The sequence below is a fragment of the Poecile atricapillus genome, chromosome Z (genome assembly GCF_030490865.1).
Source record: "Poecile atricapillus isolate bPoeAtr1 chromosome Z, bPoeAtr1.hap1, whole genome shotgun sequence".
NCBI lineage: Eukaryota > Metazoa > Chordata > Aves > Passeriformes > Paridae > Poecile > Poecile atricapillus.
In genome coordinates, this window is record NC_081289.1 from 126,566,903 (window position 1) to 126,711,081 (window position 144,179).

The 144,179-nt window shown below is 38.8% G+C and overlaps 4 protein-coding genes across 9 annotated transcripts in view; 3 read left to right on the plus strand and 1 right to left on the minus strand.

Annotated features, from left to right (window-relative positions):
• Positions 1–5,354: 5,354 nt before the first annotated feature.
• SMIM15 (small integral membrane protein 15) lies at positions 5,355–8,146 on the plus strand. 4 transcript variants are annotated; one of them, XM_058826187.1, is made up of 4 exons: positions 5,355–5,445; positions 5,560–5,615; positions 6,044–6,261; positions 6,341–8,146. In XM_058826187.1, the coding sequence occupies exon 4, from the start codon at positions 6,354–6,356 to the stop codon at positions 6,576–6,578; it is 225 nt and encodes a 74-aa protein (XP_058682170.1). In that variant the 5' UTR covers positions 5,355–5,445; positions 5,560–5,615; positions 6,044–6,261; positions 6,341–6,353; the 3' UTR covers positions 6,579–8,146. The 4 variants fall into 4 exon arrangements, with proteins under 4 accessions (XP_058682170.1, XP_058682168.1, XP_058682169.1 ...); XM_058826185.1 differs by having other exon boundaries at positions 6,044–6,208; XM_058826186.1 differs by having other exon boundaries at positions 5,356–5,445; positions 6,044–6,234.
• On the minus strand, positions 8,147–67,013 carry NDUFAF2 (NADH:ubiquinone oxidoreductase complex assembly factor 2). Its single transcript, XM_058826184.1, has 4 exons — positions 66,761–67,013; positions 33,897–33,986; positions 24,617–24,657; positions 8,147–9,218 (listed from the first exon to the last, which is right to left on the minus strand). Exons 1-4 carry the CDS (start codon positions 66,885–66,887, stop codon positions 8,961–8,963), a joined length of 516 nt encoding a protein of 171 aa, XP_058682167.1. The 5' UTR covers positions 66,888–67,013; the 3' UTR covers positions 8,147–8,960.
• Positions 67,014–67,081: 68 nt separating this feature from the next.
• Positions 67,082–99,251, plus strand: ERCC8 (ERCC excision repair 8, CSA ubiquitin ligase complex subunit). 3 transcript variants are annotated; one of them, XM_058827521.1, is made up of 12 exons: positions 67,082–67,209; positions 69,229–69,324; positions 69,490–69,591; positions 77,766–77,889; positions 79,508–79,589; positions 80,240–80,308; positions 83,081–83,147; positions 84,420–84,523; positions 85,553–85,677; positions 87,852–88,049; positions 97,129–97,215; positions 98,897–99,251. In XM_058827521.1, the coding sequence occupies exons 1-12, from the start codon at positions 67,133–67,135 to the stop codon at positions 98,963–98,965; spliced, it is 1,200 nt and encodes a 399-aa protein (XP_058683504.1). In that variant the 5' UTR covers positions 67,082–67,132; the 3' UTR covers positions 98,966–99,251. The 3 variants fall into 3 exon arrangements, with proteins under 3 accessions (XP_058683504.1, XP_058683505.1, XP_058683506.1); XM_058827522.1 differs by lacking the exons at positions 67,082–67,209; positions 69,229–69,324; positions 79,508–79,589 and having other exon boundaries at positions 69,490–69,595; positions 77,769–77,889; XM_058827523.1 differs by lacking the exons at positions 67,082–67,209; positions 69,229–69,324; positions 79,508–79,589.
• Positions 99,252–121,680: 22,429 nt separating this feature from the next.
• ELOVL7 (ELOVL fatty acid elongase 7) overlaps positions 121,681–144,179 on the plus strand; it is a 31,898-nt gene continuing 9,399 nt past the window's right edge. Inside the window, exons 1-3 of the mRNA XM_058828047.1 lie at positions 121,681–121,741; positions 140,933–141,021; positions 142,918–143,108. Of these exons, the coding sequence (XP_058684030.1) occupies positions 140,958–141,021; positions 142,918–143,108 (255 nt within the window). The 5' untranslated portion in view covers positions 121,681–121,741; positions 140,933–140,957. The remainder of the gene's footprint in view (positions 121,742–140,932; positions 141,022–142,917; positions 143,109–144,179) is intronic.

Consider the following 144,179-nt stretch of genomic DNA (forward strand, 5'->3'; position numbering starts at 1 on the left):
TTTTGCAATGTATAGCTCCACGTTAGAGTTTCCAACATCTACAAACAGGAACAGGGTAAGAACATTAATAGAAGTTTTAGAAATGAAACCTGACTTCCTGAACTTGAAAAAGTTGTATTTAAAACCTTTACTTTCACATAGCTTTATAACAGACATAAATTGCTTGTTAAACTCAAGTTTCTACAAAATCAAGGAAAACCTGAATCGTAGAAGTTTAACTAATAGTCATGCTAACACTGTTTCTTTCATTCACAAACCTCAAAGTATTTCAAGAAAGTGAATAAATATTAGCACCTATTATACATGGAGTTGATTCACTGGACGATATGCTGTTTGGTTTGTATTCCTCGCACTTCAATTTGGCATTTCACTGAGGTATTTAAAGCTCAGTCCTTAGGACCATCCATGGTCTGTGAGCATAAGCAGGCAACTTCAGAGTTTGATTTGCATTGTGGAGGGCCTGAATTACTGTTCAGAGGTACCAATATTTCTCCATTGCTTTTCAACTTTTTTGAAATGTAGATGAGACTTTTGTGGGCATGCCTAACATTTCCCAAACCAGCCCAAGCCTAACGTCACAGCTGGTATGTCATTCTGTGATTCCTCTTTCTTACCTGACCTGCTACACTGAGGTCCCTCTGGAAAATGGTCTGAGGATTTACAAGGCTTTATAGATAATGATTTTTTTTCTCTCCTTCCCTTTAATATAATCCACAGTTCTAGAAGTCAATTAATACCTGCATCAATCATGAACATAACAGAATGCAGTAATGATTCAGAAGATTAAAAGATCCCTACCATTTGAATAGCTTTTTTTTCTATCTTGAATAATTCTTTTTCCTTTTTGAACTGCAGTAAGACCTATAATAGGAACAAATGAAGGCTAGAGTAAGGCATCATACACTTTAGGTCTTCAGTTATAATATTCATTACGACAGTAGTAAAAGCAATGCTATTACATAAATGAGTTCACCTAGAGCACAGAAGCATTTAATCATTCTTAATCAAATTTTAGACAAATGTACTTCTATGTTCTGGTTTTGTATCTTGTATAGAAAAGCATGCAGCTTGTTAACCTTTGGGTCATGCACAGTCCCAACATGTCCTATCCTTGAATATATATAGGAGTAGAACAATCCATAAGGGTTGTTTGAAGTGAATTTAGTACAGCAGTATTGATCATGATTTTCACCACTTTCATCCTGAATACTCAGACCTAACTGTTGGGAATGATAGCCAAACTACAAATATTCGGGGTCGATTGTGCAATTTACAGAATAAAGTCAGACTGAAAATCCACTTCAACATGAAACACCAAAGCTCTTACAGATTTGTAAAGATAGTAGATTTAAGGATAAATCCTTAATTCACAGTGCTGCAAAAGAGTTTTGTAGGCTGAAGTACAATTGTGAAAAACAGAATGTTTATTGGCTGGCACATATTGTGAATGTATCATACATGGTCAAAAAACTGCCAATAAAGCTTTCACAGATTAGCTATCCTACAGGCTGGAGAAAAAAAGTAAGTATTTTTACTGATCAACCACATCTTTAAAATGTCTAAAAAACCCTACCATTGTGCTATGGCACAAGAATTCTGTTGTAATAAATAATCCAGGACTCCATTTTCTTCATGAAGCTGAGTATTTACTTATTGTATAGTTCATATTTTATATTTTACAGGACTACCAGAAGGTGCTGTGTCAGGTCTTATTGGTGGACAATACATTCACACTTAGTTCATTGCCATGGTTTAGTTGAGGTCTTAGGGCATGGGTTGGACTCGATGATCTTGAAGGTCTCTTCCAACCTAGTGATTCTGTGACACATGATATTTTGCATACCTATCAAACTTCTGTATTTTTAGTGAGTTTACATATTTTCCCTACTGATTCTCATGAGACAGATCTTGCTGTTTATGCAGGAGCTAGTTGTTTTTCACTCAAGAATAGTTTGTTGAGTTAACAAACCTCTCATACCAAGATTGCTTTTGCATGGGAACCTGCAAAGTTCTTACCTGCACTTAGAAATGATAGGCCAGCTATTAATTTAGCAGAGCAAGGCTTGATTTTATGAGGCCTTTCTTTCATAATTTCTCTACCTGTCTGCAACAGAATTCTACATAGCTCTTCTAAAAACAGAGATATTCAGCAAGTGGACTACACTGTGCCCAGGACATTAATAAGTATACCAAAGGATTACTGGAGAATTCATCTTGTACGTAGAAAAACCCCTAGTTTCACAGAACTAGTTTATCCTCAGACTGTACAAATGAGAGAAGGGTTGCTAGAGATTACACTGAGGGAACTACTTAGCAGCTTCCTTTTACAGAAAGATTCTGGACTACTGATACATGTCAACACATCTGAGTGAAATGAATTCATTTACTCAGAGCTTGTCTTCACCACTCACAACCAAACACTTCACAGACCCTACAGTCACTGCTGGTGTGAGAAAGGCTTTGCTGTCATACAAATAACTCTCCCTTTTTCCATGCCCGTATTGCATTCCCAGCATTGTATCCTATTTTATTATTTCTGGATTTTTGGAGTGCTGTTTCCATTTCCCTGCCCACTCCCTCGTTGTGATCTTTGATCAGTGGATCCTTTCCTGACAGATACAAGATTAATGACTGTCTTAAAATACACACATACATGTATGTATAGGTACATACATGACTATAAATAACAGAACAGGGTCACTTAAAGGAATTCTAGATTAGATGTAAAAGAAAGAGCAGATTTGCAAAGTAGCAATTCAGTGACAAAATGATGGCTAACATAAACACATGTTTAATGTGGTCTTTAAGTATTCCAATGGTGTATTAAGGGTTGGATGCTTTGTTGAAGTTGTAGTTAATTCTGAAATTTCTATTCTCTCTTTGATTACTTAAACAATGGCTGATAAATTTGGAAAACCAAAACAAGTATCCTGATCAACCTTGTGGTTGAAATATTCTGAATTTGGTTAAGTGCAAGCCACAAATGAAGCCTCCCCACCTGGTCGTATTCCCATAACATCTCTTCATTCCTATTAAAGATGCAGTGCAGCTTTCAGTGAAGGTGGTAGTCTGGGCCTGTCTTCTCTACCTAGCCATGTGTTTTCACAGATCTTAAAAGGACCAAAATTTTTATGTACAAAACTTCTAGAACTTTTCCAATATAATCAGTGAATAGCTTCACAAGCTGTCAGGGAGAGAAGGACAGCAGGAAAAGTAATTACGTAAGATGTGTTTTCGAGGAAAAGCAAATTTAAAATCCCTGCCTTTTTTTTCTTCCCCACCACAATGAATCAGGTACTTTTCCACTTTAAAAAAATAAGGCAGAGAAAGCATTGAAAGACAGACAGATGAGACAATTTCTATTATGTGAAAGACTGGAACTGGAAATTAATTTTGCAGTGGTTATATTAAAAAGCTTGTATATAGCTGGTGACTAAGTCAGTGCTTATTTTGGAAGATGTATCTGTATCTGTCAGATGAATCTGACATTCAAGCATCAGAAATGTAACTGTGTCCCCTCTAGCTGAATATGCAATTTTACCAGAAATAGGATACACTAACGTAATAGCCCACCTACTTTTAACTTAGCTACGTAGCCATCCAAAAATGCATTGTGATACCATTAGATACAACATCTCAGAAACAGTATCCAGGATCCAGTAAATTGATATTGTTATATTTTGACAAGATTTACAAACCATAGACCAAAAATGGATCCATAACTTCTCTGAGAGTTTTAATGCTCACATAAACAGCTGAGTAACAGAGGTACAGAGATAGCTCCCAAAGATTCTGGAGTCTCTGGGTGCCCTGGACTGAAAGCTAGCCAACATTATTCCAATTTACAAAAAGGGCATGAGGGAAGATCCAGGAAGACCTGTTGGTACAATCTTAGTACCTGGAAAAATTATGGAGAAGATCACACTGGCTGCAGTTGAAAGGCACTTGAAGAATAATGCAATCATCAGGCAGAGTCAACAAAGTTTCACAAAAAGAAAGTCCTATTTGGCTGATTCGATATCCTTCTACAACAAGGTCACTTGCCTAGTGGGTGAAGGGAACGATGTAGATGTAGTTTTCCTGGATTTCGGAAGGATTAAGGATTCTTAATGGATTAAGTCTGGATTAAAGCTTCTGATACTGCCCCTCACATCATCCTTCTGAACATGATATCCAACAGTGGGCTCACGGTGTGCTGGGTGAAGACCTGTCTGAAAGGCAGAGCTCAGCAGGGTGCAGTGACTGGGGCTGCATCAGGCTGGTGACCAGCCACCAGCAGTGTTCCTCAGGGTGCAATTCTTAAAAACATGGTGTAGCTTTTGGTCAGCCCTGAAGTGGCCAGGCAGTTGTACCAGATAATACTTGTAGGGTCCCCCTCTCTCCTCTCTCCTCTCTCCTCTCTCTCCCCTCCTCTCCCTCTCCTCCAGGTTGAACACAACAGTCAGGCTTTTAATAACAACACACAAGTAAAGGATTTTTCCACATTGCAAAAAATTCATTCCACAGACTGAAACTAAAGCTATCTAGATTATTAGTTGGGTGTCCTGTCTCCTCAATAACTCTTTAGGAAAGTAGATTTTTATTTGCCTGTTTTCTGCCCTTGAAATAATATAAATATTAACACAGAAAAAAAGATATATGAAAGCAGATTGCAGTGGTGACATTTGCCGGTATAGTACAGAGAACTGATCCTGAATTTCTGAATTCAGTTTGAGGGATTGCAACATCCTCTCATGCATTAACCTAATATGCTAATCTACACTTTTCCTTGCCTTGGAAACATAACGAAGCTGTTATTCATATCTGTGTGCTTGTGCAAAGGGAGCAGTCTTGGTGCAACATACAAAGGCAAAACGGGATTATTTTTTTTTTTTAATTGATTTTTTCAGTACGAGCATATTAAAGGCTCAGAATAAACGAGGTCGGCTGAGTATTTTGCTTAGGTCAGTCCAATGGGGAGCAGTGCAATAGCCAGCGGCCATGTGGTCCCGAGAAAAGCCACGGTGCGCCCACCCGAGCGGGTCAGCGGTCCCAAAGGACCAGGACAGACTGGTGGCATCTCGCCGAGGTCCTGGCAGGGTACCCGCGTTCTGATCTCTCGCACCGAGCGGCGCCAGCACGGCCGAGCGCACGGAGACACCGCGGGGCTCTCGGCTCCGGTGCGAGCAGCATTCCCGCTTCCAGAGGCTATTCCACACCGTGAACTACCCATCCGGGTACCTCGGAAACGCCTTCTTCCCGGCTTACAGCTTTTTTTCTCAATGTGCTGGCAGCCCAGCTGGCGCCGGGCGGGGCGGGGGAAGGCGGCGCGGACGGAGCCGCTCCAGCCCCGCGGCGGGCGGGCTCTGCTGCCGCTGCCGCTGCCGCTGCCGCCCGGCCGGGCTGGGCGGGGCAGGCGCCTCCTTCCTGTTTCCGCCCGCGATCCCGGAGCCCTGCAGGGCCGCGGTACCGCGGGGCAGCGGCGGGCGGGGGGCGGCCCCGGGAGCGCGGCTCGGGCGGGGGGCGCCGGCGGCGGGGCCGCGTTCCCGTCCCCTCACGGCCCGTGTATTCTCTCCGCAGGGTGCTCGGCTCGCCCTTCCGCCGCTCGGCAGGCCCGGAGGGTGCCCGGGCCGCAGGTGAGGCGGTGCCGGCCGCGGCGGGGAGGGAGGCTCGGAGGGAGGCGGTGGAGCCGTTCGCCAGGGAGGCGCTGCGGTGCTTTTGGCTGCCCCGCTGCCGGCAGTACAGCACCCAAAACACTGCCGCGCCTCCCTGGTGAAACCTACAGAGACAAACCGACCGGGCTGGCTTCCCTTCACTTCCAGAGAGCCACAAAGCGCACTCTTTTCCCACTTAGCAGTATATTCTTAGTAGCATTTGCAGCTCTGTTGGATTAAATGCGTAATTATTTTATAAGCACTGAACTTTAATGTCGGGTCAATGCTTTGTATTACACTTTTACATACTATGCACTGCTTTTAACTTCTAGCAAAAATAGCCCTGGACTTTGATAGTGAACAACTATCAATAATGACAACTTATATTAAAATGGCACTTGGTATCCTAGGGTTGGAAGGGACCGCTGGGGATCAGCCAGTCCAACCTCACTGCCAAGGCAGGGTCGCCTAGAGCAGGTGACACAGGAACCTGTCGACGTGAGCTTTGCATATCTCCAGAGGGAAACTCCATGACCTCCCTGGGCAGCCTGCTCCAGTTCACAGCCACCCTCAATGTAAAGTTGTTCTTCCCCATGTGAAGGTGGAACTTCTTGTATTTTGTTCTTGTGTATGAGTGCTTTCAGTTTGCTGAGTTCTCATTTTGCTGAGTACTGTTCTTTCAAATATTCCACAATATTTCTCAATAGGAAAACAGAAAAGATGTTCGATATTAAGGCTTGGGCCGAGTACATCGTGGAGTGGGCTGCCAAGGACCCCTACGGCTTTCTCACGACCGTGATCTTGGCTCTCACGCCGCTGTTTGTAATTAGTGCGGCACTGTCATGGAAGCTTGCGAAAATGATTGAGGCCCGGGAACGAGAGCAAAAGAAGAAACAGAAACGCCAGGAGAACATTGCAAAAGCCAAACGAACAAAGAAGGATTAAACGGGCAAAATGGCCTTCCTTGTGCAAAGAATCCACTTTTAAAATGAAATACTTGTACATTTTGTGTTGTAACTGTCCTTTGATACTTGATCCTGTTATTTCTTGAAGTATGAAATTTAATACTTCCAGTGCATTTTTCCTGCTGATTTGTGTTAAAATTTGCCCAAGTGACAGTTGTTAGAGTAATTTAATTTACTACTTGTATTCTAGTGCAGGTTGCTTTTCTAAATTTGCATGTTAAATTAAAAAATTAACCTCTTGGGTGGCTCTGAAGGTAGATTATTTTTTTTCTCTTAGCTGAGCTATGACTTAACAAGTGTCTTAAAATTGTCAAATTTAAGGGGAAATGTGAATAATAAACTGGATTACAGGAATGCAAGTTTTGGCATACCTTGAGCAGGGCTGTAGAGACAAGCTAGCTGTAGCATTAGATAGCAGACACGACTGATTTCCTTTAAGGTCACTGCATATGGCTGTGCGTGTCCACAGTGGCTGCTGCAGTGTCTTTGATGGTGGTGCTTGTCTGCACAAATAACCTACCTTAGCTTTTCCTGTTTCCTGAACTACAAGCCATCAACAGCCTTCAGCCCAAGTTCTAGGAAACTGATTGCTTGTTCGTATTAGCTTCTTATTAGCTTCACTTCTTGTAAGGCACTCATGTTCTATAAAATACAGTACTCTTGTTTGGTCTTCCCTAACAATCACCTGAATGCTCCACCTACAACTAATTTGTTTTTGCCTTCATGAACTCCTTATGTCTCAAAGCCATAAATGGGGTGAGACCAAAGACCCAGGTGGCCTAGTGTTCTGAGTCCCAGAGACCTATGGCAGATGGCTGTGCAAGGATGATGCACAAGCAGGTGACAGTAGTTCTGCTTGCTAACCTTCTGGCTACCTTTGATCTAAGGCATGAGTTTAGATAGGACTTTTGTTCTTATGGCCCTTGAAATTCTGCTGCCTTACAGACAGGTTGCAAGATGCTGACATAAAAAAAAGTCAGGTTTGTGTTGTAAATACATCAAAATTATTAAATCTTGTTTCCAATTAATCTCTTCTTAACAGAACTGAGTAATTTTTCAAATAATTTTTTAATAATAGTCTGTGTTGGCCTCTACATAGTCTAGTTCAAAAGAACTTGTAGCAGTCATTTTTACATTTCACATATTTCTAAACAGCAGCATAGAGTGGTTTTTCTAGCATTCTAGCAGCTACTCTTTGATCAGGATTAAAAATAAAACCTTAAAATAATACCATTGTTCAACTGAAGAGACTTACAGAGCTGGCTGACACCAAGGGGGATCAGAAGTGGGGAGTCTAACTGAAATTACTTTAAGTAAGTGTGAAGTTGATCCCCTTTCAATTTTGTTGGTGAAAGCAAGCATTATTGGAATATGACATTTGGGCATTTTATAAATATGTGAGATTTAAGTCTCCACGTTTTGTATGGTGTTGTCAAATATGTTAAAAAATGTGTTTGACCTTTGATACCTACATAGCTTGAAACACAGGGAGGAGAACTGATGAGGGATACGCTCCGTAAATAAATTTGATACTTTTTGAAAAAAAAATTGTGTGGTCTCTGTTTTTATTTGAAGTTCTCAAACATCTCTAAGCAAATCATCTGCATATTTTATGTCTCTAAACTATGGCCAAAATTATCTAAACATCTAGGGAAGTCCACGGATATAGCAGGAACAAAAACCAATTTATTTAGTTAAATATTCATGACAGTCCCTTGTCCCAGACCTAGTGCTATTTTCCAGCAACTTTATCAAGTACTTCTAGCTTCCATGATAGCAGTTATATGTAGTTTAACTTGATTTTACCCTGTGAAAATTGCTGTCTGCAAATCAAACATTCAAATATGCTGACTGTTCTAAGTTACAAGAACATCTCTACTATGAGTACAGTGTGTAATCAGTGTAGTGTCATAGTGATTTCTGTTAATGAAATCAACTTTTGCATCTGCTTGCCAGCAGAAAGCACGCTGGCCCTGCCAAGGGATTTATTCTGAAGAGAGATCTTGGCCAAGGTTTGGGAAAATGTAAGTTTACTGACTACAACTCTCACCTCAAGAACAGTTTTAAAACTAAATTAGTCTTTAAGGAAAAAAACAATTTAGAATTTAAGAAAATTTAGATAGTCTTTTAACTATGAATTCAAGAGTAACTGATGAACAGCAACTGTCATAACCAAACTTAGAAACACATCCTGTTTTTCACTAAACCAAATACTTTATTGTGATTAAGCCTATTTGAATAGTTCTGCAAAAGTAACTGAAACTGCTTTGTAATACTACTTTATTGTGCTATTGTATATAACAACTGCGTATGTCATCTGTTACAATATTTATCCATTAACAACATCTGTCCATTAAATTGCTTATTTATTTTGACTATTCCCGCTGCCTGGTGGCATCCAGGCCCCTGGCTGGAAGGTGTTTGCAGTGCTTGTGGGGTCTTGTGAGGGCTCCTTCTTTCCATAATAAGGGGCAGATGCATGGCCTTTAACCTGAGTATGACTTGGTTCAGCAACAAGTCCTTCCTCATACTCCTTGGCCTGAAGCAGCTTATCCTTTTCAGATACATCCTTGACTTTCTGCTTCATTTCTTCTCTGTAATTTTCATTCCTAAGAATCTCCTAAGAACACAGTAAAAAGATAACTAGATAAGTAAGAAGCAAATGCAATACAGTGTTGTAATAAAACATTTTAAACAGTCATTTGTTTTCTTATTTTTATAATCGCCATTTTCAGGTATTAAAGTAAAATAAAATGTGGCAAAATAAGTTGCTTTTCCACAACTGCAAATTCAACTTTATTTTAGAAGGTTATGTTTGGATCATTTTGTTGAAGAAAAACTGCATTGTCATCACAATCCACTTCACTATTCTACTGGAGCAAAAAGAAGAAATCAAGAAATTAAATACAGTTTTCAACAAATGTGAAAGTACATTAAAAGTAAGGCTATTTTTTCCCTTGTTTCCTATGTAGGAGTTGATCCTTACAGCTATTTATCATTTGCATCTCTTCCTGTAATTCACTATGCCTGTGGCGCTAGGTACCTGTGCCTCAGGGCAGTTTTGGGACAGAGTGCAACCTTTGGGGTCTTGCCTAGTGCAAGACTACAAAATAAGTAACTAAAATCACAAAATCACAGATTGGTCAGGTTGGAAGACAGCACAGTGGGTCATTTAGTCCAACTTCATTCAACCTCCATGCTCCAGCAGGGTCATCCCAGAGCAGACGGCACAGGATTGTGTCCAGATGGTGCTTGATTATTTCCGGTGAGGGAGACTCCTCAACCTCTCTGGTCAGTCTGTTACAGTGCTCAGTCAATCCCACAGTGAGGAAACTCCTCCTCACATTCGGGTGGAACTCCCTGTGCATCAGTTGCTGCCCATTGCTTCTTGTCCTATTGCTTGGCACCACCGAGCAGAGCCTGGCTTCAGCCTCTTGACACTCTCCCATCAGATACTGATAGACATTGATCATGTCCCCATTCAGTCATCTCTCTTCAGCTTTTCCTTGTAGTAGGGATGCTCCAGTCCCCTAATCAAATTCACTGCCCTCTTCTAGATGTGCTCCAGGAGCTCCATGTCTCTTGTCCTGAGGAGCCCAAAACTGGACAGAGCATTCCAGGTGAGGCATCACTAGGGATGAGTACAAGGGCAGGATCACCTCCCTCCACCTGCTGGCAAAGCTTTTCCTAATGCCCCCCAGGATCCCATTGGCCTTCCTGGCCACCAGGACACACTGCTGGCTCATGGACAGATAGTTGTCCACCAGGACCCCCAGAGCTGCTCCCCAGCAGGTCAGCCCCAGGCTGTGCTGGTGCCTGGGGTTGTTCCTCCCCAGGTGCAGGACCCTGCATTCATCCTTGTTGAATTATCAGGTGATTCCTCTCTGCCCATCTCTCCAGCCTGTTGAGGTCCTTCTGAAGGGCCGCACAGCACTCTGGGGTCTTGGCCATTCCTCCCAGCTCTGCATGTTCAGCAAACTTGCTGAGGAGGCATCTGTCCCTTCACCCAAGTCACTGGTGAGTGAGTTAAACAATACTGGGCCCAGTACTGAACCCTGGGGAGCACCACCGGTGACAGGCCTCCAACTAGACCTGTGCCAGTGACTACAGCCCTCTGGGTTCTGCCATTCAGCCAGTTCTCAATCCACCTCACTGTCCACTCCTCCAGCCCACACCTCTTCAGTTTTCCTACAAGGATGTTGTGAGCGACAGTGTCAAAAGCCTTGCTGAAGTCGAGGTTCTACTGCTCTCCCCTCCTCTGTCCAGGTAGCTCAATCAGGTTGATCAAGCACGACTTATCTGCAGTGAATCCATGCGACTATTCCTGGTCACCTTCCAGTCATCCATGTGGATAGAATGGCCTCCAGAATTAAGAAAAAGGCTGAATTATTTTATCCAGTTTACAAGTATATGGAAGAGTTAAGAACATATACCAGTACACTCCTCTGTGAGCAAGAGACTATGACAGGATTTTAGTAATTTAGGTGTTAAAATACATGTGATACTGACAAGTGTTGAAATATCAACTATAAACACCTGATTTAAATGACAGTAATTAAAGTAAACCCTATATCGGGAATTGACCATAGCTGGATGCCAGATGCCCACCAGAGCTTGTCACTCCCAGTGACAAGAGGACAGAGGAGAGAAAATATAATGAATAGTTCACAAGTTAAGGACTATGAGAGATCACACACCAAATACACAAGCAAAACAGACTCAATCCTATTGCAGGATGATGAGAAGTAAAACAAGATTTTAAAATCACCTTTCCCCTCCCCAACACCCTTCCTTCCCAGCTCTGTCTCCTCTCCCTAGCAAGTGCAGGGAGGCAGGCAATGGGACTTATGGTCAGTTCATCATACATTCCTGCTGTTGCTCAGGGAGAGGAGTCCTTCCCCTACACCATCATGGGATCCTGCCCATGGGAGACAGTTCTCCATCGACTTCTCCAATATGAATCCATCTCATATGCAACAGTCATCCCCAAACTGCTGCAATGCAGGTCCCTTCCATGCAGTGCAGTACTTTAGGCACAGCCTGCTCCAGCGTGGGTCCCCCACAAGTCCTGCCAGGGCCCTGTTCCAGCACGGGCCTCCCATGGGTTCACAGCCCCCTCTCAGGCATCCACCTGCTGTGGCCTGGGTCTCCTCCAGGGGCTGCAGGTGGCTCTCTGCATCCCCAGGGACCTCCAGGGGCTGCAGGTGGATCTCTGCATCCCCAGGGGTCTCCAGGGGCTGCAGGGCCACAGCTGCCTCACCATGGTCTGCACCACGGGCTGCAGGGGAACCTTAGCTCCAGTGCCTGGGGCACGTCCTGCTCCCCCTTCTGCACTGCCCTGGGTGTCAGCAGGGCTGCTCCTCTCACATGCTGTCACGCTGCTCTTCACTGATGGCAATTACAACTCTGCAAAACTTTTTCAAGTCTCCTTAAATATGTCATCAGAGAGGCACTACCACCATTTCTGATGTGCCCAGCCTTGACTAGAGGCATGTCCATCCTGGAACTGGCTGGGAATATCTCTGCCAGACATGGAGAAAATTTCTGGTAGGTTCTCATAGAAGCCACCCCTGGAGCTGTCCCACTACCAAAACCTGGCCATACAAACCCAGTACACCTTATATTAGAGGTACCACAGAAAGTAACCCTTTTTCCTAGTTCTTAGTTGCCTCTGTACTTAAAATCAGAGATACACAGAACAAAGGCAGAACCCTTTGCATACAAATAGAAATTGAATGGAAATACACAATATACAAATGACTTTGCAAACTGAAGAGGGGTGAAAATTCTCACATGCTCAAATAGAAATATTGCCAAGCATAACAAGATCAAATTTTCAATAGTCTGTATTAGCAAAACTTCTCTGTGGCATCTCTCAATTCTATTCATTTACCACATGGCTATTTAAAACCACCACAACCTTACTGATTTTAAGGGGATTACTCCTATGCCGATTGTATTAAACCACTACTGAGGAACAAGTAAAGCAAACACCTTTGTGATAACTGTAGACTGAATCACTGTCTCTGCTAAAACAATAGGAAGTGATATATTAAAATACAAACATAACCTACTTACTGAGAACAGCTATTATTAATTTAAAATCTCTTCAAGTGATTACTTCAACATGAAGTTATCTTAGTCAGGTAAGAGCAGCTGTAACTAAATGCCAAATGCTCCAAGTCCATTTTAAATGTTGATACATAATCTGTTCTCTTTCAGACTCAAATAAGGCTCTTTCAATCAGCTTTCTGTGGACAAAGTATAATTTGTGTCGTGGTTTTGAACCAGTAATTAACAAAAAGGGGAAAAAAGAATTATTTATTTCTTGCTGTGAGATATGGATTAAAACAAGAGCAAACTAAGCATAAAACTTAAAAGGAATAAAGAAAGTTTATTGACAAACTACAAGAATAAGAACATGTCCTGGGTTGATTATGATGTTAAATTGTATCCCCATTCGTCCACCTAACCCAGAGACAGATTTTATACTCTTAAAATTCCATCTAAGAGTAAAAGTGAGTGGAAAAGAAGCACCGAGTCTGTTATCAGAGACTGTACTTGCTCCCCCCACATCGGGAGTTTTGACTACAGCACAGACAGAGAACAAGAGACAGATCGCCTTGGCTTTCCAACTAGCCAGAGCAGAGAGGTCTTCCTGGACTGTTTTCTTTCCCTTTTCTGAAACGAATCGAACCTGCTTTGGACTGGGGACTCGGGGGAGCACCGGGAGCTTGCACCCGTGGACTACCGGGAGCCCAGCCTGGGCAGCGGCATTTTCCAGCGCCAGAGGGACTGGTAACAGAGCAAACACCCACAGGAAAGAGACCCTCTGAAGTTTGTCATCTCTTCTGAAGGGCGAGAGGTTTTGTAATTTGATATCATTCATTTTTGTGCTGAGTGGTGCTGTGCCTGTGAAATAAACAGGTTTTTTCCACTTCTCTCAGAGAAATCTCTTCCCGAACCGGTTGGGGGGTGGGGGAAAAGAGCCACGTGGGTTTGCTTCCCGGGGGGGGGAAGCCCCACTGGAGGTTTTCTCCTAAATTTGCCCTAAACCAGGACAGAACACCAGAATAAACTTTTAGAAAAACCTTTTCATTTCTCACTGCCTACCATTCTTTTGTTCACATGACAACAGAGACAAAAACTTCATAATTTTGATGGTTTAAACAATTTCAATTCTTTCTACAGTCTTTCCATCAGTTTCTGTAAAGAAACAGACGTTCCTGTTAATTTATGGAGTTTCTCACAAGAAAGCTACTTTTGTTATAGTTTTCTGTTTCCTTGATATCAGCTGCCCAGAGCTGCTGTTATCAAAGCCCACCCCTCCCATTCCACATCACTCTAAAATGTGTTATGGGTCATGATGTTTAGGGATAGTATTTTTAAGGATAAGTTAGTCAAAGGCAAAAAGTATTCTTCATCTGTTTCTGCGAGCTTCACTAGAAAACAGTTTTCTCATTGCCTCTCAAGGCTTCAAATCTCCCAGCACTTCACTATACCACAATTACTCTACTTTTTACTCAAATTTACACTTTGAACACTCTATTCCTCTCCATACTCCATCATGAATTAAAGGACTTCATTGTCCATCCCCAGAGTTTTAACAGAAAGATATTTCAGCTTAATTAAAGCATCTTCTTAATTCTCTACCTTTCTTGACGCTTCTTTTCTTTCTTGCCACTAATAGTTTATAAAGTCTCTTTTCATGTTGATCACTCTCCTTTTCTCTCTCTGGATAAAAAGATTAATCCGCAAGTCTCATCTGGATAAGAAAGAGTTAAAATCCTGCCCAAGCTTTTATAAATGGTTTGGTGATCTCTGCTGAACAGGAGCTGGAGCTGTCTGCTATAGAAAGTTCCTCATAGCTGCTGTAGAGAGTGTAGCCGGTGCCTCTGCTTGCTGCAGGCTTAGAGCTCTTCTTCTTCTTTACTTGACAGTTTTCTGGTAAATTCCATCACGGCAAAACCTGCAGCCAAGCCAGGAACCGGCCTGGCCCAGCTTGGCTCGGAGCAAGCTCCCGCAGGCCCCATCTCCCGGCCGGGAGAACGGCAGGCCCAGCCCGGCCCCCGCCCGGCCACGTGCCGGGCAGAGAGCGAGAGGCCGAAGCTCCGCTACTTTTCACAGCCAGGAAAACAAAGAGAACCACAGTGTTCTGGTTGTACACTTTAAGGTGGGGTTCACAAGTTGATCTCACTTTTCAATGGCTAAAACTGCTGTCAATTCTCAGCAATGACCGATAATTGGTCATGAGAAAGACTCCCGGCAGTCCCCAGCAACTTTAACTTTCTTAAAGGTAAAGTAACCCCATGACATTGTGATATAGTAAAATGAAAAAGTGGATCTTAAAAAAAAGCCAAAACAACATGAGAAATTATTCTTATTAGCAAATGCAAAAAACCCACCCCAAACTGAAGCGACTTATTCAGAATTTTCTATACAATCTACCATGACAAAATTTTTCTACTACAAAATATACACATTCATTTTTGGCATTAAACTCATGCCACTAACATGTACACTGAAATATGAATTGGAAATACTGGGTCAATTGGCATATTAGAAAAACTGGGTCAAATATTTTATCACTTTGAGACTCCAGTGCTACCCAATCCTTTACTGTATGGTTTGCTATAAAAAGTAACTTAAAAGCTAGTTTGTTTGTGAGTTTTTTCCTTTGTTTAAGTTACATTGTCAGTTTCAGAACACTTATATTCTCTCCTCCTCCAAGATGAATCACAGTACTTTATAAGATGGCTATCTTTACTATAAACTGCCCCCCCCAGTAAATTTTGTAGTAAAACATAAGTACATGAACATGCAACGTGCTCTGACCATTACGGGAAGTACAAAATTTTTCTATCCAACCCAGAGAACATATTCTCTTTCAGATAGCTGCAGCTTTTTAAGGATTAGCTTGTTCTTCCAACACTTTCTTTTTGTACAAATAAATTATATAAATTGAACCAGCAATTCTCATGAAGTACATGGCATCTAAAGAGTATCAAAAATGTCCTCCAAAATTTTTATCACAAGAAAACTCTAAGAACTGGGGCTATACTGCAAAACTAAAAAACAAAAAATGCCTTAAGATATCCAGCCATATTTTAATGTAGTTGAAATCCATACATGCAGATGTTCACTTTGAAATGCATCAGCTCCCAGCATACAGAATAGGATACACATGATATGCCAAGAGCTAGGTTCAACTACATGTTCTGCAGTTTATTTTTAGGTGGAAAGTTAAACAAGACATTTTGTCACTGCAGGTTGTACAGCTTTGGTAATTATTTTAAGTTGTACGATGTTTTTAACACTTCTAATGTTTGGAGCTTCATGTCTTCCCTCCTTAGGAAGGCAGAGTTTAAAAAAGTGATGTGTAAGGTTTTCTTGAAGAACATTATTATTAAGGAAATACCAAAGTAGCCCTTTGTAGAGTTTGAGGCAGCTGTTTTTCATCCACAAAACTGCTGGCTTCTGCATAATCTGACATCTTAGTATTGGTACCAGCTGCATGATCAAAGAATGAAAGATGGCCTGCTTCTAGGAGCAACACAGCTTAAGACATGTTGCTGTCTTCCAAGGGTGTTACTGCAAAAGCCATCGGGCTGTATTTCCGGCCACCAGCATGAAATTTTTAACTTTTGTTTCAAACTGTGTATTTTTCAAATCTCTCATATAACTCCAGCAGCTGAGTTGTACCACAAAGTATCCTCTGTGGTGTGGAAACTGTATTCACCTCCATTCTACACAAAGAGAAAAATCCAGACAAAGGATTTTAGATGCCTACCTGACTGTACTGGAAGACCTGCTTTGTAGGGTCAATATTTGGAATGCAGTGTTCTTTCACTCTTAAAGACTCTCTCATTGTCACTCCTTTCCCCTTCCTGAATAAACTAGTAGCCTTATAGAATGAATAAAATTAGTTCCTCTTGGAAGGAAGATGTCATGAATACAAAAGAGGGTTCTCTATACACAATTATTCCTCCAAGTGGAGTCTGTCTCAGTAGTGACCAGTCTTGGCTGAACACTTCTTGCTATTCTTCTCCACATGCAAGCAGCATTACTGAAACCTTTCTATCCCTGCAGCACCTGCTCAACCTCACATCCTGAGGAACCAGCCCTCCCCTCACTGTATCCCCCTCAGCCCTCAAGCCAGCCACAGCCACGCCAGCACCTGCCTCCTACAAAACATTTTCAACCTCCCGAGTGCAAAGTTGTGAACAGCACATCACTGCAAATGCATGCAGATACACAGTACAGTGTCTAAGGGGCAGGGCTTAAATGTTATTTTAACAGATTGGCACCTTCCAGAAGGTTTTCTAAAGACACTAGACTTAATGCTTTAATTACAAGGGGTTTATTTATTATTAATTTTGAGAAAAATGTCACATTTCTTTTCAGATTGCTTAGTATTTTGATTAAATTTGAAATAAATAGCTTCTTTATGTTGTATTAGAAACTATTTTAACTTCCCAAGTTATTGTAAATTGAAACACTCATGATTTCTCTTCATTTGAATCTTGTTAGCTAGTGACTGTTTGATGCCAGAACTGAGAAACAGCTGGACAGATTATATGTTTTTCAACTGTAGACAGTGCAATTCATAGAATACTTACATTTCGTGTCTAGTTTGAATATTTTATGTTTAATCATGAATTAATTTGAACTTAGAACTCTGCCTGTTAAAAATTCATACCTGTATGTTGACAAAAATTTTAAAAATAACAAATGGAATGAAGAAATTGTTTTGGCAGAGTATTAAAAATATTGATGTAATACAATTTAACTTGTCAGAATTTTTCTTCATTATCAAATTAACTAAAACTCAGGCAAAATACTAGAAGTTAAGCTGAGTCACCATTTTTTATAACATCATCAAACAATTAAATTAACTCCGTTTTCCAGTTTGACAAGTTAAACAGGCAAGATGAAGTAATTGGCTATTACATCATATTTCAAGAGTAGGAGGCAGAGAGAGGACCTCATCTTTGGGAAGCACTGAATGTTCTGATCCAGGGCAGGTCTTGATAACTCAGCAACTGAACATGAGATCAGCAGTACCAGTTTGGGAATGAGAAATAATGTCGTAAATGAAAAGCTGTCACTGCATGGCAAAAACAGAGGGACAGTTTGAAATAGAAAGTCTTATCTGGATTAGCCAAAATAGTTATTTAAATCAAGCATTGACTGCTAATTTTGCAAAGAACATACATTTAATATCCTTGGTCCGCCAACAAACAATGTTAATCAAATCAAGGTAAGATTTGCTTTATGCAGGTTCAGTTTTTTTATCTCTCATCAGTTACAATATTTAGTTTTATATGCAGTGCTAATAGCACATTTACTACCAAGCTAAATCAGTTAAATATTAATCATAACTCACAGAAATTTTTGTTTAAATTAAATCTGCAGACAAGCAGTGCTTACTATTACTGAAGTACTACAGTGGTAGCTATGAACTACAGAACCTCTGGCATGAGCTGACATAGTTTCTAGGGCACCACAGTGTAACAGCACACGTGTTTGGCATGAAAAGGTAGCAAGTGGCCAAAGGAAGAGACACTGGACTGTAAAGCATATTACCAATACATGGAGACAGTAGAGGTTTGTGCCTGAATTATTTTTACAGTTCTGCAAAGATATTTGTCCAGAACTACACATATATTCAAGATTACAGATGAAACTGTGTAGAAGCAATAAAAACCGCAAATTAGCCTGGCACCACTGCACTCTGCCCTGAATAAAGGGCAATGCATAGCCCTGATCCCCACAGAGCAAACAAGGAACTGTAGCTGTGACTCAGTCGCAGTTTGGGCCTTGCTTCCCTTAATCTACATATGATGTAATCTGTACCAGCCCTTTTCCTGGTACGCTTCACTTTGCCCTCCACCCCCACTCAGCTGTGCTGTCAGTGAATCAGGACACAGAACCAGTGCTCCATGCACTCCTTCCCACATGGATAGGAGCAGAAGAGCAGCAGCAGATCTTTTCTCTGCAGCTTTAGAATCTGCAGCATGGGCAATTTTGGATGCAATGGGACAAACTGGTGCCCCAATACTCCTCTGCGGAGGTTGACAAGCAGTTATAAGTCAAACTTGAAGAGAAAGGTAAAATGAACAATAGGAAAAATTAAAAAAAATTATGGCTTCTGCAAATGTTTGATTTATTATTTCTTATTGACTTCTATGACTACTCCCTTCTATTTAAAGTCTTTGTAGCTCAGTTCTTTATATTGTCAATTTTTACTGCCCTTTTGCATGGAATAATAATCCTCTCTGGAATCACACATAATTTACTATGCAAAATGCTATTTAGTGCAACCTAAGTTATTAAATATCTTAGTTGTGGTTCTAGATAACAGTGGTGGAAAATATTTTGTTTGGAGAAATGTTTATCCATGCGCTTTTAAAATATTGTTTCCTTGAACTGTCAATCGTACTGTGCAGCTTTTGGTGGCTTCAGGAGTAAATTACTCATGTGCTAAGCCCTAGTCTCTATGTAAGAATGTCCAATCTCCATGTCAGTGTTCTCATTTTACAACTTCTCAGCTGAAGCTTCCGAAGGCAGATAGTGACAAAACTATACCATGCAATCCCAACAGTGTCAAACAAGGCATTTTTCTAAACTGCATTTCATTCTCCTTAAAGGAATGTAAATTCCGTGTAAACTTACCTACATGAATGAACCTACTTTTGATCACACCATCTCTCAAATAAGTAATACTTATGATCAAACAAATGGGAAGAGTGTATATACATTGTGGGAACTAAACAGAATTTAATTTCAATGCAGTTGTTCAGGGGTTGAGAGAAAGAAACCTTATGCTTATTACAACTCACTGAAGTATGTTTTTTCTTCACTTGACAAGGAGTTTGCCAAAACAGGTAATTATGGATACCCTAGAAACAGTTTGAAAGAATAGAGGCATCATCACAGAGGGTTTTTTTAGCTCTTTTTAGCTTCTTTCACCTTCTATCCAACTTACTCAGAACCCACTGAATTTTATAACTGTGTAACAAGTACATAGTGCAGGGGAAAGGCAGTCATTTAGTATATTTTTCAATTTCAAACTATTTTCAGGATAATTAAAGGAACATGCAATTCCACTTTACTTCCCATGAAATATTAATATAGCACATACATGCATACAGACCAACAGAAAGGTTTCAGTTCAAACTGAGACTTGTGTCTGTGCAACCCTGTGTTGTGCTCCAGAGGAAGCAGCATCTGTTATCAACACAGAAGCACTACCTAGTACAAAGATCTCTGTACACACAGATGTGTTACAATGGGTTCACATCTACCACTTTCAGGATACCATGCTGGTGGGTTCAGAGATAAACCACATTTCTCTCCATACCAGTTTCTCTCAGTATTGCCATAATTGCAAGTTTCCTCATTAGTTTTCTGACACCCCAAGAAACTTTATTTCTATCTCCATTCTACAGACATGGCCTTATACAAGGCCAGGTTTCTCAGATACCCTTGAGCCTCAGGACATAGTCATTAGTAGTCTGTAGCTATAAGATCTGTTATGGGAGAAAATAAGGGTTAGATTTCTAAATATATTCGGGTATCTTGTGCTATAGATGGCAGGATTCTTTAAAAGCCTCTGCAAATCTGATGCCCTCTGAAATAAGAAAAAACATGAAACAGAAGTTAGGCACAGAAAGGCCTGAAGAGAGGTTTCCTCCCTGCCTTCATAAGCATCTTTTCTTTCCTTTCCAAACAAGATGGGAAAAATCCAAAATACAAAGGTGCCATGTTTCAAGTCAGCAGAGAAATCTGTAGCCAGAAGGAAAACTGGGAGGTAGGAGCATATGCAAGACAACATATTTACATTTACCTCAGAAATTTTTGGATGAGCTATATAGAAAGTATGCTACAGCTTAAAGAATGGAAGATAATAGCCTCTTAAAGAAACAATTTGCATGTATGGAACATGTTTTCTATAAAACAATTGCTGTATCTCAGGACAACTTTTGTTAATGAATTCTGACAATATTAAAGCTTAGCAGGTGAACTAATATGCATCTGAAGTGATATATTATTAAGTCTTCTTCCACAAAATAGCATTTGACTAAAATTATTCCAATATTGGTAGCCTTTAAAGCATTTTCATTAATTTAACACTGTAATGTCCCTGGACAATGGCATACTTCCTATCTGCCAAAACACTGGCTACATACATACATAATAAAGAAATTTATTAGTCAACTTAGTTATTAATCCCTAGTTAAACTGGTTAAAATTTAATTTAGAGATGCACAGGAATAAAGGAAATTATTTTCCTCAACCAACCATATATAATCATATTATATGATTATATCATTATAATGATTATATCATTATATCATATTTTCAATATACATATAAAAGTACAGACGACAGGATGCTACAGTACTGCAGAAATATACATATTCAAACTCAGATTCTCACTGTTATTAAGGAATATATGTACTGTACACATATTGTACACATGCTCAGACCTGGCAAAGGCGCGATCCAGAATTCTGTATCAAGACAGATTCCCTGATTACCATAAGAACAGAGTATGTTTAAGCAGAACATAAGAAACAAGGTGATCTGCAATAATTTGTCAAGATATCATCCTTAACATAACTGAGTTGAGACTTGGCATATTTCAAGCTGTAAAAAAATCAAAAGGTATCCAGTTATCCAGTATCCCAGAAAGTTATTTTAAAGCCCAAGGCTTCTAGCATTAACATTCCTTATGCAACTGGCCAGGTTAGATATAACCAAGGTGATGAGCAATATTCATGAGTTATGTCTAGCCAGACACAGAAGGCCAAGTGGCTTCCTTCAAAAATGGGGAAAAAGGGACGGGTGCACAAAGAGGAAAGAAACCATTAGGGATGTGGTATATTTAACACTGCACAAATATTCTTCCATTACAAAAAAAAAAGGGGGAGAAACTGAAGAAAGAGAGAGGTAAAGCCACTTCTGAGCAAAGTGAAAGCTTTATAATGGAAACAAGCAAGCAAACAAACAAACAAAAATATTAGTTAAGTGTTTGTAGAAGAAACAATGGCCTGAATACAAAACATGATCCAGTCTCGAGAAAATAATCAACAGACTTAGTTTGATGTCATGATCCAACTACTCTACCACTGTCAGGGAGGAACAACTCACATTTGTCCTCACTTAAATGACTGCCATGTCCCGATGATTATAAATGACATTTGGTTAGGCTACAGTATTTACCAAATCATTGGTTCCCAACATGTGGTCAGCAGTGTGATCCATAAGACTGAACTGCTTTGTGAAGCTGTATCTCTGCAATATTTTCAATTAAAAATTAGTAATAGACCTCATCATGAAACCTGAGCAGCTGGGCAACCTCTACCATCAATAGGCAAGAGCTAATAAAAGATAAGATAGACAGATATAAAAAAAAACATATATAAGATTCGAAAAGGGGATGGTAGGCTAACCAAAGTGAAACAGAAATTGTAATAAAGTTTAACATACATCATTTGATATTAGAAAGGATTAGGGTAAAAAGAGAGAAAAACCATCCAAAAAAGTATTGTTACAGATTGCAAAGATAGGAACATAGGCACAGCTCCAGAAACTTATGCTTTGGGAACTTAAGGTTGTTACAATAGGATGTTGACAGCAAAATGTCATTAAAGCAAAAATGCAAAATTTGTGGGCTTTACATTTGTCTTCAGAAACAGTCTGGTCTCATGACAAATACATGAAAGAAGATATGTAATACAGGGTTTCAACATGGAATATGCCACAAACATTCCCTTGTTTCATAGCATCCAAACAGCAGTTTACCATACCATCTTTACTGTCAAAAGGGGAATATAACATGGAATAGCAGCCAGTAAAGTTTATATAGCTAAAAACCAAAGCAAATCAGCCCTACAAATAGGGACCAAGCAATATGCTACATGTATTTCAATACTCTAATTATATCTATAATGATATTGTGATGGAAGGGTTTGTGCCAGCTTCAAATTAGGAGAAAAGAGGATCATATAGTGCCCCATATTATTCTCTGTAATACAGAGAAAAAAAAATTAGGCTTTACTGTCACATTCTAAGAATATAACAGGAGCCCTTTTTTAAAAAATTAGCAAGAATATTTAACAAACATATATTTAAACTACTTTTTCTTACAAAAGACAAAAAAAACTATTTAGAGATTACTTGAGAAGGTAACAATTTTCAAATTCCTAGTTTATCATTTCTGCTCTGTGATATGGTCAATGCACAGCCCTGCAGGTAAAGTACCTAGCTGCTAAATTATTTCTCAGATCAATTACCTCATGAAACTAAAAATATAAGAAGTCCTGTAACTCTGAATGCACCATTAGTCATAGCAATCTTTCGCTCTCCATAAACTGCTTTTTCTTGAAGGTAAAATATTTAGAACACTATTGTGCTACAGTTCTCTCATCTATGGAGACTTCTTGCTCCCTAATTCAAAAATGAACCAGCATTTCTAGCACCAGAAGGAGTTTTACTGCACCAATTCCAGAGCCAAGGCTGCCTGCCTTGAAGCAGGTTTACTTCAGAGCAACTATCACAGCAGCCTGGCTTACAGAAATCATAGAACAAAAGACACAACACCCTGCATCTTCAAGTATCACATTAAGCAGCAATTTCAACAATAAAAGTTGTTTGCAAGTTGTATAAGTGAGAAGCAATTAAAACGAGATCAGTTCAAACTTAGATGGAAAAACTGTTGTAGTATCAGTTCCAAGGCTCTACATAAGTAACTAGAGTGGGGAGAGAAGGAAAAAATTTAAAAAATAGAAAAACAAACCCACATTTACTACTTCCTGGAACAGGTTTAAGAATAAATTTAACTTAAATAAATTTAAATTTAATAATAAGCAAATAAATAAAAATAATACAATAATAATAATAAATATTATAAGAAATAATCATTAATAAATATTAATTAATAAGAACTTTTATTAATAATTAATAATAAATTAATAATAGATAAATACCGTTAAATAAATTTAACTTTAAAACTTAGATTTAACCTAAATTTAACTTTAACTTCTTTCATTTTGGGAGTATTATAGCCCTTACTGTCTTTATAGCCTCAGTGTGAAAGAGGGGCAGAGATAATTAGTTAAAAAATAATTAGTATATTGTGTAGGAGCTTGTTTCAATGAGTTACAGTTTGTCAGTATCAGGTGACAATCTTCCCCAGGTCATCTCAACACACAGACAGTCAGGACAACTTTTCACAGGCCAGGATGTTCCAGAAGATCTCAGTGACCCAAATGGCTGGAGATGCCAACGTATCTTCTTTCTCAACGTGTCACAGTTACTCCAGATGCAAGTCAAGCATCTGCCTCCATGGGTGCAACTTGGAATCTTCTGCAGTAAACAATGTCTCCCATTCGTTAGAAACTTGTAATAGAAATGCTGGACAAGTCATGTATGTGTGTGCATGCATCTGCATACACAGATCAGCAGTCAAACTTGCTCCTAAACACTTTACAAACTCATCAGCATGAAAGACACTGTGGGACATCTCTCTGCTTTCTCTTATGGAAAAAGACACAGCTGCAACTCCCTGTAGGATTAGCACTGTAAAATGATAGCGCAACTGGTTTTCCTGTTTTGATAAAACCATTGGCAGCTGGGTTTGAAACCCACATTTTAATATCAACTACCATGAAAAAAACCTTACATTAATTAAAAAGCTGTAACAGTAACTTAAGAATTAATTTAATTGAAGATACTCTTCAATGGTTATGATCATCTTAAAGAATCTGTGTATACCATCTTAAAAGAATTCACACAGAGAATGACTGAAGAATAACGGGGTTTATATTTCCACTTATTTTACATTTTTCTAAGTGTTAGATACCTAGTCAGTGCGTATTTTCACCGATTAGGCAAGGAATATACTAAATTCTCCCCCACAAGTGACAGACGGCTGCACAGATGAGTCCACTATAAATTAATTATGGTAGTTTCATTACAACAATTGAAAATTTAAAGACATTTCATTCTCACCTCAATGGTGGGTGGATCTTCTCTCTTTTTTCTTATCCATGCTGAAAAAAAAATCAAATGGATTATTTAAAAGATCACAAACACTATTAAAACTCAAAATTATTACGAATTTGTAACAGAACGCAAGGATTTATGAAAAAATTACAATAGAATTCACCACAACCTGGCAAATCTGTCATTTCCCAAACTGTAGGCACAAGATGTTATCTCCTGTTTCAATACTCAGTCTTCAGAGAAGGGAGCGGTGGGGGGACGGTGTCACCTCTGTGCAGACACCTTGGGCATGGTTTGCATATTACCTTGGCTGTCAAAACAGGGCTTAAAAAGCAGGGCTTATGGCACAGGCTTATTGTTGAGCTTGAAAAACAGAGTAACAGAGTACACCCTAAGAAAATGACAAGCTGACTGATGGAAAGTAAGAACAGCCTTAGACCACTCTGAAGAAAAAAGGATTCCTGTACATGCTTCAGACATTCTTGAAGCTGAAAACTTTTTTTATGTTACTACCAGGTAGAATTCCTTTATGGGTATGAAAGGTACAGACCCAGACCTGACTGAGGGACTGCAGAGCCTGGACTGAAATATATCGTGCGGTTCTGTGGGATTACCCACTTCCAGGAGGGGCGGGTACCATGACTGGGGGAAGGATCCCTCCATCTCAGTTAAATCATGCTGGAAAAGTACAGCAGAGGAATGGAGGAATAAAAGCAGTGGCAGTGACAATTGTCCTATAGCTCAGGTTTTCTGAACAAGATCCGCAGACATTTGCCCACTCCCATCACTAACACCACTGTTAGCTGGGACTGTCAGGAGGCAACAATCCAGACACTCCATCGCAGACACTGACAGGTCTCACTTTGTACAGTCAATGAATTAAGAGAGAAAGCTCCAACTATTACAGACATTATTTAGAGGAATGATCTGACACCACTTTTTAGAAATATCACTACTGTAACATTTTTTCACACCATTTTAATCCACACAATTGGTAGGTTCTTGGTTGGATACTTCAAAGACATTTATCTTCCCATATTTTTCAAATTAATTAGTCGCAGAATTCAAGTAGCCAGTAATGAACAGAATGACAAACATAAGGAAAGCCACTTGCAAGTGCTGAGATGCAGCAAATGTTATTTCATATGTTTGTTTTGATAATTAAGATTTTTGTTACTATGCTTGAAAATTAGAACAAAAATAACATTTTCCTATAACCCACTCAAATTCCTGGCCTCACCTGTTGTCATCTATAAAGTTTCAGAAATGCTTTAAGAAGTAACTATTCCAAATTTTAATTTTCTAATACCATCTGTGCTGTATTTTGACGGGAACCAGGGAATGATGTTTCAGGCAAGCCTAAGACACTAAAACCTAAACAGAGTCATAACATCATCTCGCTTCTGAAAACGTAATTACATAGAAGATGAAACACTAACACCATGGCTTCAGCAGCAGTATGCAACTGGTTTTAGGGAGACTAGCTTCCAATTAATATATGAACAAAGGGAAATGGTACAATGCTACATGGAACGGTAGAACAGATTGGAATTTAGCTAGGATGTCAAGGCAAACAGCCTTGGTTAATGGTAAAGTTTAATGGTAAGATACCTGTAAAGATATGAAGAAAGGTAATCCTTTTGGTTCTTGTCTATCAGATGCCACTTCCTGAAGATATGTACTTTTAAACTTTCTCAAACTACTTTTCTTAAAAGCATTCCCTGTCATCTCTTCTCAGCGCTCCTAACAAAAAATAGATCCAAATCTGTCACTGTGGAGAAGTGACAGAGCTATGAATAGTCAACACCACCCTTTCTCCAAGTTTTATGTCAGTGGAAAGAAAAACAGCCCAGTAAGGTAATTCAAAATACAACAAACTGACTTTTTTATTAAATCTGTAGAACTATAGAACTTTTTGCATGTAGCTGTAGCACTTACAAACACTTAAATTTTACGAGGATTTCAAACTGCAAATTCTGGGAAGATGAGAGACTGAACAGAGACTGACAATTCTCAGTGGACAGCCTTGCATACACTATGTAAAAAACCAACCATGCTATTGAAGAAAATCTTAACAAAGCCTTTCCTCCTGACAGGAGTTACCTTTGTCCATACTTAGCAACAGTTTTAGAATACTGAAATACTTAGCAACATCATCAGGAAAAGCAAATGTAGTAGAGATTTCAGACATAGCAAAGCACCTATACTAGACACTGATCAATAAAGGATACAGCTGGAGAAACAAAAGAAAGGAAAAATACTTGTTCAAAATGTCTCATAAAAAGTAAAGCTTTAAACCATCAAAATTTAACAGATTACTTCCAACAAAATATAAATTTCTATCTTGCCATAACTTGCTTCTGACCTATAGAAGGATAGTACCACTGTTTTCAATCCCACAACTCTCAGCATGTAAAACTTGACTTACTTATTTTGAAATTGCAGTATTTTCTTAAAATGCCAGCTGCATTTTAATTCCAGATTATTATAATAACTGATCCCTACAGAAAAACACTTAAATACTCCAAAAATTAAGTTGCAATTAGAAAGTACTGCTCACACATAAACATTACAATAGATTTTGTTTCAAGATCACCTATGACTTTTAACAGTTATTTGACTGCTGGACAAGTCACATATGTGTGTGCATGCATCTGCATACACAGATCAGCAGTCAAACTTGCTTCTAAACACTTTACAAACTCATCAGCATGAAAGACACTGTGGCATATCTCTCTGCTTTCTCTTATGGAAAAAGACACAGCTGCAACTCCCTGCAGGATTAGCACTGTAAAATGCTAGTGCAACTGGTTTTCCTGTTTTGATGAAACAAATGAGTTTCAGATGAATGGAATACTCCTAGTAAATGATTTGATCATTTAATTACGTACCTCGTTTAAAAAGTTGCAAACAAGACAGTGAAGGGTAACACAATCACATATGTGCTCTGAACAGAGGCTGTGAAATAAGGACCACTACACAATACATTTTCATTCATTAACTGAACTCACTATCAAAACTCAAAAGCAAAGAAACAAACCTTAGTTAGGAAGACTTTTTATATCAAACATTCCACAACAGAACTCTATCTATTTAAATACATAAATAATCCACACAGCTCTAACACTGTGCTCTTTTTTTCCAGTTATAACAACACTTGGAAGATGGTTTTACTGGAGCTATTAATCTATCTTTTTTCTAATAAATGTCAGGAGTACAAATATTTTTCAGCTTAACACTACATAAAACTTGTTGGCACAAATATTGATATTATTTTCTGAACTACTGCAAGTAATTTAATTGTAATATCTCTCATGAACTGCATAAAAAAGTCATTATTTAATGAAAGATTTCTTCACTGCCATGTAGCTGAGGGAGCAATATAGTATGAAAATTTACTAATTTTTTTTTATATCCATAAGATGAAGTTAGTTAGATTTAACATTATCATATTCCTCTGTGAAAATCCACTTCTCAAATATTCTTCATAAAGCTCAAGATGCAATACAAGTTTAAAAGCAAAGAAAACATCGTTTGATTTCAATATATTTTAGCACACTGCAGTTTAGCATCTAATAATTTTATCAGTCTTTCAAAAGAAATACATTTTACTAATAATTCATCTGACCACTTATAAATCTTTGGGAATAAGAATGGAAGAACACTAATATATTTAATTCTCACCAGTTTTTATGTAGTTTTCTTTGAGACAGAAAGATTTTTAAAAGCCTTTCAAATCTTTGATTTTTAAGTTATCAATAAAATTTTCAGCACCCAACACACAATTAAAAAAAATCACCAAAACCTCATAACTCAGGTGTAGGAGAAATTAATGGTAGGGAAAAGGGAGAATGAAGGTGTACAAAAATATAACCATTTTCCTACTGAGTTAGCACTAGGTTTAACAAAATTCAAGTAAATAATATGCTGAAGTTTATATATTTCGCATTCTCTTCAGAAAATATATCTGTGTAGGCAGTTGAATAAAGAAAAAGCTCTTGCACCTTTCTTTATGATATGCATTACACCTTTGGTGAATGCACTTTTAAATTACTGAACAGCTTTATACCATACTCAAATATTTGTTGATGGAAACAATGTAGGTAGGTGCTTTATTACATTTCATTTGAACAACTTATGCACACATGCATATAGGTAATTAAAAGTTGGCTGTTATAGCTGGGAAAATTTTTTTACATGACATTCCCATTTCCCAGGCTAACAAAACAAAATGTCTTCACCATTGTCAGCCAAGATGTTTTAAACCTGGCAGAGAAGGTAACACGTATGTACTGAGTGCAACCAAAACATCTTCCCTGCACCCAAAGGCTTTGGCAAAATGAATCATTGCCTCCATTTAAAACTGCTGCTTCTAACTTTATCTGGATGCACTCATTTTAATTCCACTTTTGTCTAAAAGGAATCTTGCATTCCTTTTAGCTGGACATTTCCTACCTTGGGACATTCACATTCTTTCATCAGCACTCATTTGTATCCTTATTAGTATGCATGAAGTTTTCACTGTATTTTAAGACTCCTACTGGCAGATAACGCTCTGCAATGACCATAAAAGTAAACATGCAAATTATGACTCTCATGAATCACTAAATGTTACCAAGAAAAAGAGAGATTAGGAGTAGATGACAAACAAAATGCTGCATGAAGCATGCCATGTCTGTGCTATGTAAAATTACAGCTCTCCCCTCATGAGCACTATTGACATATCTTGAGGAGGTAAATCACACATTCCTCAATGGGTGAACATTCAGAACTAAAATAAAGAAACATAATCTGCTGTGTGCATCCATACTGCCTGAGGAAAAATAGGTACTCACACTTTGAAGTAAAATATAACAGACTTCACCTAAACAAAACCAGGCAATATTTCTTTTATACATATGGATTGCATTCTAAATTTAAAACTATAGTACCGGAGGAAATACAGTTTTGGATTTTTAAAATTAAAATTAATTGAATTTTATGTGTACAAAGAGCCAACACTAAGGATAACACAAGGAATTCTGTTTCAGTTTTACAAAAGCCTTAATTTCAGAACTTTTCATAAAATTCACAGGTCTGAGAATGTAGATAATTCAATCCTGCAGAGCACTTAAAACTAACATGCTTAGGCTAAAATTTCCCCTTAAGTCCTTCAGGAGTAAACCCTTGGCCTTGTATTCAAGAAAGCTCCCAGGACCCAGTACACCACCTTCTCCAGAGTCAAAGAAACAGCTTACACAGATTGAGCCTGTGATCTAGGTGACACTTTATAGCTTTCTACCCGGTCTCCTTTACCTTTATTATATGTTTAAAACTTCATAAACAAAGCACCAGAATCAGTTCCTTAGGTCACCAGCTGTACCAGACAGTTGAATGTCTTAGGTACAGAATGAGATTTAACTCTGCCCCTCTTCCAATTTCTCTACAGCCTCTTCTCACTCCTTACCCTATCCTTTGTCCCTGGTTTCGTGAAAGTTCTCTGCAGACAAGTAATGCCTGTGTTTCCAGGAACGGAACTTTTACTAATTTTAGTGACAAGAGGTTTCTTTTTCTGGTCCTACAGTTGCAGGGTAACAAAGAAAGGGAAATGATGCTGGGATGACTGCTTTTAAATGAGGTGGAAATTAAGAATTGTCCACAAGTACAAAAACCTGAGTCCTGTCAGAACAAAGACAGTTGGTAAAAGCAGCTCTCTACAGGTCTCAAGAAAAGGAGGAGATAAGGCAACAAACTCTGCAGCACAGTCCTAAAAGTGAAAAGCCTGAAAGGGAGAGGAAGGAGAGCCAGCCAAAACTTAAGCAGAGGCCATGGAAGTCAAAGGAACATACACAGGATTTGGAGAGGAGCCCCTGGAGATGTGTGTGCCCAGCAGAATCCAAGAGCAAAGAGAAAACAAAGTAAGAAATATGAAGTAAGATTCTAACCTTATATTCATCTTTTACTGTTCAGAGGAAATGGCAAGTATTTTAGAACTCCTTCAAAAAAAGGAGTCTTGAGCAAAGTCTAAAGTTATTTGCTGGAATGATCAGCATCCATAATAGCACAAATCATAATGCAAACACCCACAGAAAGAATGTACTGGGAAATTTTCAGGCATCTGGACAGAAGGCACACAGTGAAAGTTCAGCACAGGACTTGTGGCCCTGGGAAACTTCTATACCAGTCTTACAGAGGAAAAAATTGGGACAGAAATGGAATGAACATTTTAGCAAAGAGTGTCTAAAAATCTTGAATTAAACTGTTCTTACTCAGATAACTTGTTTCTATGGAAGTAATTGAACTATCCACTTTCCTTTCCTTTACATTTTTAACTAATTCAGATTTTTTTTTACAGAAGGCAAAACAGAAGTAGTGATGAATTGAAATTCAGTGCATCCTACATTCCTCACACCCCACAATATGTAGCAAAGACATAATAGTTCTTTGAACAGCTTCTATATCCATAGCAGAAGTACTAGCTTTGGCTTTTTTAAATTCCACATCCACAAAACAAAAAAGTACAGGTTAGCCTTTTTACCGGAATTCCCATCTTTAGCTCTCAGAAGCATACACAACATACCCATTCTGCTTAACAAATGCACCAGGGAAAAAAGCATGCACATATCTCTTCTTTCTAGAGAAATTCAGTACTGTTGTGGTTGTGGAACAGCAGTCCCCAATTTAGTTCTCCCACAAAAGCTCCCCAAACCAAGCTGCTGCCTGCTTGCTCCCTCTGCCCTCCTCTTCCACCCTTCCCCACTGAAGGTGGCCAGGAAGGAGGATGGGAGGCACAAAAAGGAAAGATCATAGGGTGAGATAACAATTTACTGGAAACAGCAATGAGATAAGAAAAAATATATTAATATTAATAATAATAATAAAAGCATACAAAAGAGAGGGCAATTTACATGCAAAATGCTCACCAAGGATGATTTGAAATGATCACAGCCATGTTTTTTCCCAACCAGAGGCCACACCCTGTTTCTCTGATGCCAGCACCCCCTTCCCCTACTCCCAGCAATAACCTGAGGTGGTATTGTGTAACACCTGGATTTTGGCCACACCCCATCAGCCACACCCCCTCCTGGTGATTGCAAAAAATTAACTGTCCTTGGCCAAAATCAGGACAAGTACTTAAGAGGAAATTTGTAGTATCTGCAAACTGCAAATTTTCCTTTCATCTGTGAATTCTTTGCCTTTGCTGACAGCATCACAAACAGAAAACTTCACAGTTACGAAGATGAGGAAGTTAAGCAATAAACCTATAAACATAGCTCATAAAAACAGGACTGGCCAGTTAATTGTTTCTTCTCTAAAACAAACCTGAACAGGATGCCTTGACTTGAACAGTGTGTCTCAGGTGTGGCAGCTGCAGCTTTGTAGGCAAGTCCATATGCCCATGAAGGTATGTGATATTTGAGTTAAAAGTCTTGTCACACACAACCTCCTAAAAAGCTGCAACCTTCCAGGCAACACACTGTCAGATCACATGGATTTGTGCTAAATTTCTGAAGAGAGATATAGCTTTTTAGTGCTTCACAGGTCACAATAGCATGAAGCAATGTGTTTGTATGGCAATTTGGTTGAACACTGCAGTCTAGGACCATTTGTGAAAGGATGATTAGCCTACACCCATCTGAGACAGTCTGACTGTATGTGCTGTGCTGCTGTTAATTCCATCCAAGGGCAGACAGAGACTACTGAATTGTCCTGGATGAGAATTCATTCACAGGAGAGCAGTTACCTGAAGCTTCATATATGCTGCTCGGTATTTGTGGTGCAGTGCTTGCAAGACAATCACAGAGAACTAAGATAAGCACTGATTACTTGAGAACTTTTGGATAAGGAAAAAGACCTTCAGAAAGCTGGATAAAAAGCATTTGTCCATTCAAGCACTTTAAGATTTAGTTAAGACAAGCCTATCAGGTTGCTGCTCTCCTTCAGAAGACGGCTATCTCAGACTGTAAAAGAACGAGAAACAATAGAGCAAGACTTGCCAACCCACTGTGGGTACTGCAGCAGTAGAAGACAGACACTGTTGATACTGTGGTTTCACTAGTTGGCAAACACTGCCAAAGTAGATGCCTTCAGCTCTTAATACTAGCCTCAGATGATTGTAGCAAAAATCCTAGGAATTAGTGTAATGACAATGATAAAATATAAGATAATGTTTTCTATTTCTCTACTGATTCCATGAAGGGATGTAATGGGTCTGAAGTTTTCTCTTTGCTCAGTATCATCTCCCTCAGAGAAGAGCATCAAACATAAAGGAAAAAGAATAAGGTAAAGCAAGTATACTAAGACATTTCCTCAAAACATGTTGTAGACTCAATTCATTTGCAGTGCACTGACAAATTAAACCACAGTAGTATCTGTGTGCAAGAACTATTTTTCTTCCACCAATACTTTTAATCTCTTACTGAACTCATGCAAACTTCCAGCAAGCAGAATATTCAATTACGAGGAATTGCAGAGCTTAAATACATACTGCTTAAAATCTGCTGGCTTTGAACCTACCAGTTTTTGGGAGATGCCTAGGTATTTTTCTCTTCAAAAAGCATGTTGCGTGCTGGGTAGCCTCCATGTTAGTACATACTATAAAACAATAGTTTTCAGGGATTCCTTGCTTATGTTGCAGAGTTCTGGATTTTAAGTCACATTTAATCCCACACTTGGCTCAAACACCTACCAACCTCAAAGGCCAACATATAGTCCTTCTCTTGTTTCTCTCTTTCTCCAAGAGCTGATCAGCTAAACCTAAGGGAACGAGCTAACTTCCCTGAAATTTTTATTATATCCCAGATTTTCAGTCAAGAATTTAATAATTAGTAGCAGTTGGACAAAATGGTTAATTAACAGGTTCTCCAACTCTCTACTAGATTGCACAAGGGAGAGTATAGGAAACTCAATACACCATGAAAAAAGCAGCCCTATCACTGTGCCATCAATATTTAGGTCAACCTATACATTAACAATGCACTAAAGGAAAAATAAGGAAGTTTTGTGTTATTTAATGCATTTCATGCTGGTCATTCAGTCAGATTCTCAACGGGCACAAATATTCTGATATGTAACAGGAATACATTTCCACACAGGCTTTTATTAAGTATTGACTTCTCAAACAAAATTTATCCCATTTTTAAAGAAGTTACTTTAAGAATTCATAATTGCTAACCAGTTAAATAAAAGTCCGCCTTATCCAAAAGGAAAGCTAACAAATTACTTGTTTACATAGCCAGGCTTTCCATTAAAAATACAGTCTACAATCAATGGCAAAATTATCCTGAAATAAAACAAAAAAATTTACCTTCCCATTCTGCTGGAAAGTCACCAATTTGATAATGATATGCTTCACGATTTACTGCTTCTACAAATCTTCTTTCTGGTATAGTCTGCCCTGTAGAAGAAAAAAAAAGAAAGAAAACCACATATATTTATATAATATATTTATATCTAATTTTTATTTAACTATATGTATAAAAATATATAAAACACTTAATTGTACTTATATGTATATATAAAATATGTGTATATATTATGTATTTCCATATAAATTTAAAATTGCTGAACACCCTATCAGTTTGAAAGAACTGTGCTTATTCATGTGAGTGCAATGACATACAGGATAAAAATTAGATTAAAATACTGAGAAAATTATTACCATCTAGAAGTTAATTTGAAACTTTATATTTCAGTAACTTCAAGAAAAGTTTCCATGTTCTATTTCCAAGTTGACTTGTATTATAGATGATGAAAAACAGCACTCAAAGCTCAGTAGTTAGGTTTGCAAAACAGTCAGGCCACATCACCTCCAACCACTGGAACTGCCTTGTGCCTGTGAGATTTTTCACAACTGTCTATAAATGAAATATTTTCTTTGTTAAAAACCAAAAACCACTAGGTAGGAATCTGATAGGGAACATTCAGTATACTGAAGGGGGAGACAGTGTGGGAAACCTGAATCTACATCTCACATTCTGCTTCTATTACTGCCAAAGAAGAATTAAACAGTTGCAACAGTAAGGTGGTACACAGCAGATTGACTGTCAGATATTATGCTACTGTATGGAGAAAGAGTATTTTCATTTGCTTTTTAAATTAGCAGGTGCTAGAAATATATGCAAGGTTCCCATCCCTCATAGGGGAAAATGTAACAATATTTCCTAGGCTTTTTCTACCAGATTTTTCTCTTCCTGGGGTGCTGATATGGAGAAACTTGACATTTTGAGGAAACATGAAGTATATCTGCATAAAATATTTTATTTCATAATGAAGTGATTGATGCTTCATTCATTCATTCAGTATGCTTTCAACAAGTATTTCAACTGAAGTTGTTTTAAAAGTGATACCAGTTGAGACTTGGAACCATTAGTAGCTAAACTCCACAGTATTATTCATTACTAAGTATTTAATACAGTAAAATAAGAACGTGTATATAATCTGAAAATCCTTTTTAAAGATTATTCTTTAGCTTTATATTTTATTTTTAAGCAATGCAACATTTTTATTCTTTCAAGATATGCCATCAAGAAAAGAATACTGTGTAGAATGACTTCATCTTCAACATTAAATATTTTCATCAGTGTTGGAAGTTACACAATTGATGCTTATTTGTTTTATAAGTATACAATTCCTATATGCTGATGAAATTATAGTCTGTGCTTCGCTGTAACATTTTTCAACAATACCACGGATGATTTAATTTCTTATGCTGTTCATCTATAAAGCAAAACAAAACTAGAGAATTACTTTCTTCCTATACAGAAGATTACCAGAAAAGCTGAAGAGGTATCTAATCAGGGCCGATCCTATACAAGTCATAGAAAAAAACACTCATTCAATCTTGTAAAGCTACTAGACTTTACAGTTAGAACAACACCTTTCAAAAAACTGTCCATAATCTGAGTATTACGCCATCTGAATAAATCGCCATTAGAAAGGGTAGTGAAGAACTGTTTTTTTTCTCACTGCTGCCACAATTTGTGACTCGTATTATTTAACAAAATATACCACTTCTTATTCTGCAAGCTTTCATAAAACTCACATAAAAATTAATCTTCCAGATCCCACAGTCAAATCACACTGTACAGCCAAACTCAGAAATTACTTCCCAAATGTGTTATTTGGGAGTACTGATGGTTTTTAAGCCTTTCTGCATTTGTGATGCACACATGACACTAATTAACTTCAACTGTCTGATTTGCCTTGTCCCCTAAGTGTTTTTTGGCAGACCACCATTGACAAATAATTTACATAGGTTTTGTAGGGCAGATCGCACTGAGACCTCTGTAGGTGTAATTAAAACATACTACAGTTTAGGGAAGTGTTTTTTCATGCTAAAGATTGACTTTATTGACTGTTTTGCTTCCTATTAGTTCATTCCCATATTTTTAAAGAAATACTCAGGTCTTTGCTACAGCAGTGCAAGAGACTTGTAAAAACATACATATGAAGCAATTAAAAATAGCACCATAAGAACAGTTTTAACTTTAAATGTAACCTCATTTTCATGTGACCATTGGATGTTGGAAACACAGAAGAACCATTAATACTTCAAGTTGGGATTATATACATAACACAATATATCAAATTTTGTCTTAAAAGGCAGGCCACCTTATAAATGAAGAATAGAATTTACCATATATACACACAGAATATCAGATACAACATCATTTACACTAAACACCAAAGTAGCCAAGATTTATAGTTTCGCCTTTTTCCAGACAGCAAAAGGGTCAAGAAGTCTAAGTAATTGAAATATCTTTCAGCAAATGATACAGTATTTACATGTTACATTTATATACTTTCTTACATATTTTCTCTAAACCTTTCCATTCCAGTCTTCCTGAAAACCAGTGCATCATGACTGAATTGAATTTGTATAAAAGTCCCAAAACAAAAGTGTTTACCACAAGTTTTGTGGCCTGCTGGCATAAGAAGGGGATACTCAAAGCCAGCAAAGGAAATACTATGTGAAACATAAAGGGGTAGCCAATGGCATAATGAATCAGTTTCTAACTTTCTACAGCCTTATCTATAGACTAGGGAGCCTAGAAACCAGGTTGTATCTTCACAACAAAACCCATGGTTAACAATAGATATGCACAGATGTTATAAAATTAATATTTTAATTTTTCAGTAACTTCTAGGGAAATTTTTCAATTGGCAAAATATCCTAGTTAATCCACTGGAGTCACTAAATATTATATATATATATATATATATATATATGTATTTACATTTAGAAAAAAACTATTGAAAAACCTTCCAGATAAAAATAAGAATTAATTCAAAAATTGTGGTGTTCTATAACCAAATTATTACTATTCTGATACCAATTTCTAAAAAACAATAAGTATATACACTATTCTAAAGATCTTCAGCAACCCTAGATTGATTTTCACTGTTTACAGAACCATTATTAAGAAAATATTTCCTGTCAACCCTCAAACAAGTCTGGACAATGTGTACAGCTAAACAAAGTATGGCACACATAATCAGTGAGAAAAGAAATGGGACCAGCAACAGGGAGCTGGATGTTTCTGGTACCTGAACTGAGCCACCTGAACATGAGCTCCTGCCAGATATAAAACATTAGCATGTTTTGCAGTCAGCAGACGGAAATGGGATCTCCCTCTCACATGCTCACCTTCAAACTGAATGAATATCAGATGTTCATGAGAATTCAGAGCCAGGGCTCTTCTGGCTTGCTGATTGGCAACATCTGCATGCTAAGAGTCCATGGAAGAAACACACCACTAAGATTTTTTTTGTTTTTAATGCACAGTCTGAACATGTAGCCTTTGTGAATTTAAGGCAAATGGCCTAAATTTCAGTTTGCACAGCAGCACTCTAAATTCATGACGAAAGAAGCACACATTTTTAAAGCATACATTTTTACTGAAGTACTATGTACTTTGAAGAGATTAAATTGTACTTCATTCACTAACAGCCTATCATTTCCTTTTCAGCAACCCAAAATAAACTCAAAACAAAGGTTTCTAAAATTTTTTTTCAGCAGTATCTTACAACACTCAAAGAACTGGTCACCCATTTCTTTCCTGTTTGGAAACCACCAAATAAACCGTAGTTTTTGCTAAATGTAAAGCAGTACTTAAATTACCAAAGCAACTCAACTGAGCAGTTCTTCATACAAAGCAGACGAAAAGCTACTTCTCTAGAAGTAACAAACGTAGCTTTACATATCTATAGGCTGCAGGAACAGCCCATCACTGTCAGAACAAGATTAAGAGTTTTCCTCTCCACTGAAGAAGGGAAACAAGTTTGTTATAAAAGACAACCCTTTTAAAGGTGAGTATTAATTTGTGAAAGCCACTATTCCTTTGCATAGATTTTGAGCTGAGGGAGTCTGTTCAGTGATGACTGCATTCATGTCATCTCATTCTCATAACTCCAGTGTTTTGCAATAATTATTTTCACCTTAGGAAAGACATAAATATTTTAAAATAACATATTTTACCCAAATAATTATGTTTTTTTCCCCAAATTTAGATTTCTAGATGGTTAATTAACTTTTGCTTAGTGACAAATTAATAACTTCCAACAGTTCATTATATTCAGTCACACAATAAATACAGTGTTCTGAAATACCAATTAAAATTGAAATGAAATACCAAAGTATTTGCACCTAACATCTATCACTCACAGATGTGGCTATATTTTCTCCAATAATTAACACACTTGAAATAATCAAAAATGCTTTATGCTTTATAAAATCTTAACAGAAACACATTTCAGTTTTTAAGAGCAGCAAGGCCACAGATGGTTCTGATTTCCATTAACCTGAAATGAACCAGATCAGTGATTTCCAGTTTTACAGCAATGCAAGATCAAGCAATATTAAACTTATTAAGTGCTGACTCAACAGGTCAAAAAAAGATACAAGAACCAGGCATTCATGGTCAAAAATTGTGTTTCAATTTTGCAATTTATATTTACATTTTAACAGCAATAATTTGGCTTTCCAGAGTTGTCTGCAAGTACTAATTTCTTCTCGAAGGAAGATATGTTTCTTCATTTTTACTGAAAGTTTGAAGCCAGGGAAATTGTTTCCATTTCTGGGAATATGTACTGCCAAAGAAAAAGACTCACATACTCTACAAACATCACAGTCCCTTTTCACTTCCCAAAACAATTACCAGTTGACAGTCAGTAACTTCCTCTGGGATCAGTGCCCATGGAGTTTATGTATGTTCACACAAATCTTATGTTTTGAAAACCTGCTGTGTCTTGGGCTGTGGCAGTTAAATTAAGCAACATTTGTTGGAGAAACAATTGCCTTGAAGGGACAGACAAATCCCTCTGTAAAAATATCCGCTGCCATTGTAGCCCCTGAGCTCTCTTAATCTAGCAGCAGGATGCAGCACCACCAGTTCCCACTCCCTGCTCACTGGAAAGCCTTACATCTTTCTCCTCATCTGAGAAGCCAAATACATACCATGTCTTTAAAAAGAAGCACTGTTTTGTAAATGAGTCTACAATAAGCCTTCTAGAATTATGCAACATTACACTCTTTTGTGAACACAAGTGCAAATGATACCAGTAAAAATGACAGTTCCTTGGAGAGTTGATGGAAGCTCAGTGGTCTGTCACAGAAAAGCTTTCTCCCAACTGTTCTTTTGGTTTCTTTTGGTCCATCATATTCAAGAAAGGCTTTTCTACCAATTACTGTCAAAATGTGAATAAATCCAAGAATAAAATGCTGAATTTATTCTATAAATATATGGAAAATGGCTTAAAATGGGAACTTAGCATTTAGAAAGGGAATTTAGCAAGCAGATAGAAAGTGCACAACAACTTGTACTCTTATAAATAAAAACATATTGCAGGGAGATAAACAAAAAGGCAGTGAAAAAAAAAAAAAGTGGGAAGAGAAACAGGTAAATTAAACCAAGGGTATGAATTGTAAATAAAATGAAAAGAAAGACACAGCTCTAAAGAACATCCATTCTGCAATGTGACCCAACACAGCAGTGTTACAGACTGGTTTGGGTGACTCATTACTTTTCAATTAGAAATCTTCTGCAAAAACTCATTTACCACCTCCACTTTTTCCAGAATAAATAGAATTATTACAAATAGCTGCACATACATTCTCAGGGTACTAATGCTACTTTGGGGGGTTAGTATATTTTAATGAATTTTAAAAAAGGATTGCAGGTGTAAGACTTGCAAAGAAAATTCAGTCTTATACAAAGTCTGAACACAATTATGGCTAATACTGTACTGCACTTGAAGGATTAAAGAGCACTGGTACTACTATTTTACTGTGTTTGCTTTTCATTGTGGAGGTTAGGGAAGAACACTCATCTGTTTCAGCCACAGACAACCCAATAGAGTAACTTCTGAATAAAAGTTACCTAAAGTCCTTGAGATGTATTATCCACTTCGTGTACATGCATATCCTACAAACATTTAAAAAGCCTTAAACATTATTCTTCTTTTCTACAAAATGGCATCTTTCATTTATACAGAAATAAAGAATGTTTAGTTTATTTGGTTAGAGTTCTAAGATAAACAAGTATTTCAAAGGTAATTTCTGAAACAATGCTAACACATACTAGTAAGCAATAATTCAGTTGATTAATAGCAATGTAAAATCATTTACCACTCAACAGATTTTCGGGGTTTTTTTGTGATTACTTTCTACCTTTACATTGCTAAGTTACAAAGCTCTCTTTAAAAGTTTGCCTGTGTGCACACATCCATTAGTTAGGGTACTTCACAGTAACACTGGTCTGGAGAAAAAAAAAACAACTCAAAGTTTAGCCGATTTTGGTATGCTCAGACTGGTGTAGATGGTGAAGAAATAAAAAAAAGCCTTCACATACCCAAGGAATTGCAGCAACACCTGATCTGCTTTCAAAGCTAATTTGAGAAAAAAAAAAGCTTAAAGTGCAACAGCTGAGTACAAGGACTTAATAACTGTTAAGTCAAAGCTTTTTATACCTGAGTCAACCCAGTATTTTATTTTATTTTTCTACTCAATTCTCTTCCTGTGGTCTCTTTTCAAGTAAGAAAGAACAAATGCATACACAAAAAGCAACACAGAGTCCACACTTGACAGTTTTCCCTGTTCTAGTTCCACAGTCCCGGCTTAACTAAATTGTAGACTAAACAGAAAAAATTGAGGTTTATGTGCTTTCACAGTATATAAGATCCTAATCATTAAGTACTTAAATCCCTATTTGACCTCATTAATTTAAGAGTATTGCACCAGGTACAACTATTGTAATAGTTGTCAATAAGTTTATACAACAATTTCTATGTGAAAGCATTTACCCTGATGCCAGAGAAAGAAAAGAAGAAAGACTGCTTTTGGATGGCGACCTTTAAAATTGTATAGCTTGTAATAACTGTAACACATGCGTTTTATACAGACTTTACAGCCACCAAAAACACAAGCTGTGATACTTACAAACTCTATAACCAAACAATTTCATTTCTTTGTACTTCAAAGACTAGTAGGTTCCTAAACCTACCAGAAGTAAAATTAAAACCAGTTACTCTATTATACTTTATCAATTTAATCTCTAGAATGCAAACTCTCAGAAATAAAGACACTCATAGAGATTTTCATTATTGCAAAGTTGCTCAATTAGCATTCTAACTCATTCTTCTTTGGTGTGAGCAGCTATGACATATAAAGATGTCACACAAACACTTTAATTCTTAAATATCAAGACCACATGACTTGTGTCTCACCATACTAAACCACAACTCTGCATTGTCCAGCTGTGGAGAACTCCCTTTTTAGTTTATGCAATTCTTGAGTGCTTACTGACCCTAAAACTCGTATTTGTTGACCTTCCTTAAATGCAGCAAAGCATGGCACCAATGCAGACCACAAACTATGAGGTAAAGCCTTCTGGACACATCTTGGTGTGTGTAGCTGTCTTGAGAGTTGCAGGCAGACATCTCTAACACCAAGAATTTCTCTACAGTCTTAAGATGCATAGATATTCTGAAATAAAGTTGTCAGTGGATTTACAACAACACTGCTTTACTGCTTCTATCAAATAAGAAGATACTTCAGAAATATTTGACCTGCTCCTTCTCTGCCCTTTTTTTTCCATAAAAAACCAGAAAGAGACAGAATTATACAAAATATTGTAACCAAAAAAGATGTGTTACATTCTGTTACAGCATTTGTCTCAATGGCATTTAATAATTGTTTTGATAACAAATTTGTTTTATGTGAATGCATTTGTGTTTTTTTTTAATGACCAATATAATGAGACTTGCTACCCAGAGAAATAAATTCAAATCTTACACATTCTTTCCTATCTTTGTATGTGCATGAATGAGAGGGAGCATGCCACAGTTGAGATGAGATTTTTACCCCTAATAAAGATAACCTATTTTAGTATATTTAAATACCTAAATACATTTTCTATCCTGGGAATTTATTATACAATCAAATTACATGTATGATAAACCTGTAATTATCAGTAAGAGTCTTATTTTTCAGTTTAAGGACACTTCTGAGTTACAGTTGCATTCAGACATTTTTAGTTCAAATCACTTAAACTGAAAAATCTTTCCTTTATGGCTGCCTATACTTCTCTTCAATCACGGTCAGTATAGGACCATATTACAAGTAATTTGTTACTATAGGGCTGAGGAAAAAATGCTAGCCTCACAAGTTTTGTCATTTTTCCCCCCCCACTTCTCCTGCAGGCTGCTATTATTGATGGCCTTTATGGAAATATAAATTCACTCATGAGCTGCAAATTTCATGAGACGTCCATCTTCATGCTGAATTTCTAACTGAGTGTCAAAACAATATGTGGATTTCTCCCTGATGAAACACACTTTGAATTGTAAATTTCTGCAATTTTCTCATGTTAGAGTTTGAGCCTCACTAAAATAGAGCCAGCCCAGATATAGTGCCTGCCAGATTGAGATAAGTAATTTTCCCCCTCATTATCTCAACTGTGACATTGAAAGGGTTAAAAATAACCACAAAAACTGTTTCTTTTTTATTTTACATTAAAAAATTTAATCCCATTTGTTCTTTTTAGAAGAAAAATAGGCCTTCAAAACACTCCAAATACTCTCAAATCAGTTACTTGAACCTACTATTATTTTACAGTATTTTGCAGTGATAAACCCCCAGGAAGTAGTTGCAGTGGGACTTAAATATTTAATTTCCTACAGTGCCAAAATAGCTCATAGAGATAGTTAGTTTCTTCTAAGTCCCAACTTACATTAAATGTTGATAGAAAACAGAAAATAGATGCATAAATTACAAAAATCAAAACTTTAGTAGATTTTTAAACTGTTTACTGTTTTCTGAATACAATAAAACCAAGTTTTTCATTCAATTACTATTTCTTGTAGTAGCTTAGGAGGCACACATAGCTTACCAAGTTTATTATAGCAGTTCAAATATTTTGCTTTAGAAAAACATTTGTTTCTCTCTTCTGTAGGCACTGACATGAAATATATAAAACAATACCACTTTACCAATTTACAAGCAAACTAATTAGTCTGTTTATTATATAGAAATCAAGCAAGAAAAATTTACATTGAGAAATTCACTATTAATGATGATTTATCTATTCATGTAGTTGAGAACTAACTGAATTTCTGTTTGTTTTCTCCTCACTGGGGATAAATATTGTGGTGGGATGAGCGAAGGGTTTACTGAACTGCATTTCACCATCACTAAAAGAATGACTCTGTATTGCATGTTTCAGTTCAAATACCAGATTCTAAAACACAAGACTGTCTTTCAGTTTAGAGAAAATTCAAATGGGCATCTTCTTTTTGTATACCAAACTTTCAGTTCATTATCAGAAAGGGGAAAGAAACCTAAGGTGAGCAACAGAGTAATTCTGTTGAAAAAGACTTTCAATGTAATAAGGTTTTGTCACTTTATAATTTCTATTTCTTTTATCACTACATCATTTCTTCAGCTGAGTCATTCCCCATTCCTTGCCCCTTCCTCAGTTACCTGCCCTGCATTCTGGTTTATGTGAACTGGAATCACCTGAGAGTTGTTCACAATTCCAAACCCTCAAAACTGATCTATACACTTTTCCTGACTGGTTTCTTAAAGTTAAGTATAATTCGCTGATTTGAAAACTAAAAAATGTGCAAGAGGACTAGTCTATGTCAAAAATACAGTTAGTCTCAAAAAAACACCCAAGGAAAGAATGCTGGTATGCAACTGGAGGAGGACTTGCACTAGTTAGGTGAAATCTTACGCTCTGGCAAACAGAAGGTCAGAGAGGCATGTCGTTCAGAGGAAAACTACTGGGCTTCCTACACGTATGAGACTGGCCCTTATAAACTTGCTATCCTTAGATTATTCCCTGCTCAGCATGACAAAAACACCCCTCAACTTTGCTGAAAATGTTATTTCAACAGAACTCTGATTTAGTTTCATTGAGTTACAACATCCAGATCTAGTAGTCTTGATACTTTCACTTTTACACTGTCATATACTTATTAGCTTTAACAGCAAAACAAAGACACCCACCAATCTTTCCTCTAATACAAGTAATTTTATATAGTGAAGCAGATGTTCTGTCACACATTGTTTCCAGTCACAAGTTTTAGCTATAAATTCTGCTTGGGTAGGTAGTAAGAATGGTAATTACTAAATGTATTATAATAGCTTTCATTAGAACAGACTCTTGGGTATTATTTGGTTATTTTTATCTGTGGAGCCTACCAGAAAGGAAGGTAGGCATAAAAAGACAATCTAGCTCTATTTCTCAAAATATTAGAGTACTATTGATAAGAGCTAGTAATAATTGCAAAGCACAGGAACAAAGAATGCTTCTTAATTGTATTAAACATTGTATAATAACTGGCCTCTTTAGGATTTAATTTTATTTTGCATTATTTCAAAACCTCACCATTTCCCAAAAACAATTACTTCTATTTTATCTGTATCTTCCAAGTTCTAGGCCATGACACTTTATTAAACTGCGTGGTGTTGAAATACTTCCAGTGGAAGCTAATCAAACTTCCATCGAGTACATTAAATTGCAGAATTTTCCAATTTATGTGTGGAGTCCAGCTTGCTAACCTCTAGGCATCCTACCAAAACTGAAAACACCAAAATAATTCAAATCTTTGGGAAGTAAATGAAAACTGAAAACAGTGTTAATAAGCCACACAAAGCTGCATAAAAGAAAACTCATAGTAGTACAAACCCAGCTGTGATCCTTTAAAACCTAGTATGATCTATTTCCCCAATGCCATCTTCTGCACTGTAAGCCACTGAAGAAGCATGATTTTTTTTTTCCTTTCCAATGTAACCTAGGATGACACTAATCTTACATTTTGGCAAGGTATCAGAAGTACCACAGATTAACAAAATCTGTAATTTTTATGGCATTAAGGTACATCACCTGCAGATTGCATTACTTTCCTCCCATATTAAGAGCTTTGCTCTTAATTTAGTAACACCTCCTACACATACATGCACAGAAGTTCATGAAGACTTCTTTTTTCTCACCTCCTTCCTAAGACAACTAGAAAAGTTTGTAAATTACAAGACTACTTAAAAAGGTTGGGAGCACTACTACCTTATGAAGCTTTTTGAATTTTAAAATACAGCATAATCATTACTAATACTGGAAGCAGGCAAAAATGAAATAAATAATAATGAAAAAACAAAATATCCACAACTTTCTCATTCAAAGTATTCTGTTTCAAGGCAGTCCCTATGTAATCTAATCATTCCATTCAAAATACTTGAAAAACAACTTGTCAAAATTTTATGTGACGTTTAACCAAGTCTTATAAAACAAACAATAAAATAGTTTCCAAAGTAGGCACATACAGTTAAGACTGTCTTATTTGGAGGACAGACAGTTGATTTATCATTGGCATGAAATACACACCCTCTCTGAGAATGTGAACTCTCATATGTTCCATGTGGCCTTCACAGTTTATGGCACTTTGACAAGGAAGCGGGGATGTGATACACAAAGAATACTGCAATAGTGGCCAGTTGTCCAGTGCCATAACCTTGTACCTAAATTCTCTCAGGAAAAGCCTGTGGAAAAGCATTTAGATGCCAGCAAGAAGAGAAAAAAGAAACATTACAGTTGTTACCATTGAGGGAGAAGGAAACAGACTAACAGTACTTCCATCAGCTGATGGATCCCCAGAGAAAAATTGTCATATTAACCTAGTAAAGTCCCAGGGAAATTAAAAAGTGAATGGAAATGTCAGTTTATCCCTTAGGCAAGACCTGATTGATTTCTAGAATTCTATAAGCATTGCTCAGATAATGGCATCTATAATAACACTTCATCACCCCTAATATACACAAGGTTTATCTTTTAAAAGGAAACATGGTTAATAGCCAGCCTCCCAAAAAATATTTCTCAGTGTAACAGAAATCTGTGTGCAGGTTTCCAGAAATACTTGTGTTCCAGACCTCTGAACCATTAGCAAAACTGTAAGAATAATCATGTTACTCAGTAACCTCCAGTATCACTATTTATGATAGCCTCAAAAGCTTCATCTGGAGTGATGCCATGCTAATTAATGCATAATAAAGCAAACATTATCTTTTTTCTGTTATTCTACACATTAAATGTAATTTCCAACTATGTTCCATCAATGAGATGATCAACCAAAAGAATTTAGAATCATCAAAAGATCCTAAAAAGGCTGTGTGCACAATATAAAAGTTCTCTAAAGCTTGATTTAAAGAAGAAAGATATTAACTAAACAATTTCTAGGTATTTTCCATCAAATCCTAGCCTTCCATGTTCATTAATATTTACAACAGTATCCCCACTAAAACTAACACAAGTTTCAATGTCTTTCACATATTCAAAGATTAGCTCAAACTGCTTTGTTATTTGCCTATTTTCCCTTGACAAAGGGCAAATAAATCCAACTAACCATGTATCATCAAAAAACTGTTTCACGGTTGTTTCCTATGACATTGCATCTCCTCTACATAAAGTTTCCTCCCTGAAGGGCATGAGTCTTACAGAATTTAGTAGTCAACTATGCAGACAGAGATGTTAAAGACTGTCTTAAGTTAAATTTCTCTAGTAGTCTGCATCACAAATAGTTCAGAGTACTGCCCTATAAAGTATCAAACAGAGAGCACCAAAAGTGAAAACAGGATTGTGGACTTCCTTGTATGGATTCTCCCATCCAAGGCTTTCTACATCTTTGGATTAAAAAAGAGGCAAGCATAGGAGATCCACCTTTTTTTCTGAAGGCAAACAGTGGAAGGGCTTACTATGATATAGGGTAGTCTGATAGTAGCTATCAGACAAAGCCAACATCATATCCTGTACATCATAGCATTCTGTACCTGTCTCCCAGCAAGCAAGTTGTCCTCTAAAAATTTTTTTCACCATTTTATTTTCTTTAGCACCTGTGAAATATCTATTAGGTATACTATCTAAACACTTCTTAATACTATACTGAAGAAACTACCAACCACTTTCCTTTTAATCCACTACTCTGTAGCTTTTCAGATGCAGACACACTATTAGTTAGATCTTCATCATACTTCAAAAATTAATTCTAATGAGTAATAATTCTAATGTCCACATTAAATATATTTAGCATTGTCTTTCATTTTACAACAAATAGCAGGTTCTTTTTTCTCTACAGAGAATTAAAGACTGTATTTCAATCCTCATTCATCTTCAGCCATTTTTTATTCATCATATTTACACAAATCTTCAGATGCATCCAATTGTATCTTTTCTTTTGAGTCAACTCTAAATCCCTTTTTATACTTTTGGCCAACTTCTTTATCCTGTGTCTTTTCCTAATTAACAATGTCACAATTTTTTTTTAGTCAGCTCAATCTTCCTCCTAGTCCCTTCTTTTCTCCACAGTTTAGTTGATCTAATTGAATTAACGTCATTTAGTCCAAGTATATTAAACAGGTAGACATATATACCTACAGATTCAAATCCAGAGCAAATGCATTCTTGAACCTCATTGCATAGAAATGGCTCAGCATTTTACAGAAACACCTCAGAGTCTCTGCATCTGCACTTGTTCACTTACAAAACACATCAGAACCCCACTATGCCAATGTCAATCCAAGAGTTTGCCATCTTATTCATGCAACTACCCACTCCTGCTTAGAAATTACCTCCTTTAAACTGCTTCAATTTCACTAGCAGTTATGAGGTCTTCTATTTATATGATTTCAAGATAACATCATTATTTTAAAATACTAACACTTTAAAGGATTAAATAGCCATGATTTAACCAACTGCGTAAACTTTACTGTAACAAAAAAGTTGCAGTCTGCCAATAACTCTTCAAAAAAAAATCTGAATGCCTTTTGAAGAGACTCAAAGCAATGAGTAAATGACAAACTGCCATCTAAGAATACAAAATTTTCTAAATTCACAGAAATATTGCCTTCATTGTCTGCAAGCTCTTTCAGCACGACAGAAGGCTAACTACAGAACATGCCTTGGGAAACAACCCTGAGAAAAAGAGGTGTGTGCAGCTATTCAGAGATATGCTGGCTACAGACAAGGTGGGTAGTCAAAAGGGGTAAAATGTTATTGCTATGTGTGAATTGTTAGTAAAATTACACACAGTGATTGCTATTCTTTTCACAGCTTGAGAGTACGAGGAGGAGGTAGGTAAAAAGTCTAGTGAATACTGCATACATATCATAATCTGTGTGGCCTGCAAGGAAACAGAAGTGACAGAAAAAACCTTGTAATTTGAGATTGGTCAATTTTAAATATAAAATCCCGTCTTTTTGAATCAGAACTATACCAAGAGTCACCTTAAATAAAACTTAATAAAACTCAACCCAAAAACCAACAGATTATGCTGTCAGTTTTAGAAATTATAACATGCTTCAGAGATTAAATGTTCTTCTACACAATTGAACAGATGAAATTTCTTATTGTTTGTTAACTGAACCAATACTTAAAATATAGTTCAAATTAAACTGAAAGATACTGCCCTCTAAGATATGCACCATCCCAAAAATAATGAGTGCTGCAGAGATTGAGCTAACATCATTATACCACATTATACATTTATGCAATACTGGAACTAAACGTTAAAGACTAATACACAATGGTTTAATTTGGGGGGGAAACACCCGTATTTCATATTGGAGTTGTCACCGGTACATGGTATTTGGTATCTCTAATTAAGAGGAGTCTGCCAGATTTAGCAATTTTGTATCTGGTGGTTATTTGTTGGCATTTCTTGCCGCTGCTCTGCTTGTTAGTAACCTGTTACTGTTTTCATTTGTATCTATACTCACAGTCATTCCTTATTAGTGAAACTCCTTGAACTTAAAAATGGAGGGATAGGTTGAACCTGTAAGGGTAGGCAACTCATTCTGAAGCGCTCACCTTTAGGGTCAAACCAAGACAGCAGAGGAAAAAAAAAAAAAACCAACACCGCAGCATGAGACTCCTCTAAATCTCAAAAGCCTCAAAAGCCCATACATTTCTGCTCACTTTCCCTCTGTGAACTGTTTTACTGGTTCCAAAACCATTTATAAAGACTGAATCACAAATACCAATCACCATCCAACATTAGAACTTCCACCTCAGAGTGCTTTTTAAAACTTTTCAGTCCTTCTAATTCCATTTGTTTTTAAACTATATTCTTGATAAGGAAAATTTCTGATTTGATCCAACCCTTTTCTCCCTCTCACCTTATTGCCAATGTTTACTTATTTGGCCTTTCATGATATTTCCTCTATGCAGTTTTTCAACAATGCTGCTTCCAAAAAAAACCCATCACCACACCCTTTCTCACTATAGTTACATTTTCTCTCTATGCTACTTTGTTGGTTTCCAGCTTTTTCTGTTGCATGAGCAAGATGAGCTACAAAAGCTCCCGTGCGCAACTGCACTTACAGCAATTGTTCTAAAAGCTACTCTCAGAAATATGTAACTAATAATTATCTTTCAGTACTTACAAGGCAAGTGCCTCACGGCACTGTCCGTCCTTCACCCCTGCTTGTCTTCCCATGTTTCAACCTCTGAAGACACTGCAATCTTTGCAACACAAACACCCCTCAGACAAGTATCTGTAGTACAGATACCACAACATAAATCACTTTTACTATTTCTTTCTGATTCAAATTACTGCTAAGCATGCTCCACAGTTCTGCTGAGTTTCCTATCAATGTTCACCCATCCTATACATAGAAACAAATTCTTCTCCATTAGAGTTTAGTCCTGCCTCCTTCTGTCTTATTATCTCTCTCTCTGGCTCCTCCAAATCCATGTATAATTTTCACATAAGAATTAGCACGTCTAAAGCATGTCTTATTATCCTCCCTTTCCATATACTCATGATGATTGCCATCATTCTCCTCCTTTCCTTCTGGTACTCAGGATTTCTCTCCAATGTGTAGGTTCTTTCTGCGTAAGATATTTTCAGTAAGACTTTCCTGATTTTCTCCCCTGCTAAATCTTCTATTCAGGCATAACTACAATAACATAATTTTCCCTTGACATGGCATATGTATCACCCTACTCATGAATTTATAACACTGCTGCAAAGACAGGTGTCGTGGTTTTAAACCAGTAACTAACAACAAAAAAAAAATTACTTATTTCTTGCTGTGAGATATGGATTAAAACAAGAGCAAAACAGGCACAAAACTTAAAAGGAATAAAGAAAGTTTATTGACAAACTACAATAATAAGAACACCAGAATAAACTTTTAGAAAAAACCTTTTCATCTCTTACTACCCACCATTCCTTTGTTCACATGACAACAGAGACAAAAACTTTAGAACTTTGATGGTTTAAACAGTCCCAATTCCTTCTACAGTCTTTTCAGCAGTCTTTGTAGAGAAACAGAAGTTTCTTTCTGTTAATTTATGGAGTTTCTCACAAGAAAACTATTTTTGTTATAGTTTTCCTTTTCCCTGATATCAGCTGCCCAGAGCTGCTGTTATCAGAGCTCATTCCTCCCATTCCACATCACTCTGAGGTGTGTATGGGTCATGAGTTTAGGGATGGCATTTTAAGGATGAGTTATTCAAAAGCAAAAGTCTTCTTCATCTGTTTTTGTGAGCTTTACCAGAAAACAGTTTTTCTCATTGCCCCCCCAAGGCTTCCAATTTTCGCTTTACTGTTTCCAGCACTTCACTATATCACAATCACTCTACTTTTTACTCAAATTTTACACCTTGAACACTCTATTCCTGCCCATACTCTATCATGAATTAAAGGAGTTATTTTCAGGACTTTATTGTCCATCTCCATAGTTTTAACAGAAAAATATTTCATCTTAATTAAAGCATCTTCTTAATTCTCTACCTTTCTTGATGCTTCTTTTCTTTCTTGTCACTGGTAGTTTATAAAGTCTCTTTTAATGTTGATCACTCTCCTTTTCTCTCTCTGGATAAAAAGATTAATCTGCAAGTCTCATCTGGGTAATGAAAGAGTTAAAATCTTGCCCAGGCTTTTGTAGATGGTTCTGTGGCCTCGGCCGGTGCAGGAGCTGGAGCTGTCTGCGATGGAAAGTTCCTCATGGCTGCTCTGGAGAGTGTAGTCGCCGCCCCAGCCCGCTGCAGGTCCAGAGCCTCTCTCCTTCTTCACTCGGCAGTTTCCGGTGAATTCCATCACGGCAAAAACTGCAGCGGAGCCAGGGACCGGCCTGGCCCGGCCAGAGCCCGGGGCAAGCCCCTCAGGCCCCATCTCCCGGCCGGGAGCTGCTGGGCCCAGCCCGGCCCCCACCCGGCCGCATGGCCGGGCAGAGAGTGAGAGGCCGGAGCTCTGCTACCTTTCACAGCCAGGAAACAAAGAGAAAACAAGAGAGCTCTGGTTTTACACTTTAAGGTAGGGTTCACAAGTTGATCTCACTTTTCAATGGTTAAAATTGCTGTCAATTCCCAGTAATGGCCAATAATTGGTCAGGAGAAGAGACTCCTTTCAGTCCTCAGCAACTTCAACTTCCTTAAAGGTAAAGTAACCCCATGACAACAGATTATCTAGTCAGGAACTGTGGGAACTCAATTGTATTCTTAGACCCTCTACAAGGTTTCTATTTTTCACTTGGACTACAGGGTACTTTGTTTTCAAACTCCTATGCAAGAAGGAGCCTCCTCTGTACCCTTCTCATCTTTCTATAGCCTGAGACAGGTGGACTTCTATTTATTTATATATAATTTATTTTGTCTCCTTCTCCAAATGGAAGAACTCCATAAACATCCACAAAATAATTTCAGAATTTTCTTTCACCTTCTATTTGATGTGAAGTATAAAATTTCTACCATGAGTGGATTTTTTGCCAATGTGTTTTTCCTAATAAGGATGGCCATTACTATCCCTATTTATCTACAATACATCTTCTTAGACATCAACTTTAAACACCTTGGATAAAGGCTATCTTTCCATCTCAATGACCAAGCAGTTACTAGAGATGCAAGACAATGCTGTGGCTCATAAGCATAATAAAAACCTGAAAATAAATTTAAACACAGATGGGAAAAATCATGCTGCAGTATCCAGGAAGATAAAACAAAAGTAGATATGGCTCTTGTTTTTTCCTCAGCAGTACAGAAACTTTTGAAGTAGTTCTACAGCAGGTGTTTTCCTACTTTAAGATGAGAAAATTTGAAATAACTGCATATAAAGAAATACATTTAATCAGCAGCAACCGAACATCACTATTCTTTCAAATTAATTATTTTCATTCTAGTTTGAGAAGAAGGTGCTTCTTTTCAAGTTTTTTTTTTTTTTTGGTTTGGTTTGGTAGAATATGGGAAACAGAAAACAGGCATCTACAAATAATGAATTTGCAGGAAGGAGGAAGTTAAATATTTTAGATTTCCTAACTTACTTTTTTGTTTGATTTTTTTAGCACCCAAAGGGAGAAAACTATACTAAGGGAGGCAGACAGAAAAATGACAAGGAATCATCACTGTTATTGCAGTACATTGAGCAATGTCAGTGTATGAGTCATGATGCCTATAATCTATTTAGCAGCCTTGTGCTGGTTTTGGCTGGAGTAGAGTTAATTTTCTTCACAGTGACAGGTATGGGGCTGTGTTTTGGATTTGCGCTGAACACAGGGTTGACAATATAGAGATGTTTTTGTTATTGCTGAGCAGAGCTCACACAGACCAAAGGCCTTTTCTGCCTCTCATACTGCCATGGTGCTGAGGGGGCTGGGGGTGCCTGGGATGTTGGGAGCAGACACAGCCAGGACAGGTGACCCCAACTGACCAGAGGGATATTTCCGACCATGTGACATCATACTCATAATACAAAGTGGGGGCAAAAAAGAGTGAGGAGGGGACATTTGGAGTGATGGCATTTATCTTCCTCAGTAACCATTATGCTGCTATCCTGAGATAGCTGACTTTCCTCTATACATGGCTTTCACTTTTGCTATTGAACTATCTTTATCTCACCCCTCAAGTTTTCCAGGTTTTACCCTTTCAGCTCTTACCCTGATCCTGCTCGTGGGGCAGGAAGCAAGTGGCTGCATAGGACTTGGTAGCTGGCTGGAATTAAACCACAAGCCTCTATAATTTCACACCAGGTAACATGCAGAACACATGATCTAGCAGCAGTGATTTTATCATTAAGTAATACCTAACTATTTTAGCTAATATATCTATTACACCTAAAGAGCCAAGAAGCTAGACACTAAAGTCAGACCTGATCTCAGGACATGCTTGCCAACAGAAGAAAAAAAAAACCAAAACAAATTTTACGGAACAGCAAGTAAAATTTATTTCCTTCACTCACCCATCTATAAAGAAGACCCACATTTACAATTCACACATTTGAACAGGACACAGCTGTTCTTTGGTTTCTACTGTGTTACTATCACAGATTATTAATTTCTTCTCTTCTAGCTCATGCAGTTTATTTCCACTTAATTGCCCATTTACATTTAGGTAGCTGTAGTCCTGTCTCATGTTATGAAATACCCTGCTACTAGAGAAAGGTTTCCTTCATGTGCTCTACACCAGGATAATACAGCTGCAGGGATTCAAGAACACATGAGAAGGAACACAATCACTTTCAGCGCAAAAGAGGACAGAGTCTGCAAGCTGATGTATTTTAATCCCCAGTTCCTCTGTCTTGATTAACAGAGGTAATATAACTTTGTACTGTACAGCAAATATTACCTCTTTCTCATACAAGAGATCTGTTTTAATCTAAGAAAAAAACAAAAATCAGAATCTCATCAGTAGTCCTAAAGAAACACTAAGGAGTGAGCTACATAAGGAGGCATGTGTTCCCCTGGCAGTCTTCTAGGTTCCCCCACCCAGAGTCACCAGCCTCCCACCCCACTTTCAGATCAAAAGATTCCACCCACTTTCTTTGTCCCACCTTCTTAACTCATGGAACCACATGTTCAACTTTTTCAACTGAAATAAACTAGCTCAGCAACAGCTCTCATGAATGCCACTGTCAGCTTGCAGAAGAGATGGTAAAGGACGAATAAGATTGCTCTCTTTCATCAATGACAAACTCATGTTAATCAATAGAGTCAACCTCATTTCACCTTCAGGTTCACAACAGACTCTGGCTCCAATTTTTGGAATTTTTTCCATGCATTACATATCTGGGTCAGACACAAATCCAGAGCTGCCCATTTTCCAGCTCTGGCTCACAAATTGCTTACATGGCATGTCTTTTCAATTTGAGATGATGAGAACGTCACAAAACCATCTGATATCATAAACTACCTGAAATCTCCCACTTAATTATTTCAAGAACAACCTGGAAAGTTTTGGTACTTTACACTGAACCAATGTCAATGCTTATGGATACTGATTCTTGGTTCTCAAATCAGGGATAGACTAAGCAAAATTTTTTTCCCTGAAATTAGAAAATATCCATATAGAAATATCAGGTGCATTTTAATAGCATGGAAAAATGTCTCTATTTTGATCTGAAGAAACTGTTACAGAGATATAAACTATTACACTATTACAGTAGTCAAAAAACAAATCTCAATCAGGTAAGATAGTATTCATAACTTATTTCTAAAACTATTATTTTGATTACTTTATATTCATTGCATGGGTTTAATTTAGATTTTTGTTTGGTGTAAGACAACACTGGCAAAGTTCTATTGCTATTACCAATGGGAACTAAGAAAAACAATACCAGTATTTGCAAATTTCCATAGATAGGTAAGGCTGTAGCTTTTGACTCTAGAATTACTAGAATTACCTGGATTAGTAGTTCCACTAGCATTTCAAACTACAGAAGGTAGACAACCGGGATTGTTCTCATTCCTGGATGCTTTTTAGCTCTTTACATAGCTTGTGCCATGAACCAGACCAAGTAAGTCCTCCTGCTTGAAAAAATCAGCACACTGGGTGAGACAGGCAACAGACTTAGCACAAGGCTGCACAAATACTTGTAATGAGTATTAGAAGGCAGATGTGAGCAGCCAGAGGAAGGAAGAGGACTGCTGATTTCTGGCAAAAATACTATATTCTACTAACTCTCAGATCAGAACTTTATCACACAAATAAATATGGATGATAATTTTACTACAGCCAAGTGGTTTTGCAGAATATGCAACCATTAGCAGTTTAATTTTTGTCTATTTTAGAGTTCAGTGTTTCTACCATATTGCCTAGATCAAGTATTTACAGTTCGTGTTTATACATTGATTTAAACACCAGAACATACCACATGCATTAAATTAGCCATTTAAATACAGAACGATCTCAATAGGTATTTTTCAAAAGTGGCAAAAAGTGAAATTCTGGAAGATAACAGACATTCTGTCATTGACTACAAAAGAATAAGTTTTGTCACCTTTCTTATGGAAAACCATTCAAAGTGTGCATTTTAAAAACCTTGTGTAGTAAAAGAGAAAACAAAGATTATTTTGACCATAATCAAGCCATCATTTATTAACAAACATTTACTAAAAATAGGAGAAGATACATTACAGCTGCTTATGAAAGTTGTGTCACTATATCTGAAAAATTCATAGTTCCACAATTAGAGGTTGGCACTGTACCAAACTTTTTTAATTGTTTCTGGAGGATCAGTCCACCTGAAGCTTTAGTTGTTTCAATTTTGTGATGACACTAACCAGCACTGTAGCTAACATACAAGGGAAAGCCACCACTTCTAAAGCATAAGTAAATGAAGTCTGATGGCTAAACATTAACTCTAGCTCTTTTCAGGCATATTTAAACACTCTGCTTTGCAGTCTCCTGGTAATAACCAGCTCTGATGCTTCTCTCTTGCTCTGCCTGAACCTTTCACAACTCTCATACAGCAAAGAAGCTCTTTTGCATGATGTAGGCTTATCTGTTTGTTAGTTTAGTTCAACACAAAATGAAGGTTTGTTGATAGGAGAACAAGGAAGGCTGCTAGATACAAACAAAATAGGCTAACACTGAACTTGCTGTGCCTGGCCAGCCTTGTGCTAGCCTGTAAAAGTAATAATACTCTTCCTTGGAGTAAGAGTGCAGGACCATGAAGTAGACAACACCCATTATCCTTAATTGCAAGGTCTTTTAAAATTGCCTATGTTTTTGTGGGTTTTTGCCCCCCTTCACCCCCCGATAATTGCTACTGTTAGCAACCGTTTTTCTTTACAAATTAAATTGTTTGTGATGTCTGGTCAGGGGAACAAGTGTTTCTTGAGTATCCTCATACTGGATGCATCTTCTCCAGATAACTGCCAGCAGTCCTACTGGAAAACAGATCTTGATATTCTGAGTGCCTGGGAACTTCATTTCCCCCTTCCTCAATTCCTAATCAGAATGACTGCATTACAGAACAAAGAGCAGAAGCAGCCAGCAGTCTCCTCTGAGTACCAGTTTATTGTACTGAAGATGCTGAATTCGAGACAAGACTTCTAATTCCTCTCTTATGCACTGTGCATTCAGAGAAACAATATCAATATTCAGCTGACTTAAGTTTAACAATGGAGCAGTAAGTTTATTTATCAACCTCCATGACTAAGCTTTACATGAATCAAACATGAATTATACTCCCATGAGTATAACATGGATATATAAACATGAATTCCTCCCCGATTCAGGCAGAACCTTCACCTTGACTGCTATCAGTCTTTAGGCAGCACATTATAATACTGAGAGCAAAACATGATATGAAAGAGCTCAATTTACTTATCTGAATTACTTCATTACACTGTATATCTTCCTGTTACAACTGTTAAATTGGGGTATTCCTGACCATAGTAATGAATCACTGCTATATATATGTACTGAGCTTGTGTGGCCATGTTCTGTTAGTGGACGGGACGGCTACAGAGACCTTCCCTCCCCTGAGAAGCTGTGAGAAGCTCCCCCATGTCTGATAGAGGCAATGCACTCACAAACAGACAACCACTGTTCACATTTGGGAACATCCCATTCCTCAAAATTCCCTTTTATGGTCCCAGATCTTCTGATGAATCTTCTTCCTTGAGAGTATCTCAAATATGTGGTCAGGTCATGATGCACTTCTCTTACTACTCTTTACTCCAGCACTCTGTTACCAAAACTAAGACATCAACTAGTACATATTAATCACCAATATAAATTAACAATGAAGCATTAGGTGTCACAAGATTTATTAGTCACAACAGAGAGTTAACACAAGGCCACACTAACCTCTAATATTTGTACTAAGCACTGTGTGGTCCAAAACTAAGCACTAACCATGAATACAGGGATCATACACTACTGTGCTAAAGCTAAAAGAATTTTCCAACATCTTCCCCCACTGCTGCATAGACTCCTACTTGAAGAAACATCACTTCTTCACCTGTAGTGGATGTTATGTTCAGTGGACATCCTGCTGCATATTGCAATGTATCTTCCATTCCCTCTTCCTGTTTGTAGCTGCTTTTAATTCAACCTGGAATTTGATATCCCTCATACAGACACAAAATATCAATCACTACATGTGCTTAATAATTCTAAAGCTAGTGACATTTTCAGTTCCTACAGCACTGAGCACTGCCTGTAGAAGTCAGACAGAATCCACCTTCTTTGATGTCTTCTAAATTTCATTTTGGTTGCAATTCCTGCTGATAGTGTCTCCAGATCTCTAGCTGAAAGAAGCTAGTCAAATCAGTAATTCACTTCCAGAAGGATGAAACAACCTATTCTTTTTCATACACACACCACAAACAAGGGACATTTAAAATTTAAGATTTCACCTCCCTATTTCATCATTTCTACTCCCTCAACCTATCACATTAATTTCTCAATGTTCTTCCTTTCTGTGCAGCCCCTGTGCCCAGAGCTTGAGTGCATAACTGATTCTTCCCTCTTCTCAAAGCAAAGCATTTGTATTGTATCTTGCATTGGCAAACCTGACCTTAAAACTATAAAGCCTCTGGTGACAGAAACTTTGTTATTTTAAAGAATTATAAATAACACAATAAATGTATTATTTACAAATAATAAATACAAAGCAGAAGCCAGACCGAATTCTTTACCACCTTCTCTATTCTTCAGGAGAACCTTAAAAGGTTACAGTGGCCCATAGGGCAGCATGCCAACATTACTCAGCTATTTTTAATCTCATGGTTTCTCAACTACACTCTATTGTTAAGCTCTTTGTAATTTTTTCTTATTTTTTTAAAATTACACCAATGGTGGGTAGCTCCACCACTTTTATTTAAATGCTTAATTTTATATGCGCTCTTATTTACAGTAGCAAACAATTCCTAAAAAAAGATACACCAAATTAGATACTGGCAAAAATGGACACTGCAAGTTTTCACATCAGAATCACAACAAAGCATGTATACAGTACTTATAATCTTGTTTACTCAAATTCATATATATAATGCACTGAAATTGCTTATACACACATACTGGAAAAAAAGTTCCCTGTACCTGATACTGGCATATTTGCACACTCTTCTGTAAAACCTGTTATTTCCCAACATGATTTCAAAGCCTAAAACTTTACACATGGAAGGTGATTTGTTCTTCTTATGCATATTAATGATGGATTTTTTTTCTCCTTTAGAACCAGAAAAGTAAGTTGAATTCTCCATTATTTCAGAATAACAAAACTAAAAGGCATGGAATTTAGTCACAAAGCAGGCATGATGAAATGTCAGCAATCCTGATTGATATAATGATCACGTTTGTAACACACTCAGTCCTACAGGTGTCAGCTGTTCAAATCATTATGACTAAAACACTGCTTAGATTTTTCCACCTATTAAAAAGAGATTTCTAGCACTACACCACCTTTCTCCCCTCTATACACCGCAGACAAGAGTTACTAACACAAGGAAATATTTATTTTATTTTCCTATCTGTTTTTTTCGCAACTGAAGAAACCTAAAAAAAGATATCCACTCAAACCATTACCTCTTCACACACCTCTACTGAAAGAATCATAACAGTTTTTCAAGCCAAATACAATACAAATACAATACAAAGTACAATAACTAACTTATGAATGTATAGCATATGAATGTTAATAGTAGCAGGCAGAATTCAATAAGATCAGCATCTCAGTTTAATACCAATGTACACACTGAAGATCAAACCTGGCTGTAGCAACACCCAGATAATAAGCAAATTACTACCTGTCTGCATGACTACTTATTGCTATTCCTGGTTTTTCAAGTCAGAGAGATTAACATACCATGCCTCTTGCCAGTTTGCTTCTGGCAGCTAAAAGAAAAACATATGGAACACATTATCATGAGTGCTCTCATGCAGCACATCCCCGAGAACAAGGGGATCAGATGCAGCTAGCATGAGTTTAGGAAAGGCAGGTCCAGCTTGACCAACCCAATCTCCTTTTATGACCAGGTGAGCCTCTTAGTAGATGAGAGAAAGGCTGTGGATGTTACCTACTCCGACTTCAGTAAAGCCTTCAACATTGTGTCCCATGGCAATCTCCCAGAAATGCTGGCACTGTCGCTTGGACAGATCCACTTATCTCGCTAAAAACTGTCTGGATAGCTAAGCCCAGGGAGTGGTGGTGAATTGAGTTACATGCAGCTGGTGGCTGATCACGAGTGGGGTTCCCCAGGGTTCAGTACTGGGGCCAGCCCTGCTCAATTTCCTTACTGATGATTTCAATGAGGGGATTGAATAAACTGATGACACCAAGATGACACCAAGTTGGGTGCAAGCATTATTTCTTGGAGGGATCTGGGCAGGCTGGATCATGGGCAGAGGCCAGTGGCATGAGGTTCAACAAGGCTCATGCCCTTGGGTCACAATAACCCCACTCTGCTCCATGGGCTGGAGCAGAGTGGCTGGAAAGCTGCCCAGAGGAAAAGGACATGGGGGTGCTGGTGGCAGCAGCTGAACATGAGCCAGGCTGTGCCCAGGTGGCCAAGAAGGCCAATGGCATCCTGGCCTGGCTCAGCAATGGTGTGGACAGCAGGAGCAGGGCAGGGATTGTCCCCCTGTCCTGGGCACTGGTGAGGCCACACCTCGAGTGCTGTGTCCAGTTCTGGGCCCTGAGTGCAGGAAAGACACTGAGGGGCTGGAGTGAGTCTAGAGAAGGGCAGGGGAGCTGGGGCAGGGTCTGGAGCACAAGCGCTGTGAGGAGCAGCTGAGGGAGCTGGGGGTGTTTAGCCTGGAGAAAAGGAGGCTCAGGGGTCACCTTATCACTCTCCACAACTGCCTGACAGAAGAGTATAGCCAGGGGTTGCCTGTCTAAGGCAACCAGTGATACAGCTGGAGGAAATGGCATAAAGTTGCTCCAGGGGAGGTTCAGGTTGGACATCAGGAAGAATTCTTCACAGAAAGGGCTTAAACATTGGAACAGACTGCCCAGAGAGATGGTGGTGTCACCATCTCTGGAACCGTTCACAAAAGATTTGGACGTGCCACTTAGTGCCATGGTTTAGTTGACATGGTGGTGTTTGGTCAAAGGTTTTACTGAATGAACTCAGAAGTCTTTTTCATACCTTTATGATTCTATATCACTGCAAAAACACACGGGTTTTTCAAATATTAATGCTTTTATAATTTGCAATGAGCTCGCTATTTTGTCATTCCAGAATTACTGTCCTAGAATCTAGCAGTCTGCAGTGAAAGTTTTATTTCTGTAAAAACATACATACACACAATTATTTTAGAACTATGTTTCTGTATTGTATGATCTCTCCGTAGAGGAATACTCAGCTGTCAGTACTTGCTGCTCCTGTTTTTGAAACAACGTTGCCACCACCTGGACAAACCTCTAAACTGCCAGGAAATGCTGTGGTGCGAGAGTCTGTATCCGGGAAAAAAACCTCACACTTTCTCCAGAGAATTGTTTCCATAATCAAGATAATGAAATCTAAAATTTAGTTTTCCATTCATGGATCAATATTAAAATTCTGTGTCTCATTAGTATCTTAACGTTAGACATGTAAAACTAAAATTTATTAGCTTTCCACCAACATTTGAAAAACTACCTTTTATGTTCAGATATGATGTACAGTTATCTGCAATTCTCAATAGTCAGCTTACAAATGCTTCATACAATCAAAACCAGTTTCTGTCTCTTCCTCAGCCTTCATTCCTGCTGGTGAGGAAGCTAACATTCAGACTCAGAAGAAAATCATAGCTTTTACCTCTGAAGATATGCTTTGGAGATCTGTTGCTTCTTCCACCCTCTGCCATTCATCATAAAGCATTACAGGAATGTTTCAGTTCAGTTTCAATAAAAAGCTGTGTTTTATAAAAGATTTTGAAGAAAAGCAGAAATTCTACTCTAAACTTCTGATGCACAGGAAGGTGACAGGCCAGTACCTAAAATAGGAAACAAGGAGCAACTAAAACTATAATGGAGAATTCCTTTAGTCTCAACAGAACCTTAAATCTTTCTAAAAAACTTTCATTAAAAAGTGTACATACTTCTACTGAAGACTGGATTCAATCACATATAGGACAATTTATATGTCCTATATTTATCCATATAATGCAACTGAATCCTGAGTACTTTTCCATACACAGATTCTTCTTTATTTATGCATTTCTGGTTTGTTGAGAATTTAGTGCACAAGATACAGGCTTATGCAAATGTGAATGGGAATGCAGGTGAAGAAAATATTTCCCACAGAAGTCAGTGCTTGCATTTAATTATTAGCAATAAATTTACCACTGAAACTTGGTAATGCCACAATTGTATTGCAGAATTAATTGCACCAATTGTATACACAATTGGTAATGCCTCAATGGTATTTGACAAGAGTACTGAGAAATTTTAGCTTATCACTTTCCCTCTTAAAGCTCATAGCATCAGAAGCTTAGGCCACATATGGCCCCTAATGCAGAGCTTGTACAACACACAAAAACCTACGGAATACAGAATGCTTCACGCGTTTTCCAGAAATTCCTGGTAATTGCTGAAGGTCCAAATCAAATCAAATCTGAGCTTGCTACTCCCATAAAGAGAACTTTAAAACTCAAGCCATGCTTTTAACACTACTACATAATTTTTGAAATAAACTGACCTCTTCATGATGACCTACTGTTCTTATAAAAATTTGCATATGGTGCTACTTTACATTGCTCATTTTAACTCTTAATCATTACAATACATAGAACTGCAAATGAAGATATTGAAAAAGTTTAAATATAACCTCCTCATTAATCAGCCTTTTGATGAAAAAATTATATACCAAATCTTAAGTATTTAGGGCCCCTTATCTTTTTGCATTTTTAAACTAAAATAGTTGTTAAGAGCCTGTATAAATTATTTTCAATGGAAAATGGAAATCAGCTATTTCCAGCAAGATATATTTGTTAGTTATAAATGCATAAACTGCATGAGGAATTTGTTTTTCAATTAAAAATATATGAACACTCCAAGTTTAACTCCATGTTCTACTGCAGGAGCAATTAATTATGTACCAAAGCTATGGCAGTGCCCTTGACAGCATGTTATATAATAAGAAAAATAAATTACTTACATTGATACATCTAGTCTGTTCAGTGAAATTCTTGTCCAAGATACTGAAATGAGTCATCAATCACTACTACTCAGTCATCTATTCTCATTTGCTATCACAACCAACTGAGAGATAATGACTTATGCTGTATGTTCCTCTAATGACAAGCTTGGTGTAGTTGTATTTTATCACTGTCATCACTTTAGGGCAATCTTGTAAAAACCCACTACTTAGAGATTATCATTAAATACAGAACCATTTTTACAATCAAATAAACCCATCTAACTATGTTGTTGAAGGTGTGACCTGACTTTCATGACAATAGTTTTTTCCCCACTTGAAATTAAAATTTATTTTTTGATAAAGAACTGATGAAGTTCTTTTTTGATAAATAACTTCTTTTGATAAAAAAGTATTTTTTTGATAAAAAGTAAACAGTGTACCTTGTCTCAAGTTTCATGCTTTCAGGAAAATAACTACTTTAATTTTGAATTCTCTCATATTCCTGTTGACAGTACAGTTACTTTTATAGGGTCTTTTCCCCCTGTATTGGCACTCAGATTTTTCTTAGCTCTTTTTCTATCTCTAGCCATTGCTTTCTCTACTGAACCTAATGGCTTCTCATTCTTACAATCTTTTAACATTCACTTTCTCTCTTTAAAGAGAAATAAGACCAGACTGAAACAGCATTATTTTCATCTGTCTTCCCCTGCACTTTAAAAGGCCAATCCTTTATACATTCACCCCACAGAGTTACAGAACTCTTGCAAACTCATATCTTTTTGCTATTACTCATTAGAACATTTTGAATGAAGGCTACACACATGTTAAAATCATCACTGACACTTCTTCAATGTCCACATTTATTCACCTCATCCCAACAAAACCTATACAAGTTGCTGGCTCTTCTCCTAAGAACCTAATTACTCAGAGACAGGCAAAATCAGAAACACAAGGTAACTTTCCTATGATGACAGAGGTCTCAGGGTAAAGTTGCTACACCTTGAGTTAGACCTGGACATCCAAGACCTTAGGATGTTGGTGAGACTACATCTGATGCAGTGACTTAAATCAAAACAAGTGTGGTTTTGTAGTTAATCATGTGTTGTCTTTATTTACCACATGCTGATTTGGATCTCAAAGTAGTTTTTGAGTGCATAACTTGCTTTTTTAAAGAAGAATTCCTCATTTATAAAACATTTCAAAAAATAACAGCATGTGAATGTGAAATGTGAAAGCTATACCTGCAGCATATACCTAAACATTTTGTACCCCTTTGAGATCTTCAAAGTCTATATTGCAGATACTCAGTCCTGGAAAACAGACTTAATTTAAGTAGCAAACTCTCTGAATCATAGATAATGGAGGTATAAGGAAATTTAGCATTAACCATTTAGCAAACTCAGCATCAACCACTTGCATACATCGACCTGCTCCTACTACTCCCTACTACAGACAAGGCCTCAGGCTCCAAAAGTGTTTTGGACCCTGAACTCAGTGTAGAAGGACAAAATTCACCTGACAGAAAGAAAATATTAATTATTTGCACCACACTGATTGAACTGTTTCTGTTCCAAACCCCTGCCAAAGACCAGTATAGGCCAAAAGAAAGGCTTCAGACAGCTTTTGATCGAAGCAGAAGGTGGTATAGACACTTCCTACACTATTTACTCTCACCTCCAGCTTAAGGTGGGATGTTGGCCTGAAACAAAGCTCAGCCCTTCCTGATATACATACCCTAAGTGGAGAGAGAAAGCAACATCTGTGTGTTTTGCACTCTTCTGCAATATTTAATCCATTACAGTACAGAGATGAAGCACATCAGGCCTGGCACTGTGGTAGAGCTTCTCAGTACTCCCTAAACCCATAGGGCAGACAACAAAGCATAGTGCAGACACAATGCTGTAACCTTGCAGTGAAAACTGCACACAACATTTCACTGGTTTTCTCTACAACTCATTTTCTTTCTAGTGTTGTTTCAATCCTGCACTGGTCTCTATATACCTAACCTAACATTAGGTTAGGACACTGGGTAGTTTATGAATTATATACGCAGCAGATCTTCCTGATGTAACAAATAATGGTCTCCAACACTTGAAAACAGAGCATTGGTTTCCCAGAACTTTTAAATTCCTACTTTCTTTTAAAAACTGTCAGAAATTTTCTGTGTACATTTTAACTTCTATAGACCTTCCTCAGTTTCTATTACCTTTGCCATCCATATCCTTAAATTTCTTCACAAAGTTATTAAAGCCCAAAAATGCCAAGTGTGACCCTGTTTGTACAGCATGGGATGTTGTCCAAAAATGTTGAGAGGCAATAGCAGTGGCTGTTGGTAACAGGAGTTACCACCATCCACAGCAGTGGGTGCAACCACCTGTAATCACTAGGGTCAGAATAATTTTTCCTCTCAGCCATAAACCTGAGGGAGAACTGGCATAATCTCCTGCTCTGGAATAGATGAAACCTCGTATCTTTTCTATACTGACACCGCAAGGACGGCCATTCACAGAAGTAAAGGCATGAGTTACAGTGGAAATGAGTCACCAGTGAGTGGGGAAATAGAATCTCCTACATCCAAGTAACCCAGGAACCCAGAACCTACTGAAAATTTGTCAGTTGTGTAGATACGTGTTCTCCGAACTCTTTAACCAGTAAATTATATGTTTTCTTTATAAACAGGTATGTCTTGATCTCAACCTAGCTGAATCGTATGACACTTTGACAGTGACTTGCCATGAGATGCTCACAGCTAGTTCCCATTTTGTCCTGCATAGTTTCACCTCCAAATGTAATAAAAATACTTTATTGTTCTTCATCCAAATGCCTTATAACAAAACTTTTGACAGCTGGTAGATTCCCTGCATCTGACAGGGTAGCATTTCAGACTATTCCAAGAACAGCTGCTAGCCTGCTATGCACCTGCATAGCAAATTCATAACCCATATTCTTAAATTCAGCACACATAAAGGTCTAAAAAATACTGACATATTGTGCAAGCAGAAAAAAAATTTGATACAAACCTTTTCAAACTAACAATTTCACATCAGTCTTCACTCATTACCTTGTTCCCCTATTTTTCCAGCACTCATACCAGTTAACATGACTCATGGAGGGTCTGTTTTTCCTTTTATTGTCACTAAAAACTTAATATTTAGCCCAGTTAATTTATTGCTATACTGCCTGATCTTCATACACATTAGAGTAATTTGTACTTGTTCTTTTAACCAATGGAAGAGGTACAGCTATGATGTGTCCTATGTGAGTTTTCACTGATTCTTCATTAGACATTCACAGGGTATTTCCTAGCTATCTTTTGAAGAGTTTCTGAAGCCTGATGCTGCTTTCATTCTACTTATTTCCTATCCTTAAAGACTAATGTTAAAGCCCACACCTCATGGTCAAGTATGTTTAACAGTGAGTACCATCAACTACTGCAACATAGGATAAATCAAAAGAATAAAGAGCACTTCAGAAAACACTTTCATGACAAAAACACTTGATACACTTTCATAAAAACACTTCCATAAAAAAAACACATAAATTTCTTCTTTGTTAGAATTAATTTCACAGAATGACATAACCAGTTAGGTTGGAGAAGACCTCTGAGATCATCAAAAGCAACCAACCTATAACCAAACACCACCACATCAACTAAACCATGGCACTGACACGTCCAATTGTTTTGTGAAGAATTTTAGGGATGGTGACACCACCACCTCCCTGGGCAGTCTGTTCCAATGTTTAACAGCCCTTTCCATGAAAAAAGTTATTCCTGATGTCCAACCTGAACCTCCCCTGGAGCAGCTTGAAGCCATTTCCTCCAGCTGTGTCACTGGTTGCCTGAGACAGGAGGGCGATCCCTGGCTACACCCTTCTGTCAGGCAGATGTGGAGAGTGATAAGGTGATCCCTGGGCCTCCTTTTCTCCAGGATACACACCCTCAGCTGCTCCTCACAGCACTTGTGCTCCAGACCCTTCCTAGCTCCACTGCCCTTCTCTGGTCTCTAGCTTTTAAAAGCTTATGCAGAAGAGATCCGAATCACCAAGAAGACTAAATAATTGCTGCCTACCTACCTAGTAAATGCTGCACTCTGAAACCCTCCAGTGAGCGGCTTTACGGCTTTCCTGGCATTAGGGCACCAGAAAGGCGCACGTTTCCCGATGCGCGGCACTTTCCTTCCCGTTACTGTTCAGACACTATTTTTTTAATCAGCCGCCGTCCAGCCGCCCCGCTGGCTGCGGACAGCGGCGGGCGGGTGACGGGCCACGCAGGAGCGCAAGGCACGGCTCCCCCCGCGCCCGTCCGCAGCCGCCGGCGGGGCCCCGGTGCATACCTGCGCGGCTCTCATGCTTGGGCACCCGGTAGTACTTGTTGCCAAACTGGTCGGTGCCCACCAGCTCCTTGGCAGGCCCCACGAGCCGCAGCCGCAGAGCGCGGAGAGCCTGCCAGGCGCGGCTCATGCCGGGATCCCGACGGCAAGGCCGCGGCGCCTCCGCCCCTGGGCACCGGGACACAGACACGGCGACACGGTCCTCGCGCCTGCCGGTGCGCAGCACCGCCCTGCCCGGCCCCGTCCCGCCTATGGCCGCCGGGCGCGCCAGCAACGCCGCTGGCCATTGGCGCGGGCAGGCCCGCCCCGAGCCAATCCCGGGCGCGCCCGCCACAAGATGGCGGCGCGGAGCAGAGCGGGCCAGGCTCTCCCGCCATGTTGGGGCTCATGGCTGCTCGCCAGGCCGGGCTGGACGACCCCGCGCGACTGCGCCGGGCCGAGCGCACCCGGAGGTACCGGGGCCGGGGCGGGTGTCCCTGCGAGGGGAGGCCCCGGAGCGGCAGCCAATGGCTCTGCCCTGCCGCGGAGCCTCGCTTGGCCCGGCCCGCACTGGGGCGGCCCGGGGCGGGGTGAAGGGCTACACAGCCTCGGGGCTACACGGCCTCAGGCCCTCTGTGCGCGGGGCCGGGGCGGGGGAGCTGCGCGCCCACCCGCCTCGTCTCGGAGTGCCCCGCGGGGCTGGGGTGGCGTGGGTGGGTCAGCAGGCCTGTACTGGGCGGAGTGTGCGCAGCGCAAGAAGCTGTTCCTCACTCTCTGCGCCTCGGAGTTACTGCCCTTGCTGTCGGCGCGGTTCCTCCAGGGGGTTCAATCTGCGTGCGGCTGCGCTCCGCTTGTGAGCAAACAGGTGTTTGCAGTGCTCGTGTGCCCGCAGCTGCTCGTCCTTCTTTTTTCCCAAACCCGGCCTTTGGGTAGTTTGAAAAAGAGTCAGATGCAGGGGGTTTCTTAGCAGTTTTTGTGGGAAGTGCTGGCAGTTTAGAGGGATTTGTTAATATTCCTGCTAAAGGTTATATAATGTGATATTTGTTCAGTATCGGAGAGTCTACTTTGCAGATGTAGATCTTCAAGATAAATCCAATAAAGCCCACCTTAGCTCAGTTACTCACACAGCTTCTGGATCTGTGTTGTTGACTTATGGCTTTATGACTCTGTATCATTGTAAAACAAATATTTAAAATTGAAATTAATTTTGGTCGTTCAGGAAGCTTCTTTCTGGGTGTATCTAGACAACACAGTTATGTCCCTCTGTGCCGTCAGCACTCATGTAGCATTCAATGTTAAGAACTGGGTGGACTTAACCTTACTTGGACAATTGTCTGCTTAGTATTTCCCTTCCAAAACTTTTCAATTTTGACTGAAAAAAACCCCAAATCTATAGTCTTAAGTATATTTTATTTATAGCTGCATTTTGAAGTCATGTGTTTTAATACATTTCCACAAGGGGATTTCTTGTTTCCTAAAATTCCATCTGGAGCTCAAATGTTTTAAATGTGGTATCTTGTATATGTTAGAATTCTTACTCTAGGTGAATTCTTGCATAATTATATTTCACATTGTTTAAGAGAGCTTAAATTATTTGCTGCTTTTATAGTATGTCTATGAGACATAATGTTAGGGACCTGCCTGTAGAAGCCTAAGGTTGTCACATCAGGATTTTTTTCCACTTGAGCTGAAGCTGAGTAGGGGCAATCTGTGTCACAGCTTTTCAGTTACCTACTTAGTTTTTTGTTGTGGTAGTGTCGTGGTGTGTACAAAATGGTGCCATAGGAAGCTCTGATCATATTGCAAGGCTAAATTTTATATCGGGTAGTCTGATTTAATGAAGCAGAGTATCTCTTTTTGGTCTGTGCAATGGTAACATATTTTAAAATACAAGCTAAGAATTGCAGGTCAGAAGAGGTTGTCTCGGGAGCTTCATTATTTCGGGTAGCCTAGTTTTTATTTAGTATTGCAGAAAATGTAGCATAGCTACGTCGTTTCATTAAAGGAAATACTGTAAACTTGATAAACTAAATTACTTTGTCCACTAGGTGTCCGTAGTTCCAAGCAGGATGAAGTCTGAAAGGATACTACATGGTGAAGCTTCAAAGTAGTCAATATTTGTGGTGATTACAAGCTTCTTAATGTTTCTTTTCCTTTATGTTTTCAAATTACATTCCAGGTTTTGTTTAATGCTTTCCCCAAATCGGTTTTGCTTTTTCTTTGAGCCCATTTTACATATGTATTTCTCTCTTACCTTCCAAACAACAAAGTATTTTTTTCTGCCAAGTTCACAAGACTTATTTCTATCTCTGTGTTTTGTAGTTTTGCAAAAAAATGACAAAGATGGCTTAAATGCATTGAAGAAGCATGAAACTAGGTTTCAGGGCTTCAGAGCTACATAATAACATAATATAATAATTATTATATTATATTATATAATAATAATTCTGTTCTTGTTGTTCCTCTCTCTTTCTTTCTTTTTTTGCGAGTAGGGTTCTAAGTTTGGAATTAAATAAAGATAGAGATGTGGAAAGAATACATGGAAGTGGTATCAACACCCTTGATATTGAGCCTGTTGAAGGAAGATAGTAAGTATATTCGTTGTTTGCTAAAAGCATACATAACGAATTCTTAAAATATGTAAAAACATAAGTTTTGGTACTGTGGATTTTCTGTCTTGTTGAACCCTCTATTATATTGAACATATCGAGATTATGAGTGTTTTAACTTTTGTGCTTTATTGATACTTTCAGTATGTTATCTGGTGGATCGGATGGTGTTATTGTACTTTATGACCTTGAAAACTTGAGCAGGAAACCAAGTTACACATGTAAAGCACTTTTTTCTGTTGGAAGGTAAGTACTTCAAAAGTCTTTTAAAAGTACATGGTATAGCTCTTGTGTGGGTAGAATGAAAAGGATAAAAAGACTGTAAAAAATACTGCCAGAAATCTTTGAAGGCTGGTAGCAGAAACTGTTTCTTCCTGATTTGTCTGCTCAGACATACACATATATATATGCAGAATATATGTACAATGACTCTGGTATTGTTTGAGTAAATCTATAGCAGTTTCAAAAGTTAAAATGAAGGATATCAGTTGTACTCATAAGCAAACTAAAATCAGACAGTTTTATGTTGCTGTAGATACCACAAAAAGAAGTCAGACCTAGTACTCTAACCTCATATTTTAACACTAGAAAAAGAAGACAGGGTTAAAAAACCCCCAAACCTTCCTCTAACTCATGATTTCTCACCTGTGACTTTTCTTATTGTTTCATTTTGCAATTTGGTGCCTCTGTGCCAGTAACTGAAAAAGAAGTTTTGGTACTGATGTGGAAATATTCCCTGTATTCACCAAATATATCTAATACATATATTTGAATAAATATATTTTTAAGAAGTTTGAAAACTTCTTAAAGTTTCATCTTTAAGGAGTTTTCATCTTTTTGATCTGTTTGAAAAAAACAGATCAAAAAGATGATCTGTTTTCATCTGTTTGAAAAAAAATCTTATAACTATTGTTTTATTTACCCTCACTCTCTTTCCAGCTTTATTAGTAGCTCTTTTTAGTTCACTAGGTGTTCAGCAGGTACAGAAGTGATTTATACAAAACTTCTTAAGAACATGTTCAAATGAAGACAGATGTGTTACTGAAAAAATGGAATGTATTTTTCTAAAGAACAGGGTACTACTGTGCTGTGTGTAATCTTTAAAAAGAGTCAAAGCTCTTATTGATTTGTCAGGCTGTCCCTGCAGGCAATATAAATTTTTCCATTATAGATATTAAGTCTTCTAGCAAAAGCTGTTTTTTCTTTTATTTGGATAATAGCCTTGTCTAATAGGTTAGAACTTCTCCTAAGACTCACAGTAAGAGATATTCTACTTCATAAAAGTTTTTTAGCTGCATTTTCCCCTTATTTTTTCCCAGTCTACAAATTATTTGAGGTCTAAAAGTCAGAGTCTTCATGAGTCATGTATACAAGAACAGAACAGTAAATAAACAGCCTTAACAATATCTTGGATCATAAGAAAGAAAAAGGCAAATAGGACATAGCCAATGAAAAGTGTTGGTGGCTGGGCTTCTTGTACAAAATTATTTAAATTGTAGTTAAGGACATATAATGACTATACATCCCCGGATCTCAAAACGGAAATGAATTCTGAAACAGATGCAGCAAACTGAAGAAATTCATGGTAAGAAGACACAATGTAAGAACTGTCAACTCTGTGCTAAAATCAGTCCATCATTAACTTCAGTTAGGTCAGTAGAAATATTCCATCCTCAAAGATTCTGTTTAGGAGGATGGTTGGTTGGTTGTCTGTTTCTTGAGTTGGTGTTAATTTGCATAGATGCATCTTTTATTTCTTACCACTCAAGGCATAAATTTTGTTAGTCGAATTGGATTTTGTGTGGCACTGCTCTAAATGACAGGCTTATGATAATTATTGTTTAAATAAACTTAGTAGGTTTCTTGCATCAATTATTTATTTGTAGTATTCATGAAGTTTCCTAGTATGCTTTAAATACTTATTGTAACTAATTAGCTACAGTTTACATACGTCTTCAGATATTTGGAATATTATTCAGAGTTCCTGACTTAATACATTAATTTATACTTCAGAAACACTTTCCCTCTGAGTGTCTGTGTCCTATCTTTGAAGGATATAGTGCTGACATGTTGTGAAAGTTTGCCTGTCTTCCAAGTTTGCAGGGCAGAGCACAGATCTGGTCTCAAAGTTGCTTATAGAATAAGCTCCTGCTAGAGGCCCTTTGAAGCTGTTTCTGAATTGACCCTGAACTGGGCTTGCTGATGATCCAGTAGTATAGAACAACAGAAGAGAGAATTCCTGGTGGTAGGCTGTGATTTACTCCGTGTTTCTCATCTAGAATCTAGGGCCACTATTGCACATACAAAAATAAAACTTTCCCTGTTTTTCTGGGAGTCTTGCACAGAGAGCTTTACGTGGTTTCATGCTGTCCTTTGGCAAAAACTGGCATTTGAGAGTAACCAAACAGTACCAGTTTCTAGATAATATGCAGATAATGCTTATCTTTAAGGTAGTTTCTACTACTCAAAACATGTCTAGGAAGCATGAATGACAGTGACCTGTTATCCATAGAATTAATTCTGTATTTGTGTTTGGTAGAAAAGACTGGGATATTTTGAGTAATGGATGAAAATACTTCATATGGAATGAACAGGGAATAGTGTACATCCTGAGATGTGAAACTAGGCTGAAAGGAATGTAGCCACTACTAAGCCAGATCAAAGGTGATTCCTGCAGAGCTGCTCAGGAGTTTGTTAGTTCATTCCTCAGCCCTGCAGATTATAGGAGAATTGATTGTTCATTCCTCAGCCCTGGGGATTATGGGAGAATTGTTTGTTCTTGTGCAGAGTTGATTACAGTCCAGTCAGTGTTGTGCACTTATAGTTACTGTACCTGTATAATAAGTTCCATGGGTTTAGATTTTTCTGCAGTGCATAGAAACGCCTCTCCAGGAATGAGATCACTCTGAGTCAAGCTTGATCCTGGCTCTGCAGGTACTAAAGATTTTTAGCTTATCATGGTTTAACTCCAGCTAGCAACCAGGTTCCACACAGGTGCTTGTCCACTTCCTTACCAGTGGGATCAGGGAGAGAACTGGAAAGGTAAAAGCTTGAGATAGTTTAATAAGGAAAGCAAAAGCTGCAAATGCAAGCAGACAAGGAATTAATTCACGGCTTCAGCCATCTCCAGGAAAGCAGGGCCTCATCACGCATAATGGTTACTTGGGAAGACAGCTGCCATCATTCCAAACATGTCTTTCTTTTTCCTTCTTGCCCCAGCTCTATATACTGAGCTTGATGTTATATGGTCTGGAATTTCGTCAGCTGGGGTCACTTGTCCTGGCTGTGTCTCCTCCCAACCTCCCAGGCACTCCCAGTCCCCTCACCAGCGTGTCAGTATGAAAAGCAGAAAAGGCCTTGTCTCTGTGTAAGCCTTGCTCAGCAATAACAAAAACATCTCTGTTACCAGCTCTGTTCAGCACAAATCTGAAACTAGTAACCCACATAGGCACTGTGAAGAAAATTGATTCTACTCCGGCCAAAACCAGCACACCTCCTTGAAGGATAGATGCATGAAGTTTGTAGACTTTTAGCACCGTGCCAGAGGAACAGGCCATTCTAGGAAATGCCTCAGAGGTGGAGGAGCAATGCAGAAGTCATTAAACTAAACTCAAAAGTTACTCAGTATCTCTTAGTATTGTCAGTGCTGGCTTCAGGCTAACTCTCCTTAAAGATAAGTTTTTTGCTTTTTAGCAACCCAAGTGAGCAGAAAGGTTTATAAGCTCAGATAAAATCAGATCTGCATGTGAAAAAGGAATATTTCGTCACTCAGCCGCTGGTTTTAGTCTGTCAGTGCCCAGGGAAAGCTGAGACCTTTTTATGCAACCAGCCCCTCAGCACCCTGTTACAGGGACCCTTGACTGAATAGTCCTGATGGATCAGAGGGTGGTTCACCTGTCTAGTTCAGGAACACACACCAGCAGCATAAGGGGGACACCCTCAGTGGGGTTTCCACTTTATTCAATCATATTACCCACTGCCAGTGAGTGCCAGTGTCCATGAAGGACTCTAACTATGGGATAACATTCTTTATTATTAATAAGAGAAAACTGTGACATGTTAAGGTTCAAGGCCTGCCAGTGATTGTTTCTGACTGGAAAAACATGTTCAGACCAATACACAGACAAGATTTAATCCCTAATAGTAAAGTGCACATAGAGTAAGGTTCTTGCTAACATGCATTCCTCTGGGGAAGAAGACAGATCACCTTGTTGGCTGATCCCAGAAGTTACAATGGAATCATCCCTAACTTCACCATTCTTGACTGACTTTTATACTATTCCATTATGTTTAGTTGGAATTTGAGGTACTATACCTTTGTTACTAAATTGTACAAAATTCTCTCCCTTTCCTCTTAAAGATACAGTCAATAAAATGGAGAGCCCATGCTCGGTGAGGAGCGATCTTGACCTTGAGGTTAGCTCAGTTGGTTAGAGCATGGAGCTAATAATGCCAGGGTTGTGGGTTTGATTCCCATATGGGCCATTCACTTAAGAGTTGGACTTGATGATCCTTGTGTCTGCCTTCCAACTGAGAATTTTCTGTGACTTTGAACTTCGGGATGGAGGTCTGTGTTGGTATCACAAATAGATGCTAATGAACCAAGTTCATCCAGGAAGAGCAATTTCACCACAATTTCTGGTTCAACAGCAAGACATCTTCTGTCTCCTTTGGTGGACAGGTGCTGTGTGGTTTATCAGATAGAAAGTACCCCTCCCTGCATGGATTTCAACAGTGCCTGGCCATGGTGTCTTGGCTGCACCCCTCATTTCATCCCACTTAGCAGGTGCTTGAGGTTGCAGGCTGTTTGTATGGGGAGTCATTGTGGAATAGCTTTCAGTCATGCTCACCACATTCCATCCAGAAGAGACAACTGCACTTCACCCTATAATTCCCATATCATTATAACTTCTGTTCGGATGTGAATATAACTTCTCCGTTTCCTCTAATTTTACCCTTAGCCATCTTTCCACATAATCCACCCATGACTAGTCACTCACGCTTCACAATATTCAAACAAAATTTGAGAATGTTTCACACTTTCATACAGCACAGATCATCTAATTTATTTCTAGAGTGTGGTTATCTGGTATTAGTGAGGGTAGCCAATAGGCTAATTGTTTCATAATTATCCAAACCTGAACATACAATATAATAGAACAAAAAGCAAGAGAGTTACCATCAACAAAATGACAACAGGGTGGAGCACTCTGCTGAGAATTGTGGTAACTTCTAGTGACCATTCAAAAAAGGGTGTCCCACCACTTTCTTCACCTACTCCATCATGTGATTTATTTCTTCCGCATCATGATGGACAATAAACAAAGTCTGTTGTCCATTTTTTGGGGGATTGTTTTGAACAAGCAGCTCAGGTCTTTGTGCTGTAACCATTTATTTACCAGCATGAGGTTCATACCAATGGGAGTAGGCTGCAGTCTTGAATCAGAGTATAATTAGGTTCTAATATTTTAATAGGATACAATAGGAGCTGAATAACTAAAATTACATTCCATAATGTTGGCAAAGTATTGGCGCAAATATGAGAGTGATTATTTGTTTCTACAGTAATGTTATCCACAAATATAAAATCACAAGAGGGTCTCATAAGAGCACATCCTTTACCAATATACACAGTTTCCAAGTTTTCCTTAGAATGAATCTCAAAATGAAAAATATTTTGCTCAGTGTCATGACAAATGCCTTAGGTTTTGACGGTGTTACGCTCATAATGTATCCTTGTTGCTCTTATGCAATGCACATGCTGGCATCAGTAGTCTCCAGTTTATTTCCATCTTTTCAGGTCAATCCTCTAACCTCCAGAGGATGCGTATAGTTCTGTTGTGGTTTAATCCTAATGCAATGACTGGCTATATGTCATGTAGTGAAGCATATGATACATATGTGTATTGTTAACATAAAAGCTGTGGCTGTGCTGCTGATGGGATCATAGGTAAAATTTACTAAGTAGCAGCAGAACTGGAATTTCTTTGAAATTCAATTTTATTATCCCAAATTACCTCTTGAATTTTAATGAGTAGTTTATTTGCCTTCCCTTGTGATTGTAGCTGTCATCAGTGCATCCATAGTTGAGCTTGGATAGAAGTAAGAGCTAAAGAAACATTGGTTTGGACTATACTAAGCGCATCTGTGATCAATTGATGGTCTTTTTCATTAATTCCCTCCCACTGAGGTAATATATTTGAAACCATTGATTAGTTCCCAATGTCAAAAGGGAAGATCATAAAAAGTGTTTCAGTTTATTTAAGTTACTATTTATTGTGACTAGTTTTGTTCCTTAGTAAGTCAGAATCTATGTCATTTAGAACTCCCCATCCTGTTCCCAGGATGCCAGTCACATCCTTCCTGGTTTGCCTGGAGGGTTTCTTTATGCAGCCATGCTGTTCATCCTGCGTAAGAGGTTTTCAGGAGCAGTGAGTGAGCTGATTGGATAGTGGAAACATTATTCTGCATCAGCAGTTCAACATACTTGAGAAACTATGTTGCATTAAAAAACATTTACTGTTGACCTGTATGACCTGTATTCTTGACTAAGGAGGAGCCAGTGTAATAGGTGTGAGGAGGCTGAGGCTGAGTTCTTGAAAATGGCACTTCAGCAATTTTGAGTTGAAAGCCCTCATTCGATAGAGAGTTTGGGTCTGTTCAAAGCCAAATCGCAAGTGTTGGATTGGATATGTTAAAGGTATGCCAGCACTTATGTTTAGAAGAACAAGTATGTATGTCTTTTTCCCATCAGCATAATTCACTGCACTCTGATGGAGGTTACAACAGTGTGTAGGACTGCTGTCAGGCATTTAGTTACTTTGAATTCAGTGTCCTATTTGAGATGATGTCTCCTTTAATTCCCTTCAGAGGTGAAAGGTGTTGATTTTCATTCTCCTTTGTGATGATCCACTCTTGCCTTTAAAAGGTAGTGTTATGCAGTGCTGCTGTAGACAAATTTAGGCCAGGCATAGGTACACCCAGAAGTACAATACTCTTCTATTGATGGCAGTACTGAAAATCTACATCTCTGTATAATGATACCCCTGCAATACTTAGTGGTTGTGGAGGCCAGGACATGTGATAGAACAATGCAAAGATAAGACCTGAAGCAAAAAAATATCTTGTGAGCCCTTTTCTAGCTGAAGTTGTAGCCAGTTGAACAGTTTTGTCGTAAGTACTGCAGTTAGCTGGGATGGAGTTAATTTTCTTCATGGTAGTCTGTATAGCTGTATGTTTTGGACTTGTGACCAGTCTTGATGATACACTGATGTTTTAGTGAGTGCTGAACAGTGCTTGGTAGAGTCAAGGCATTCACCATTCCTCACTGCCCCTTCAGGGGGTGGACAGTAAGTAGGCTGTGAGGAAATATCTGGAACACTTGATCCACACTGACCAGAGACATACTGATATTCCATACTGTAAAATGTCATGTGCAGCAGTCTAAGCCTATGGTGAGGGGTTACATTTGCATCCATTCACTGGTTGGGGGTTTGGTTGGTTGGTTTGTTTGTTTTTTCCGTGGAGGTGTAGGGTTTGTTTTGATTTGTTCCCTTTCACTTACTAATATGTGTTTATCTCAATCCACAACCTTTCACACCTTCACCATTTGAATGCTCTCCCTCATCCCCTTGCAGAGGGTAGAGAGAGAGCAAACAGCAGTTTTTGGGCCCCTGAGACTGGATCCATGTGAATCCAACTCAGATATGAGTCGTCTACCAGGTATTTGAATGACATATATTATTCAGAACCTGGTCAGTACAGTTGAGGGTTCAGTTCCAGCTGTATCCTGGAGCTGTCAAGATTGGCTCTGCTGTCTGTTCTTTCTGCCACAGTTAATTATTAATTATATTGCAGTTTCTAAATATCCACAGTTCAGTTGAAAGTTTCCTATTGTTCTTCCTCTTTCATTTCTGAATGCAAATATAAGTGACGCTCAGTAACTTAGCCTACTGCTCTCCGGTGACTATGTCAGACAGGGATTACCAGTAACTATGTAGCTGTAATCACTAACACTAATGAACTTTTGAACTGTATGTGTGATTGTATTTTTTAGTGGATCCATTTCTAAGACGCATAAATGGTTTGTAGTGTTAGGCCATCACATTTAACATTAAGATCTGTAAACATTGCAACTTAAACATTTCAAAAGATATTTTTTATGATTTATGAGTGTCTTGAGATATGCTACAGTTACCATATATTGAAAAGGTAATGACCTGGAGTTTCTTGGAATGAAGACTCTTCAAAATAATGAGTATTAGTTGAATGAAAATCAAGCCAACAAAAATATATTTCTCCTTGAAAACTTCAGGACAAATTAAGAAAAATGGTTATGTTTTCAACCTGTCATGAATACCAAGACAACTACAAGATGATTATCTAACTCTAACCAGTTGGAATATTTTCCTTGATTTTAGGAGTCATCCTGATGTACATAAATTCAGTGTGGAGACAGTCCAGTGGTATCCTCATGACACTGGCATGTTTACGTCAAGCTCATTTGACAAAACCTTGAAAATATGGGATACAAATACTTTGCAAGTAAGAGAGTTTCTACAGATTGCAACCTTCTTTGTGTAGATGTTTCTTATTGCATACCTGAAGTTCTTGCAGAGGTGAACAGGACTACACATCCTGAAGACAAAAACCAGCCACCTGTTAGAACTGTGGGTAGCAGCAGGACGATGTGGTCCTGACATGCCTGTCCACCTTGGTGTGTATCTGCCCATTTCTGAAGACTTGAATGTCTAAACTGTAGGAGAACTTGGAACCCTTGGGACAGTTCTTTTCTGATTTTGCTGTGACCAGGAATACAGCTAGTTGAATTTTTTCTTGGTGAACTTGTCCAGCAAGGTCTAGTCTGCAGTTCATTCTTGGGGATTGTTGAATCAAATGGCAGTATGGCAGGGTGACTTATTTTTAGTAACCAGAGTCTAATAACAAGCACTGTGGAAGGATTGGTGGTCTTGGCATGCAGGATACGGATCCAGAATTCTGCTATTTTAAACACTACAGGCACCATTTTTAAAAATCAGTAGAGAATGAGAGAAACCTTTAAAAATATGCTAACCAGTGTAACTGACATTAAAAAAGCAAGCAGTTTATTTAGGAATTTATATTGCTTTGACTCACATCTTGTGTTGAACTGTAAATTCCTGAGGGTTTGTCCTGTTCCCTATGAACATTTACAAATGTTCATAGGGAAAAGGAATTTACATTGATAATATTTGACTGCTGCTTCACACATAGCAAAAGAATTTTTTTTCAAAAAAATTCTGTCATCCTAGGGATATAATCGGGAGCAAATTTTTTTGGCTTTTTGGGGTGTCATTTTTTTTTGCTTTTGGGGGTTGGTTGGTTTTCTTGGGCTTTTTTTTTTTTTTTTTCTTTAAGATATAAGACTATGTTTGCAATTGCTAAATCTTCTCATAAACAATTAAGTTTCCAGATAGTTAGGTAGTTCTGTGAGCATCTCTTGAAAGACACAGTGTACATGTAAAGGTTATTGAGTGACCTGCTCTGCCACTAAATGGTGTTTTTTGAAAGAACAGACAACTCAATTTTAAGAGATTTTTTTTTAATATATTTTTATATGTATTTTAAAATGAGACAAGAAAAGTAGTTTACCTGGAATAAATTATACTTATTAAATTAAATATTAAAGTTCATTAAAGTAAATATGTTCCATTAGTTTTAAACACTCATGAGGCAGGTAATAGTTTTATATGGAAGTGGTTTATTTTTTTTGGAATTTAGGAAAATAGTATGTGGTATTCATGAATGAAAAGGGGCTTTAGACTTAGCCTTAAATGCCTTTTTCTTGTTGACTCTATTTCCATTTTATAACCTTTTTGTTTATGTACTAGCTTTAATAATTTTTGATAACTGTAATAATTTCCATTGATGCTTCCCATTTGTCAGTCTTTCTTGGTCTTTCTTTTGGATCGCCTTTGAGCTCCGGTGTTGTCCTGCTGTTGGAAGCAGGCTTACTGTCTGATGTTTGTGTAATCTGGCTTCTAACTAGGAGAGTTATCATTACTAGGTAAATAGTGATATTTGTATTAGTCTTACCTGTTGCTGTGACTTGAAAAATAATGGTAAGCATTTACATTCTGCTAATATACTTGCATTTAAATTAATTTAATATTTTTATTATCAGCCTGCAGATATATTTCACTTTGAGGGAACAGTCTATAGTCATCATATGTCTCCAGTTGCTACAAAGCATTGTTTAATAGCAGGTGTGTATCTGTTTTTAAAAAACAGACATATGTTGATATAGATAGATAAGGTTTATAATAATAAGCAAGTAATATTTCAGTTGGGCTTTTTCCCCCTACTCTTTCTTTTACATAAGTCAAGTCTTCATAAGATCTAAGTTTACTTTACAATAAAATACTATCCATCACTAACCAGTACTAATACTCTACATTAGTTGGATGATGTCAATAAGAGTATCATATTTGTTCTTCTGAAATAATGCATCAGTCAGTTCTCCTTAATGATAAAACTCTTAGCTATAATTAGGTTCTTTCATTATGTGAGTTGCCATTTAAAGATTATTAGATCCAAATATAGTAAATTTTGTAAATAGATCTGTATATTGCTTACATGTACACAATTTAACTATGTTTAGCAAAAAAATATTTGAGGAGGTATTTTTAAGTTTCTCAATTACGGTCCTATTTACCACCAGTTTCTAAATTTTGTTATGTGGTGATTTTGTTTGAACTAAAAATGTAAAGCTATAAATAGAAGCATTGCTCTGACTGAATGAGCAGTTTTGCAGCTATCATTTTTGTTCTATTTTCTTGTCATTGCTAAGAATTTGTTGTTGTTGTTGTCTCAAATACTGGTGTTTTTTTAGCTGTCTTTGTTTCTCTTGTTGCAGTTGGTACCAAAAGCCCCAAAGTACAGCTTTGTGACTTGAAGTCTGGATCCAGTTCTCACATTCTGCAGGGTACTTTTTAGTCTGAAACATAAATGTTTAACAATAACTACTTTGAGTAAAAACAAGTCCTGTAAAGAAACACTGTATACAATGTATTCTTTGTCAGTAACATGACTAATTTATTTGTAGCCAGTAGTGAAAGTTACACAGTGGCAAAAGGTTCTTCTGGGTATTTTTCTAGAGCTAATGAAATGTAGAAGACAAACACTAATCAATGAGCCGTTACTACAGATGTTTGGGCATTTTTATGATCTAATCAATACTGATTACTGTTTATATTATGTGGTTAAATGTAGTCATTGGTTTGGAGGGTTATGGAGTGGTCAACAAGTGGTGTTTTACTTGGTTTTAAAAAAAAATAGACCAAGTAAAACAACAAAAACTCCTCACCATCCCCCCAGAAAGGAAACCCCTACCAAAACAAAAATTTCACTGTTTTTAACAAAATATCCCATGGAGGTGTTTGAGTGGATTTGTTTAGAAATTTCTGACTTCTGTAGTGTTGCACTGTATTAGGAATGGTGAAGCAGTACAACATGACTCTCTTAGCTGCATTGTTCAAGAGAGCCATGTCGTACTGCTTCACCATTCTTAATATAGTGAGACACTGTAGAACAAGTTTTCTATAAAAGGATGTTATCAAATCCTTTGTATTATCCTAATTCAGCTAAATGTAAGGTTTTATTGTTCCATAATCCACTACTTTTGTCTTTCACTGAGAATTTGCCTTTGGTGGCACTTTCCTAATGTGTACTTTTTGGAGTGTCAGTATATATACATATGCTCAAGAGAAGGCAATGATGAGGCAAATCTTCATGCTTCAAACTGTAGAGAAACATTAAGTCAGAGTAATGTGCAAATGCAGCTTTATTTCTTTACTGGCCAGCTAAGTCTAAAAGGAGCCCAGGTTATTTATCATAATACAGAGCTTAAACCATTAAACTTCTGTGAACTGAATTGGCTGCAACAGGCATCTCATGTTCTTGGCTGTTCTTGGTTCTCTTGGTTTCTAGAACCAAAAGATCCAGAGATGGCAGTGACAAAAACAGTTCTCTAAATATCCTGCTTGGTTTCTTCAGCACTTCTTAACTTTGATAGAAGAGTTAATGCTTTCCAGGCACAAGCTCTGTTGTGTCTTTGTACACAGCCTGTAATACCCTGTTACCTGATGTGCAGTATTGGAGGAATAAGTGGGAGGAGAATATGTCAATGATTTAGCATAAGCTAGAAATTCTTTGCAGAACTGAAGCAATCAGTAGTGTCTTGACCATATGTATGAATATTTTCACATATGCTAACTCTAGCACCTGAAGTGGAATTATATGCATCACTGTAGTTTTATTAATGGATCCAAATAAATCTGTCTGCTCTGAGCCTTCTGAGTGCATCCGGTAGAACCTGTATCTTGCAGTTTTTTCCCATTATCCTGGTCATTACAGTGCTTTGATTAATTCAGGTAATGGGAAAGCACCTACTGGAAGATGCAGCAGGAGCAAAGTTGTTCACACCACCTCTAAACTGTGTTAGCAATAGTGTATTGTATGATTTAGTTAATTTTTCAACAATATGTTTCTGTTATGACATGAAGCATGATTGTAGTCTTTCCATTTAGGACATCTTATCCTTCCTATTATCTGCGTTTATTCAACATAACTTTCCAAGTTTTAAAGTGTGTGTGTATAGAAAAACCCAATGACAGACAAACAACCCCCCCCCCATATATGTATATACATTTTTTATATGGGTGTGTGTTACGTGTATATGTATATATGTACATACTATATATGTATACACACACACATATACATGTACATACGATATGATATATATGTATATAAGATCTTTAATATAGTTCTTTATATAAGAATCCTCTTATATATTTAAGAGGACCTTTCAGATCATTGAGTCCAGCTGTTAACCCAGCACTACCAAATCCACCACTGAATTTTGTCTCTAAGTGCCACATCTATACATCTTTTGCATCTATATCCCCCACGGGTAAATGGCTCAACCACTGCCCTGGGCAGCCTGTTCCTGTGAGAATTTTATTTGGAAAGTATGGGAATTATGCCTAATAGCCAATCAAAACCTCCATTGGTGCAACTTGAGGCCACTTCCTCTCCTGTTGTATGTTACTTGGGAGACTGACCCCCACCTGGCTTCAGCTTTTTTCAGGTGGTTTTAGTGATTGAGGACAGTGATGTCCCCTCAAATCTCCTTTTCTCCAGACTAAACAGCTCCCCAGCTCCCTCAGCTGCTCCTCACAGGACTTGTGCTCAACACCCTTCACTAGCTTCACTGATACCTTAATAGTTAAAGGAAAAAATACTGCATATTCAGGGCAAAATTCTTAGTGGATAAAATGAGTAAAGTTTTAGTTGTAAGTATGTAAGGTAGATATAGTTTATATTGAATATCATTAAAGAATTTGAAGAAAAATGAATGGAAAGTTCCTTCTGTATGAGAATACCTGTGCTGCACAAAAAGCTGTGACTGAGCTGTAATGTGTTTTGCATAGGTAAAGCCATCTTTATTATCAAAAATTATACACTGGTAATGCTGTGTGTATTATTTTCTGCTCACTGCAATCCCACTGACGAAAGAAGAAGAAAGAGAAAAAACTTCTGTCCCAAAATCATATAGTTTCACAAAATCTAAATTTGTGTTACAATTCAATTATTAGTCTGGCTTGGTGAATCCTATACAACTAAATACTTGTTTTTACTTTCAGGTACTTATATAAAATGGTGTGTATAATAAGCTTTTTCATGTAATTCTTAGGTCACAGGCAAGAAGTATTGGCAGTGTCTTGGTCCCCACGTCATGAATATATTTTGGCAACAGGAAGGTAGGGGATGTTACTGAACTGTTAAAGGCACTGGAATATTGGTCAGTAAAAATTTTATATATTCTTTATGCAGACTTAATTCAAATGCACTTCTGGAGTTAATTTTCTTCATTTACCTGTTCACAATTTTAAAGCTTTTCCCTAGAAAAATGAAACCTAAAGAGCTGTACAAATCATGCTTGTTTTATAGCAACTTTGTACAGAGTTTTGAAACTCTAGTTGTAACTACTGATATAGGAAAATTGTAGAATATTAAGTTTATTACTTATTACTGTTTATTAGTGTGTGCATTGCTAATCCGTGTTGTAAAAAAGTAAAAAATGTCTAGCTCAAATTACCATTCTGGTAATCACATTTACTTACGTCCAAGAGAATAACTTGAGTAGCTTAGGTGATGTAACTTTCCAAGCTACAGTAATTCAGTATGAATTCAATATGGATTGTATGTTGATATTCCTGGGCCTTTTTTGTTTTCTGTACGGAGGTTTTTAATGTAAAAAATCCTCTTGGCTTTTCTAAAACTTCCGTTTATGTTAGCTTTTGATTATATTGACATTCCTCTTCTCGCTTAATAGATGCCAAGTTTTTTTAGTTTTACATAGAAGAATAGCTATTTCACAAGTTTAGTGGAATGGCTGTTTTATAAGTTTAGTGAAGTTACCAGATTTGAAAACCTTTAGTTTTTGAAATCAGGCTTCTGAAAGGCTCATGAAAGTTGGAAAATGTTTTAACAGTATGTTGTTCAGGGGTTTGTTTGTTTGTGGGTTTTATTTGTTACAGCAGATGAAAATGTTGTGTTTGTCTTGTTGCAGAAGATGAAAAATTATGTGCTTGTTGACAAATTTTGTAGCAGTCATACAATAGATGTGTGATAACAAAAGCCCAAATTCTCAGACCACCATTACAGTCAATACTGGAGTCTGTAGCTATAGTTTAATTAACAGAAGAATCAGCAAGTTTATTCCCAGGCTCTGTATGTATGCAAAGGTGTTATGTTGTAATCAAAGAGACAAGTGTATTGTGTTACAGATGGAAGATTCACTCTTAGGTTCTGATAGTGTACCAGCTAAAGTTATTAATACATGTAAATGAAAGTCTGAAGTTTGTCTTAAAATATTTTTAATGGAATTCTGTTGACTTGAGTGTGCCCACATGATGAGTGGTTCAGAATAGCTGCTGGATCAAGATGAGTGCCAGATGGGTTGACCAAAGACAGTTCCTGAACTGTGGTGCAATCAATTTCCCTAATTTATGCAAATCTGTTTTTCTTAGCGCTGATGGTAAAGTGAAATTATGGGATGTGAGGAGAGCTTCTGGATGTCTGAGTACACTTGATCAGCACAATGGGGAGAAGTCCAAAGCATCTTCTGAGGCAGGTAGTACAAAGTATAACCGGTGGTAATTCATATGTAACTAGAATAATTTTTATATTTCATTAGTGTTTTGAATACTAAGAGCAGCAAGGACAGTAGTGATGATCCAGTTGTTACTTAGTACATAACAGAGGCCATTCAGCTTTGTTCAGTTACTTTTGTTATAGAGTTAGTGTTTGTTGTTTGGGACTTTTTTTAGAGGGATTGCCTTGACAACAGTAGTGTATTTGTTCTTAATGGCTTTCCTCTAAAAAGGAAAATTCTGTTACCTTTTTTGTGAGTGGAAGAATTAATTTATGCTGTGAATTAGCCTTTTTATAAATATAATATTTATTGAAATTCAATAAATTATTAAGAAGAAAATGTTCTAAAAAAAGCTTATATTTGGTCAAAAAAGGAGAAATATTGTTTAATGAAAAACAAAATTTGATGTAACTCCAAAGATAACTAGTTCCATTTTATACATTCCTTTGAATACCATATTGACTTGTTCAATCACAACATCTATCTTTTTGACTTTATTTTTGTCTGAAAGGTTCAAGATTTTTTGATTATCTAATATCAATCATATATGCTAGGATATTTAATTTATTGAAACGTATATGAACTAAACAAATAGCAGGTAAAAATTGTTTTCTAATAAAACCTAAAAAAAGCAGTTCACACTTCTACATAAAAGGTATGTCTAAATTAGGTACTGCAGTATAATACGGAGAGACCTTACCCTGCTGGCTTTAGAGCTGACCAAAAGCTACGGTATGTTGTTAAGCGCATTTTCCAAATGACCACTGACAGGCTGGGGGCATCAACATCTGGGTGATATATTGAACAGAACTGGCCCTTGAGCTGCACCCTGAGGAGCACTGCTGGTGGCTGTTAGCTGACCAGATGTTTTTATAAACAAAAAATTAAATTATTTTTAACTGAATGTTACCATTTAAATAGCACTTGCAGTGCTCCACATTGAAGTAAAAATGTATATAAAGTAGTAATTTTTCTCTAGAAACCTGAGACAGCTCTTTTTCTTGGCAGCAAACACTGCTCACAATGGGAGAGTTAATGGTTTATGCTATACAAATGATGGGCTTCACCTGCTAACCCTTGGTACAGATGATCGGATGCGTCTCTGGAACAGCTCCACTGGAGAAAACACCTTAGTAAGTTTTCAAGGAACTTCAGTAGCATTTCTACTTTCACTTAATTTTAAGAGATTTATAATTTCTGCAGTTGTCAGTAGAACTTGAAATTCATTTTTATAAAGGAAATAGGTGTTCAATTTAATCACTAAAAGATTTGGTAAAAATTTTTTTCTTCCATATTTCTTTTATTCTACTTTTTACAAAAAAAAGAATATGAAGGAGCCTGGATTTACTTAAAGATTGAGTATGGTAACTCTTAAGTTCATGAATTTGAGAGTGTAGCTATAAACATTTCTTCTTTATATTTCTTATAAACATTTCTTATAGTAATAAAAACTTTCGTAAGTGTTGACTGTTGCTAGAAAGTTCTGGGGTGTTTAAACTATTAGTTGCCCAGGTACTATGCATAGAGCAATTGGCCATATCTGAGAGTTTCACTGGCTGCCTGGCTTTCTTGCATCTCTCTGTTTCTGTGGAATATCTTGTGTGGAGTTGCATGACAGTGTTAAAAATATCTATTCATCCATCCTTCCAAATTTGTGTAGTAACAGAGCAACAGGATTGAGGGGTGGGAACTGTGTTAAACATCTACTGCTATTGCAGTCCTTTCAATGGCTTGTGGATTTTTTTGTGCCAAAGCTTCTTATTTGCATTTTCTTTTCTGTTCAGTAAAGAAAATTGTTTTCTTTGTTTATTTTGAAAGAAGAACATACTAGTTAAGTCAGTGTCTGTGGAATTCTAGTCAGCTGTAATTATGGTCTGTCATTGCTATCAGGAAAGAAATTTTGCTGTACCTCAGAAATCTTTTAATTCTGCTGCTTAGTTTCAGAACAGAGCAAAATTAATTCCTTACAGATATTTAAATAAACAGACTACTCTCCATGCTAGCCATATTTGCCAGCTTGTTCTCAGCACCTCATACACAAACATCTTTCTGTCTTCAAATCACCACCACTGAAGTAGATAATACAGTTTGTTCTGTATTATTATACTCCCCTATTACCAGCTAGATCGCTGTTTTGTTTTTTGTTTCTGTGCTTGTTAGTTCATTGACTTGTTTCATAGGCTGTTTTATGGTTTTCCAATCTAGTATGGAATAGCTTGACTCTGTTTTTGCTTTTTCAAGTCCAGAGTTATATTGTCCAAAGTAGTGTATTTTCACACACTGCCCAGAGGTATTGCTTAAAATAATTTCAAGCTAAGAAATCTGTGAAATTTATCAGGTAAATATTTTAACACAACACATTTTCTTCATGAGAAAAATAGTCAAAATTTTAATGATTTGTTTTAGTTAAATTTGTTTAGAGGAAAACTATACTGTTTCCCTGAATATATTTCTCTGTCTCCTCATTAATACACTTTTGATGTTTGATAGGACTTCATTAGACTAATATAACTGACTAGAACATTTCCAAACATGTTTGGAAACTTTACTTTAACTCTTTTGTGAGATTTTTATCCGTGTTAAAGTTGTCAAGAACTTGAAACTCAATGAAACTGTAGCTTGAGACATCAGTTTAGGTGCTTTTAAACTATTTTAATTTGCAAGGCTTCCCTTACACCTCACCAGTAACGTCTTAGAAATTTTTCCTATCAAAGCTACCCTGGGAGAAAACAGTCCAGTATTATTTTGTTGAACTTGTAAATCATTTCGGTGTCTCATACCTTTTGTTATTAATATTGTTGCTGTTGCTGTTCGGTGTTTTATTGCTATTTCCAGTACTTAATTGTTCTTATCTCAACCTATGATCTCTGCCTTTTGTGCTTTGAATCAGAGGCAGGAGAATAAGTGGTTTTAGCTGGATTACTGAATTGGAAAATACCATTCCTAAACCACAACAGGTGGTAATTCCTGAACAACGTCTAATTTCAGTAAGGATTTACGTGCTTGATGCAGATTTGGCATGCAACAGCCTGGGCAAGCCTATTCTTAGTGTGGAATTGCTAATTTTCAGGGATTTCTTTCTTTCCTTTTCTTTAATATCTATAAAATCGATGTTAAGAATAGTAAATTTTATTGAGCATAAAAATAATTCTCTTGATAGGCATCTGTAGTTTGAAATATTGAGAGATATATTAATCCAAAATTAATTTTACTGAGTATTAAACATGAAGTAAAATTGACCTTTTCATATACTTTCCAGTGGCTTTAATAGCTGACTGTGTAATCCATGTGATCTTTCATTTTGCAGGTGAACTATGGGAAAGTCTGTAATGAAAGTAGGAAAGGACTCAAATTTGCCATCTCTTGTGGCTGTAATCCAGAGTTTGCCTTTGTTCCGTATGGAAGTACCATTGCTGTTTATACAGTTTTCACAGGAGAACTGATAACTATGCTTAGAGGGCATTATAGTACTGTCAACTGCTGTGTATTTCAACCTCATTTTCAGGTAAGTAAAATACAAACATTATTCCAGAGAAACAGGAATATTTATGCAGATTGACATACTATATGCACTATAAAAGCATTCACTTTTCAGGGGTATGCTTAATCAAAGGTAAGAGGGAGTACTGTGGTTTACATGACATCCAGGAAAGGTTAAGTCAAGTTTTTGGCATGACATTTTGTGGATTAAGTTCCTTCCACTGCATGTTTTGTCTCTCATGTGTAACTTCTCAATATACCTTTAGTAATTTGGCTTGTGTAGTCATTAGTAAAGCATACGTGTGAAGGCTTTTTTCTGTAAAACTGAAGAGGAGTTGTCTTTCTGAGAGATATCTGAGACTAATCACATTAAGAAAGAATGTGAAGTGTATTAGTACTGCTGTGAGTACTGAGAAGGCTCACAAGTACTTTGCTAGGGTGATCTTGCTCAAATGCCTGTAGTTACACTTTATCCAAAGTGTTGACAACATCACCAGATTCTTAAATTAATCAGAGAACGTTTCAACTGAGAAATACCATGACATTACAGGGACTCATGGTACTGACAGATTTTTTTTCTTCTTCTCTTATTTCTTTTGCTATCTCCCTCTGGTATATTTTTCTCTTGTAATAAAAGACTTAAGGATAACAAAAGTTAATTTGTTGTGAGATAGTATAGAACATATTGTGCATATGGCATGTATTGTGCCAAGAGCAGAATGAATGATAGTATGTGTTTTCAGACCATTATATAGTTGCCCTCATGTCTTAAGGATTGTACTTCATGTTCCAGTTCTCCTTCCTTGCCTGTTATTTCTGAGTGTCAGGTAGAAGTATTTGAGGCAGAAGGGGCATGTAGATATCTTTTCATGACCTGTCACACAATGTATCATAGAAGTGACTCTTGTAGCTTCTGCTTTGCATCCAGTAGCTTTGACTGAATCACTGAGACAGACTTCACTGAAAATTATGGACGCATTATGGACACACAGTAGACCCCAAGCTAATAAGCTTTGTGTGGTAGTTTGGCATTTAGGAAAAAAGTGGGAAATATCCATGGAAGTGATTCCCCTGAGAGAGGCTGCTGGGAGTTTCTTCTCTGCTTGAGATCAGGCCAATAGCTAGCCAGTTTTAAGAATTGACAGCATTTTGGACCACTGAAAAGTAAGATCACCTTTGTGAATACCACCTTTTAAACCCAAACCCGGGAACTGCTTGTCTCTTCATTTCCGGCCTTGAAAGGTATCGGAGCTCTGGTGTGGTTGGGTCTATGCAGCCTGGGGGGGGTGTGGGCCAGACTCCAGCAGCTCCCAGGTCGGGGATGGAGACAAAGGGGCTTCCCCAGGCTGGGCTGGGCCACGGCTGCTGATACTTGCCAACACCCCCCTCCCATGGCCTGCACAGATGGCTCGAGGCCAAAAAGCAGCAGAAAGTGCTCCAGCGGCTGCTGGACACCATGACTACCTGCCACGGCTTGGGCTGGATTTTAACCCTTTCACTACCCAGCTGAGACCTGCAGACTTAATCCCCTCTCCATAGAGAGGGAGGTGAGAGTGATCAACATTTAAAGAGACAACATAAAACATCAAGATAAGTAGGAGAGGAGTCGAGCCTCAGATGGAAGGAGAAAGAGCTTTAATAAGCTGAAATTTTCATTTAGTAGAGCCATGGAGATGGACAGTAATGTTCTGAAAAACTCGTGAAAAATTTGTGAAAGAGTACTGGGGGAAATGAACTGTAAATCTGAGCAAAGGTATCCTTGGTGAAGCTAAGCAGATGGTGGAGTAGCTGTGATCCCATGAGATGCTTGAACAGAGAGAGAGAGAAGCAAGAGTTGATGAAGACGCTTTGCCCCAAGGGAGAGAAGAAGAAAACCTCTGTTCCCAGAGATGATCACAGAGACAGATGAAGAGAACCTTTGCCTTCGAACAACTCATCCTTAAAATAATACCCCTTGAGTTCATGGACCATGAACACACCTCTGAGTGGTGTGAAAATGGGAGGGAAGCATGATGGCAGAGTTTTTTCTGGGTGGCTGCCAGAAAAAGAAAAAAGAAGACTTTTCTTGTGGAGAAGTCTCCATGTCATGACAAGAAAAAATTCCTCTCCCATAGAGACTGATGAAAAGACTGTTGTATAGCTGGTACTGCTTTAATATCCCAAATTTTGTCTCTATGTTGTCAGTTGGGAAAGGAAAAAGGAAGGGGGGGGTGGAAGAAAAGGGGGTTATTTTGAGGTTTTATTCTGGTTTCTTACTCTTGTAGTTCTGTTAATAAACTTCCTTTATTCCTTTTAAGTTTTAAGCCTGTTTTGCCCTTCTCCTAATCCTTATCTCACAGCAAGAGATGAGTAAGTTCCTTGTGATTCTAGCTAGAGCTAAAATCACCACACCTTGCTAGACCTGGAAGGCAGTTCTGGTATGAGTAGATAGTGAGATACATCAACTGCAATATTCACATTGTGGCTAAAGCACATCTTTTCCGAAATGATCTTGAAAAGCTTTTTGTCTTTTCAAGGATAGTTTCCTAACAAAACTTCTTGTGTGTTTATATAAAGTTATCTTTGGTGTCCTTTTTGATCAACTGAAGAGGTGAGGCTAATTAGGTCTCTCTGTAAAACATGCTTTACTTGTTTTACATGTAGTGTCTCTACCTTGGTGTTTAAGATCCATGGTAAAGGATCACTTGTGTGTGCATATGCACACAAGAACTACATCGGTCCCTGTATCCAAAAGTTTGTGATGTCAACAACTTCTTATGCTTATCTGATGTGAATCCTGTTCCTTTTCAGAAGCACCCTTTTCCAGAGTTCAGTTCTATACATGAGAAGTATGACTTGATTTTCCGTTTTTGCAAAGGCTTTGCTTTCAGTTGTCTTAAATAGTTTGAGAAACAACATTGCTATATGTCATGCTTTGACACTGGCCAAACACCAGACACCCACGGAAGTAATTTGCTTACCCTCTCCTGCTACAGTTGGGTAGAGGAGAGGGAAAAAAAGAATTAATGAAAGGTTCATGAGTTGAGATAAGGATTGGGAGAAAAACGTTCTATGGGAAAAACAGGTTCAAATTTAAAGGTATAAAGTAAATCTATTATTAAAGTCAGAGGAGGATAATGGTAAGTAAATTAAGCCTTGAAAACATCTTTTTTCCCCGCAGCCCCTCTCTCCTTCCCACTGACAGTGCAGAGAGACAGGGCATGGGGGTCTTGGTCAGTTCATCACCCAAGATCTTCTGTTCACTCAGGGAGAGGAGTCTTTCTTCTGCCATGTCATGGGGTCCCTTCCATGGGCAAACAGTCTTCCCAGAAACTGGTATGGTGTGGGTTACTCATCCACAGGGTGCAGTCCTCTCAGGACAGGCTGCTCTACTTTGGAAGCAAGGGCCCTTTCTCCAGAATCCTCCCACTCCAGCATGAGCACTTTTCCCACAGGCTGCAAGTGGATCTCTGCATTCCCTACAGACTTGGTGCATTACAGGGGGACAGGCTGTTTCACCATGCTCCTCACCATGGCCTGCAGAGTCTTGGCTCAGACACTTGCAGCACCTCCTCCCCGTCTTTTTCCACTGACCTTGGTGCTGCCGTGTTGCTTTCCCTCGCATGTCCTCATTTCCTACTCTTCTCTGATTAGAGGAAAAACTGTTGCTCGTAGGTACCATTGCCAACAAGTTCCACTAATTCAAAGATTCCTGCAGGATGTTGCAGTGCCAAGAAGTTGATCTTGTCTGGGTTCCACACTGGGGAGTTGTTTGCCGTGTTTTCACTGCTGGCCGTGTGGCCCCACCGCCGTCGCACAGGCAGTGGTGGCTGCTGTGGTGCTGTTTAGTACCTCTCCTCATGCGGGATGCCAGGAAGGGGAAGCCACTGCTGCCCCTGCCCTCTGCCCACAGCATGGCTGGCTAGGGGTGGCCAGGCAGGCAAGGATGAGCCGTGGGCTATGGCAAGATGGTGGCATCCGTGGTACCTCACCACTCTGGGAAAAAACCTGTGTGCGTGGTTGTCGTGGTTTTGAACCAGTAATTAACAAAAAGGGGAAAAAAGGATTATTTATTTCTTGCTGTGAGATATGGATTAAAACAAGAGCAAATCAGGCATAACACTTAAAAGGAATAAAGAAAGTTTATTGACAAACTACAAGAATAAGAACACCAGAATAAACTTTTAGAAAAACTTTTTCATTTCTTACTGTTCACCATTCTTTTGTTCACATGACAACAGAGACAAAAACTTTAGAATTTTTATGGTTTAAACAGTCTCAATTCTTTCTATAGTCTTTTCCTCAGTTTCTGTAGAGAAACAGAAGTTCCTTTCTGTTAATTTATGGAGTTTCTCACAAGAAAGCTATTTTGTTATAGTCTTCTGTTTCTTTGATATTAGCTGCTCAGAGCTGCTGTTATCAAAGCTCACTCCTCCCATTTCACATCACTCTGAAATGTGTTATGGGTCATTAGTTTGGGGATAGCATATTTAAGGATAAGTTAGTCAAAGGCAAAAAGTATTCTTCATCTGTTTCTGTGCGCTTCACTAGAAAACAGTTTTCTCATTGCCTCTCAAGGCTTCAAATTTCCCAGCACTTCACTATACCACAATTACTCTGCTTTTTACTCAAATTTACACTTTGAACACTCTATTCCTCCCCATACACTATCATGAATTAAAGGAGTTCTTTTCAGGACTTTATTGTCCATCCCCAGAGTTTTAACAGAAAGATATTTCAGCTTAATTAAAGCATCTTCTTAATTCTCTACCTTTCTTGAAGTTTCTTTTCTTTCTTGCCACTAGTAGTTTATAAAGTCTCTTTTCATGTTGATCACTCTCCTTTTCTCTCTCTGGATAAAAAGATTAACCCGCAAGTCTCATCTGGATAAGAAAGAGTTAAAATCTTGCCCAAGCTTTGTAGATGGTTCGGTGATTTCTGCTGAATAAGAGCTGGAGCTGTCTGCGATGGAAGGTTCCTCATAGCTGCTCTGGAGAGCACGGTCACCGTCTCTGCTTGCAGCAGGCTTAGAGCTCTTCTCTTTCTTTACTCGACAGTTTTCTGGTAAATTCCATCACGGCAAAACCTGCAGCCAAGCCAGGAACCGGCCTGGCCCGGCTTGGCTCGGAGCAAGCTCCCGCAGGCCCCATCTCCCGGCCGGGAGACGAGAGACGCGGCAGGCCCGGCCTGGCCCCTGCCCGGCCACACGTGGCCGGGCAGAGCGAGAAGCCGAAGCTCTGCTACCTTTCACAGTCAAAAAACAAAGAGCACCACAGACTTCTGGTTATACACTTTAAGGTGGGGTTCACAAGTTGATCTCACTTTTCAATGGCTAAAACTGCTGTCAGTTCTCAGCAATGACCGACAATTGGTCAGGAGAAAAGACTCCCAGGAGTCCCCAGCAACTTTAACTTTCTTAAACGTAAAGTAACCCCATGACAGTGGTGTTTTGATTTTTTTCTTAAATGTGTCATCACAGATAGGTTACCAACCTTTCTAAATGGGCCAGCAGCATGTCCATGTTCAGAGCCATCCGAGATCGGCTCTTTTGGGCATGGTCCAAGCTTCTAGCAGCTTCTCACAGAAGCTATCACTGTGGCCCTCCCCTGCTACTGAAAAGCCAGGCCTTGCCAAATCAATACACTTAAATCAGAATGTCAACACCAAAGATAGTGGTACTGTTATTTTCACTGGGTTCATACATGTACTTCCAAGTATCTTATCCTATCTTGAGACCATTAAATGCATTCATCAGACTGCATGTAATTCTAATAGAAATTATGATTTTGTCAGTAAAATTCCTCTCCTGAGAATGTAATGTTGTTCATAAAATTTATAGTCACCTCTTCTGTTTTGCAAAGTTATTACTGCAAAGTTATTCACAGCTGTACATTTGTAATTTTATTACTAGGTGTAAGTAAAATCAATTTTGCTTAACAAAACTTGCTCTATTACAAACTCCGTTGACTGATCTTTATATACCTATCTTTTAGCTCTACAGTAACTGAATCATTTAATAATCTTTTCCATTCCCATGTTTAGGATTAAAAAAATAACAGTTCATTCTTGTCTATATTATTCTGCTTTTTTTTTTTCTTTCTGAATGGCATATTAGCTCACTTTCAGTTTTGTAATTAATATCAAATCATAGTTAACTTAAGCAAGCCTGAAGTTTTTCTTGATGGTTCTTCTAAGGCTTTCTGATGTAAGCTATGTATACAGTGGTGAAATGTGTAGCAGATGGCTTTGTAACTTTTTTGGTACTTGTTAGCTCATAACTGGGCTTTAGTACACTGTGTTCGTGGGAAACAAAGTCTACATCTTTTCTGTAGTTTTGGCCATTTCCATCTAGTATTCTCTGTCACTGTTAAGAGTATACTTCATATTAACAGCCTTCTAAACTTTTTCTGCTGTCTTTAACCCTGGTTTGTGTCCTACCCATCCTCTAATTTGGTCCTTAGATTTTTCTCACTATTTTTTCAGAATTCAGAATTTCTTATTGATATTGATGTTCTCATGTTCATTCTGTTCATTAACTGTATTTTAATTGCTCTATTTGTTTCACCTCATAACTAGAATAGGCTCTAAGAAGAAACTTAAACTTTGCACCAATTATGTATTTGAGGTGTCAAGTGTCTTCTGTTTGCTTGGAACCATATAATCAAATGTGATCACTGATAACCAAGCAGCTAGTTATTTGAAATTCAATTATACTAGTCTCTATCTGTTCTTATCTAAATTAATTAGCATGTTTGTGTGGAATACCTTTTATGTTTGAGCTCTCTCCAGAGAATGGTGTGAGCTTTGGTTAATGTGTGTATGTATGCCTTTTCTGATCCTAGGAACACAGCCATAAAATCCACTATGTTGTTGTTTGACTACGCTGTTCTTACGTAAATATCTCTGTCAAGTTAATAAGATGTTAGACTGCTTGAGTAATAAGAACTGCAGAATCTGGCCCTTTAATAAGCATTAATTTAATAGGAGGTCAGTAATTTCAAGGGTGGTGTGGAAGAGAAAATCTTCATTGTGCAATATCTTAGATGATGTTTACAGCTGGATCTAACACACCAGTATGCCATGTTACCTGCTTAGAATGATTTAAGTAAACAAACAAGACCTACGTTTCCCTTTCAGAAAAAGAAATCGTGCAAATCATCATGCATGAATAACATGTCATAAAATAGGTAGGTAGTAGGTATGGAACAGGAAGCAATTTTGATTTAAATTATAGCTGCTGGTACTGTTCAAGAAATGCTAGTGATATCTGCAAAGGTATTTGGCAAATCCAGTAGCAGGCTATTACATAAAGCTAACTGAAAGTTATATCAGGTTTTATTTGCAGTCTTTCCATATATTGTACTATAAATATGCATAGAGCGTGTTTGTAGTGCAATATATTTGTCTGTCTTGTATTGTACCATAATTCTATGTAGAGGCCACTACCTCTTCTTTTGACTGACTTATGGTGTGAGTCACCAGTTTAGGTAGATAATTAATTGTAAGTATTGCTTAATGCAGTGGGTATTAACTGAAGGTCTTGCCATACCATGATCAGAAAGTGAGACAAGTGGTAAGAAGGATTAAATGGAAGTATGCTGATGTCACTGTGACATTTCTCATAATACTGGAAGGAGATATTTTGGCATGGAAAGATCTTTTAAAGTTCTTAGTGATATTCTATATTCCATCAAAGACAGGAGGCCCAAGTAGAGTACTGTTGACAGAATAAAGTGGAATTTGACTTATACTCTGGTGTAATATATCTTTTAAGCAAGGTAGGATGGTTATCCCTCTTAAAATTGTAAACTCTAATCTTGAATGTTTTATACGCATGAACAACTTCATGCATAGGACCAGTTTTTGAAAAGTAGGACAGCTTGCTTGAATAAGATTACCCACATAAATGTTTATAGGAACTGAGCATTCGGTTTCTGCACCAAATGTCAACATAATTCATGTGGTTTAAACTATATATAAATTATATAGGAAACTTCCTGCAAAGACAGACCTATGCTAGTGTATTGACCTTACTCATAGTGTGCACATATGCAGAGAGTTGCTAGTTAAAGTGTAAAAGCCAGCATACTGAAAGCAAGGCTTTCATAGTCAGCCTGAATACCTCAAAAAATAACTTTATATGTGTCACTCAGGCAATTTAAATATATGACGACACTCAAGTGTTGTCAGACGTCACATATAATAGGAGGAATGTAATTCAATATTGAAGGTATATGAGAATATCTTCATACCTGTTCATTTAAATAGCACTTCAGAAAATGCATGTGTTATAGGTACAAAATTTACTGCAAAGATGGTGTTAGTATTTCTCACCGGCAAAATTTCCTCATCTTAAAGTGACAGAGAAGTCTGTATTTCCTGTAGTACAGAATTAAGAAAATTAAGATATATTTGACTTATAGCTATGTGGAGTAAAGACTGTTTGTTACCATGTGTTGCAGGGTGCCTTTTGCAATGGGATCTTAGTCCATAGTCATTATCATATTGAAGAGAGTTATTTATAATAAAAGTAATAAATTGGTCTTTCTGCTCTATGCCTTCCCAACAGGGTACAAGCATCATGCTGTACTCTATTTGTTAGTTTCCTTCCCTAGGCATACTGAAACTAGATTTACTTAATAGTTCTTAGTTCCATACATACACTTGTTTCTGATGTATATTAATAGATTCTTGATTCTTCTGAGTTCATTCCTGGTTTTTAATTATAATAAAATACTTGCCTTTTTTTGTTTTGTGTTTTTTTTATTATTATTTTTTTTATTTCTCCATAAACAATCTCTTAAGGTTCCTAACTGTTAAAATAGGTGTCTTTTCAGGGGACAAGAGAGAGGGAAGAATAAAAATGTATTTAAGCAATAAAGTTCATTTCAATGTGGACTTTGCTATTTTGATGAGCCATCTGGGAAAAAATATTAAAACCTATTTTTTTTTGTTTTGGCATATTACTTAAAATACTAGTTATCCAGGTTATAATATAAATTAGAAATTTGTTATTTGCCTTTATTTTTAGGTAATATTCTCTACCTCTTTTCCTGCCCAGTATGGTATCTATGTCACTATTCAGTAAATTTGTGTGAAAGTAACTTTTGCTTGTTTTTTTACAGGAACTTTATAGTGGTAGCAAAGACTGCAATATCCTTGCATGGATACCTGCTCCACGAGAGCCAGTTCCTGATGATATTTCTGAAAAGGTAGTGAATTTTTGAGTTTGAACTGTATTTTTTTTTATGGCTGTTATACTTGGGCAGGTTGTGTGGAAATTCAATAAGAAGTATGTGAGTCAACATCAACTTTTTTAACAGTTCCTCATTAAAAGGAGAATCACCTATTATTTCTGTGCAATCTTTTGATTCTTGTAGAGTTTCGAGAAGACGTTTTCTCTTGTAGCCTAGTCAAATTGTTTGCAGGCTGCTAGCTTCCTACTTAGTTAAGAATAGTTCATGTCATTTGATAATGGGTCTTTCAAATCCTGCTTCTTTAATTTCTAAACTGCTTTCTTCAGTTTGTCCTGTTTTGGAGTTGTAGAGGTGCTAGATTGTATTTTAAATTGTTTAGGAATATACTGTATATTAAGCAGGTAGATTAGGGACACCACCCTTCATACACAAATATTTTTTATGTGAAAATATAATAAAGGAGTTTCTAAATAAGTTTATCTTCGTGTGCAAGGCATGACAGTGCAGGGGAAATGCAGGGAAGATCACATGTAAGACTGTTTTCCAGTAGAGTACTTTCTCTTGGGGAAGAAATACTTGAGTGAGCAGCCTGAGTGGGAAAAAGCCTATATTTTAAGGAACTGAAACTGTTTACAGAATGAGGGGCTGGTGAACTGTACTACTGTTGAAAAATGAGTATGCATTAATGTTTTGGCCCATAGCATATGAAAATTCCACTTTTTAAAATTTTGGCATTGTTCCATTTTATATGGGAAAATTATAAGCATAAAATTGTTGTAACATTTGCCTTTAGTAAGTTTTTGTATTTCAAAACTATCGTACACTTAAGCAGAGAAGAAAAACATAGTTCCAAAGGTTTGATACCCTAAACCCAAAATGTGTTGACCTGAAATTAACATTTTTGCTGTGAAAATTTTGATGTGAATAAATTGAATTTTTATTAGTCAGAAAAGCAAAAACAAAGAGCAACAAGATTATTTACTTAGCTCTGTTTAGGACTGCTCCTTTAAAATTGACACAGTGGCAGTATGTATTATATACCATTGTTTTGAAAGCTGTTAAGCTACAGCTGCTGTTTGCAAATGCTGTAGATGAGCCTTGCCTCTGTAAGCTGTTGTGCTGTTCACAGGCCACTAATTCCTGCTCCCTCTCAAGTGTTAGAATAGGCATTTGAGTGCTTGTATGACTAGAATCTGAACCCAGAATAGATGTAAACAAGAAAAAAAATTTACCCTAAATCACTGTGATTCAATGCACTGCATAGCTACACAAACTCTTTAGGTTGGACATTAGTGGGGCAGAGGTGAGAAATATTTTTTGGATGTGGATAGACTGCTTCTGGAAACTGTAGTGTTAAGTTATGATGGGCTGAGAATATTATGACCTAAATAAAAATGGTGGCATGCAGTAAACACAGTTATAACATTAGTTACATTTTTTCCAAACATTTTATAATACTTCCAGTCAGTCCTTCAGATATTTTCTCCTGAAACTGTAATTACAATACAGTACTATTTCTTTTCATAATTTTTCATGTCTCTAATCAGCAAAATGTCTAAAAAAGTAGTTAAAAATAATCCAGTAGTCATGAGAGTTTGTCTACATGCAGTCATTTAAAAAGTGCATTTAGCTTTGCCCTTATTTGATTATAACATTTTTAATTAAGCAAAACACTGAGAATTTTTATTTTCTCTAGTCTCTGCCTCAACAACATTTAAATCCAGCATATGAAGACGCATGGAGCAGCAGTGATGATGAAGGCTGAATTTAAATTATGAGCTGATATAAATTGACATTCAGGCACTGCATTCACAGACTTTATCTACAGAATTGGACTTCGTTGGATTTATCAGAACAGGATTTTAGGTACAGCTCTGTTAGAGCAAGGTCTTTCAAAAATAAGTTTCCACTGTTCTCTGTGTTTCTTTGTCACTGTAAAGTTAAATCCAAAGGGTTACTTTTTTCATACTTGCTGACTTTTGTACTTACACATTGGTATACTTCGTTCAGCTGATAAAAAAAAAAATAAAAGCCCTTGGGACCAGTCAAAATGACATTGTTTCTGTTATTAGTACATGAGGAGATAACCCATTCATTTCCAAGACACATGATAAAGACAATTTTCCATGAAAGAGGGCTGGCTCAGAAATACATCCAGCTTACTTTTATCAATGTGTTGGTGAAGCAGATTGTATCCATTTTCAAGTGCTTACGTACTGTGGGAGTCAACAGATTTTTGTGCCTGTTCTTTTTGTATTTTCAGCTTTGCATGTTTTTCCATCAATGCAATATTCACTTCAGAAAAAGGTATGGCTGGGATTCTGTCGGTTCCAAGTATTTATATGGTGACCCTATCATCTAAAATCTGAATCTGCCCCAGAAAGCTGCAAATAGAAACTACTTCAGAGTTTTTGTTGCTTCTGTTAGCAGGTTTTTAAGATCAATCTTCTATGTATGAATCACACATCCTTAGCAAACATGAAGGATTCCCGGACAGAAACAGGGCTGAGGTACAGTTATAAGGCAGAGAGTAGATCACATTTCAAGTTAAAACTATTGAATGTAATCCTTCTAAACTGTTTCCATCTAAAACATTTTATGGTCCTAATGCCTGCTCTGTTTTGAAAGGGGGAGGAGTTTTGTGCGATTATTGTCTTATCTCAGTGACTAGTTTGTGCTTCAGACATTATGTAGTCGCTGTCACTAAAGAATATTTTCAGATTTCTTAAAGCATCACCAGCAAAGATATTGGTAAAAACAGGTCCAGCATAAAAATGACAGCATGACAAGTTTCATTGTAAAGGTTCACTCTTAAGGGCACACTGAAGAAAAGCAAACAAAAATCCAGAGTCAATCAGTCCAGTCCAAAATAAACCAAAAACTATGCCAAGTAACTTAAAACTGAAGTTAAATGATTTAGCAAAGGACTCATATAGGATTTACTATACCACAACAGTGTCTTACTTACAGACCTAACTTACAAATCTAGAGTACTTAGAGAATCTAGGAGAGCAGCATTTCTTGTGCACTTGGTACAGAATATGCACACTTGGTGCTCAGACACAAAAAGCCTCTACAAGGTGAAAAATTCCCCTCAAAGGTAGTGAAATACCCACTTCAGATGCCTTAGTGAAGGGTGGAGCCTCAAGGAGTCGGGGGTATCACTGTTCAGGGATCCTCCAAGTACAGCAAACTTGTGCGTTCCCTGGCTCCAAGAGGCCCCACTCAGAGGGGCTTTTCAGGTCACAGCCACTGTTCCAGGAGCACTCAGAGGGTCTCACTTTGGATCGCTGTTTGTAGGGCTGCGAGAGAGGGGGCTTTGGTCACAGCTGTGTTCCATCCTGGCCACACTTCGGGCTGGAAACTGTCTTCGAAAGTGTAAGGAGAAAACATAGTATCCCACTTGGGTTCTTATTCAGGAAACAAACGTGTCCAAGGCTGTTCATTAAAACACAGGAGCTCATTAGACATCACAGATTCCTGGGAGCAGACAGTTGTTTTACTGGTAAGTCAAGAGAGGCTCAGTCTGGATGCTGTTCCTAAGGAGCATTTCTCAGATCATACCAGGAGAGGGATTTGATGCACTATTGCTTAATAACCTTTTACACATCAGTTTTTGCCTAAGTTGCACCATGAATGAATGCAGTGTGGGATTCAGCTCAAGAAAAGTTAGGCTGTGAATTATTCGTCCAAGTATCTTCTTAGCCAGTTGCCTTTGGGTTTAGTGCCTCAAACAGTAGAAAATAGAGATTAGTTGCCTTGGGGACTTCTTGCACTTTCTGGCAGCTAATATCTTCTTCATAGGAGTCTTTCCAAGTCCTCCTCTGATATCAGTTGTTGGTGGTATTATTCTCCCTCTTGACTGTTGTCCTCTGCTGGAAGGAGAGTCGTTTTTTCATGAGGGAAATAAGAAACGCCTGTCTCTCACTGGGCACGAATCCAGACAAGTTTTACAACCCAGCACCTGCAAGCCTTCCAGATAATGGTAGTTATTGATATGTGATGTTTAGTTTGCAAGGTTTAAAAATCTCTTGGCCAGAGATACTAGCCAGCATCTCAAACACCAATTTCTGTGAAAATTCTACTTTGAAGAATGGCATTTTTTGCTATTATTTACTTTTCTACTTCTTTCTGTAGTTGTGTTAATTTTTTTATTGAAGCTTTTTCTAGGGAAAAAAAAAATTATACCTTCCACGTTCTTATGGCAGCTGTACTTAGTAATTAGGTGTTGGTGTCTTTAAAATGGAAAGTTTTAAAGAGCAGTGAAGGTATACTGTATATTTCTCACTGCCAAGAACTAGGTACTAAGCCAACACTCAGCTGCAACTGTAATCTCTTTCTTGTGTGTGAGTTAAATGTTGTAATTAAATCTGAGTTTTCTCCTTTGTTTATGACTTTCTGCTTATGTACTTATGGCATATATTTTTATGGTATCAAAACTCTTTCAGAACCTGAAATGGAGCAAGTAGAGTGGTATAGACTTAATCATGCTTCCCATCCTAACCCATCAGTCAGAAAAAAACCACATGTAAAAGTGCAGTCAGATGTCAAAATGGGTGCTCTGTTCATATCGAAATAAAATTATTTACTTGAGAGTCAACTAGCTCATAGCTGGATTCTTGCTGTTAAGAACAGTAAAAGTTAAGAGTTTAAGGAGAGAGCTTAGGCTGCAATGAACTATATTTTTATCTCACTAGTGGTACTGGGATTTAGTAGTCCTACTGTATCAGAGAACATAGAGAATCTAATCTTTGATTCTAGAGAATTTAATCTTTTCAGGCTGTTATGGGAATTGAATATTGCTTAGAAGACTTTCTTTGTCTGCCAAGGCAGAGATTTTTATTTGAGCTTGATACAGTAGGTATCAAAAGATGGAGAAGAATGTGTTTGTTCCTACAAGAGATCAAAGAGTTTTCTTTCTCTTCTAGCCTTAGGAAACAATGCAGGTGGAGTCAGACTGAGCTAGTCCAACTGAAGAAATACAAAAAGCTTAAGACAAGTTTCCTTCAGCTTAAGTGGAAGTTGAGTTCTGTGGAGGCAGTAAGATAGAACTCTGATTACTTATGCCTAGGTTATGATGCTCAGAAAGTATCTGATACTAATACAGCCAAGAAAAACTTTGTTCTTTTTTTCTTTCTGTACAGAGATCTGGAAGAAAGCATTAGCACATGAGAATTTCTATATAGCTATCTCCCAGGCAGTGGGAATAACACTACCATATCCTTACCTCCCTTTACCCTTTTTTCTGTGCCTGCTGTACTAGCTCTTGCACAGAGACTGACAAATCTTAAAACTCAAGGATTTGTTTGCCAACTTTTTTTGCATTGTTTGGGTTTGTAGTCAGGCTAGGCTTCTCACAAGACATCTTGAGGTTTTTTTAATCAAGAATTATTTCCTCAGTCAACTTAGGACCCAAAATTTAAGAACCTTCTGGTGGGTTTTAGCGCTGGCTGAAATCACCAAGGCACTTACTTGTTTCTCACTATGAGATATGGTTGAGGAAAAGGGCAAAACAGGCTTAAAACTTAAAAGGAATAAAGAAAGTTTATTAACAGGACTACAAGATTAAGAAACATCAGAATAAAACCTTCAGAAACCTTTCCTCCCCCTGCCCAACATTTTCCTTTCCCAACTGACCACATAGAGACGAAACCTGGGATGGTAAAGCAGAATGAACTATACAATATTCTTTCATCAATCCTTGTAGGTAGATGAATTTTCTCTTGTCATGACATGGAAACTTCTCCACAAGAAACAGTTTTCTCACAGCTTTTAATTTCTATGAATAGCAGCCACCTGGGCAAAAATTCTGCCATTGTGACATTTCTTCCCATTTTCACAGCCCTCCTAGAGGTGTGTCCATGGTCCATGAACTCAAGGGGTATTCTTTTAAGGATGAGTTGTTCAAAGGCAAAGGTTTTCTTCATCTGTCTCTGTGATCATCTCTGGGAACAGAGGTTTTCTTCTTCTCTCCCTTGGGGCAAAGCGTCTTCATCAACTCTTGCTTCTCTCTCTCTCTCTCTCTCTGTTCAAGCGTCTCATGGGATCACAGCTACTCCAACATCTGCATGGCTTTATCAGTGGATGCCTCTGCTCAGATCTACGGCTTGAACACTTCATCCCCCCATATTCTCTCGTGAATTAAAGGAGATATTTCAGTATATTATTGTCCATCTCCATGGCCCTACCAAAATAATATTTCAGCCCCATTCAGCATCTCCTCATCCATCTTCCATCTGAGGCTTGACTTTTTCTTTTACTGACCTTGGTGTTTTCATGTTGTCTCTCTTAGTCGATCACTCTTTTCTCTCCCTGGAGAGAGGATCAAAGTGTGCAGGTCTCGTATGTGTATTGAGAGGGTTAAATCTTGCCCAGGTCTGTGGATGGTTATGTGATCTATGCCAGGGCAGCGGCCAGAGCTTTTTTTGCTGGATGATTTTTTCAGTGGCTGCACTGGGATCTCAGCAGCCAAGCCAGCACTCAGAGGCAGCACGCCATGAGCCGATGGCTTCCCCTCCCACTGCCCAGCAATTTCTGGTAAAACTCAGCAGCGGCAGAATTCCAGCCAAGCCAGGGGCTGGCCTGGCCCAGCAGCGCTGCTGGAAGGAGCTCAGCAGGCTCCTTGGGAAGGGCTTGGTGGGCTCCCCTGGGAAGGGGCTTTGGCCCAGGGACCCAGAGGGCATCCTGGGAGAAGCCAGCACTGCAGCAGAGCCCAGTCCAGCCTGAGGCCAGACCCCACAGGAGGAACTGCTGGGGTCTGGCCCAGCCCCCGCTGGAAGGCTGCACAGGCCACAGGGGAGCATGGCCGGCTTCACCTGAGCTCCATTCCCTTCTGAGGCCAGAAATAAAATAAGAAAAAGTTCCCAACATTGTGGTTTTTGAAAGGTGATATTCACAGAAGTGGACAATCAGTTCTCAGAATTGGCCAGTCATTGGCCCGTCTGAGATGCAGAGGAAGTTCCCAGCAGCTTCTCCCAGAGAAATCACTTCTGTGGGTGTTCTTTCCCCAAATATCAATCAATGTCAAACCACCAGAAACCCCATCATAGTAAACATGAAAAAATCTCGTATTTGCTAACATCAGTAGGATTAGTTGTTATGCTTTTCTTCCCTTATTTTAAATTCTTGTATTATAGTTCTTATCCTACCTTGAATGTATACATACACATATATCTACACACACAAGATATAAAAGTAATTGAAATACCACTGCTTTGGCACCGCTGGAGGATAGTTCTTCATTTTGTTCCTACTTCTTTTTTACATGAAGGCAAGGGTCTAGTTCATGTAGTTGAGAATTGTAAGCTTGTTAGTGCACCTGGCTTAGCACCTGCCATAGTGAATGGGTAAGCTTACTGCTAGCTTAGTACACATAAAGTTTGCAATACCTAATTACATTATGGGCATATCAGTTAAACAACAACATCTGTGCAAATAGGGTTGCTTTTTTTTTAGCATAGTTAAAGTAGTCCTTAAACAAAGAGCTTGAGTATTGGCTGCATACTTAGCCACCAAGATGTGTGCTGAGGTTTTGACACCTGAGAGATGTTCTTGAAAGCAGTATATTAGTTTCAGTGGTCAGCAGTTAGTGGTTATAATACCCAACTAAACAAAGGCATAGAAATTGTATCAATAAAGTCCTTTTGTGTGGTTAGGCTGAATTATGAAATAGACATGCCTTCTCCATCTCTCCATCCTTCTCCATTTTTGTTTTCTTTTAGTCTGTTTTATAAAAATAATGGGAATGGAGGATAAAAAGGGATGACTGAGTGGCCAGGAATTCAGGCAGGTGCGTAACTGCTCCCCACATCTTCATCCCTTCTAATCATGTCTGTGTGTGCCTTACCCACCAGCCCACAGGCTCTGCCCAGATGGAAACTAACCAATGTCATCCAACATGCTGGCAACCCTTAACCATGCCCAGTCCTGCCAAATTCCATTGAGCCAAAAACACTGAAAAATAAATAATATTTGGGGCTATTAAGGAAGCATTTTATTTACATATGAAAAATAATTTAATTGTATAGGCATACAACATTGTTCCTAATTTTCATTTTATCACCATTGGCCTCCAAATTAAGTTAGAAAAAAGCAATGTATTTTCAGTGACACATTTTAGCTTTGTGCTGAGGTGTCTTTCCGACAGTCACTGAGATCTGTACACTGGGAAGATTGCAAATCCACCCTTTTCCTACAGCTGTGAGGCAGAGATACATCTGCAGTCCTAAACAGATTTTGTAATAAATTTCCTCATGCCAAAATGGAGATTATAATCAGCAGTTTAAATCTGTCCAACCAATTATTTTTACAGCCATATGTTTGTAATCTAAAGTAACATGTTTAAACAAGAACCAGGTAATGTATTCAGCAACAAAAATGATACATATATGCCTGTATTTAATACAAAAAGGATTCATGTGGGAGGCAGAGAAGAGGGGCTTATTAGAAGATTTTTTTGCTGTTGTCCTCACATTTGGAAAATACTGAGCATTGTCCCTTTCTTTTGTCTCTAATTGCAATGCATTTATTGAATAGACTACTTTTCATTAACTAAAGGTCTTAGCTCCCAACAGAATTATTAAAACCTTCTAAGAAAATTTTGAATCATATTTTTAGAAAAGTTATCTCAAAATACATATTCATTATAAATGAATAATTTTATTATGATTTTGCTGGAGATCACTGTCAGGAATTAAATTTGGTAGCCAGCCAGTTCTATTTGTGTATAAAATTTAAAGCTGATTCTTAATCCTCTCTGTTAGTAGTGCAGGATGGCCTCTGCAAGAAGTATAGCTATTAATGCCTGCCTGCAGTATTTTCATTTCATCCACACAAATATATTTTGATCTGTATGATGGATCTTTAACATGCCCTTGCCATTTAAAGAAAGGGGGGAGCCTGGGAAGAAAACAGAGAGACAAAAGAAAAAAAGATAATCCTTTTGTCAGACGTAGGGCACGTCTGTTCTGCAGGCAGTAGCATGACACAAAGCTGTTAAGTTCAGGGGATGTGAGCAGCCCACCACACACTTATCTGCCTGCCTGGGGGTGCTGCACTGGTTCACCTGGATGGATGGAGCTTTGTTGATATGTGTCTTCCCTATTTTCTATAGGTACACTGTGTCAAAGGACACAATGAACATAGCTGTTTGGGGAGCCCATGTTTGCTGTGATAAAAGATACATCAGAGAGTAGGTGTATGTTAAGAATATCAAGTTCTCATGTTTTGTGGCAGTTAGAAGGGAGTGTCTTGTGTTGCTCAACAGTTAATTACTGTTGCTATCACCTCCCACACTGTTCTGTAACACCACAGGAAATCAGCTGAGGATTATTCTCATGCTAGCAAAGGTGAAAAAAAATGTTTTGGGACTTTATAAAGGAAGAGATTTTCCCCATTACTAGTTCTTCCAGGTGGAGTATATGGCCCAGAGAATATAATTTTGTACCTGAATTGTGCGTTGTGGCCTATGAGAGTTGAAGTTAAGCTAAATATTTAAATAATCTGATGCTATTCAGTGGTTTTGAACTGTCACTACTGCAACAGGAGCCTTAGACTGAGCAGTTCTCCTATACATCTGTGGGAAATGGTCACATTTGGCATGTGCTTGGAATGTATTGCATATTCTCAGGGTAGTGCACAAATTATTTCCCAAGAAAAAAGTAGTCTAGTCTAGAGTTGCATGGAACTTTGACATCTGAATACTATTCATCATTATTTATAAAGTAAGTTTCCAGAACACTTAATTGTGTTGTAGACAGCTAATATACCTGAGGGCCTAAATGAATGTTTGAAATAGCTGCTTCATCCTGTTCTGCCACTCTGGTTAACTATTGAAGTTTAGGTTGACTAATGAAGTGTATCAAAGTAATTTAAATAACACTTAGCAATGAGCTGCTATATTAAATGTAGATACCTGTGATAATTGCTAAATCTTGTAGTGTAAGAATTATATTGCTGCTTAACAGAATCCTTCTGTGTTTCTGTAGGTGGACTGTAGGTTTCACTACTTAAGGAGGCTTGCTTTGTGTGCACTAAACATGTAAAAAGTCTTACTGGTACCTCTCATACCAGTAAGAAGGTTGATTATATATTCTAGTGGCCTTGAAAACTCTGCCAGCAAAATTTTTTCCCCGCCAGAAATAGGAAAAATTATGCCGGTCAAAAAGTAGTAGTTCACAAGATTGCTCAAGCACTAAGTGTGACAGGCACAAGAAAAGTAAGAGTGTCATGGCTTAAACTCAGAGAGCAACTAAGTACCACAGCACTGGTTGCTTACTTCCCCCCACCTCAGAAGGATGGAGGCAGGCAGATATAGGGAGAGTAAAAGTGAGAAAACTCATGGATTGAGATAAGAATAGTTTAATAATTGAAATAAAATATAATTATAATTATAAATTGTAAATAAAAGGAAAATTAAAGAAACAACACACACACACACACACACACACATACCAAAAAAAACCCCACAACAACAAAAGAACAACCAAACAAAGAAAACACCAAAGAGAAATAAAATTCAAAGAAAGATGATTGATGCAAATAAAAACAACTGCTCACCTCTGACCAATGTCCCTCCCCACTATTCACTTTCCCTCAGCTGTATGTGCTCAGCATGATGCCATATGAGTGGAATATCCCTTTGGTCAGTTTTGGGCAGCTGTCCTGATTGTGGGTGTCCCCCCAGCCTCCTTGCTGGTGCATTGGGGTGAGGAGAAGGAAAGGCCTTGACACTGTGTAAGTGCTGCTCAGCAACAGCTAAAACATCTCTGTGCTATCAACACTGTCTCCAGTGCAAATCCAAAACATAGTTCTATGATAGATACTGTGGGGAAAATTAACTCTAGCCCAGACAAAATGAGCACGTAGAAGAAACAAATGAGCCATTCTGGTTTACAGATGAAAAGGCAGAACCCTGCTTTTGCCACAAGATACACAGGGTATGCAAGTTCAACAATCCTCCATGCTACAGTGGTGCATACACCAGGGCAAGTGCTCACTTCTGTGTTGCCCTGATCTTCCAAACCTGCAGGTGAAAGTCCTGCTCCATGTGGGCCAGGTCATGGGAGCTGTGAAAGCAATGCTTTTCACACTGCTCCGTCTATCTCCATTGCTTTATTGAGGGTAAATTAAATACAGGTCCTTCATGGTTCCCAGCTCCTTTCTCCTCTCTCCCCAGCAGGCTGTTCATAATTTTTTCTATTAATTTGCATCTCCTTTCTCTGCTGCACACAGCCATGCCTACACAGCTCTCCAAGCCAGGACATAATCCTGGCCTGTCTGTACACCAAGCTCCTCAATCCTTTATATATTCAACGTAATTCATCAAGCTCGTCTTAAAATTCATAGTTCTTTCTGTTTGCTTCTGAAGTATCACCAAACCTCTCTGGGCAATCCTTAGGCGTGTCCTCCCCTTTCTTCTCAATTTCCGTTTGGTTACGTGCTTAAGTGCATACCGAGGTTTGCTAATTCAAATAGTGTTTTGAACAGAAGAACATGAAAACTTTGATCTGAGAGACATTTGACTGTGTTAGAGCAGAAATGTACCACAGAGTAAGGAAAATGGGAGGGAGATTTCATTAGCTGTTTTATAACCCAGTATTAACATAAACATGCAGTTTCTGTAATCACACTGTCTGCTTGTTAACTTGCTTAGACCCAGTACAATATTTTTCTATGAACTGTCAGCAACTGGTTTTCACACTTGGAGCATTTATTCATTAAAGTCAGTCAAAAACATTGTCTTCAACACTTGGCATTTAAATATATTTTTTTTCATTTTATAATTGATCTGTATTCATTTTCCTCAGTCACCTGCAGCTTCTTAAAATCTTGCAGTCATGTACAAAAGTGATTATATAAATTAAGGTCTAGTTTATCTGAGTTAAATAGAAGTATAGCTGAGGTATTACAGAAATCTGTAAATTATCATCACTACTACTAGTACTAATTGCTATATTAAAGTATTGCTCAGTTTTATAATAATTTTTGCAATGTAAACCAATGGTCAGCTCTGTTGTTTATGCTCATTTGTAGATGATCTTTCTTTCTTTACCCAAATTAATATTGCTGCCTTTCACATCAGGATTTGTTAAATGCAAATCCAATTTGTTAAATTCAAATCCAGTTTCACTAGTCCAAACTGAATTAGTTTCTCTTAAAATGTTCTCATTGCCTTGTCTCTTGTCACTATGTCCAAGACAGAAGATTCCATGGTACCGATCTGCAAGCTCTGCTTCATGCAGAATTGAGATTTTACCTCTTTATAAGATGATTCTGCATTGAGCTTTCAGCAGCGTCCCATGCCATCCCATTGTTGTGGGTGTCTCACGCTGGTATTAACCCAGAAAGCTGACCATAGCTGACAAACATTAGACTTTGCTCCTTTTGCATGATCATATCATCTACTCCTCTTCCTTTCTGCTATCCAGAAACGCTAAAGCTTTAACCCCTTCAGTTCTATACCACTGAATACTATTAGCAGACGTACATTAAAAATATGAACACTTTCATGAAGGGTGAAAGCCTTAATCTAACACTACCAGAAAAGCAAAAATGTATTTTATTGCATAAACAGATTATAAATATTATAAATTGTATTATAAATCATTATAGATTGTTATGGGATAATTAGCCAAGAAATAAAGTGGCTAAGTAGCATTGCTTTACAGTGCCTTGACAGAGACATCTGGCTTTGTTAAAAGCTATTGTCAAAAATGTCTCGAGGAAAGTAAGAGTTCTCCCAAATCTTATAAAATCTGAGCTCATGCTATACAAACCAGAGATTTCCTTGATTAGACTCTGCAGACATTTGCCAGTAATTAGATGTTCTGTATTATTCCAAATCCACCAAAGGTTATTCCAGACAGAGCTGTCACCTATTCAAGAAGACAAAGGTATTACAAGAGATGACAAAATCAGGGACTCAGCCCTGTTTACCACTCTGCCACATCTGCCTGGCTGCAGTTTTTGAACCACAGTGTCTACAGTTTTTGAACCTCTCATGGCTGTTAAAGACATTACAGTTGGGTACAGAGATGTCCTTGGCAACTGGGTGATAGAACTCAAAATTATTAAAATTTACTTTGTGTCACCTCTCCTCAAGTGGCAAGAAAGCAAGCTCTGGTGCAAAATTGGATTGCTTCTTTGCTCTCCATGAATGAAAATCCTCTTATGTCTTGGTAGATTCTTAAAAATTAAATGCAGGATAATGAAAGGAGTTTGTAGGGAGAGTCTTCCACTACATCTGCTCTAGTTACTTCTTTCCTTTTTTTCTGCTTTATCTATTTCCCTTTCTGTATTACTTAGACTGTTGTCCTCCCCACCTTTCTTTGTAGCCTGTTTGAAAAAATAAGGTGTTTTTGTATAAACTTCAATCTAAAAATCTTTGAACTGTTAAAGATTAACCAGTAAAGCATCTGTGAAAAAGCATACACTTCCCTGATGTTTGACTCCATCCTGCCACATTGAGAAACTCCACTATTGTAATGCTTCAATAGCTTGTTCACACTTACCAGACTGACACGAAGGCACAAAACCAGGCTAATGTCGTGCCACATAATGTCAGGAGCCGCAAATGCCCCTAACCATGAACGGGTGTAGGACCTGTCTTTCAGTGGCACAATTTACTGGTGATTCTGATTGTAATGAAGTTTTCAAGAGTCTTCTGAGAGTGGCTTGTGCACTTTGAGAGTGGAACAGAGGAGGGTTGCATGTGTGACTGTGCACAGAGGTAAAGGGATGAATACAGCAAATCAGGCCCAGGTAGGGGACATAAAAAGGGCTTTTTAGTAGTTGGTACTTGGTTAACCCTGCTGGATGTCAGGTTCCCACCAAAGCTGCTCCATCACTACCCTCCATAACTGGACAGGGGAGAGAAAATGGAAGTCTCATTGGCTGAGATAAGGATGGGGAAGGGATCACTCATGGATCACAAAACAGACTGAACTTGGGGAAATTAATTGAATGTGTTACTAAAAACATCAGAGCTGCATAATGAGAAAAATAAAACCACCTTCCCCCACTTCTCCCTTCTTCCCAGCTCTGTCTCCTTCCCCAAAATAGTGCAGGGAGACAGGGAATGGGGGTTGTGGTCAGATTATCACACATTGTTCCTTGCTCAATGTTCATTGCTCAGGGAAAGGAGTCCTTCCCCTGGTCCACAATGGGGTGTCTGCCATGGGAGACAGTTCTCCATCACTAGATCTTCCCACAGGCTACAATTCTTCACAAACTGCTCCAGTGTGGGTCCCTTTCCATAGCGAAAAGTCCCTATGGAAGTCAAGTCCTTCAAGGAGAGCCTGCTGCAGTGTGGGTCCCCCACAGGGTCACAAGTCCTACCAGGAAACCTGCTCCAGCATGGGTTCCTTTCTCCATGGGTGGGCAGCTCCTTGCCAGCACCTGCTCCAGCACAGGCCTCCCACACGGTCACAGTCTCATCTCAGACATCCTCCTGCTCCAGTGTGGGTCTCCTCCAGGGGCTGCAGGTGGATCTCTGCATCCCCAGGGGTCTCCAGGGGCTGCAGGGCCACAGCTGCCTCACCATGGTCTGCACCACGGGCTGCAGGGGAACCTTAGCTCTGGTCTCTCTGTAAAACAATAGTTGTCAGGAAGGGAAAAGATTAAAGAGAAAGCTCAGAATATTCTTTAGAAATACTTGAGAAGCCATGTCAGAATCAGAGAAATGATGAGTAGCATGAGTTATTAGTTTTCTGCTATCCAGTTTAAGAGAAATTTTTAACTTCTAGAATTACTGAATTTTTTTTCTATGCTCTGTCTAGAAATCATAGTTTTTGAATTTGTGGGTGTCACATGCGCAGAAAACAATACCTCAGGTGCAGAACTGATCTGTGAGTGTAAGACTTGCAAACTTCCCTGAAGATTTAGGCCCCAAAATGTCTCCGTATGAAAAAAAATCAGACTATGCACTATTCCGTAACTGTCCATAGACTGATGCAGAGGTAACAATCAAGGACATGCAGCTTTTTTTGGAAATGTTGGGATTTTAAAATAAGATAAAATTGCAAACAGTTGCATTAATCTCAGCAAATCTCTCTTTGAAGTGTTCTTATAGCCCATTGCTTTGCATGTGGTTACTCTAGAGTGAGTGTAAAGGCGTGTCAGATTGGGGGGAGGTATGAAAATAAGCATTCTTGAAAGGACTTCTCCACAAGAAATTATTTGCTGTGAGGCTGCTGAGGTACTGGAACAGGTTGCCCAGAGAAGTTGTGAATGCCCCATCCCTGGTAGTGTCAAGGATATATTGGATGGAAGTCTGAGAAGCCTGGCCTAGTGGGAGGTCTTGCACATGGCAGGGGGGTTGGAGCTAGATGATTTTTATGGTCTCTTCCAACCCAAAACACTCTACAGTTATTTTTTTTTTAGTTCCCATCTACACCTAAAAGTGAAATAATTCTCAGCCATTTTATATGAAGCCACATTCCTACTTTCACATTTTACTCTAAATCTATTTAACAATAGTAAAGAAGGAGAAGGAGGAGAGAAATAAATACAGCTCTACTATGAAGCACACTGTAAGACATAATGGTGCCTCATGCAGGTGCTTAACATGTCTCCATATGCAGCTGTGAAAAATGACAGAAGTCTGCGTGGGAAAAGGTTCTTAGCATCAATATAGGGCTGGGATATATCCTGTAACAAAAATATGCCCTGATGCATTTTAAGTCTCTTGATGGCAAGTATAATTGCTCAGCTAGACTAGAGAGATAGTAGTTTTTTGGTTTTGTTTTGGTTTGTGGTTTTGTTTTGGTGTTTTTGGTTTTGGGGTGTTTTTTTGGAAGAAACCATTTGGTTTCTGAGACTATATGTTTCACTAGTTTGTTTGGTGGGTTTTCTTTCTTCAAACTGGATTTAGGCTGCAGATTCTCCAAGGCAGAGTGCCCTTTTCTAGTCATGTAACTATTCATATATTTAAGCCTGGAGCCTCACTGTTTGATAACACTGTTTCCCTCTTTTAAACAGAATAAGTAGCATCTTTTTCTGTAAAATTCATTGTTCTGAAAGGTTCCAAGTGCCATTTATGGTGAGTGGAGTGGAATAAAGGAGTTTCAAGCACTTTGTAAAAGAAACAGACTACTTAGCCCATCTCTGCAAGCATGTCACATCTCTATTAGCAGTAGCGCTGCCTGCTAGTAGTGTCTGCTTAAAAGATATTCTCATGGCTGTCTGGAAGATCAAGGATAATAATGGCAATGCAAACAAATCTGTGTTGGACTGCAAAGGGGTATGCAGAGCTTTTTGTTTGAATTGATAATAAAGTCAGGCCAGTAAAATCTCCAAAGCAGATTGATGCACTTCAATGGATAACAGCATGGGCAACTGTTTGATAACTTCATGGGGTCAGCTACTCTCCTGTCACCTCTCCTCCTGGCATGGTGCTTATTAAGTACAGCTCAGCTTTGTCAGGCTAGGCAGACTGAAGAGAGTTCACTCAGTCCTTGAGAAAGGGGTTAGTTCCTTGCTCTGGGTTTATTGTTGCTGTGGTAACAGACACTTGATCTGGGAAGAGTAGAAGGAGTTCAGGTATGTTTATGTGAACTCTTATGCCATGCATATGTAAATGTTCTCCTTTAGAAGGAGAACTTTAATCATGACAGGCATGTGTTGTTTTGCTGGGTGCATTGTGGTGGACCAGTTGTTTTCTGTGAAAATGTCAGATTTGATTGTAAAGGTTAAAGAAAAGAGGGATACAACAAGAAGTGCAGGAATAAAAGCTTCTGTAACACTGTCTGTCTTTTACCCCATGGAGGAAAAACAGCGAAGTGTATTCATGGCTGTGTTAGCTGGCCAGGAATGTGTAGACAGAATCAGATCAGAATCTTTTGTTTGGAGAAGGCTAGAGATAGTTTTATGTAAATGAATGTTGAGTACATCTTAGCTATTTGAGCATGTGGGTTTGTTTTCCCTTTGTTTTGCTGAGGTCTTAAAACTCTCTGCTACTCTTTGGAGAATGTTCAAAAGGCACCTAAGAGAGAAGATGCTAGAAAGGACAATATTCTTGATGCCTATTTCCATGGCATGAGTATGTTGCCAAAGAGGAAGGACAAGACCATGGGCAGAACTGAGAGTGAAAGAGTTTTTGTTTGGGTAACAACACTGTGAGGTGAAATCTTGTCATCTCCTCCATTCAGCATTTTGTTGTACACATTTTTCATATTGCTGTTTTTCCTGCATAGCTTCAGCTCATTATTTGAAGGGACTGAAGACTGTAACGTGTCCTAGCAAAATATCTCTCTAAGATGGTTCAGATAAGTCCTTATAAAATCTTACCATGCAGTTTATCTAACTGTTCTGATCATGTCTTCCTCACTCCAAAGAGAAGTATGAATGCCCTTCCCAATGAGAGTGGTGTATGGTGCTCTCTCACTCCCAAGATTAAAATAGATCTATGACTCCTCCAGCATTTTCTTCATGGCTGCCACTGCTACTTTGCAGCACACCTGCCCTCTGAATATGCACTGGAAGACGGAAGAGTTTTTGTGACTTTTTGAGTGTTTGTGACTCTAATAGGTTGTGGAAATAACTGCAGGCTTGCACAGTGCATCCTTTCCTAAAGGAAAGCCATTGGATGTCCACATTTCTACATCATAAGAAAAAATATCCATTATGCCTTTTGCAACATTGCTAGAAAAACAAATACATGAGTGGGGAATTTTGTTCTTGTTTGTTTGGGCACATTTTCTGTTTTGTTTTTGTTGGGACTTGTTTGTTGGTTTTATTTTGTCATTTATTCTTTCTGCTTAATTTCAAAAGCCTAATTTAAAATGCCTGATCTGTGGTAGTCTTACACATATGGGAGACCACAGAAGTGTCATTAGCTATGAAATATAACTAAGATTTCTGTTTGATTGATTACCAATTAGCTTATGCAGTTTCATTTTCTGGAATTGTCTCACAGGCATATTGCCAATGAAGTTGCTCAGTTTCAATAGCAACCTGTTTGTATGAGGAACCCAGCTATGACAAGACAGCAAAATCTATATGCTACACACTTAAAAATTTGTTGAAATTCCCCAGCCTATTTTTAGTATCTTCTTCAAAAATTAATCTAAATTATCAAGTTCTTATACTTAATAAAATGGTCACTTCTAAATTTATTGGAACCATAATTTAGAAAGAGGCAACACTTATTTTAATCCATTTGAAACATACCTCACCTATGGCTCCTTTTCTGAGTGTCTTAAACAGCATGTCAGTCTCACAACTATTTTCCAATCATTTACCTTTCCTTGAGCATTAGTAGCTATATCTTCAGTTTCAAACTAACATCCTACTCTCTGGCCTGTTTACCAAGTACAGGTGACATAATTGTCATGGGAAGAATGGGAACAAATACAACTTTATTTGCCTAAAATCAGATGAGGACTCCAACCAGGCTTAACTGTAACATATTCCCAGAAATGTGTTGAATACCTCTTTCCCTTGATTATCCATTTCTTTACTTTTATCTTCCTGCTTTTCTTCCCAATCCCATCTGCAGAATGTTTTTATAAAAATAAATAAATAAAAAAAATCCATTAAAGGATTAGGTTTCCACAATGTATTGTTAGATGCATGTAATATAATCAAGAATCAATTTTTGAAAGTAACTTCTTGGTATGATTTTACAGTAGTTTTGCATTCCTTGACTAATGTCATATCTGTTAAGGCAGAATGGATTGTGGATTTGTTATAATTAATCATAAAGCTCCCTTTTCCAGTCTTGCATTTTTCTTCACATCTTAGAGAATGGCAGAGAAAGGGAAGAGAAACTGCCTCACTGCCTCACTTTTGCTCAAAATCTACACTTTGAACACTCCATTCTTCCCAATATGCTCTGTCATGAATTAAAGGAGTTTTTTCAGGACACAATTGTTCATCCCCATAGCTTTAACAGAAAAATATTTCAGCTTAATTAAAGCATCTCCTTATTCTCTACCTCTTCTGAAGCTTAATTCTTTTCTTTACTGTCTCCAATAGTTTATAAAGTCTCTTTACATGTTGATTACTCCCTTTTTCTTTCTCTGGAAGAAAGGATTAATCTGCAAGTTTCATCTGGGTAATGAAAGGGTTAAAATCTTGCCCAGGCTTTTGTAGATGGTTCTGTGATCTCTGCTGGAGCAGCAGCTGGAGCTGTCTGTGATGGAAGATTCTTCATGGCTGCTCTGGAGAGTGTGGTCACTGTCTCAGCCTGCCACAGGTCAAGAGCTTTTTTTCCCTTTCTTCACTCTGCAGTCTCTGGTGAATTCAGTCACAGCAAAAAAAAAAAAAACTGCAGCCGAGCCAGGGACCGGCCTGGCCCGGCCAGAGCCCGGGGCAAGCCCCGCAGGCCCCATCTCCCGGCCGGGAGCCGCTGGGCCCAGCCCAGCCCCCGCCCGCATGGGCTGGGCAGGGAACGGGAGGCCAGCCGGAGCTCTGTTACCTTTCACAGCCAGGAAACAAAGAAAGAACAAGAGAACCCTGGCTTTACAGCTTAAGGCGGTGTTCACAAGTTGATCTCACTTTTCAATGGTCAAAACTGTTGTCAGTTCTTAGAAATGACTGATAATTGGTCAGGAGAAAAGACTCCCATCAGCTACCAGTAGCTTCAACTTCCTTAGCTCCCAAAGCTATCTTAAAAGTAAAGCCACCCCACGACACCCAGAAACAACAAAGAGGTCCCAGAGCCCTCCAGCATCCTAAAAAGATTACTACTTCCTTTAGGTTTGTCTACATGAGTTCCTACAGGATAAAACTTTTGCTCCCATCACTGTCAGTAACACATACAGGTAAAATTTGACTTACAAAAGATTTAAAACAGTTGCTAGATAGCATCTGAATTAGAATTCTCAGCTGTGAGAAGCTCTAAGATGTAGTCTCCAGAACAGCCACTGTCTGGCTCTTTTTTCCATATACAGTTTTCAGACATGGAGTAGACTAAAATGAAAAATCTGCTTATACAAAGTTATGATTTTTGGGAACAGGCTGGCCAGTTGTGCTTTTGGTTTTCTCATTATATTCAGTGAGCCTTCCTTGGGTGACTGCAATGCACTTTTTGTGGCTGATTTAATTTTAATTTTATTCCTTCCTGGTATAGATTGAGTTGCAATCAGCCTCCATTCAAGCAATACACTCTGAGGTGAGTTTACATTTGAGAAGCCCAGTGTGTATATAATAAAGTGCATTATATAATATGTGTGTGTGCATTCTAAGTTTATTTGTATATACAGTATATTCCACATGTGTTATACTATATACATTATACAGAAAGTTTAAAATATATACATACATAGTAGAATATATATATATCACACATGTAGATTATATATGTGAGACACTGCTTCAATTAAACATCCCTTTCAATAACATTTTTCATAGACTTAAGATTATTTCTTATACTTTTGCAATAGTCATTTTTCACCCTACTTTTGGGGCACCTTCTTCCTTTACTCCTGCCTAGCATCAATCTCAGATGCAAAACAATTTTCTATGGACCTAATGGTTTTAATGCTTGAGATAGGTGGGTTTACATGAAAAGTTCTCTATCTGAATAGCTTGACAATAGTGGATTACCCTGTGGTGTGTTTGTGGTGCCAAGAAGCCATGCAAACCCAGCAGTGACTACTCACTTCTGTACAGTCATCTGCAGTGGATGTCCCCAGACAGAGGGGGAAACCTCCCTGCAAAACTCAGCACATCCAGAGAGATATGAGCAGGACTGAGTCATCTTCTCACCTTGTCCCACAGCACAACTGATGATACATATCTGAGGAAGAATTCCTTTGTGGTGTGGAAAGTGCTCCTGGAAAGTCCCTGCCAGCATTACACAAGGGGCCATCCATGGTGTTCTGGAAGAGACCTAGGCAGAAGAATTATCAGAAAACCTCAGCTGAATGAAAGGCACTGTTCTGGCTCAGAGGATTAGGAGAAGCAGCAGTATTTTCTGCAAAAAGCAGTAAAAAATGTCTGAAAGTAATTCCAGCTGGAAAATGAGAAGGGGCACAGAGGGCCCTTTTTTTGCCAATCCAGCTGCCCAGCACAGTGCTGTGATGGCTGTGGGAGACTGGCTACCTGCAGCAGAACCTGCCTCAGACAGCTTTGGCAGTTGTGACTCAGAACAGCAGTACAAGTGCACAGGCAAACCAAGTGTTCTCCAGAAAAGCAAAGCTTGCAAACAAAATTTGGGTTACTCTTGCATCTCTTCAAAATTGCTGTGCAGATATCTGTTGGTGTTGTTGGGATAACTGCCTTGTACTGTGTCAGCAAAAGCACCTAACACTGTTGCTGAACTGGAGAGTGGTTCCTGTGGTCCTCTGGCTGATTAGCTATAAAAGGCTTCAAATACAGTCCTAGAGAGCACTTATCTCTAAAAGACTCTTGAAGCAGGTGAGCTACTTGGATTCTAGTAAGGTAAAATAAAAGGTAAAGCGCTGGCTATCACTACTCATGGCAAGCACAGTTCTTCATTCATCATACACCCGTAGTTGTCTTTAGCACCTTGTGAAGTCAATTGGGCTGTCTCCAGAGTCTATGTTTATCGCTTGTCCTGTTCTTGGATGGGGCATGTAGGTAACTTAAAAGATTACTTAAATTTACAATAAATATCATGTGCAGCTCTCACATGAACTGAGAAAACCCGTCTGCTGCTAGCTCCCTCTTTTACAATGTAAATGTCTCTGACCTGCTGTGTGTCTTGGTTTTCTTTGTGTGTGTAGGGCACAGCTGTCTCCTTTATGCTGCCGTTTTCCTGATGCATGTTAATGATTTACCTGCCCTGAACGGGTCAACCATTATTTCTGTCCTCTCCCAACCCTCACAGGCTTGCTTGATGGTTCAAATTACCTTTGCTCCTGAAGTGCATGGAAAGCAAGGACTCTTACTGTCTTTATGGGCTCCAAAGGAAGAAAAGCTGTTGAAGCTAACACTGTTGGCATCAAAAGTGTTAGAACTGTTAGTTTGCATCTGTGTATTGTTTTTTGGCTTGTTTTACTTCTTTGCACGAGTGACCACAGCTGTGTATTTTTGAAACCTACAGGTAACCTACTTTTTGTTGCTATGCACCCCAGTGTCACATTTTGTCTTAGCCAAGGCAGCCCTATCAGGCATGGCAAAACAGATTTTGCAACACAGGAAGAATATTGCTGGCTAAACCACATCCCTCTGGACAAAGTCAAGACTTAATACTCTTGAGGCTCCCAAGGACTCTGTCTGAGCAGGGATGTGGGGGTTCCTAAGGTTTGTTTGTGTTTTTGCCCAATATTTGAGGCAAAAAAAAAAAAAAAAAAAAAGCTTTGAACCAATAAATAAAAAAAAAGGTTCTAACTTCTGAATGCTGAAGGAAAAAGGGGATGATTTAATTTTGTTATGTGATTTTCCCCTCCTAGGTGAGACATACAGTATTGCTCAATGGTTTATCATATTTTGACATATCCCTTTTGGCCAAACCCAATGATCTTATTAAGACACTCCTTCAAAAGCCCAGGGATTTCATCATCTGTCATAATCCTAACAATTCCTATAGAAGTATGAAGCGAATCCTAAAGGACAAGATCCTCCTGCTAATCCCCACCCTAATCAATCACTCAGTGTTATGGAGCTTCTGCAGGACCTCTGTTACAAGCCATGTTTTCCACATCTCACCATCTATTTGTCAGCCTCTCATAATGTTTCTACACTTTTAATAAGCTTTCTATGTTTGCTCTGCCTCCTGTTATCACAAACTTCAGGTTTGAACTTTGAGCTTCTTGCTGTCCTCCAACGCAGAGATTCCTTATGCATCTCTGCATTGACATTGACCATGTATTAATTTTAGCATTAACTCACAGACCCTTCATCTTGTGCATTTCTGTACATCATCAAGTTTGCCTCTTTTCCTCAATTTGCCTTCATATCCTCTCCCTACTCCTTGTTTTTGCAGTCTTTTGACTCAAACAATCATCTCCATGCTAACTATCTCAAAATCTCTAATTTCTAGCCTTTTGTGGACTAAAGTGATAGACTTTAAACTGAACTATGTTTAACTAAAATGGAGCACCTGTGTACACACTATGAATTCCTGGTTACCTTTATTTGTGCCCCGTACTTCTCTAGATGGCAGTCTCTGGGGAACTGTCATCCTGAACATCCTCTAAGAGAGGAGTTCTACATTTTTTGGGGTGGGAGTGTTCTCTAAAGCAGTCAGCCAAAGCTGACCGGTTGTGCTTTGTTTTTTAATAAAGGAATTTTTACATTTTCCTGGTGTTGCCTTGGGTGACATTTAGTTGCCACGGATCCCAAAGCAGCACCAAGAAGCCATGTTGCAGCTTTCCCTCCTCCATGTTGACAAAAGTACTAGTGAGATTGACATCTAGGGGCATCTGGAGAACCCCTCAACACCACAGCAGTGGGTATCATAACAGTCAGAAAACCAACTGTCATAGTTGTCACAGGTCCAGCACAGTTTAGCTTGGAATGGACAAGCACCTATTTCCAACCACCTTGCCATGGGCAAGTACACCTTTCACTAGACCAGGCTGTTCAGAAGCCCTCTCCAGTCTGGCCTTGAACACAGCCAGGGATGGGACATCCACAGCTTCTCTGGGCAACCTGTGCCAGTGTCGCATCACCCTCACAATGTTGAACTTATTCCTAATATCCGATCTTAACCTATCTTCTTTCAGTTTAAAGCCATTCTCCCTTATCATATCACTTCATGCCCTTGTTAAAAGTCCCTCCCCATCTTTCCTATAGCCCCCTTTAGACTCTTAAAAGGTACTATAAGACCTCCCTGAAGACTTCCCTTCAGGCTGAACAGCCCCAGCTCCCTCTGCTTTTGCTTACAGGGGAGATGCCTCAACCCTCTGATCGCCCTTGAGGTCTTCTCTGGACCCGCTCACCAAGGTTCCTAACCCTTAACCCCGACCTCCGGCCGAGAGAGACTTGCGGGGCGCTGACGGGGGCGGAGCGGGGCAATGCGGGGCGGTGCGGGGCGGTGCCGGGGCCGTGCGGGGCGGTGCCGGAGCGGTGCCGGGGCTGTGCGGGGCGGTGCCGGAGCGGTGCCGGGGCTGTGCGGGGCGGTGCCGGAGCGGTGCCGGGGCCGTGCAGGGCGGTGCCGGGGCTGTGCGGGGCGGTGCCGGAGCGGTGCCGGGGCTGTGCGGGGCGGTGCCGGGGCTGTGCGGGGCGGTGCCGGGGCCGTGCGGGGCGGTGCCGGGGCTGTGCGGGGCGGTGCCGGGGCCGTGCGGGGCGGTGCCGGGGCCGTGCGGGGCGGTGCCGGAGCGGTGCCGGGGCGGGCGGTCCGCCCCCTGCCGCCCCCTCCGCGCCCTCCCGCCGGCCGTGCCGTGCCGTGCCGTGCTGTGCTGTGCTGTGCTGTGCTGTGCTGTGCTGTGCTGTTTCGTGCTGTGCCGTGCTGTGCCGTGCTGTGCTGTTTCGTGCTGTGCCGTGCCGTGCCGCCGCGCAGTTGCCGCCCGGCGGTGCGGGGACAGGTGGGGCGCGCTGCTGCCACGTGAGTGGATCCGGCGGGAGCGAGAAACCGGAGCGCGGGGCAGCGCGGTGATCTCGGGAAGAGGAGCCGACAGCGTTCTTCCGCAGGGTCTGTCCCGCGCTGGGGCGTGCAGGGCTGGGCGGGACGGGTCTCGGGTTGCCTCCTGCCCACCTTCCTTTCAAACTCCCTGGTTACTCCCGCGTACTCCTCTCTTCCGCAAACCCCTGGCTGTGCTGCGCTGAGATTTTTTCCTCCCCGCCTTCGTCCTCCGGCTGCACCTGCATCCCTTGTCCCTCTTCCTGTCTGCACCCTCCTGTGCCATACTTCTAGACTCGGGCAGTGCCCTGTGGTGCTTTCTCCTCCAACGCCGCTGAGTGTACTTCACCCCGCAGTGCCTGGCCTGCAAGCTTTCTGTCTGTGCCCCTAAACCCTTTGACTGTGTCTGGCACTAAGCAGTACTTGTTCCTCCACACCCTCTGGCTGTGCCCCACACCTCCCAGTGCCTGTCTCTCAAGGTCCTCTGGCTATGCCTCACATGAACAGAGCTCACCTTCCTGACATGAAGAACAAGTTACATCGTGGAATGTGCAGGGCCCCACTGCATCAGGGACCTTATTGTTGAAAAACGCTTTTTTCTTCTTACACCTTTTGCTCCCAAATAGTGATTCCAGCCATCAAGAAACTGAGGTTTCTTTCTCTTCAAGGGTGAAGGTTGGAGACAGTCAGGGAAGAGGTGTGGCCCATATGCTTAAGATGGTGATATTAAAATGTAGGGCTGGAGGGGTGATGTCTAGCCAGGGGTTGTCTGGCAAGCTGGAATGGTGGCTGTCTGGCTTGCTGCCTTCCTCCTCTTTGGAGATGGGTCAGCTTTGCTGCCATGTGGGGCAGGTCCATCCTTAAGGACTGGCCGCATTGGCAGTGAGGCCAAGAGCCAAGGAGACATGTCAGTGCCAGCTCTGTCAGTGGGGGTTGATGAGGCTACCTTGGAGCAGCCTCTTAGACTTGTCCTTTGCGACTGTAGATGTCATGGATATTGTTATAAATTTGTTAGTTCGTGGATACTTAATTTGTAAATATGTTTTGAACTGAAATTTTGGTTGGGTCTTGGGTGTTGTCACCAAGACAGAATAGCATGATGCTTGAAAAGTCATAGTGAGGCTGCAAACCAGCTCTTACTGATTTTTTTTTTTCCCTGCTTGCATAGGAAGTCAAGGTATGTTAATTAAAGCTGTTCAGACAAACCAGAAAACTTACAGTCATGTATGGATACTCTCTTCCTTACTTCATTGTAATTCAGTTCTTCCCAGACCTGTGTGTAGGTCTGTACTGAACACTACCATGTGGGAGAAGTTTCAACAAGTTTTTCTGGTTGTTGGGAGCAGCCTGGGAACAGCATGCTGCCTGATTTATTCTGCTGCTCAACACTTGGGGTGCTGCCTGGGATGCACTCAGGCTGCCTTGGGGCTGCCTCAAGTTGAGGTAGGATCACAGTGTATTGACATGGCATTAGGCAGTGTCGACATATCCTGAGAACACTTCCACGAGGATTGGGAGCACTTGTACTCACATGTGAGCCTGAAGAAAATGTACAAAGACATAGGATATGAAAACCTAGAGAAACATAGGCTTAAAGTGAGGCTCTGGAAGAGGTTTCTCAGAGAAGCTGTGGATGCTCCATCCCAGAGGCTGGATGAAGCTCTAAACAACCTGGTCTAGTGAAAGGTGTCCCTGACTATGGCAGGAGTTTGGAACAAGGTGATCTTTCCAACCCAAGCCATTCTATGATTCTTTGAAATTCTTCCTAGGCAGCAGCTCTGTTGAAAATATGGAGAGTAATGTGTATAACATGTGATCTTTCTATTAAGTATTTATAGTAGAGCAAGGCAGGTTCTGGTACAGGAAGCAATATTCATGGTATGTGTTGGGAAAGATGCCACAGCATTAGTCAAGTAACACAAGCTAAATAGGATTTAACTCGGTATGAAGCTCACCAAATACCATGAAATACCTATCAACTAATTGTGTATCAGTAAAAGAACTAACCGGAGACATTTCTGTATTCTGACATGACTTGATGGCTTTTGCCAAGTGTGTACCCCTTGCCTCCCTGTGCCCTTCCTGGCTTTGTTTCTCTCTGCTGCAATAAAGTGGAAATATTTTTTTTTCTCACTACTGTGGACTTCTGCTCTTCCTCTTGAAGCTTCTTCTGCCCAGTGTGTCTGGGTTAGTGCTTGTCTTATCTCTTCCTCTGGCCTGCCCATATCTGGTTGCCTAACATACAGATTCCTGGAGGTGTGGGCAGATGCAGAGTGAGGCAGAGGCACAAGCAGTGCATGGGATGGGCATGGGAGGCATGTGTGGGGTGACGGAAGTGGGAGGATGTCACCTCTGTGCCATGTTCAAGGGCAGGAGGTGGAGGGGAGCCAGGATCCCTTTCTGGATCTTCATTAGCTGCTTGTGAAATTATGTTTGTTGTATTCCGGTCTTAACTTGGCAGACTTCATGGGGCATCTCTCCCTGCCAGATGACTGCCTCAGCATGGCTGTCAGAGGCTGCTGTCCCATAATTTTCCTGGTGAAGGCTGGTGTGAGCTCCCTCATCTGCCCCAGCTAAAATAAGACCGTTTAGCTATCAGTTATAGGTTTAGACCAACTGTGTTGTTTTGTCTGGAGTGGATCAAGGACAGCTTGTAAAATATGGATAGTGGAGCTATAGTATACAGGCAAATATGAATAGATGGGATGTTGACATCTTCAGTGGCACAGCAGATTTTATACAAATAATGTTGTAGCCCAACACTCATATTCACTTCAGGCTAATGGATGTCTGAAACTTTAAGCTGCTTCTCAAAGCCTGGGTATCTGGAAAAGAAGAAATACTTGTTTCCCTCACTATTCCTCTGCCCCTCACCACAGCTCAGGGTGCTTGCCCAGGAACCTCACCTGGTACCAGGGCTCAGTGCTGCATGTAAAGGGCAAATGCAGCCTAAATGGTGGAAATGAAACCTTTTACTCCTCAAAAATATGAGATGATTAGAACAAAAGAATTAACAAAACAAGTAGTTGGTTTTGTAAACCTGATTGTACTTTTTTTAAACAATTCCTTTTAAAGGGTACCTCTAAAGAGGTCTAGAGGGTCATGCAGTAATTTTAGTGTCTGTTGTCACATTTCCAATTTGCCAAAGTTTGGCAAAGTTGCCAGTGACGTAGCAGTTAAGAACTTGTTCCTATGTGTATGACATTCAGTTGGAATCCAAAAAGTAAAAAGTTAAGTACATGAGCTTACACTTATAACTCAGGTGTCTCTTATCTTTACTTGTCTTTTGTTTCAGTGTTTTATGCTGACCATTGACGTGGAAATATTGAATAGTTGGTTGTTTTTGATTTTTTGGTCAGTTTGTTTTTCCTATTTTTGCTGAATTCACAAAGTAAAATGCTTTCAATATGACTGTCAATAATCTTCTTCTTCTTCTGCATGAGTTTTGTTATTTTTGTTCTGTCTGCTTATGATGTCTACACACAGCAATTTATCACTGAAGTTGTTGACTAGAAAACACCTGTAAGTGGTTCGTGACTGGAGTAATGTGAGATGAATACACAGCTTAGGGAACCACAGATTTAAGTGTCTTTAAGTGTTATCTTGGCTCTTGGTGGGAGTCTGAGGAATTTAATTTCAAAATCCTGAGGTAGCACACAAATCTTTTAAAAACTATTTGTAAAGCCTATCCGGCCCAAAGCAAACTCTGGCTTCCACCTGCAGAGAGGCACAGATGTCACAAGAGGACAAATACAGGAAACTCTTTGAATCATCTTATTTGCTAGGAGCAATGGTACTCAGATTGCCCCTTTTAACTGTGCCAGGGTAAAAGCAGCAAACATCAACCCTTATCTCTAATCCCCTTGTGACACATAGGCTGATGTTGCAGTTTCACCAACATTTCTATTATTCCACATGCTTTTCTTTGCATGTGCTTATTGAGTCACTTTTCTTTTGTGCTGGAGTATTTCTTGGTGAAAGCTGGTACGAAGAATCACTGAGGAAACAGTCTTTTTCTGTGAGGCTTGCTCTCCTGCACTGGGTCTGTTTCCCAATCTATTTTATTATGCAGCCAGAAAAATGGTTGTTCCAGCAGAAGTCAAGGGTGACATAGGAGCAGGTATGAGTAATGGAGAGAGAGGTTGATTAAAATTACATTGCTACTATTAAAAGTGCTCTTATAATTGCAAACTTACCTTGTAAACAGCCAGACTTGCTCTGCTTGAGCAGGCTGTGCTCAAGAGAAACTGCTTGTAGCAGCTTTGTGAATTCCTACATGCTACCTGCTTGTGTTTAATTGTATTGTGAATTCTTTTTAGTTTGGATTATGTTTTATATTGATATGGGCCTTGCATATTGGGCTCTGTGCCTGGAGCCTCTATTCAAAGACTTTTTTTTTTAAAGCAATGCCTCACTGAATGCATGTGAATGTGAGTGTAACTTTGTCTAGTGCACTGCAAAACCCCGTGCAAAGATATAAGATGTACTGTTCAAAAAGCTGCTAAGTTTCAACAGGCATCTCATGGGCTGGAATTCAAGAGAATGCTCCTATCCCATGATGGCATTCAGGGTTTATGGCTATGACTGAGATAAAAATATAGCTTACTCTATTCCTTTTATTCTTTGTTTTCTAACAAAAGAAGGGACGACTCTTGCTGGAGTCTGACTCACAAAGATCAGTTTGTTGATATGGAAATAATTTGCATTGTATCATCAGTCCTGAAATGACTTAAAGCAAAGTCACAAAAACCTGATTCAGTGGTTCTCTGTATGCTTTTAGATGATGGGAATGGCTCACATTGGTACTGTGTTCTTCCTTTCAGAAAGTTAGTTGAGATGGCACACAGATTTTTTTTTGGTTTTATTTTCACCTGATCTGTTAGGAAGTGAAATGCAAAATTTTTTCTATTGTTTTTCATGAAAAGATAGTGGCTGAAGCCTTAAGATTAGCAGGGTTGTTGGTCAGATGTGCTCATTTATTCAGTTAAGTGAATATTGCAGTATTTGTTTACTGTGTGGCATTATGAATAGATGGGGATTGGCATGTGGAAATGTCGGTGGTCAGTTTGGAGAAGTAGTAGCTGGCAATGTTTCCTTTTGTACAGGTGAAAATTATTTGGATTCAGGTATATTGCAAGAGAATAGTATGTTTTACAGTACTTGCATTCTTAACATCCACAACAATCCCTTTTGTGCTTGTTTATTTGAAAAAATCTGGATTAAATTTCTTCTTTATAATTTGTAGTCAGAGTTCTAGCTTGTTTTTTCAGTGCTGAATAAAAAAATTCACTTTTTAGTCTTTAACTGTACAGAAGGGATGTGACAAGCTGCTATTATTATTACTTTGGAAGTGCCCTGTCTCCCTTTGTCTTTTGTGAATGAGAATTGTAGGATGTACAGTTGCCCAAAGCCAAGAGGATAATGAAGTAAACTCAAATGTTCACTGTCACCTTTGAAATGAAATCTTTCATAAAATTATTTGTAAGGTGCACTTCTCAAAAGCCTTGTTACAATCACTTTCATTATTTCTGCAGTGCTGACAACATAGTTTCTGTAGCACCTGTTGTTCTGTAACAAGTCAGGTTGTTAAGGAGTTTGCTTAAGTTTGTTTTGACAAGAAAAAGGAAAAAACTATAGGACAAGGCTGTAAATAGCCTCATGCCATAGCTCTGATGTTCAGGAAGTTCACTCAGTTAACTTTTAACTAGGAACATGCCAGATTTTAGAAAGAGAGGAAGGAATGTAAAATGCAGGTGCCATTAGAATACTCTGTGCTTCTCTCCAACTAGTCCTTAGATTCTGCTTGAAATCATATGGGGTGAAATATTCTTCACCTGAGTTTCAGATTGTCCTGAAATTGCTTTTCATAAACTGAAGTGATCCACTTGCTCAGTTAGGGAAGCTTGTTGCTGAAAGCTTGAAAACAACTTTCTGAGTTGTTTTCTCCACAATTCAGAAAGTTGTGGAGAAATTACTCCTGAACATGGACTGGACTGTGCTGGGTTCTGGTTTGCTCTGGAATTTTTCCCAGTTTTGAAATGAGGTTGCTACTTTATTTTAAAACTGAGCATCTCATATACCACATTTGAACTACATTTAAAAGTATGGAATGGAAAATTGCCTCTGGAGGTGTGGAAATTATGCAGTCTGGTGTTCCTGTTTTTATCCTGTAGAGACTTCATGCATATTGTTGTAAAGTGTGATATTTCACCAGCTGCTTTCATCCAAGGTGCTGAAGCATCAGACAACACTTGATTGAATCTAGAAAGACTTCTGTGATAAATGAGGGAGTCACTTTTACAGACCGTGAAATTATATGACCTTGGTTCATTCTTTGAGGTGACTGTAGTGGGAAGAGATCCAGTCTCCCTTTCCAGTCATTGGGATGGCATCACACTTTTTGGATATGGTCAGCTGAATGAACCTGCACCTGAGTAAGACAAGGAGTGTGTGTGAAAGCAAATGGTTTGGTTTAAATGTGAGCAATAGAGTCACATTGAAGTGAAGAGTAGAAGCAAACCACATTTGCTTTCATAATGTTGCTTCAGGTTCAGAAAAGGGAGTGTGGCCTGCTAGTTTTGTGTTTTAACTGGAATATTGAACCAGCACACGACACTTTGGTTTTGCTTACAGCTTTGATGAGTTAATTGGTAGAAGACAAGCCCCTTTTTCTTTGGGGACTGATAACTCCATTTAGAGAGTGAACCAAACCCACTGACCTCTTCTGCAAGGCATTGAAACCTGTATGCCAAAAATACTAAGGCTTTTTTGGAATAACTTAAATGCATAGCTATATGTAAGTCTAATTTTCTTTTGTATTGGAGACAGTCCAGTTTTCTTCTGTTTTACTGCTGTGGCATGCTGAGTAGACTGTTAGACACTTGTCTGTTTCTAGTATACTGGTGTTTTAAAGGAACATTAGTATTAGGCTGAGTACTCTGCTGCTTGCCAAGCTTCTTTATTGGAAGTATTATTGTCTCCTGTGTTATTCTGATGTTGCACATCTATTGCCTAATGCACTTTGTGGATGGTATCTCTTTTTTTTAATTTTGTTTTTTTTTTTAAAGCTATTTATATTTGGCAATCTTTCAGGATCGAAAAGAGGAAAAAAAAGTGCAGTTGCCTTGGCCAGACATAGCTGGTTCATCTCTATATGCTGTCTGGATGAACTGTTATATTTTAAAATGCAGAGATGTCCTGTGTGGTCTCCAAATGCTTGGAAAGATGGTCAAAAGTACATTTTGTACTTTTGTGTACTATTGTGGTAGTGGAAAATATTGATAGAGGATGAAAAATCCTTGTGACATACCTGTGATTAAACTTGTGCATGATGTGTCGTTTGATTCTGCTTCTCTGTGAAGTTCTAGTGTTCTAGGCTGATTTTAAAAAACTCTGCTGTTTCAAACTCATGCTGCATAGTGCTGCTTTTTGTGCTGTTCTTGAGCTTCCAGAAAGTGCAAAATAATGAAGGCTTTTAGAAATCCCTATTAGCAAAGGAACTAAGGTCTAGATAACTAGATATGGAGCAGGAATATGCCTTTACAGCTGTGTATTTTCATTAATGTATCTTTGCCCATAATATCAACCTCTGTTTTACATTTTGTTCTGCAGACTCCTGCATATTGGTTTCTTGAAATTTGAACAAAAAAATGATATATTTTTAAAGTTGGATTTCTGTAACAAGAACTGGTTTTAAAAAATCTTGTTAGATACTTTTGCTGATCAAGCCAGTTAATGTTCTTAGGTGGTGGGTAGTTTTGCTTTCCTGCAAGCTGTTGTGGTTAGGCTGTCTTCTGTATACTGTTCATGCAACATTGTGTTGCCCGCTCAACATTTTCCTTTAGTCTCCATAGGCCTTTGACTGATGTTTCCTCACTGTAATACTTATAGGCAACCATGAATTTTCCTTCCTTCTGTTTGTTGAGTTCTGACCTTCAAGTCTGTCACAAGAGCCATTTGAAAGTTCGTCACTTCCATAGTCCTTAGAAGGGTATCTGCATAGTAAGTGGAAAAGAGTATTTTTGGAACTGCCACTAGCACTGCGTGAAAGCAAAGGTGCTCCCATTCTTGTGTTCACCCTATGTGCCCAAGCTGTCAAACTGGATCTGCCTCCAATGGGTGAGTCATCTCAAAAGGAAAAGGTACTGGGGAAAGTTATCAGGCAAGTAGTGTAAGCAACATACAGGATGGCTTGAGTGGTACCCAAAAGCTTACTCAAATTTTGAGCAGAATCAAATGGGAGTTTATAATGTACTAAATTCCATGCATTCATATCTGGATTCAACATATAAGCACAATGTAAGCGGCTTTGACTTCAGGATGAGCCTGTTGGGTCATTTCCTCCAGTTATCCCTAAATTTAAGATGCCTCTTTGATGTTAATTTCCATATTTCCATTCTCAACCTATTTGGGATTCCTCAACTGAATATGGAGTATAATAGAAAACATCTGACCTTTCAATTTCTGAAACTGTATTTCACTTTTTCCCTTCTGCAGTAACTTTGATCAGGTGCAAGCTAATAACTTTTTTTTTTTTTTTTTTTTTTTTTTTTTTTTTAAGTGGAGATGATCTTTGGGATGCAGAAATAAAAAATGGAGTGCCAGGAGAAATTTGCTTTGCTGCTGTATTTAGTTGTGCTGACTGAGAGGCCTGAGTCTCCAAACAATGGTATAATGTGCCTTCGTGGGTTGCCTGATGCTAATACTCATGAGTGTGTTTCATAGTGATTAACCAAACCTTTCATCATGCTGAAGAATGTTAACTTAAACAACAACAACTTAAGTTCTGTATACCTCCCTGCATATCCCTCAGTGATTTGAAACTTCCAGCTGCAGCTGTATAAATTGCTAGCTCTGGACTGGAAAGATTTAGGATGTGGCAGTGCAGTTGCTTCCTGGAGCGTTCAAAAAAGTACATGTGCCAAGACTGAACTTGGGAGCAGCAGCTTTTTTAACGATCCTGTCATCATGCTTTCTTGGGTATGAGTGTTCTGTGACTTTAGTTTAAAAAGTACTTAGCATGTTTCTTTTAAAGTGGCTTTTGTCACCCTAAAGTTCTGCCATCACCTGTCACATGGTGCTGCTGCTGCTGCCCGTGTCACACTTCTCAAAGTTCACGTTGCGCTCTGCAGGTCACTGCCAAAGGTGCCAGCACAGCTGGTTCCTGCTCTCTTGGAAGAGCCTCCCAGGGAGGGTGCAGTTGCTGATGTTTACAGTGCTCAGCAGCATGTCCACTATGCTGCATGGTAGCTTAAAAAGAGGGGGAGGGGAGGGAGGGTGTCAGTTCTAGGTCAGCTGCCTTTAAAATTTATGCCTGCCTACTGCAATGCAAGCAAAACAGGAGCAGAAGGAATGCATTATTTTGCTGCCTAGGATATGGGCCCAGGACCCAGAGGGTGGGTAGATTGAGCAAGTGCAAGGCAGTGGGAAACAATGGTAAAGCAAATTAGCTCATGTCAGCATGGGAGAGTGGTGTGGGAGCAGTTGAACCACTGTAAATTGCTGTTAGAGGGTGAACAAAATAGTATGTTGCAACTCTGCACGGGTGTTATCAGTGTTACTACTTACTAATATCCTGAACCCAGCAAGGTTAGAGCTGGTGCAATAAAAATTCCATAAAATGGCATTGATTTTGCAATGTTGTTTTGCCATGGCAACTACAGTGACAAGAGCTGAGTGTATGCTATACGCAAGATGTAACTGTGGAAAAACACCTCCTCCTTTAATAATTATGAGTATTTTTCACTTCAGTTGCTTACCTATTTCTTAAGGTGAATATTGTGTTCTTAAGGTAATTATTTACATTTTTTTCCCCATCTCCTCTTCCTATAAAACTCCTTCCTGATGTATTTTTGTGTTGCAAAGACAGCCCCACGTACCTGTCTTTGTCTATCACAGGTGAAAATTATGGTCTCTTTTTTTTTTCCTAGTGCTGAATAGCAACACTGCCATTGATTACTTGGTTATGACATGTCTTTGGAAATAAGAAGGCTTGTCTGCTTTTTTTCCATTGGCATTGGCTAGGTTAGCAAGTCCTATGCTATGCAACAAGTCCTGTTCCCTTTCATTTTAAGGGTCTTCTGTGGAAGCTGAAGTCTAGCTCTGCTTTTCTGTTTCTGTTTAGCTTCCATGGAATCACCCCCACTGTGACTATTTAATGACAATTTCTGTTTTGTTCTACTGAGAGGTGGGTAAACACAAACCAAGACCTTGGTAGCAAACTGCTTCTATTGTGATTAATTCAATGTATGAGAGCCTTTTTTCAGTTAACACATATGCACTAACTCTTAACTGTAAATTAGGATAGACGATGTGGTGGAGCTAAGTCAGTGACTCAGCTTGCTGCTAAAGGAAGGGGACAGCCTCAGACACTAGATGTTTTTGATCTGTTTCATTCAAAGTATTTAGCTGGCACTTGCACTCCCTCTCTTTAGAGCTTACCTATAAACTGAATATTAAAAATATGCTTCCTAGGCAGCTTAAAAACCCAGTATGTGTTATCTTTTGCAGTGCAGGTAAATAGCAGTCCATACCCCTCTAGTTCAGTACAGAGCTCTGTATTCTGTTTTGCTTGGTTACTAAAGATGTGTATACACTTTAGAAACAGTACAGCTGTAAATAATTTGTACATATCCTTATCAGAGCTGTGCCTGCCATAGCTGTTGGTAGAGGTAAAACAAACAGAATGGGTAAAAGCTCTGTGTGTTACGAAGATGTTGCCTTTTAGATGAAGGAGCAGGGAGCACAGGGGGTATGAGTTAGCATGATTGTGCAGCACAGCTGAAAATACTAGATTGTGTTACTGCTTTCTAGCCCTGGGTTCCTGTTTTGTGAAAGTCTGCTTAAAGTGACCTAAAGCTTTGTTGATCTGGTCTTTAAAGAAAATCTGAAATGCTGCTTTCCTAGCTGCACAATAAGGCGAGGAAAAAAAGTAGAGTCTAAATCCTTTGGGGAAGGAGGATATTAACCTGGGCCGGATATGGCGTAGTTACTAAATCAATGCATTACCAAGGGCCTTTGATAAGGGTAATGATATACCACTATCTAATGAAAGTGAGGTTGCATTAGCCTTATTTTGACTTCTAAGTGAAAGTTGTCGTGCTGTGTGTGCACCACAGGAGTCACTGTGTACGCAGGTCTAGGTGACACTGTGAGCTAGTGTCACTGAGCTGGGATCAAACTCAAGAGCCAAGTGTGAGTTGTGCACTGGGGCACCAAGGAAAAGAGCTGCTGTTCTAAGCAGCTGTTCTAAGTGTGAAGAGCCACTCACTGCAGCAGAGTAGGTAGGTAGGAGACTAGTTGGCTGATGGGTGGCTGACATTTAAATGTTCAATAAAGAGCTTTTGTTAAAGGCAGGGGAGCACTGAAAACAAGTTAAAATCTTAGGAACTTTTCCCCTGCTAATGTTTTTAGTTTTCTTTAAAACATTGGAAGTGTGGGGAGAGAAAATTGGTGAAGATACACCGATGTCCGTGGTGCTCAATTCCCAAGTGAGACTGAGAACTTTGACAGGGATGTGCCCAGGTTCTTATACTTGATTTATACTGATAACTGGATTCAGACTTGTAAAGAAACTTCCTTCCAGGCTATGGTTGCAAGAACTATTTAGACTTGATAAGTCTTTCTATGTGATGCAGATTAGTCCTAGCACATGCATTCCTGCAACCTCCGGTGATATATTTAAGATATTTAAGATACTGGTGATGACAGGTCTTTTCCTGCCTTACTATAGCACAGTGTAATTTTTGTGACTTCATATCTCATCTTGCAGAGTGTCTCTGGTGGACAAAGTGATGACTTTTTGAGGTGGAGTATTCCTGACTAGGGATCTAGGACAGGATTGTCTATGAGTAGGTGGGACTGGATGAACAATGTGGCCTCCCTACATGACTTCATTATCAGTTTAAAGGGATCCATGACAGGGCTGTTATTCCCGCTTTTCTCCCTTCCTGTGGCATTTTCAGTTTGTGAGTTTTAATGTTTTCTTTGCACAAGCCAGTTCAGCCTTTCAAGTCTGAGTTAACTGAGAAAAAAAAAAAAATTATTTTCTTTCTCAAAGCCTAAGCTTTCATTTGGATTGGTGAACTGCTGTGGCTTATTCTGCAGCTGCCTGGAGCAGACCCACTGGCAGTGATGCTGTGGCACTGGACCGCACAGGGAGCCTTCCTCATTCAGACACTGGTGATTTGTTCAGTGTATGTGATCCAGGAGAGTGCCTATGTAATTCTGCCTGGGAGTTGAGTACAAAGCAGGGCTGTACTCTTGAAACTGTTCTCATAAGAAGGGGATTTTCCATGCCTGTTGTTACTGTTCAACTTTGCTGTGAAGTCTTCGGTATCTGTTCTTTCAACAATTTATAAAGAGGTGTGGAAGCAAATACAAACTGGTCTTTATTTTGCACAGCAGCAAGAGTGGGAAATCCATTATTCAGGCAGAAAACCACTGTGAAGTGGTTTTCACATTTTCACTAGTTCTGCTGCTTAGAGTACTTTAGTCACATAGGTGAAAAACAGATTTAATGCCAGTTTAAAAAGCAAAGGATTAAATAAAGAAGTACTATGTTAAAAATTCAGTAAAGGCAACTACACAAGGTAAGCATTAGATATCTTATTGAATAGTTCCAGTGAGGAATTTTATAAGTAGATGTTCTAATAAAGTTGCCAAGCCTCATTAATCTGTTTCTAAGATGTCCACTGTCGTCTAGCAGGGGCAGTGTTTATAAGCAATATTATCAAAAAGGAAAAAGTAATCTAATTTTAAGTAGGATGTAGCAAACTTGCATGTGAGATGAATCTCTCAAAACCTGGGCTGGATGGTTGAGAGAAGGCATAAAAATGGAAAAGGTGACCAACTTCTCTCAGCAAAATCCATAACAACAGGTGACACCCAGCTAAAGTTTAAAACTTTGTTGCAGAATATGGGTGAGTAATCTGTGTAATATAATAGGCAGTTTGTAGATGCTTGCCATGTGACATAAGGGAGTAATGTAGTTAAAATAACTGCAATTATGTAACACACAGCCTTGGGAAATAGGAAGGGCAGAGCTGGTATTTCCCAGGTAAATCTTAAGATACCATCTGTGAAACGTCCTAATTTAATTACCTTCTGAACTTCAAGAGCAGAATTAACAACAGTATACAAAGTGATTCTGAAACATGAAAGTTTCATAATTGTGCCTGAATATGTAAGCCAGTATTACTGCCATTTCTTAAGCTATTATTTTGAAATCAGACCTGCATGGGTCAATGCTTTCTGTAGGCTCTCCCCCTCTTCCTGTGGGGTCTGCAGAGTGGACGATCCTCCAGTCATCACCGTCTTACCGGGCTAGGTGTGATACCAGAAACTTTGCTTTTGGGACCAATCCTGGGTGGAAATTTGATCACTGAATTCTGCACTAGGTTGTCATAATCTCCAGACATTTTCTAAAGGATCACTATAAAATTATCTTGTTAGTCTTTTTAATAATAAGCTTTTTTCTCTCATGTAAATTTTCAGTGTTAAGTGTTTTGAGTTCACAGTGAATTGAAATTTGTTTTCTCAGTGACAGAGCTTACATTAGATTGTTTAATTATGTTTTTTTTGTTTTGATTTTTTTTGGTGAAGTTCTTTTGTGTGCTTATTTTGCTTAGTAGCCATTAACATAAAATTAATTGTTGTAAAACTACTATTTAAAAGCAAATCTTGATATATGTTTTAGTATTTAAAAACTATGTAGGAATAAATGAGCATAAAGAATGGCAAATATCTTTCATGTGGGTTAAACAAAGGAATGTGAGAAACTTCTTGTCCTCATTTGAAAATTAAGAATATTTGAGGCATACCAGTAATTCCCATTACAAAAATCACTAATAGTTTTGTGAGCTGAGTGAAGCTGAGCACTTCCAACAGCTTGTTTCCTTACCACTTCTCATCATCAGACATTCTCATATGGTGTGCTGTAGTATTTGCGGCATTTTTGTTGGTGTAAACAATCTTATCTGCCCTTGCCTCTCCAGTAAAGGTAATGGTCCAACTCGGAACTGGTTCTGCCAACCTTAGATGAGCTGCAGTTTCTGGGCTCTTCCAGGCGTCTGCTGAGCTGCAGGCAACCAGAGAACAGCAGATTACTTTGCTCTTTAACACAAACGCTTTTTTCCTTTGCCTCACTTACGTCTTCTTTTTTTATAATGGTGGAGGCACATTTGTTTAAAGATGTCTTCAGAAATTATGCCACTACACTGACTTGGACCTGGGTGGACAGTATTATTTCCATTGACAAAAAGAAAAGTAGTGCTATTTATTTTGAAGAGCTGAATATCTGCATACATTTTTGAGGTGGTTTTGACACTTGCTTTCCAATTGCGTGTGTTTGAGAGGACTGTCTCTTCTTTAGAACATTTCAAGCTGGGCAGATCATTTATATGACTGTGTTTTTGAGTTTACATAAAGTGTTTACAATGTATCATTTAAAATAACCCAATTTTGAAAATGAGTTTGCTAGTATTGCCTAATTTTGAGAGAGTTTGCTACAAACCGGACAATCTATTGTGCATTTTAATTGAATTTTTAAATTTTGATATGAGCAGAAAGGGGAAGATTGGAAATAAAAGTACTGATGTACTGATTCTGTAAGTACACTAGCAGGTAGGCAAACCAAATGTATGTTTTCCTGACTGGACTATGCCTACACAAATGCATAATGGGCAGATGAGTTTATAGTATGAAGAACTATAACCATGTATTTAACAAATGGCCTTCTCTGGCCCCAAGTCTTTGATCCTTCAGGTGAACTCTTTCCAGTCTCACATTTAGAGGATAATTTCTCTAGCCTACAGAACTGCCAAACATTTTGGAAGATTACATTATGGTCAAAGCATTATCAATTTACTTCTTACCAATACAGTTGTACTATAAAAAAACAGTCTTTCAAAAATGGTTTGGTTTTCTTTGATGAAGCATAAGCTAGTTGTTTATCTTGTGTGTAGGCCTGTGGTTTTCTTTTTTTTTCACTCTTCTATTAAAAAAAGCAGGCCTTGATCATATTATTTTCCAGTGTATATGAATGTGTGTGAACTGAGTGTAACAAGGTAACACAAAATATTTTCCATGCTGCCATTAACTCTCCTTTTGTAGATGGTTAACAAAAAAGTTATCCTGACATTAATGTAAACTATTGCTAACAGAAGTGGATTTTTGAAGGAAAACTGGGTAGCTAGTTAAGAAAATAGGTAGAATTGTAAAGCACATTGAAAGTGAAACAGTAATGTCATAGATAAAAGTTGGTTTTAAAGAAACCTTTTAACTGTAGGAAAGTTCTTAACAGCACTGTCTTTCTTGCAGACATTATTTCTTAAAGTAAATGGAGTAAATGTATTTTGCTTACCTATAGATTCAGATTAATTGATCGGTCACTATTGAATGGGGAGGCTGGGGCTGCTTTCTGAGTAAATCCTTCTCTCAAGTTACTGAACACCAGACTTCCTGAACTCCAGAAACTTTCAGAAGCTTGGTCACCGTGGTGGAGTTTTATTTTGCTTGATTATGAACAGAAAAGAAATCTTGGAGGCTGAGAGCTTCTGCTGTCTAAGCTTCTGAGGACTGTTTTAAACGAAGAGGAGCTGTGAGTGCTGGTGTCAGGAGAGGCGGGACAAATCTCTCACCGTCAGTGTAGCAAGGGCCACTTTCCCTATTTTCATCATCTGCATTTCTACTACAACTAGAAGAAATTGATTAAAAATAGTCAGATTCCAGGTAAAAGTCTTGCATTTGGCCTCAATGCCTAGCGGCTATAAGAGTTGCTCTTTAAATGCTGCCAGCATGTTTGTCTGACTTCTGATACAAAAATTGAAGTGAAGTTGAGAAGTCAAGTGGGTAGATGTTAAGAACTGTCTGTTTATGAGTTTGCAGTTGAATGACAACTGTAAGAGGGTGTAACAAACAATCAACACCCCAAGACCATGGGAGTGCGTTGACCCTGTCTGGGTGCCGGATGCCTACCAAATCTTTTCTCTCCCCTTCACAGCTGAACAGGGGAGAGAAAATAGAACCAAGGATTCATGGGTTAAGATAAGGATTGGGAAGGATCACTCGCCAAATACCATCACAGGCAAAACAGACTTGAATTAAAGGTAATATTTGAATTTATTACTAACTAAATCACAGCATGATAATGAGAAGTAAAATGAGACCTTAAAACACCTTCCCCTCCACCCTTTCCTCCTCAGCTCTGCCTCCTCCCCTCAGAGCAGAGTGGAGAGATGGGGAATGAGGGTTGTGGTCAGTTCATCACATATTCCTGCTGCTCAGGTAGAGGAGTCCTTCCCCTGGTCCAGCATGGGGTCTCCCCCATGGGAGGCAGCTCTCCAGACTTCTTCAATGTGAGTCTACCCCATAAGCAACAGTTCTGCATGAACTGCTGCAGTGTGGGTCACTCTTCCATGGGGTGCATCCTTCAGCCACAGCCTGCTCCAGTGTGAGTCCCCCACAGGGCCACAAGTCCTGCCAGGACCCTGCTCCAGCACGGGCCTCCCATGGGTTCACAGCCCCCTCTCAGGCACCCACCTGCTGTGGCCTGGGTCTCCTCCAGGGGCTGCAGGTGGATCTCTGCATCCCCAGGGACCTCCAGGGGCTGCAGGTGGATCTCTGCATCCCCAGGGGTCTCCAGGGACTGCAGGTGGATCTCTGCATCCCCAGGGGTCTCCAGGGGCTGCAGGGCCACAGCTGCCTCACCATGGTCTGCACCACGGGCTGCAGGGCAACCTTAGCTCTGGTGCCTGGGGCACGTCCTGCTCCCCCTTCTGCACTGCCCTGGGTGTCAGCAGGGCTGTTCCTCTCACATGCTGTCACCCTGCTCTTCTCTGATGGCAATTACAACTGCACAAGTATTGGGTATTTTTTCTTCTTCTTCTTCCATCTGTTGTCACAGAGGCATTACAACCATTTCTAATTGGCCCAGCCTTAGCCAGCGGCACATCCATCTTTGTAGCCATCAGAGACTGGCTCTGCTGGACACTGAGGAAGCTTCTCACAGCCTCTTGCATAAGCCACCCTGCAGCTCTCCCACTACCAAAGCTTGGCTATGCAAACAAAATACACGGATATTAAATGGAAACTGATTTAGTGCCAGAATCTACACTAAATTTTCTGTATTTTTAAGAGCATGCTTTGAAGCAGATTTCTTGTTTAACTTTAGTCTTGGTCAGCATATTGAGCTAGCCAGTCTGAGTTCCAGTAATGTGAGAGTGGGAAAACTGAGTGGCAGTGAAATCAAGTAAGCTACTTTTCTTACCAAAGAGCTAGTTTAATATAATATGATTAATTGTACTCAGTGAATATATTTGTTGAAAAATTGAGCCGTACTCTGCACAAGGTTTCTGTGGGCTTTGGTAGAGTTCTGTTATAACCACTGCATGAAGTACTTTCAATTTTCCATGCCTTTTCTCTTGACAGGCTGTTCTCATGTGTCTGAAACTAAAAGAATACTGGATTAAAAGAATAATTTACTGTAATCGGTCTAACAATTTAATACAATAATTACTTATAAAGTAAACACTTTTAATAGTTCCTTCCCAGCACCAGTTATGGCTGAATTGCTTGGCTGTCACAGCTGAGCACTCTGAAGTACCTGGTGTTCAGGACAGGGTTGGATTTACTTACGTTTGATATCATCCATAGTTGGCTTATGGAGCAAGGTGACAATAATATTTATAATTTGCATCTAACCATAAAATCCTTTCTCTCATGTGATTGCAAGTGTAAAACGCAATAGTGTTCCTCATGTTTCCATTAGTAAAGAAAGAGGATGCCCCCTACTTCTTGTTTTGTCAGCACCTTTATCAGTACAGTGTGCTGAAGCAAGTATTGTAGTATGAATGCAGGGTGCATGAAAATGGTCAGCGTGAAGGCAATGACATTGCATAGGGGAATTGCTGATGCTGGAGGATGATATTTCTAGAAAACATGAACTTAAAAGAGACTTGCAGAGGGAATATTTTCCAAGCATGAAATCGATGGTGGTTTCAGATGTTTAGAGATACAGGACAGAAGTGCAACCAGCGAAACAAGTGGGCAACAAAATGAGAATGGAGATGAGGTAGATCACATGAACTCTAATGGAGGCAGGCTTGTCTGTGTTGCATGTTGCAGTGAAGGGTAAGTGTAGTGGCTAAAAATTCCTGCAAAATGGCAGTGAACAGGATGTACTTGTAGCAGTGGAAATAAGTCTGAACTGTTAAGGTGAAGATAAATGAGAAGATGATAGTGGGGAGATCTCAGGAGAGAGATGCATTACCATAATGAGGGAAGAACTGGCTCTCTCAAACTGCAGCTGGCTCAGCCTGGAGGAGATGCAGAAGGGCTGCCAGCCTGGTTATCAAGATGTGCTACAGCCTGAAATAATAAATAAATACTACTCATAAAGGTGAATACAATGTGAATGTTGCACAGGGGTATTAAGAGAATTCATATGGTTAAGTGAGACACTGAATGGGTAGGGGAAAAGCACCATCAAATGTGCTGGGATTTTTAATAGATATTTTCTAGGAGGAACAAGGCAAGGGAAGGGCTGATGAGTGCTTGATTGTGGAGCAAAAATCAGTATTAATATAAGCATACTTTTCTGAAAAGTTTTACATAAGTAGGATGTACTGCATGCAAAGTGGATGTGCTGGATAATTTTTGTGGGTTAATGGTACTGCTGTTGGTACTATGACATTCCATGATTCTGGTGTGGAAACAGTTGATTCATCAGAGTGGGATTTGCATACTAATTATAACATGGCTAATTATTGTATTTAAAAGGAGTATGCTGACATATTGGTACCTTTTCTCCTTCCCACATAACTCAGAAATACTTATTTACAAAGTTTTTTTTCAATAATAAATGTTGTAAAGCTGAGCTTCCTCATTTATCAGTAGGTTGGACTTTAAGTGGAGATGGTGATAAAAATTATTTAAGCATTTGTTGTTTATTCATATTTACCTCTTAACTGTAATGGTTAACCACAGCACAGTTTCTTGAGATAACACTTTATGACATGGAAGCACCTGGTTTGTACATAGAGATTGCAAAATCATATTGTGCATAACAGCGCTGTTATAAATTAGACCCAAGGATAGTGGGATGTGGCCAGCTAATACTTCCTGATCTCTATTTCACATATGGTGTTCTGTCAGCCTTTTCTCTTCTTTTACAACTCTGTTTCCTGAAAATATTTTCTAAAAAACTTTATTAATCTTTCTTTATTGACAAAAATCCGTATTTCTGTTTCGGTTTGTTTTCTGCAGGCAGCATCATAAAAGTCAAGTGAAAATGGCCTTTAGCAATCTGACATCAAAGGCTATACTACTGTATGATGAATGGATTAAAGATGCTGGTGAGTCATTTAAATCTAAAACTTACTAACTCCCAATAATTTTGAATAGCAATGTGTAGCTATGCTAGGTGTGCTGTTTATCAGCTTAGAAGTAGCTTTGTCATCTTGTGAATATTTGTAAGACTTGCTAGGTTACCTATTTACATGACAGTCTAGTTTCTGCATTTTAAAATAGGAAGTAAACAAAACTCAGGTAGTTTATGGATATAAACTCTAAATAAAATACAGACAGTGATTCTCCTGTCAGTGTCTTTGGTTGCCTGAATATGTAGTTTGAGTGCTGAATGCATAGTTTTAACTCTTTTTCATTACCAAACAATTGCATTTTATCAGTTAATTAATGCAGGCATATGGCATTACTGCATTTTGCTTTTGCAAAATGAAAAAAAGAAACTCAAGCTCCAGTAAGTTTCAGTATTTTGAAATTAATCCTCAGAGTAATTAATTCTGTCACAGTGGTACTTTGAAAAAGGATGTTAGTCTCTTGTTGCATTAAGTAAGGGATGTTAATCACACTTCACTTCTATTCAACTTTGTTATTTTGTATGCTTACCAAAAGCTGGATAGAGAAGACTTCAGTTTTGGGGTTGAGACCCATCAGTCTCAGAAAGGGATTAGCTAATTCCTGGAAAAAAATTGTGAAGTGGTGAGGGTTTGATAGATAAAATTACTGATTTATCTTTTCCAGCTTAGCTGAGCACCACTTTTCTTGTTCAGTTGAAGTACAGCCTGCAAGCGAGCAGGGAATTTAATATCAGTATGACTCATGGGGTGAAGTGGATTGGGATGGAGTGAGCATTTCTGCTGCAATCTCCATGACTCCAGAAGCCAAGTTGTCTCCCTGCCCCAACAGTGCTTGTATTTGGATCACAGCGTTAGTGGTGGAACTTGATTTTCTCTGGATCAGACTGGGAAGAACAGTGGAAAAGTTTTGGTAGGAGCCAGGGCAAGGGTGGATACAACAAAAACAATCAATTGTGAAGAGATGGTGGTTCTCTTGCAGTACATACGAGCAGATTCTCCATGCTGTGGGTCACAATCCTTCTTGGTCTGTGGGCAGCAGCTCTGGCACATTACAAGCTGCGAGAAGTATTATAATGTGCTCTCCTCCTCAATTTGTTTTTACACTTGCAGTGGCTGTTAACCACATCAGAGGGTCTCATGGGTTGAAGATTGCTTGAATGCTGTGGGCTGAAAATTTGCTGACTTGAAACATTTGGCTATGAATTAAACACTTGACAAAAAAACATTAGTGTAATTTTACCCTTAAAATACAGCAGCAGACCATGAAAGAAAGAGTTTTCTGAGTCAGTAGTTAAGTTTGGGATCATTCTGAACCAAATCTTACAAAAGTCAGTATAAAAAAAAATAATTAATGAAAATAAAAATTACATCAGGTTTGTATCACTTCACCTGCTTATGGAGAAATGTGGCAGTCTTTGGTGATCTGGGACTCTGTGATGAACCACAGAAGGATGCAGTGGAATCATGGTGATGCTCAGATGAAATACCTGCCAGCCTCATCGGCAGAGAGAGGGAGTGGGATGTGCTTAGGAGGAGGTGCCTCTGCAATACATCTCTCTGGCATAACTGTGGGGTAATTTGCAACATTTGCTTGTTGTATTATAACTTTCTTGTCATTATGAAAGTGTGTGCTTTGTCATGCTGTAAAGACAAAATCATGTCACTTGAGATTCTGTGTCTCCTTTTCATTATATGTGAAGAAAGAAGCAATGAATCATGTTATCCAGGCAGTATGGATTTAGAGTGAATGGAATCTGAAACATGATTTGTGACAGAAAAACCTAGAGCATCAAGAATTAAATACTTTTCTGTAGCTGTTTTAGTAAGTACTGTTGACATCTGACTTTTTTTTTCCTCCCCCATCCCCTCTAGATCCAAGACTGGAAGGTTGGCCACTCATGTCTTCACCTTTTCCAACAACTTTCATCATTGGAACCTATGTTTATTTTGTCACTTCCTTGGGACCCAAACTCATGGAAAATAAAAAACCTTTTGAACTCAGGCAGATCATGACATTTTATAATTTTAGTGTGGTAGCTCTCTCTTTATATATGACCTATGAAGTAAGTACTATGTTTGTAATGCATTTTTATATTTCATGTCTTTAACAACTATTTTTTAATAAATTTATTAATATGATTTCCACACTGCAATTGTCAAAAAAATATTACTGTCATGGCAGTAATTATATTCCTCCAAGATGTATGCGAAACTTGTAATTCTTGGAAAAAGGGAATAAATCATACCCAGAAAGAGAGAACATGAAACATTTTGTGTCATTATACATAATTTAAAAAGTTTTAAGTTTTTATCATTTAAATTCATTGTACTGCAGCAGTTAAAGCAGTACAAGAAAAAGCAATATGCTTTTCTTAGTATTTTGTAATTGTTTCTGTCCTACTAGGTGATAATGTGACAACCTGCCCTTAAGGGGAAGGAACAACAACTAATGTTTCAAACACTGTATAGAGTATAAATATACATACAGTATAGAGAAATAATCTTCAGTTAGATCTGCCTTTTAAAAGACAGAAATCAATGACAGAGGATAGCAAAATCTAATTCAAGGCTGTTTTATCCTTTAAACAAAGACACAAAACCCCTCTAAACAAAAAACCTCCAACCTCTGCCCCTGCTTCCCCCCCAAGCCCAAATTATTTATATATTTAATACTTATTTTCCCCACAACCCCAAAATAGCAAATTCTCTCTTTTTTCTTTTTTTTCTTTTTTTTTTTTTTTTCCCAAAAGCACTGTTGAGATTTTGCTGCTGTTGGACTTTACTTGTTTGTTGGGATTTGTTGGGCTTTGGTGGGGTTTTTGTAAGTGTAGCTATTTGTTGATGGTACTGTGTAAATGACAGCATTACACGTTTGCTTTGTGAAGCATCACTGTGCTAGTACTGACCCTCTGTGTGACTCTCAGGCTAAGTGCCTATTTCAGATTTGGGAAACTACTAATAAAAAGTTGTCAGGTTATTGTGCCAAATCGGCAGGATAGGTTCCTGTTAGCTTAATTTGCATGAATCTTATAATGAGTTACAGTGAACTACATTTCTTCTAACCTCTCTAAAGGCACTGCAGCAGCAGCTACTTTGTGTCATGACCGTTGAGTGGAAAGTGGAGGGCAAGATGA

Coding starts and splice junctions, on each gene's coding strand:
- NDUFAF2 (XM_058826184.1), bottom strand. CDS start 66,887: ATGAGCCGCGCCTGGCAGGCTCTCCGCGCTCTGCGGCTGCGGCTCGTG. Junction 24,658..33,896: donor CTTTCCAGCAGAATGGGAAG/GTAAATTTTTTT, acceptor TTTTTTTTTCAG/CATGGATAAGAAAAAAGAGA. Junction 9,219..24,616: donor AAGATCCACCCACCATTGAG/GTGAGAATGAAA, acceptor CTGTGTTCTTAG/GAGATTCTTAGGAATGAAAA.
- ERCC8 (XM_058827521.1), top strand. CDS start 67,133: ATGTTGGGGCTCATGGCTGCTCGCCAGGCCGGGCTGGACGACCCCGCG. Junction 67,210..69,228: donor CGGGCCGAGCGCACCCGGAG/GTACCGGGGCCG, acceptor TTTTGCGAGTAG/GGTTCTAAGTTTGGAATTAA. Junction 69,592..77,765: donor GCACTTTTTTCTGTTGGAAG/GTAAGTACTTCA, acceptor CCTTGATTTTAG/GAGTCATCCTGATGTACATA.